This window comes from Mustela nivalis (genome assembly GCF_964662115.1).
Source record: "Mustela nivalis genome assembly, chromosome: 13".
NCBI lineage: Eukaryota > Metazoa > Chordata > Mammalia > Carnivora > Mustelidae > Mustela > Mustela nivalis.
The window spans coordinates 18,946,894-19,091,072 of NC_139032.1; positions in this window are offsets into that span (position 1 = coordinate 18,946,894).

The following is a 144,179-nucleotide window of genomic DNA, read 5'->3' on the forward strand; positions in this document are numbered from 1 at the left end:
AGCCTCTTTGATGGTCATGGAGACTACTTAAGATTCTCTCTCGCTCTCCCTCTGGCCCCCTCCCCCATCCCTCTTTCTTTCCCTCCTTAAAAAAACAACAAACAAACAAAACTCTTGGTAAACAACAGTTGTGTGGATCAATGGAACAGTATAGGGAATACAAAAATAGACCCACATTTGTATGATCAATGGATTTTTGACAAAGGTACCAAAACAATTCAATGACAACAGATAAACCTTTTCAACAAAGATGCTGGAACATACACACATATGTAAAAAAAAAAAAAAATTAATGAACCTTAGCCTTTAAGTTACACTGAATCTCAAAGCTAGCCAAAAAAAAAAAAAAAAAAAAAAGTAGAACAATATATTTTAAAATCTGAAAAAAAAGGTCAATTATCTCTAGTAAAAATACCCTTTCGGGACATCTGGATGGCTAAGTCGGTTAAGCTTTAGATGACATTCTCAGATACAGCCATCTACTTTTTGATGACCAAAGAATTATATCCTATTTCTGTATGGCTTCTAAAATAGTACAACCACTGAAGAAAACTGAAGTTTCGTAAGTTAAGCATAACTTACTATATGGCCCCAAAATTCTACTCCTATGTATTTTCCCAAGAGAAATAAAAACATTGCCACACAAAGATTTGTACATAAATGTTCATATAAGATTTATTCATAATAGGTAAAAACTGGTAATAATCCCAATGTCAATGAACGGATGAATGAATAAACAAATTGTGGCAGAAGTGATATCACCAAAATGGCCACAGAAGTTGTCCCTCACTTCAGCACCCCTTACAAGACCAATTAGCCACTATCCATAGACAAGAGACCAATTTATCCTAGAACACAAGGGTGAGGATGAAGCTTCCCCTGGACCACAGGTTGTTTACTGAAACTGACATTCAATCTCATCTCCCATCTCCAAACACCCACAGATTTAGACTCTGCACCCACAGATTAGTGCTCTCTATGTGTTTCTTCTGGAGATTTTTCTTGCATATTTTTATGTGCTTGCATGTAGATGGGTGAATTCAAGATATTTATTGTGGATGCCTGGGTGGCTCAGTGGGTTAAGCCTCTGCCTTCAGCTCAGGTCATGATCTCAGGGTCCTGGAATCAATCCCCACATCGGGCTCTCTGCTCAGCAGGGAGCCTGCTTCCCCCGCTTTCTCTGCCTGCCTCTTTGCCTAATTGTGTCCTCTTTCCCTGTCAAATAAATAAATAAAATCATTTTTAAAAAAAGATATTTGTTGTATTTTATCAATAAACTTAAAGCTTTTCCATAGCTGTCAAGTTTTGGGTTATTCCAGTCATCATATTGGAAGCAGAAGTTATCTTTTTGCTTGGGTATTTTACCACCTATTTGTATTGCCCAATGTTCCCTTCCTCTTCTGTGGTTCCTGAATTTAGGTGTTGACTCTAAATGGGAGCAGGCAAGTAAGCATCTGTGGTGATTCTGTCCAGAGAATGTGCTCACTTTGGACTCTCTTGGTTTAGGATATATCCCAGTTATATTCCCTGAAGAGAAATATCCCAGTTACTCCACCCTTGTAGTATTTCCTTATTTGTCCATTTTTAGTCTCTAATCCTGTAAATGATGACCCAGTGATGATAAAGTCAAATAAATAAGCATGGGAAGGAGGCAGGATGCCTCATTTTCTTTCTGGTCTCAGGAGACTCCATAGCTGACCCCCTTCTTAGACCCAAAGTAGGGTTCCTATCCTCTTCTCTCTCTCTCTGTTACTACTTACGGGAGAAATTGTGAGAAGTTTTAACAGTACAGTCTCTGGAGTCATATTGGCTTGACTATTAACATCTTCAAGTCCTAGTTTCTTTCTTACCCCTAGCTTTATTGAGGTATGATTGACAGACAAAATTGTATGTATTTAAAATGTACAATCTGATGATTTAATATACATTGCAAAATATTTTTCATATTCAAATTTGCACATCATTACTTCACATTTACTTTTCTTTTGTGAGAACACTTAAGATCCAGTCTGTCAGCAACTTTCAAGTATACAGTACAGTATTATTAATGATTGCCACCATGCTATATATTAGATCTTTGGAACTTACTCCTGTTCTAGCTGAAAGTTTGTACTCTTTGACCAACACGTTCCCATTTCCTCCACCCCTCAGCTCTGGCAACCATCATTCTCCTCTCTGTTTCTGTGAGTTTAGAAGTCCTAGTTTCTTTATCAGCAATAGCTGGAGACATTTTTGAGGCCTGAGGTGTGATGTAATGGTTACAAAGGACTAAGTAGATAGCTCAGCCTAATAATACCTCTAGATCAATGTTAGCTATTATAATTCATTATTGATATCACAAGTAAATAGTATGTAACAGAACATTAAATAATATGTTAGGTCACACAATAACCCAAACATTCCTTCTATGACCTAGAAGACCTTCTGCACTCGGAACCCCATTGTGCCCCCACTGTGGTCAGCCAGCTTATTATCACGAGTCAGACTTTTATGTGTTAAGCCATTCGGTTGATTCTCACTTGGATATTATTAATGCTGCATCTGGAGTGTGGGTAGTGTATCTTTAAAAGATTGCAGGCTACTATTTATGCACAAGTCACTATGAAAAAAATTGCATTGTGTTGTAATAAAAGAACCCTCTCAACCAGAACTGAAGTGTTGTTTTCACAACATTGAAAGAGAGACTAAACGAAGCAAACTGGAAAAGCTGCTTGGTGTTGTGTGAGCGGTTCACATTGTTTTCCTTTTTTTATTGTACTGTTTTACCACTGGCAATCAGTGTGGGGCCTTCACTTATGAAAATATAGCTGTTGGCAGTTTAGGCTCAATTTCATTCTCAAGCTGTCATAAATGATCACATGGGAAGATAATACTTGATGGGAATTTTGTTTTCTTTCCTTTTTTTTCCCCCTTATATTTTTCTTGGAGGCAACTTGTTAGAGAAGTGAGCAGATAAGATTGAGATCTATGGTATAGTACAATGCTTGGAAAACACACATACATTCTCAGAAATTCTGTTCACACAGCAAAAAGATAAAGGCAGGGCCCTAATTGAATTAAAGCATTTGCCATCATTCCCTCTTGCTCCCTACTATTATCTTCATAGATTCTTGAAGAAGAGCAGAAATAACGAAATTTTGTTCAATATATTACCTTGCTGGCGGCAGATCTGCGGTTTTCTCAGCCCATTTTCTAATAAAGACTGAATTCATGCATTGTTGCCACGGATGTGTAACCTGAATTGAATGAAGACTTCAGACCTAAATTCTGGTTTTATAGGACACATGGTTTAAAAGAGGAAGCAATCAGATCTATATAGAAAGTGGGACATTTGGCCCGATCTCTTCAGTAAGTCATTGCCGTGAGAAAAATGAGGGGAAGAATAAAAAACAAATAAAAAAAATATGGTACTTCTTTGGACTCTGGCTTGATCAAACCACTCTTTTCAAGAAACTATGGAAATTCAGTACAAATTAGGTATCATTTTTATGAAGGAATTCTTTTGAATGTAGGTAGGTATCATAATGATATTGTGATTAGGGAAGAGAAATAGCCTTACTGTTTTCTCTAAGGACTGCATACTGAAGAACATAAGAAATGTCATCATGTCTATTACTTTATAAAATAAACAATAAGCATCCAAATAATAAATAGCAAAATAATACGTGAAACATATACTGCAAAATGTTAAAAATGGTTAAATTTGGGTATTGAGCTTATAGGATTCATTATACTTAATGCTTTATTTTTCTGTAAGTTTGGAAATTTTCTAAATATGAAAAAGTTTTCATGGTACTTTTCCTTTTAATAACACAGAGTGCTTTTTATCATTTTTTCTGAGAAGGAAATTCATAATACATAAAATAAAGACTTATTGACATAGATTAAACAAATGTTGATGTAAGGATGGAAGTGTCCTCAAAGCAGAAATTCATGATATGCCAATACATACTTAGAAATAGTTGTCTTTTATTTTTAAGAGGACATTCAGCTTACGATGGGGATGCCTTTAATAGGTATAGCGACTAGGAAGATCAATTTAATATGGTTCTTGTAATAAAAGGAACTCTAGAGAATATCAGACCACAAACCTGGTAGAGGCATTCAGCCCAGTGCAGTGGGAAGAACACAGGACTTGCCTCCACATGGCGCTGAATTTGACTACTGGCTATTATTTCTTAGTAGTGTGAACTTAAGCAAGTTTCTTAGGTGAGTCTCAGATGTCTCCTCTGTATACTGGGGAAAAGAAAACTTTCTTTCCAGGGAATGTTAGTATTTAGTGAAATAATACACATGAAGAGTTTAGCACAGAGATGTGTGAAATAAAACTCCTCTGTGTTACTATGATTAGAGGTTCATCAGCGGCGAGTAGAAGAAAAGTGATCAGGAACTCAGCAGAGGTGAGATTTTAACCGAGCATTGACAAAGAGAGAGGACGGTAAGACCTGAAAATGGCAGCAGAGGGAGCGTTCCAGGTGCATCAAAGGGATAGAGCTGGTACCACCAAGTGGCTCAGTCGAAATTCAGTGTAAGCTTCTGGGAATGGAGTAATGGAAAAATGGCTTGGGACCTGATTGTTAGAGCTTTTACTTGTTGGTCCACGAAACTTGAACTTTATTTTGGATGCTATGTGAAAAAGCATTGAACAGTTTCAACAAGCGTGGACATAGTCAGAGGTGTGCTTTGGAAGGATGGATCTGGCAACTGGGTTCATGTTGCCCCTGGCAAGTCTGAAGGCTAGGATCCTGTTGCAGAATCTTCTGATCTGCTGCTTAATAGTCATTCCCCTTCTTTGTTACAGGACTCTGAGTTTGTTGGGGTTGGTGATGCAACTTCATGAAAAGGAAGAAACAATTAAAAAAAAACCACACATTTGCCACATTTTACTTTGAAATAAAGGGTGGCATTGTTTAGTTTTGGCCAGTGAAATAGAAGTTGAAGTCATAGGGTGAATCTTCCAAGAATGTGCTTCAAGAGTAGAATGTAGCCTTAGGCAGTAAAGCTGCCAAAGGCCCTAAGAATGTAAGTATAGAAAGCCAGCAGTGTCTTGGGCTCCTTATGATACTGTGAAGCTATCAGACTCTCCCACACTGCCTACTGTTGGCCCTGTTGTTAAATGAGAGAAAGTTGGGCTGCCTGGGTGGCTCAATCAGTTGAGCATCTGGCTCTTGATCTCAGGCTCACGTCTTGATCTCAGGGTCGTGAATTAAGGCCCTGTGTTGTGCGCATGCTGGACTCCACACTGGGTTTCATGCTGGGCATGGAGCCTACCTTAAAAAAAAAAAAAATCCTTGTCTTCCCCTGCCACACCACCCCCTACTGCCCTGCCATCATGCTGATTATATGACCAAAGTTTTGTGTTACATATAGCTGAATTCAATCTGCAACTGATAGAAGCATAATTAGGAAGTTTTACAAGGTGAGGAGCAAATGTCCAGCCATAGAGACCTGGACTGTGATCATGGCAGCATTCGTAGAAACGGAGAAGAATGGTAACCAGGAGACACACTGGGGATAGACATCCTAAAACAATTACAATTACAGACTCAATGTGTGGCTGGAGGGAAAGAGAGGAATTCAGTATGACTCAATTAAACTCAAGTTAAAGCTTGGGCGATGAAGAAAATGGTGACATTGTCGACAACCCAGAGGTAGCTGTAGGAAGACAGAGCTTGAGTGGCAAATAAATGAAAATATAGTAAATTTTAAATGATCAAATTTGACTCCTGAAGGAAAAGTCTAGGTAGTCCAAGAGCTGAATCAATAATATGGACTCTCAAGCCCTTAGATTTGTAGGAAGGGGAGATTGGGGTCAGGTAGGGGGTCTTCTATTCCACTGTAGGGTTTCTTTTTACACTTCTCAGTATGAAGAGAGACCATAAGCATGGGTCAGGATTTTTAACCATGGGTTTAAACTGCGAAATCTATCATCATCTTCTCTGGGGCACAACATCTAGAAGAATGCCTTGCTTAACTAAGGCATAGATCTGCTTTGAGAATAGAACGTGGGCTAGGTGACCTCTGGATGCGCTTTATGGTTCGGTGATTCTATAATTATCTCGGGCTTCAAATCACTTTCTAGGGAACAGCAAATAATTCTTACTAATAAAACACAATTTGAAACTGGAACTGAAATTACACGTTTTCAATAAAGCGTTGTAATAAAGTTAGCGACTGGAGACTCCCCCTAGGAATAAAGAGTGAAATGTATTGGTTGGCCACCCGTGCAAGGCAAAGCTAAAGTCTACATTGCTTCATCATGTGCAAGATGTGGATGCTCTATATAAGTTTTAAACATAAACCTGACGGTAAATGAAAGAGCCAAAAGGACATTGTTATTTCACCATGGAATCTGCAGCAATATCAATGGGTGTTCTAAAGTGTAAATTCCACATCAACCCCACTGAGAAACTGCTGCCTGCTTCTAGTTCCCGTGTTTCCTTCCTATCTGAAACCTCTTTATTGGTACAGTGGATGGAAATTCATCTCTGGGTTCTTTATAATCTTACCAACAATAAGAGACCAGTGTTTTATTAGAAAAAGGTAGTAAGATACGGAGAGCTTTATACCAATAAAAGTTTCCCTTAAATTCCCCCAGATTCCGAGGAGCCATTATTTGGGCAATTTGGTTTTTCAGAGACCTCAGCCTATGACAGAGAGCAATTATTAACATAAATTATTTATGGCACACTTATTGTTTCCTTAAGAATTCTACTTCCCACAGAAGCACAGTGCTTGTGATCTCAAGTGTAGGCTCATACAAATATTAAAGTGCAGTGATTTCCCAAAGTGTCTTCAGGTAGTAGGCATTCTTCCAAAAATTATGCCATGGTCACATTAGTTTGGGCTGTTCTTTGAAACCTAACCTTTAAGTTTCTTTTTTGCAGTTCTTTTCAGTACACTTATAGAGCCCTACGATCCCTACCCCTCCCTCAAGGAAGGAATAGAAGTAGTGTTTCCAATGGTATTACATCTTGGAATTATTTTAATAAGAATATTAGGGATAGAGTACAGTCGATGTTTTCTTTCTCGGTGAGACCAAGTTCTTCCCCCCATTTTGGAAACTCTCTTCCATAACCTTGCTCCCATTTAAGCTACAGGTGATAATGTTTTCAGTCCACGTTGCTTCTTTAAGCAACGGAAGCCTGTCTGGACACAGAAAAGAACAGCACAGACACAGAAGTTGGAGTGTGCAAGCTGGTGCACTAGAGTAGGGAGGTGTGTTTCCGAATCATACTAATAAGCTTTTAATGGTTTAGGAATCTTCGTTCAATACATATGTGTGTTTGAACAAAGTATATTTAAATGGTATTATACAATTCATAACACTATGCAGTAGTGTTTTTACATTTGACATTATGCTTGCATATGTATGTGTAATTTATCTTATTTTACTTTTATTAAGCAAGATTTAGCCTTATTTTGTAAACATTATCCTTTACTTGAGACACATTTTGCCATGTTGTTGCATGGCTGTATTTATGCCTGGATAAGCTCCCACTGAGTTGACATATGAGAGTTTGCTTTACTCTTCTCATGTGATTTAGGTAATTACCATATATTTTTGGCCATTATAAATGAGTAAGAAAAGAAGTAAGTAAATGATACAATTTAGGGTATTTGTATCTGAAATGAAGAGAAAGCCTCATGAACCATGGTTTATAAGCCATAAGGATTATTTGCTATTTACATAAACCAATGCCTGTTTGGCTATGCAGCAATGCTTGGGATCAGAGTCGGCTTCTTTGTGATTCTTGTGGGCTTTTCCTCATGCTGACAAGGTGACTGCAGCTGCGTCAAACATCACGTCAACATGGGGCAGCCTTCAAGACAGATGAAATAGGGTGGGGTTTATGGCTCTCTTTTTCAAAGATCACCTCTCCCTAGAAGCAGGGTGGACTCCACTTTAGATTTTAGTAGGCAGAATCAGGTGACATGTCCAAACAAGACTCAGCTCTGCAAAGAACAAGATTATCATGATCGATTATTATTCTATTCTAGGACTGGTCACATCATTCCCCAAACCACAGTAGATTTCACCTGGCAAAGAGCAAGTGGAAATGGTGGTGTATTAGTCATGGTTCTTCAGAAAAACAGAACCAATGGGAGGTATGGATCTATGTATTATCTATCTATATTATTTATTATAATGAATTGGCTTACTTGGTTATGCGTGTCATCAAGTCCCAAGGCCTACAGGGTGAATTAGCAAGCCAGAGACTTAGGAGAGCTGATAGTTTAGGTCTGACTGCAAAGGCCTTAGAACCAAGGAGGGACAGTAGTGTCAGACCATTCTGAAGACTGACAGGCTTCAAACCAGGAAGAGCTAAATTTTCAGTTCAAGTCTAAAGGCAAGGATAAAAGCTGATGTTAGTGCAAAGGCCAGCAGGCAGAAGTCACTCTTCTAGGGACAAAGGTCAGCCTTTCAAGTTTTTTTTTTTTTTCTTTAGGCCTTTAATTGGTTAAACTAAATGAGGCCCAACCACAGTATGGAGGGTAATCTGCTTACTCGATCTACCAATTTAAATGTTAATCTCATTCCAAGACACCCTTACAGAAACCACCAGAATAATGTTTGACTAAAGATCTGGGCACCCCATGGCCCAGTCAAGCTTATACATAAAATTGACCATCACAAGTTGTTAGGTAGGCAGCCAACAAGGTCTGCTTTAGTGGTAAGGAATATCATTATATAGCTTTTTTGGTGTTTTTAATAGCATTATGGGCTAATGTGTCCAGTTGGTGGGAAATATTTTTTAACCTTTTTCGACATGTATTTTCCAACTGCTTTCTTAAAATACTTATGTAATTTGTGTAGTCTCTGGCAGTGCTTTAGAATATGCTTCTTACATTAGCCTCAGGGTTAGCTTTTTTTTTTTTTTTTTTTAATGTGTTGGTCATTAGGTGTAAATCATTACTCATTGTTTTAATTTTCACTTATTTGGATAAATAGGATAAATTTTTGTATTTCCTGTATTATGCATTTCTTTAATGAAATCTCAGCAGTACTCAAACATTTTATAGGCATCTTATGTATATTATATATAAGTATATAACATATAAAAATATATATTTATCTCTATTATCTCTTTTCCTTTATGTGTCTCTTCCATAAGTTCTTGTTTTCTTTTTTTTTTTTTTAAAGATTTTATTTATTTGAGAGAGGTGTTGGGGGCTGTGGGGGAGGAACAGAGGGAAAGGGAGAAGCAGACTCCCGGCTGAATAGGGAGCCCTACTTGGGACTTGATCCCTGGTATCTGGGATCATGACCTGAGCCAAAGGCAGATGCTTAACAGACTGAACCCTCCTGCCCCTCAGGAACCCCCCCCCTTTTTTCCTTTTATTTAAATGTTGTTACTCTTTTTTTGGTACACAGGTGTTTTAATTTTCTTAATCTTACCCATTTTGATCTTTTCTTTCATAATTTATCCTTTTATTTTAATCCTCTTGTTATGATAAATACTTTAGCTTTCTTGTGATTTAATTTTAATCTGCTTAGAATTCCTTTGGAGCACAGCGTAATTTTCTGAATGTCATTTATTAAAGGAAGACTCCCATTGCATTTATATGGTTATTTTATGTTTTATAGATGTTTTGGATTGAATTATGCATCCCCGCCCCTCCAAATTCACCCCTAGAAGCCCTAATCCCAGCGTAACTATTCATGGAGATGAGGCCTTTTGGACGGTAATTAAAGTTAAATAAGATCAGGGTGGGGCCCTCATCTGATAGGACTGGTGTCCTTTTAAGAAGAGTGAGAAACAAAGATCTGTTTTTTCATACAGAGAAGCAGCCAGATGAGAGCACAGAGAAGGTGGTCAGCTGTTCAGTTAGGAAGACAGGTGTAAATAGAAATCAACCCTGACTGTATCCTGATCTTGGCTTTCTAGTCCCCAGAACTGTGAGAAAATAAACTTCTGGTATATAAGCCACCCAGTCTGTAGTATTTTTTAATAAGGCAGCCTAATAGAGTAACATTCTTGGGTTTATTGGGATCTTTTCTTGAGAGCTACCGTTGCTTCTGTTAATATATTCTAGTAATAGAAATCTCAATTTATATAAATATATATGTAAATATAGAGTACCATCACAAGAAATTTTGATTTAAAAAAAAATTTTTTTTTAATGATTTTATTTATTTGACAGAGAGATCACAAGTAGGCAGAGAGGCAGGCATCCTCTAAGCCATCCAGGCGCCCCGAGAAATTTTGATTATTATTTTTATATTTTGTAGTCTGCCCTTTATATAATATTGACTATAAATATATGCTGGATATAGAGTTATACTTTAAAATATGGTCTGTTTGTTCTTCTCAGTTTCTCTGTTGGTATCTAGCACAAAGCCTCATTGAGTAGAGTTAGAAATCAGAGTTTCTTGGTTCATCCAGTGTTAGGGGCCCGTATGGCTCCAGCCTGTCTGTCTTGGAGCAGGAGATAAAAAATGTGAACAAGGTTGGGTGAGGAGAGGAGGTAGAATTCTGTAGGGTCTCTCTGGGGACAAATCTGACTAAGCTAAGAGTTGGCATTTGCAATTATCATTCTAAATAAAGCTGAGAACAAAATGCAACTAATCAGCATTTTGATTCTACAATACACCTAAATATTTTCTTACCATAAGTTCTACCCATAAATAACGGTATATGGGTAAACATTTTAAACACCATTTAAAAAATATGCCAGTGACTTTTAATAGTTTGTTTAGCAATTACCTGAGTTCTTATTAAATGCAAGATTCTCTGGGAGATAAAATATGAATTTGATGTTGCCTTAAAAATTGTGTCTCTGCTCTTCATAGGATCAAATCTTTTGTCTGAATTGACTGAACAATTAAGCTCAACTGCAGACTCTTTTCTTCAATAGCTTTGATTGAATAATCCATTGATCTGTTAGCATTGCGTAGATACAGCCCCAAATAAATTTCCCGCTCTGAAGGAATTGAGCTTAGGCTGTTCATTACCAATTAGAACGAGTTTCCAAAAGCGAATAGAAAGAGCCAGCATTTATGAATTTTATTTTACTTTAAATCAGCAACTATGATAACCAAAACAAAGACACTTAGGAGCATTTGGGAGGTACGCCTCCATTCTTGAATACCTCTTAGTGCCCCCTCAGAAGTGTGAATGGTTCAGAAGGCCTGGTTGCCACTTGTGAGTGTTGCACGTGCATGATGCATTTTATGCTGAGGACGTTCTGGAAAGAAGTCATTGTTTCCCCATTAGTATCAACTCTTTGGTTTTCTACTTTCACCACACGAAGGACTTCTGGATGCTGTTTTTGTCCAAACAAGGTTCAGCAGATCCCTTTCTCCGTTCTGGTGTCTGGGTCATCTAGATACTTCCATGTCAATAGAGCTCCCTTCGCTAGGGCTGAGTAAGCATGGCTTAATATTTTTGGGACTCTAGGGTAGATTATGACTTGAGAGACAGTAAGTCCAAATATAGGAAATTAATAGGACAGAATGGAATTTTTTGTTGTTGATCAGAGCTTAACTAAATTTAGTAGTGATCCCTTGAGGAAGAAAGAAAGAAAAAAAAAAAAACCCTAATTCAACACCCAATTATTTTTAAAAAAGGATCTAAAGACATAGCAGGAAATTAGACCAGCCAGTTTGACATCAGTTAAGTCTCGGAAGCATTTTAAAAAAGATCAAATGCTGGAACATTTAAAAAGCACAGCTTGATAACAGTCAATTAAGGTAGCCTCAGGATGTGGCCAGGAGATTTTAGTAATTTGTGTGTGTACAGCATGGGTGGAAAATCTGAAAGGCATTGCTATAAGAATCAAGAAAAACAGAGTAAAAATCATAAAGCAGGATATGGCTATTTGACAAAGCCCTCCCCCCCCTTTTTCCTTTTTACTTAATAACTGAAGCATGGAATCCTGGGGACCAAAAGAGCCTGGCAGATTGAATTAATAGTTTAGTAAACGTGGGTATATATGAATTTCAATTTTAAATCTTTGGCAACTTAGTTTTGTGTTCCAACCACTGTTATTCAGGGATGCTAAGATTTTGGGGGTAATTGGATCTGGTTATGGTAGTATCATTCATTGCAGTGCTTTTCAAAGTGTAGCCCATGGGCTGATGCCGTTTTATGACTATTTTCTTCAACAAGGTAAGACAGAAATTGAGAGTAGTTAGAAACTTTTATTAGCAGTGTGACTGACTACTTTCCTAAAAAACACAGGCTTAAATTTTATATGTTTTTGCTTTTTTAAAGAAAGTCAGTCATAGCAATTAATTTTATTATGTTTTATAAAATTATGTGTCTATTCCTTGTTGAAATAAAAAAACCCCCTCCCCCACAAGTAGTTTGAGAAACACTGATGAAGACCTTTTTAAAAGAAATGGCATTTAAAGTATGATGTGTACCGTGTTATTAGAAAATACCAACTTGTTTTTCTTGTAGTGAAAAACATCCAAGCACAATTACCTCAAATACATTTGTAAATGGCTTTCAAAAATAGATATTTGAGGGGCGCCTGGGTGGCTCGGTTGGTGAGCGTCCAGTTCTTGATTTTGGCCCAGGTCATGATCTCAGCGTCGTAAGACTGAGCCTCACATTGGGCTCCCCACTGGGTGTGTAGTTTGCTTAAGATTCTCTCTCTCTCTGCCCTTCCCTGGCTTCTCTCTTTCCCTCTCAAATAAAAAAAAGAACACAAAGTTGATGAAACTCATTGGGTTAAAATATTATGGGATCTGGGAGAAGTCTTCCATTGTGAGCGGTAGCCGCAGCTGAAACTACAGTGAGTAGAAGGGTAGATTGGCTGCCTATTGTGATTCCTAAGGCCTTCCCTGTGTTAGAAATACACGTGTCCTTTGCCTTGTGATTTTGCGTTTCCTGCCAGTATTCGTCCAGTCTCTTACTCCGCCCCATTGATACTGGGTTTCACTGGGTGATCTGGCCTGTAGAATATGAGTGGGCACGCCAGTGGCCCCAGGTTCGGAGACCGGGCCTTCACAGGCATTGTATACTTCCTCTGGCTCTGGTTGGTTTCTGTGACCGTCTTGGTTAAGGGCATGGTGCCAGCTCTCTGTGGCTCCTTTGGCGTGGCTCCTGGAATGAGACAGGTCAGAGCTAAACCTGACCCAGGGCTTAGAGCCAAGCTTGCCACACTGCAGCCTGAGACAGAGTCATCCCTGCCAACTTACAGAACCGTCAGCTAGAAAAACAGCTGCTTCTTGTTGTCAGCCACCTAATTCTGGTTTTCTACACAGCATCATTGAGGAAATCACTGGTCAGCACAGTGGGTCACGACATGTCCCATAGTCAATGAATGGCATTCATTTTACCTTTCCTGCCTTGGAAACCTACCTCTTCTGCATGTCCTTTTCGCAAATTCAACTACCTAGTTGACGTTTGAACTTTCCATCACTAATGGACAGCTCAAGTGTAACACATTCAAACCTGAACTCTTGATTCTCCCCGTCCCAATCACAACGTACTCCACTTCCTGGGAGATGGCAGCTCTGTTCTATCCGCTACTTAGACCAGGGCCTTTGGCATCATCTTTGAGCTCTTACTTGTCTAGTGGGATATGAAATACATTGAAATACATCCTTAATCTGACCATTTCTCATCTCTTCCCCTGCAAGTTCCCCAAGAAGCACTCCTTAGCTGGTCTTCCTCCCCCAGCCTTCTTATTTCTGAGATCTCTTCTGTCCACGTACCAGGCAGGCTAGCCTTTATAATAAAAATCACGTCATCTGACTCTTCTTCCTTGAGCCCTCTCTTGCCTTCTCAGTTCACTCAGAGATCCTTGCCAAGTCACTGTCATGGCCGAGCTGGCCCTCCCTGACCTAGTCCCAACTGTTGTTCCCATTCACTCCCTGTCACTTGCTCCCCTGTTACTACACATTAGCTGCCTGGCCTCCTTGCTTTCCATAAGTACACCAAGTACGTTTCGATGGAAGACTGTCTTCTTGGAATGCTCTCTTCCCAAGGATCTGCAAGTTTTGCTTCCTTAATCCCTCTGGAAATAATGCTTACATAATGCTTGCCCTGGCCTCATCTGGAATAATAACTACTACTCCACTGCTTGTGGTCTTGTTCTTTCAACTTATTCTTGATCTTAGTGCCCACCGTCTGGCACATTATTACTTAATGCATTTATCTTCTGTCTCCGCTCACCAGAATGGAAATACGCTGAAAAGCAGGCACTGTTCTTCCCGTGGTTGGATTTCTAGCTTCAGGTACAGCACCTGGCACATGGAAAGTGCGTAGAAAGATATTACGAATTATCTGTTGGTAAAAGCATGAATTCGATGTTTTTGGAAAGAACGTGGCCTTGCTAGGCCCTGAGTGTATGAAGTGTGAACAGGTATTCAGATGCTGACTGACGAGAGCAGAGAGTATGAAAGGCTCAGCTTCCTGTTCTAATAAGAAGCTGATGTTGGCCACATAAGAAGATCTTTTGATCACGGATTATTAAAGAATGAAAGCACTTTGTTAAAATTAGTCCGGTAGAGGAGGGCATTTTAATTTTACCATTGAACATAGGGAAGTCAGTTACATTCGGGATTTTTAATTTGTATGGATTATTCTGTAAGGATTTGCAGTCCATTTTTGAGCAAGGTTAGTTATAGAGCTTGCTCAGTTATCGAAGGTGAGAAAGAATCAGGGCTCATTAGAATCGTTTTTATTCGAGGGGGGAAAAAATACCTTCTCCCTCCATGGAAACTTTGTGGAACTATGGGAAGGCGAGGTTGGCCTTCCCATAGTTAGGAGGTGGTGACTGTCACTCGCTGATTTTGCCCACGCTAGCAGTTTTCTGGCATTTCAGCAGCACACCGTTTTGGTGAGGACTCTATATGTTATTTCAGCAGCAGAATCTCTGCCAAGATCACGAAGCGAGTGCAAACTCCAGGAAATCTTGTAAAAGAAGCAAAAATGTTGTCATATGCTTGGATGTCAGATCAGCTGAGGCAAAACTGCAGCCTACCTAGACCAAAGTCTTACCAAGTATGGTAATTCTGGGGCTTCCATCAGAAGTTGCTGCTCAGAGGTGACAGAATTTTTAACATCATTTCAGAATCTACTCTGTATTAGACATGTGTGCACTTATCAATACTTTTGTAACACTGAGTGTTACATAGGACTCTGTTCACAAATATATATTACAAAAGGGCAAAAATAAGGGGAAGAATGATACCATGTCTTTAGAAAAATAAAAAAAAATCTTCATTTTATTCTAGTTTGTTTTGTCTTCAGTGAACAGAAAAAAGTGTTGAATTTTATCTGAGGAAGAAAAGGGATGTAAATAACACTTGTTAAATAACTCTGATGTGCTAGGCACAATGCTAGGAAATTCACATACGCTTTCTAGCTCTAATATAAATTTGTATCTTGTGTGTAACCGGTTTTAAAGATTAGAGGATTTGGAGTCCAATATTCTCAATGTTTCTTAGGGTGAAGAGGAGACAAAAGCAGGTTTCCTCAGACAGGCTAGGTGAGACACAGAATTTTAAGTATTTTGCTTAAAACAACACAGCAAGGCCAGAGTAGGGCAAGGAAATTATTTTACTCTCATTCGGGATAGAAGCTTTCATTGAAGTATCAGCTGTTTCTGTAAGTTTCATGGACAATTTATATCTGACTTTTAAGCAATATTACAATGTAGATTGTTCTGCGTGCTGAATATTCAGTAAAGCAGTTCTTAACTCCCTCAGAGAAGGAACTGTAAATGATTCAGGAGCGTCACCTTGATTTTTTTTCCCCTTTTGGCTTTTTCTCCTAGTATTGAGAAGGGCCCTTCGAAGCAAAGCTTAGTGACCGTATCTTTTTCTCCAATGAAATGCCACTTCTTGAATTTTTTTTCCTTCCGTCTGCTTCAGCTATATATGATCTTCCTGCAGTCTTTTCTTAAGTACTATGCAGTATTTGAAAATGAATTGAATCCTGAAAGTTTTCTTCTTTTTTTTTCCCCCCTGGTAACTGCACAAATCCATTAAGCGTTCTGTTATTCCCTGGGGGTTGAGTGATTTATTATCCTGACCCTGCTGGTCAGATAAGCAAAAACCGAACTCAGAATGAACAACTGTCTCTGTTTCTTTGAGTGATGGGCACAGAATTTTAAATAATGGTTGGTGAATGGGGAAAAAAACAAGAAAGAAAAATGCATGATTTTTACTTGGTATTAGCTATGGGGTACTGTAGGCAGAGAATTTTTTCTTCTCCTGTCTGAAAATACTGTATTTTTTTTATTGGAAATTAAGCCATTTTCACTAAGGAAATACATTAAGTTAGTAAATAATATAACCCTCTGAAATGTTTTTACCCAGAGTTTTTATTCTCTTTTGTTTGTATTTAATTTGTTCGGTCTCAATTTTTCCTAAGTTAGGGTGAAGGGGACCAGTAAGTAGTTTCTGGTTTCATTTGTGGGATCATTCATCAGGGATTCCAGTTATTTACCTTATGCCAGGTTCAGTGTCAGTGCTTGAGAAAACAGTAGGGAGAATAAGCACTGCCCGTAAGGCCCGTGACCAAACAAGAGACAGGACCACATAAGGCCACACAGACTCGGTCTTGCCGTGGTTTGGGGCAGCCACAGAGACCCAGACAGTGCAGAGTGGGGTCAGAGAAGAGAGCTTCATAGCACTGCTGGAGTCTCAAGACAGGCCTTGCAGAAGATATGATAGTGGAGCTAAATCTTGAAAAATGTTTGCAGTGTGTAAAGATAGAAGATTGTTGCTAGCTAAGAGGTAACAACCGTACACAGTTCAGGAGAACAGCTCAGGGTTAGAGAGAGATGCAGGCATCACCAGTGTGTCGATAGTGCAGCGACCCAGGAGGATGTGTGGTACAAAGTGAGGACATGAGAGCTCAGGAGGCACCTCTTGGGGGGTGGGGAGGGGAGGGGCGGTGGGGGGGCTTTCTGGGATAGGGGTGGGAAGTCACAAGTGGGCATGGAGAGGAGCTCACAGAGAAAACTCAAGCAGTCTGCACAGAGAAGTAGAGCCCCCTAAATGATATCAGAGCTTAGTAATCAAGCTTTTCATTTAAAAAAATCTAGACTAAGCCACATCCTGTGGTTTTATCTTTTAGGTTACTAGTTTCCTGAACAGAGTAGGTTACTAATATGAAAATACCTAAGGGACACGAATTACTAAACGCTATTTTACTTAAATTAGTATCAATGGCACACACATAGGGACACCTTTTGGAAACATTTAAATTTAATGTAAGATATAAAGGCATTTGAAAACAATAAGACCCAATTATCTATCAGACTGGCAAAGATTATAGAGATTGATGGTACCCACATGTTTAGAAGGACGTCTGGCAAAGGCCATGAAAATTTAAATGTGCCTACCTCTGACCTTGAAATTCTACTTTCAGGAATTGATTTTAAAGAAATACTGTATATTTATTCTTTGTCCAATAAGAGAAAATTATTCAAATAAATTAGGTTTTGTTGTGCAATAGAATATTCCACTGAAAAAGATGAGCCAGAAATACATTTATTGACATGTAAGGATGTCCTCATTGCTAATAGATAGAAGCAGATTGTAAATGACCTCTGTAAGTCACCCTGTTTTTAATATACATATAGAAAGAGGCTGGAAAGATCTACATCAAGATGTTAGCTGTATTCATCCCTGGTGAATCATTGCTAGATGATTTTTGCTTTTCACTTAGTAATTTGATACCATTTTGTACTGTGTGTTTTTGTTATTTTTACAATGAGTATGTATTATTTTCAAACCCTGATAAAAACACTTCCAGTTAAACTATCACGTCACTGACTTGGAAGTCACATTGGCATTGCTAGAAGAAAGAGACTAGTGCTTTGCCACCTTTGATGTGCATAGGATTCAGCAGATCTAAGGTGGGACCTGGCACTCTGCATTTCTCACAAGCCTCTAGGCATGGCCAGTGTTGCTATTTGTGGACCACAGTTTGAATAGAAAATTCTCAACAAACTATAAAAAGCCTGTGGTGGAAGATTTCATTGTTTTTGTTGTGCCTATTTTATTCCAGGTGGAAATATGCATGGAATAATAAGGGACTTCTGGAAAACAAAACAGGAATAGCTTTTAACGTTCAGTGGCTCTCTTAACTATTAAAGTCAGTGGAACCATCTTCATCTTGTCCAGAGATTCAAGATACCCTCCAGAATTCATGGCTGTCCTGGGCCTCCTCGTCTCAGGGGAGGGCCTTCCTCTCAAAAACAGCTTGAGTAACCATCCCCATGTGAAGCTTACCACTCATAAATTGCTTTTCCTTAAAATACTACATGAGTGATTTTCTCTGATAAAATAATCAATGCTTACATATAAATACTTTTTTTGACTTTTTGGCCTTTTCTGAATTGCTTAAACTTTTTAGCATGTCTACCAGTTATTAATTCTTTAAAAAAAAAAAAAAAAGAAGAAACCAGCAAATTCAGTCCAGACAAGGTCAAGAGAGGGCATTTTTCAAAATGTGTCTTACTCTACTACTCAGGCTTTAGTCTTAGCTTACTGGGCCAACACAAGTTTTAGCAAGTCAGTTAAAGGGCTAATGCGACTTAAAAAAGAGAAGAAAAATTACCAAACTAATCCTGTCAGCCTGTTTGACTAATCAACCAAAATTTCTTTTATATTGTTCTTGTTAATGAGCAGACTAGTAGAGCAGTTGGTAGGAACAGTATTTTGGAATGTCTAATTTTGGTATTAGCAAAGGGCACGACTGTGGCAATATGCCATGTATTTCTTTATTGTTAGTTCATTTATTTGATGTGGCCTGTTCTGCTAGAACTTGGGTTTCTTTAATGCAGATTATGTCAGGAGATGCAGATTTACCCTAAAGCTAAAAAAGCGTTGTATTCACCTGATGGGTGTGTCTTTGCAAAATTTACTAGAATAAGGTAATTTAGCCTACATAAATTAAGTTTTCTCTCTCTCCCTTTCTCTCTTCCGCCCCCCTCCCTCCTGTAAGATTTCTTGCAGAAGTATTCAATAGCTGAGGTCCCTGAGTTGGAGCAACCCGTGAGATTGGGGGGCTGGGGGATGATATCTAGAAGATACCATTAACAGCAAATCATTGAAAGCTAGAGATACATTTTAAAAGAATAATGACTAGGCTCTTGGGAGTACCATGGACGCATTGGAGAATTATTTATATTTCCTGCTGATTGGACACAAAAAATTATCAGTGACAAAGATTATGGAAAAAACTCATACCGCAAGAGTGGACAGCTAATTTATTAATGGCTACTGAAAAGTCCAAGAGTTTTTAAGATCAGCCACTGCATGGGGAATCTTGAAGAGCCTTGCATTCCTGCAAATCATATAGGAAAGGCTCTTGATAGTTTTTCCCAAACTGGTAACAATTCTAAGCACAATATAGGATTATTACAATAATAAATGGTGGAGCTGAAAAAATCCTTCATAAAATGTCACCAAAAAAACAAATTTTGGTCACCTTTGCTGGAGAAGGGACTGAATTTTATTTTCTCCACAGAAAATATTCTAATTTTATTGCCATACAAAGAGATAAAGCAGATACAAGCAAAAACAGCAAAGTGTTTAGAGGCAGGCCTGTTACTTAATAAAAATATACAATTTTTCTGGATCTTCTGAAGTTCTTGACAGTTATCAGTGTTTCAAGGTTTGTCCATTGTAATTTATCTGTCTGCCATTCCAAATGAATAGTCACTTTTCAACCAAAGTTTACATTTGTATTTTGCATTCTTTTTCTTAAAGAAGAACTTCAAAACGTAGAAGGTTCACGTCCTGCTGAAGGTGGATATGTCCCACGTAATTGGAATGACTTGAAAGCCTCGGTGCTACACATGGGATGTTTCCCAGTGTGTTAATATTTTGACATTTTCACCATAAAGGGAAGGCTTTAAGAATGTGTGAAGAAATTCAGAAAAAACTAAAAAATAGACACACCTTCTTGTAGTGTGAAAGTGATTGGTTTTGTGTCATCTAGAACCCACTACATTTTCTCAAGTGAAGCTACTGGGGAGGCTGTAAGTGCAGATGAAAAAAGCTGAAAAAAAGGGCTCCTGGGTGGTTCAGTTGGTTAAGCATCTGCCATTGGCTCAGTTCATGATCCCAGGGTCCTGGGATGGAGTCCTGCATTGGGCTCTTTGCTCAGTTGGGAGCCTGCTTTTTCTTCTCCCCCTGCCACTTTCCCTGCTTGTGCTCTCTCTCTCTCTCTGTTTCTCTCTAAAAAATAAATAAAATCTTGGGGGGGTGGGGAAATAAGAAAAAGCTGAAAACAGTCCCAGCTGTGTAACCAGCCTCCCACTGCCCCAACCCCCTCCAAAAAAAAAAAAATACAAATTTAAAAAATGCTTGATGAAGGTGGTTATCCTTGAATCCTATTTTGGTGAAATTGGTCTCAGAATACAGTGTTACTTAGGGCTGGCATCTCGAAGGAGAGAACAGAAGGCCAGGATACAAAGGAAGAATGAGTTTCTAAGTGCATCCCCAGGGTTCCTGAGGACCCTTAACTGGGCTGGAATTGTGTTAATATCACTATTGTTTGGGATAGGGCACTTGTTATCAGGGGTCATCGCTTTTGAGGCACCTGCCCTACTCCCATTTTCCCCATAAACCTTATTATCTCCAGTGCATGAGATGCTGAATGTGAGCTTTCTCCAGGACCCATTTGCGACAATACAGCAGAAACACCTGTATTTATACCTTGCCTTATTTGTGGAAGATTTGGAGTAGCTGCTAAGATAAACATGATGTAGAGCAACAACAGGGCTTCAGAGAGGAGCAGTCATCCGACACGAGCAGAGCATAGAAGTTGTTATAAACAATAAGTACAGGAAAGTGACAAAAAATTGTCCCCAAAGGAAGAAGTACCGATAAATAAAACTAGGCACTGCTCTGGCTCTTTCTGGCACCCATGACTGAAAGGAAAAAAAAAAAAATGCATCTTAATGGTGTTTTCTTTTCGGGATGAAATGGGTCACGGAAATTCAAAAGTTGAGACCCTTTAAAGAAAACATTTCAGCACCACTTGGGGCTCAGAGTAAATGCCCACAAGATGTGGGTGGAAGAGATACAGGCTTGGCCGTCAGATGACCTGGTTTTCATCCACGGTGGTAACGAGCTCGTCTACTTGTTAATGTTCTGACCTTGAACATGCTATTTACCTCCTTAAACTTTTCTTAATTGGTGACAGGGGGATAATAATAGCAACTATCTCAGAAGCGCAGATTAATGGTGTTCTATTTTAATATTATTATTTTACAAAAGCAGTGGAAATGTAGCTGAGATGCATAGATTATTATATACCACTTTAGGAAAATAAGGGACATAACATGGGATTATTATCTGAGGAAACATTTCAGTAGACACTTTGTTTTCTGACTAAAGGTCCAGCACTTGACAATTACCAATGGAAAAAATACCTCTCCTTGGGTGATGCTAGGAGAGATCTCTTGTCTGAATGCTTTGAAATCTGGTCCACGCACCGCATTTCATGACTGATAAAAATACTTGCCTGCTAGCTTCTGGCCCCGAGGTTGATCGCTCGCAGTCTGTGGTTGAAATGTGGCTGGATTGCCAGGGCCTGTGATGGGAGGCTGCCAGGTCAGTTAGCAGAGGTCCCTGCAGGAGCTCACTGTGCCGGCTCGCCAGAGGGGTCCCTGACTCGCCCACCTTTCCCTCCCCCAGTGACTGAGGCCACTGCACTGGTGGGCGCAGTGCACCCTCTTCAGGCTTGCGCAACGTGGCGAATCTGCCCACTGCTCCACTGAGATGAGAATCAGCCTTCCGAAGTTTTGAGTTACTGTGCAGCGAGGGATGGCAGGTGCCAGACTGGAGAGAGATGCCCTGTGAGACATTGGACCCCCAACGCTTTGAGCTTTGGGTTTCACCTGCACATCACGGCGACGGTGGGGTGAGCAGCTTGTCTGCTCCCATGTGCCGCGTGGAGCCAGGGAGGCGAGAGCGTGTCGCCAGTATCACAGAACCATTTAAGAGCTGTGACTGTTGTTGCTATCTCTGTAAAAGTGGACTGGCTATTGCCTTTTAGACTGAAGGAGGGAAGTGGAACCCACCAGATTTTATGTCTGTTTTATATCAGCTTTCAACCTTAAACAACTATATTAAGTGCTCTTTGGGTTAGACTGAAATGCTTGAAGAACCTCATTACAGAGTTTAATTATCATGGCATTTCGTAAAAGGCGAAAGAGGAGTCTGGCTGGGAGAATCCTGCCCTCTGAGTGCTGATGGGGCTGGTTTGGATTTCAGTAACCACTAGAAGGTGCATTTTGCATTTCTTGCAGATGTACTTTGCAAGGGAGGAAATGGGGAAGGGGCAGGGAGGAAAAAAAAACCCATGCCACTGATCTGTTTTCTTTTTTGAAATTGTAAATTACATAAAAAAAAAGAAATTGAAACATGAATAGACAAAGACTTTGTTTATTTATTGCCAGGAGAGACCCATTAGCATGCCGCACTGTGTTTCCATGGCATTGTGGAGACATAAACAGAAAACACGGACTAATGCATTCAGTTAGGCACAGATTTTAAAGTCTAATGTGCAATCTAAATATATATCACATGTATTCGTGCTATTTATTTATCTATTGTATATCCAGCAGTGAAGGGGGAGACTGCCTAACTAATAGGAGGCTGTGATCCGTTTGTAAATGTGCCTACGCGTTCAAGCCTCTGTCTGTGATGTGTGTCTGTGGCTTCTCCGTGCTCTTTGTTACCTTTGCCTCTTCTTGACTCTTTGCAGCAAACGCAAATGCCTTAATTCACCTTCCAGTCAGGTAACCTACCAGAGGGAAGTGACTTGGGATAAGTGTGTATGAATCACTGTGAGTGATGAGGACGCGGCAAATTGGAGAGCCCATGCTCTCTTGACAAGCAACAATTCTCGACAAGCATAAATGTAGGTTTATTTCATAAGATCTGACAAATTTTCAAGATAATCCATAAATCTGCATTTTTACTGATGGGCACATTTTCGATGAGAATCTGTAAATCTGCATTGTTACCTGAAATCTCCTGATTAAAGAAATTAGCATATTTGTTGGCCAAATGCAACAGAGCAGAAAGAGTGCAAGGGCTGCGAGTTTATGACACCTGACTTGTGATAATAACTTCACTGTTTTTGTGGTTGCTGCTTTTTTTTTTTAAAGGTGGAGAGCCTTCGCCACTTCCGTGATGCAAATTGCATATTGCAATAATGCTATTGAGTCAATGTCAGAGCGTAGTCCAGAATCCAGGGCTTTGATGCCTGGTATAGAGCTCTTTCCTCATCATCTTGGGTGATTCTGGCCAGTTGATTCTTAGGAAATTTCAGCTGGCTCTTCTCGGAGAGCAGCCTCAAACAGAAGGAAAAAACGCAAACCCAAGGTAGAGAATAGCGTGACCTTGTTCCAAAGAGCTCCTCCTCAGTGAGAGAACAACTGATCAGAACAGAACAAGAGGGGCTCCTGGGTGGCTCAGTGGGTTAAGCCTCTGCCTTCAGCTCAGGTCATGATCTCAGGGTCCTGAGATTGAGTCCCACAAAAAGAGAACAGAAAAGAGCGAATAATTTCATTCTTTTGGAGATCATGTTTACAAATAGGATAAATGCCACTCCACGAAGAATTCATTATCAAGCCAGTTAATCACAGAGTCAAAAAGTAGGCTCAGGGAATGCTACTTATAATTGTTATTGGTCTGCATGAAATCAACTGATACCATTAAATTCCCCCCTTTAATTTCAGGAATTCTCCACCACTTCTGTATGGGGTGCTTGTCTTTACATGTTAAAGAGTAAGGAGAGGGGGAGACCTATATTCTGTGCTGTATTAGAAGCAGAGATATGGTATATCTTTACCTTTTCCCCTAAACTCAAGTATGCAGTAGATTTACTTTTTAGGACAGTGTGGTTTGACTCAGCCTAGCCGTGAAATATAGTGTAAGTCTTCAAAGACTGAAGTATGAAGCCATATTGTCTGGAAACAAACAAGAAATCAAAAAATATTATTCTGGAGTTAATAGATTTAGTCTGTCTCTAAAAATAACAAATTGTTTGAAAAATATCTAATTGAAGGAAATAATTAGCTTGAAGAATATCAAGAGCCTTCTGTTGGATTGATAATACAACTGATATGTAATGAATGAATTGTATTTTCATTCTCTTACTGGTTTGCCTGCAGTTTGGTAACCGTGATGGGAATCACGGTTTCAGGTCACTCTCTTTTGCTTCATTGCCTTTTGCTTTCATGGGCTCCTGCTTACACTCTGGTTGAGAACCGCCTTTCCTTCTTGGGTATTTTCTTGTTCTTTTTATTCTCGAAGGTCCATTAAGCAGGAAACACCCTACTAGAGCTGCAAAGCGAGGGTGCTTTTTACTCACCCCCTGGCCTGTCAGGAAGAGGGTCTGGTTTTCTGCGAAGACACTCCCCTTGCTCCCCGTATCACAGTGTGCTCGGATTACCTGCCCGGTGCTTGCTGTAGAAATTACAGCTGCCTGGTGGGAGCTTTAATTCACATGCTTGATGTTTAAAAAAAAAAAAAAATTTTTTTTCGAGGTTGAACTCCATAAATCCAAGTGTTTTGGCTGGGTTATGTCTGCTCTCATTTTTTCTTTTCTTCTTCTTATGTTTAGAATTAAATCTCCTTTTGTGGGAAAGGAAGAAGATATGAACTCCATGAGAAAGAATATTGTGTCTGGTGAATCTCAATTAGTAAACTCCGAGTTAGCATAGATTGGAAGATACTATATTTTAGGCTGTACTTACTTAAATATTCAGATGAGCCAGCCCTTCTAAAGCTCTTAAACCATGAGGGCAGCTTTGGCCCTCAAGACTGTCTTTTTGTGTTACACTTTCAAGTGTACATGTGCACTGGCATGTGTGAGCTGTTGACGTACCACAGTTTAGTCATAGCCCACCTCAGGACGTGTCATCATTGAGAAACCAAAAATGTGATTGGTGTTTGCTTGGGGTCTGGTTTTCAGTTTGGCAGAACCTTAATTCCTTCACCAAATTTTCTTGCCTCGTCTTTTCTCATAGCACCTAAGCACAGACAGAACTTCCAGATGAATTAACTGACATCCTGGGCATTGATAGAGGGGAAGTTGATCAACAGGACTGACAGTTGAAGACTGACCCAGACAGCATGAAAATGCCCTAACAGGCCTTGAGCCATGCTTGCAGTTGGGTTGGGGAGAAAATTTTGCTAGAAAGTAGTTTTGAGGAAAGGCAAAAGAGGTGAAGAATCACTGCGAGATTGCAAGATTAGTGAAGTGAGATTAGAACTAGATACTTTGATGATCATGGTTGTGATGCCACTACATGCACTTTTAAAAATTTCTTTGGAGAGAGTCTCTTATAGCTGAAGACCCTTTCTTCGCTGCTGGATGAGATATATAAATTAGAGGTCAGAAGGTTAAGCGGATGAGAACTTGCCCTGTGCCACAGAGGGAGGAAGCAGCTGAGGTGTCTAAGAGAATGGAAGGGTTGGGGAATACCAGAGGGGTCTGGGGAATGGGAAGAGAATTGGTGAGGCTTGGCCAGGCTCGGTGAAAGGTCAAGGAAGAGATAGCTGAATGGCCAGGAAAATCCTGACTGATTTCTGATGCGTCCGAGAGGAGTTATCTAGACTTCATTCTCAGCAGTGGGATGTAAAGCCTTTCATTTGCCATGTCTTGGGTAATTCTCCATTGTTCCTGAATGCTTTGGGCACGTGTGTATTACTTCTGCAACCTGTGAGGGGTTGCTGAGACTGGCATTAAGGTCAAAGGCAAGAGTTGAGTCTCTAAGTAGGACTAAGCCAACCCGGTTTGAGGGGATAGTAGTAGTACTTGTCACAAGTCCAACAACGATGACTATGATGGAGATAGTTGTAGGAGTTATTTACTGAAGGCGTAGTACATTCCAGGTACCTCACATACATTATCCTGTTAATTTAATTTTCACCGCAGTCCTGCAACTGTGAGCTTCCTGTTTTATCCCTGTCTTCACCCAGCCCTCTGCATTGTTCTGACTTTCACAGAGCCCCAGGAGAAAGTGAATCCTGTTTCCTGAGCTCTGGGTTGCTTATTGTTGGCATTTCCTTCTAAGCAATGGGAGTGGCTTGACCCTAGAACATAAATTTATTACCCAGTGCTGACTAAACACTGTTAGTCAAAGTAGTTACAGGTAAAGGACAGATAAATCTCTCTCTTAGATGCATAGACTCAGGTTAACTTCTTTATAGATACCTCATTTTCTTCCCTTTTATAAAATTCACAGACTTCTTTCTAGGTTCTTTCCCAGGTGGAGTTAAGTAGACTCTGGTGCCACCCCTAATTATGGCTTATTTTACTTCATGTGGTGCCTCATTATAATGCAATTATCAGACATCAGAGGCATCTTGCCAGGGCACCTGGGTATTGGAGTATGCTTAGTACAGATTAAACCCAGAACATGAACTTGACTGGGTCTCATCTGTCTTTGCTCTTGGTTACTCTCCCTCTCGATATAAAAAAATGCACACTATCCCTATGCTTTCCTGGTTTCTGTCCTTATTTTGTCTTCTTCCCTGCCCCTCCCCTTTACCTTCCCTACTCCCAAGGACACGCTGCCTTGCGAAGTTTCTCATGAATAATCTCCTTTCCTCCCAAACCATAGATTCTGCTCTGATCAATACTTTACTGTGATTCAATGATAGGAAGAGGTAATATCATTCCCTGTTTTACAGATGAGATTTAGGGAGGTAAAGTAAGCCATTCAAGGTCACACAGCTAGGTAGAGATAGAGCTAGAATTCCAACCTGGGTCTATCTGGCTCCTAAGAACAGCATCTTTCTTTCCCTTTCTGGCTTTCTTTACTGGCAATCCTCTCCCTCCACCAGGGGCATAGACTGGACAATTTGGTGGCATGAACTGAGCAAGCATTCAGTATTATGAAGGTTTGCAATATCTTTTTATGTTTTTTTTTCTCAGAACTGCCTTTTTTTTTTTTTTTGGATTAAAAATAAAAATCACCATGTGGGTTTAAGTTAGTTCTCGTGTAAGTTGTGGTGATAATAAATTTTTGAAAAAAGGCTTACATTATTAATTAAGTGAGAATTAAGGGACAACTCACTTTCCATGTATCTCTCCAAGGTTTAAGTGCAGACTTTCCCCACCAAACTCATTGCAGAAGTCTTAAAAAAGTCTTGCTTAACAAGAGAAGCATGTAAAATACCTCCAGCACAAGAAACACCTTTTATTTTACTCGAAGAGTAACTTCAAAACATCAAGCTTTTAAAAAAAAACAGTGACAATAAATCTTTACAAATGCCTTTCTTCCCACACTGACAATTGTTGAGAATATACTTTGCTCCATTACACTGTGTTATCATAGACAGTGTAAACGATGTTAAAGTATACCCATGTGCCCCCATCCCAGGAACCACAGGAGACTGCCTTTGCCACGTAGTATCTGCTTGTTTTCCTACCTAGCAAGTTGCACTGGGAGTTTTTTTCTTCTTTATGATCCACAGGATGAAAAAAATCTCATTTTTAAAAAAAAATTTGTTCTGAAAATGCTCAAGCATACACAAGCTTAGAGAGAATTTTATAATTAACCCTCATGTATCCACTTCACCGCAACAATTATTTTAACTCATGGCTCGTCCTGTTCCTTCTATCACTGTTGCTCCCTACCACTTTTTCTTTGGCGGGGAGACAGGTGTTAAAGGGGAATCTAAAGCCAATTCAAACATATTATTCTATGTAAGTCTGAGTCTCATTTTAAGTATCTCTAAATCTAAATTCCAATTTTTCTGAATTGTTTTTATATGTAGTAGACATGGAAATTATTTTTTTTGCCCCAGTTAAGAAGTGATGGAGAGACCTGCAGATGCATGCTGTTGGCTCTTTTGTGTGGTTTCTCTTCCCCGCCCCCAGACATCACTAGAAGTCCCATTTGCAAAGGAGGTAGACCATAAGTGGTAGAGACTGATGGCCTGGCCATGTGCTGGCTATTCTTCTTAACACTGGCCTCTTCTCTGCCATCTTCCTCAGTGCCCAGTAGGAATCTCTTTCCCAGACAAAGGAGTATGTGATGATAATGGGTTGAAGTTGTTTCTACGAAACTCATGAATTTTTCATGTAATTTAAATACAGATTGGGCTGCCAGGGACATGGTTCACTGAGAAACGCTTTCATGCTGAGTCTAGGCATTGTGTCCTCAAAGGCTTGTCTCTCATGGAGATGTGAGGAAGGAAAATAGGAAAAGAAAAATCCAACTTTCTCCTGCAGACCTGGCTTCTGTGACTCCACTTGCCCTCAAAGCACTGGAGTCAAGGCAGAGAGAAAGACATTTTACACTTAGGGTTTCATCAGCCTTGACTGTTGGCCACATCAGCTGGCTCTGCACCCATAAGAGTTGCTGGGTGGAGCTGAGGCCTCATTTAGCTAGATTTGTTTATGTGTTTACTCCTGTCAGTGTCTTGTTATTCAGAGAAGACATTTAGGAGATGAGGGCCTGGACAGATATTAAAACCAACAGCAGAACACACAATAACAAGAACACACTTCTTGACAACTCGTTCATTCCTTTATTCAGTTTTGCGTTTCTAAGTCTCGTTCAGCATCTTGGAGATGCTGTAATAAAAAAGTCTCAGTCCACCTGGAGTTTATGCCATAATGGAGGAGCTAGACGATGAGTATGCAAACAAATAAATGGCCATAGTTGCGTTAAGTCAGATGGAGAAAGTGAAAGTGGTGCTGAGGCACCACCTGAGTGGAAAACAGAGACAGCTACATCCCTCAGTCAGGAGTGGCAGGGTCAGTGCTACTCACAGTGTGGTCTGGGAGCCATCAACACAATCTAGAAACTTCTTATAAATCCAGATTTCCAAAGGTCTGCTAGAAATTTGATCTAAAGATGCACTATCTACTGAATGATTATCTCTGGGGAAGGTGTTCCAGCTGATTTCTGTGCATGTAAATTTTGAGAAACATTGGCCTAGGGAATGCAGACCCAAAACCCAAACCTAAAAGCAGATTCCTGTTGCATGCCCAGTATGGGTCAGCAGGGGGCTCTGCTGCTTCTAGTCTTTCTTGGGCCCAGCCTGCAGCGCTTGGGGGCTCTCAGACATCTCTGGTTGTCAGGAGGAGCTTGAGAAAACTCTCTGGTGTGCACACACACCCTTGCAATTAGATGCTCCAATCAGAGACAGCATGTACCACTTTTTGTACACAACCACATGGCAAGCACTGGGCCAATGGCTGCATCCAGTCCCAAGGGGCCCAGGAAGGATAGGCCTACCTTGTACCCAGAGGAGCAGCACCGCAGGGGAGCAGGAAAGAAGGAAGTGGAGGTAAAAAGGGGTTGATGCTCGGAGCTCAAGGAAGCAGTGCATTCTTTATATAATATTACTAATGACTACAGAGGCTAATACCCAGAATAACATTTCATATCTTTGAGTCACCCATATTCCAGATCCAACCCCATTTGGTTTCCTCTGAGACCAGTGTGATATAGGAAAGTGGTACCGCACCGCAGAAAACACGTGGCCCTTGGTTCCAGTCCTTGCTGTGCCACTTGGGCAATTGGTTTAAGCTCTTTGACACTCAGTTGCTTTTTCAGCTATATATAAATTGGGGGTTAGAATACCTTCCTTGCAGGCTTATTACACAGATATAATGAGATAAGGAATCGAAGGGGCTTTTCTGTGACAAATTGTGGCATTTGTGTCTAATAGTAGACACAAAAGATGCTACTCTTTGTATCTAACAGTAGCCACAAAAGATATTAAATAATGTTACTGATTTAGAGTGGAATAGAATGATTGAATCTTGGGAATTGAAAGGGCTCTTTGAAGTCTCTTAATCCATTATCCCATCTACTGCAGAAATCCCCAGAAACTTCCTGGCAGTTGGTCTTATAATCATGCTAGAAATTCTGGTGACAAAAATGCCTTTTTTTTTTTTTTTTTTTTGAGAAAGTACTTTGCAATCCAGAATTGTGTTTTCAGAGGGCCAGTTCATGGATATGGGTAATTCATACTCGAGGAAAAGTGTGTTCTGTGGTCAAAGAAGTTTGCAAAGTTCTGGGTTCCACAATGAATACACATTTCTTTATTATAAACAACATTTTGTATTTTAATGAATAATTGTGATTTTTCTAAAAATTGCTACATTATGCAGTATTTTCCAAGTAAGGCTTAGGAGACTAGGGTTTTGAGAAACATAAATGTTGATCTAAATATTAAACATCTTTTCTTTACACTGAAGAAAATTCTAGTAACTTGAAACTCTTCCTCTTATCTCTGTTCTTGGGAACAGCAGAAATAAGTTTTCACTGCTTTCCAAGAACAGATTCCACAGAATCAATGTATGCCTCAGACACGTGGTCTGACAGAAAGTGAAATACACCTGAATGGTTGTTGCGGCGTACAAAACCTTTCAATACTAGAGTCTTCATCCCCTGTAGTGTGCATATAAATTGATTATCCCCAACCAGAATATGGGACTAATATTTCTAATCCAAACACTGAAGAATGTATTTATCTAAAGGATGAAAGGGAGATTGTGTGTCATCCTTTCTGAGCACTTTTGATGCCTCTTTTCACTCCACCACTGTTAATGCAGCCAACATAACTTTGGAGTTCAAGATGCACAAGGCAGGAAAATGAAGGGATTGACCAAGGCCACCGAGGGATTATGTGTCACCTCCCAGAATAGAAGGCGAAGGTGTCTGGCTCCTGTGGTCTCTGCCTGTGAGCACACCACATCTCCTAAGAGGTCATTTGATGCTGGGCGAGGAACATGAACTGGCGACAGAAGGAAAAGGTTTCAGTGATACCCTTTCCCTCATATGACATCTGTGTGATGAGATCTTCCGATGTCTCCAAATCCACATTAGTTATATAATGCAAGGAGAAATGGCTTCTGTCATCAAAAGGATAGGGTGATTATAGATCTCCTCTGAGCATTTTGAGTAGTGAGTAATCCTTTTGCAAAACACACTTACTCTTCTAACTTACCTTTGCAGAAGAGGAGGCCTTAGGGATATAATGCAAAGAGCTGTGGAATAGGAATCAGGCTGTCTGAACTCCAGCCGTGGCTGTGCCACTAAGAACCTGTGTGTGCATGGGTAAACATGCACCTTACCTTACCTTCTCCTCAGTCAGAATCTGTATTCTTAAAGCAAGTGGGTTAAAACAAATCATCTCTCAGTTTTAATCCTACCTCTATGGCACTATAACTATGTTAAAAACTTTTATTTTCAGTGAAAAGAATTCCTTTTCATTCCCCAAATCAGAAAAATAAGCAAGAACTTTATTTAAATCAACTAAAATGTGGCTCTGAGCTCTCATTTGGCCAACATAAAGTTCAGTCTCAGACATCTCTGCATTAACACTTCTCCACAGAGATTTAGTTAGTATTTTAACGTCTTCCTTAGTGCTGGAACATCAGCCAACTCTTAGGTCATCAGTTACAGGACCACACTGGCCCACATTGAGATGCCACTGTGCCCACGGCCTGATGGCATGATGTCCTTTGATTTCAGGGCACACCGCTCCCCTGTCATGCTGAAGACATAGATCTTTCAGCGAAGAGCTTATGTCCAAAATCCTTCTTCCCTAGTGGATAATGAAGCCATTTCCTTGGCCACTTCCCAGAAGCTACTATCATAGAGCAACTCTGCTGTCATGGGACCTCTAGATTTTTGTCTTTTTTGACAAACTGAGAGAATAAAACTCATTTTTCTAGTATTCCCCAACGATGTTGTGTCCCCAGAGGTTTATCCAGAAGATAAACAATCTTGAATCTAATTTTATGTTTTGCAAAAGATAGGATGGACTTTTGTCTTCAAGTAACTTCTCCTTTGTATTGAAAAAAATCCCCACATCAAGGAAATACTAAGTGCCTGGCTATCTGCTTAAAACAGAAGAAAGGAAAACATGGGGGAAACAAACATAAATTAACATTTTGATAAATTATACTGACTAGGTGGTAACACACACACAATTTTATAATTTATGAAGGAGAAAGAAAATGTTCGAAACACTTTTTTATTCCACACTTTTAGTACAGAATGCTTAAAATCAAGATAGGCAAAAATGAAATTACATGTTTAAAACATTTATGATCTAACCTCTTAGAGAATTCTATTTTTAATATTTTGGTGTATATACTTTTGTACTTTCTATATGCATGTGTACTATTGCTATTATTAAATGTAACTAACATTTATTGTTTGTTTGCTAAGACACAAGAGGCATGAGGAAAATCTAATTCATGATTAATACAGAGCACCCAGACTTTGAATAAGGAAATATTTTAAGCAGCTATATTTATTCAGGATTTATCATATCTATATACCAACCTTTATGCAAAACCCTTTAAGCACATCTTTTTATTTAATCTTTGTATCAAACCATTAGATTAACATATCATGGTAGATACTGATGGTCATTTAGAAAGTCATTATCTCGCTTCCCCACTTCTTTTTTTTTTTTTTTTTAAAGATTTTATTTATTTATTTATACGACAGATAGAGATCACAAGTAGGCAGAGAGGCAGGCAGAGGAGGGGGGAGCAGGCTCCCTGCTGAGCAGAGAGCCCGATAAGGGGCTCAATCCCAGAACCCTGAGATCATGACCTGAGCTGAAGGCAGAGGCTTAATCCAATGAGCCACCCAGGTGCCCCTCTCTTCCCCACTCCTTAACTGAAGTTCAGTCTCTGCTGAACTTCTGGGGCTGTGTAGGCACCGCTGCCATGAAATCCAGCTGGGTCCCTGCCACATGGGTCCCACCCACCCCAGCACCCCCTCCGGTAATCTATTCTCCTTTGTAACCTATCCCACCTCTAACTTTCAGGATGGGCCTAATTAATATAGGAGTGATTCTATTTCAACAGGTAGTGATTCATTTAACCAGTCAGTTACTCAGTCCTGGACAAGGAGACATGGAGAGTTGGTTGGGTATTTATGGATGTGAATCCATGATCATAAGCAAAGAAATTCAAGAAGAGGCCATTTCTTCCTCTTTTTCCTTCTTCTTTTTTTTAAATTTTAGATATAGCTGAGTATGATGTCATGTCTCTCATTGTTTAATCTATTTTGAATTAGTGTTTCTGTGTCTCGGGCTACCAGCATCCTGACTAGTATAGTGTTATCTCATTTCTACAGATGATGAAATCGAAGTTCAGCTATTGCCCAAGTTAGTAAGACAAACTCCATCTTGGATTTATGAGTCCAGAATCTCCACTCATATGCTTGAAAATTTTTTTGTGTCTAAGTCACTGGTGTTTCTTTTTTGGTGAACCCACTGTTCGTGTCCTTCAGTAAGGCACAGTTTAAATCCAATATATATTTTGTTTTTGTATAATTTCGATAAGACATTTGTGGAAAGCCTCTGATACATTTCTGGTACTTATTTCTAAATTAACCTCAACATTGATGTTTCTTTTCTTTTTTTTTTTGTTTAATTTTTTAAAATTTTTTATTTTTTTTTATCTCCAGGGGTACAAGTCTGTGAATTGCCAGTTTTACACACTTCACAGCACTCACCAAAGCACATACCCTCCCTAATGTCCATAGCCTCACCCCCTTTCTCCCATCCCCCCTCACCCCAGCAACCCTCAGTTTGTTTTGTGAGATTAAGAGTCACTTATGGTTTGTCTCCCTCCCAATCCCATCTTGTTTCATTGATTCTTCTCCTACCCACTTAAGCCCCCATGTTGCATCACCACTTCCTCATATCAGGGAGATTATATGATAGTTGTCTTTCTCTGCTTGACTTATTTCGCTAAGCATGATATGCTCTAGTTCCATCCATGTTGTCGCAAATGGCAAGATTTCATTTCTTTTGATGGCTGCATAGTATTCCATTGTGTATATATACCACATCTTCTTGATCCATTCATCTGTTGATGGACATCTAGGTTCTTTCCATAGTTTGGCTATTGTGGACATTGCTGCTATAAACATTCGGGTGCACGTGCCCCTTTGGATCACTACGTTTGTATCTTTAGGGTAAATACCCAGTAGTGCAATTGCTGGGTCATAGGGCAGTTCTATTTTCAACATTTTGAGGAACCTCCATGCTGTTTTCTTTTTTTTTTTTTTTAAAGATTTTATTTATTATTTATTTGACAGACAAAGATCACAAGCAGGCAGAGAGGCAGGCAGGGAGAGAGAGAGAGGGAAACAAGCTCCCCGCTGAGCAGAGAGCCCGATGTGGGACTCGATCCCAGGACCCCGAGATCATGACCTGAGCCGAAGGCAGTGGCTTAACCCACTGAGCCACCCAGGCGCCCAAAGATTTATTTATTTAATTTTTTTTTTTTTCAGAGAGAGAGCGAGCGAGAGCGAGCACAGGCAGACAGAGTGGAAGGCAGAGTCAGAGGGAGAAGCAGGCTCCCCGCGGAGCAAGGAGCCCGATGCGGGACTCGATCCCAGGACGCTGGGATCATGACCTGAGCCGAAGGCAGCTGTTTAACCAACTGAGCCACCCAGGCGTCCCCATGCTGTTTTCCAGAGTGGTTGCACCAGCTTGCATTCCCACCAACAGTGTAGGAGGGTTCCCCTTTCTCTACATCCTCGCCAGCATCTGTCATTTCCTGACTTGTTGATTTTAGCCATTCTGACTGGTGTGAGGTGATTTCTCATTGTGGTTTTGATTTGTATTTCCCTGATGTTTCTTATTTTTGTTGTTCTAACTCTACAAGGTTGCATTTCAGTTTCAGTCCAACACATTCTAAAACATCATGAGGGCACCTGGGTGCTCAGTTGGTTAGCATCTGCCTTTGGCTCAGGTCATTATCCCAGAATTCCTGGGATCATGCCGTGCATTGGGCTCTTTGCTCAGTGGGGAGCCTGCTTCTCCCTTTCCCTCGATCCCTCCCCTCTGCTCTTGCTATCTCTCACACACACTCTCTCTCCTTAAAATAATTAAATTAATAAAATCTTTTTTAAAAACTCCAAAAAACATGATGAACCAATTATAACTTACTATTTAAAATACACCTTCTGGCAATGCAGTCCTTTTAGTTGGACATCTCAGAGTATCAGTCTTTCAGCACTTTGACTTGTGGTGACTTCTTTTCCTGCCACCTATCACTTTGTAAGTTTCTTTAGTGCAGAGGCTGTATATACTTATATTTTTGTTCTTTTAAGCTAGATAGCTAGAAATCTGGTCCATTTATGGGAGGTATGGACAGAATAGTTGCATTTACTGAGTGTTAAATAATGGTAAGTTAATAGGCATATTCTAGGGGTGTATAAATGATACATCACCATCAAATAAGCTATAGGTTAGATTTTATTATCTTCATTTCACAGCACAGTTGAGAAAAAGTTCAGAGGTGATAATTACCATTCATTCATTCAGTAAGCAAATATTTCTTAAGCACAGACATTCTAATAGTTTTTACAGATACAGTAGTAAACAAGTTATGGTTTCTGTCGACAATAATATAATAGTTAAAGGACAAAGACAAAAAAGTAAAGAGGCAGTTATTATAGAATGAGATGGAAAGGGAAGCCTAGGGAATTATGGGAGCAAGAAAGAGACATACCTGACTACAATGTGGTAATTAGGGAGGATTTCCTTAAAGACCTAGCATCTGATTGAATCTTAAAAGAGAAAGTAAGAGCTGGCCAGGTAAATCTAGACTTAGATTGGTCTAAGTTTAGTCTAGGGGGATTAGCTAAGACTTCAAGGGAGAAGCCTCCCACGTGCAAGTCTCTGAGGCATACTGTGGGCGTGACATTTTTTGATGTTAGAGAATGGGGTTTGATGAGGATGGTGAGATATGAGGCTGGAATGGTCTAAGTCTGATTTTTTAATTACCTTAATTGATGTGCTAAGAAAGTTGAATTTTGCCCTGTAAGAACTGGGGGGCCATTTGGGGCCCTTGAGTAGAAGAATGGTTTATTGCTCTTTTGGAAAGGGCGGAGGGGCGCCTGGATGGCTCAGTGGGTTAAGCCTCTGCCTTCGGCTCAGGTCATGATCTCAGGGTCCTGGGGTCAAGCCCCGCATGGGGCTTTCTGCTCATCAGGGAGCCTGCTTCCCCCCTCTCTCTCTGCCTGCCTTTCTGCCTACTTGTGATCTCTCTCTCTCTCTTTGTGTCAAATAAATAAATAAAATCTTAAAAAAAAAAAAAGGGCAGAGAATGGTTTAGAGGAGGGTATGAGGAAGCTTTTCTGTAAGGGACCACATAGCAAATAATTTCAGCTTTGGGATCATGGTGTCCTTCTTGTTTGTTAGCATTGCCCCAAAGCAGCAGTAGACAGTACCTTCATGTGCAAATGATTGAACATGGCTGTATTCCAATAAACTTTATTTACAATACCAGGCGGGTCGGGGGAATGGTCAGATTTGGCCAGTAGGCTATTCTTGGCTGAACACTGGTTTAGAAACAAGTGAAAATCAGGAGATAGGAAGTCGTTATAGTAATCCAACTAAAGTCTGAAAGAAATAATGTGAGTAGAAAGAAGAAGCAGATTTTCAAGATACTAGGAAATGGTTTCACTAGGACTTAGAGATTGATTTGATCTGTGCATAGAAGGAGGGGTAAGAATGATTCTTAGAGGACTGGTATAGACCATGGTGTAGATGATTATGCTTTAACTGGAAACAGCTGGCTGAAAAAGTGAAGTGGGAAGAAAAGTCCTATTTAGATAAATTGAGAATAAAGTATGTGTCAGCATTCAGGTAGAGATTTCAGTGGGCAGTTGGACATAGTTAATTTAGGTACTCAGAGGAGCCGCCTAGGCTAGCCACAAGGATTTGAATGTCATTGACGTATTTGAAATATAACCGAAGGTAGGAGAGTGGGAGAAATCTTCGAGGAAGAGAGAGAAGAAGAGCAGAAGACTGGGAATGGCACCGCTGGGAACCATGACACCTCGGGTGCAGGCAGAAGAAGTGGTTTCCCTGGAGAGAGCTAAAGAGGAGTCCCAGAGAGGTACCAGAAGTGTCATTATGGAAGACAAAGGAAGAGATCAAGGAACAGATAAAGTTAATGGTATCTAATACTGTGTCTATTCATTTTTGCCTTAACGGCTTTGTATGAAACAGAGGAGGGATGGGGAGTAAAACCTGTTTGCAGTGAACTGAAGAGTATGGTTCAAGGTATTCACATCTCTTTTGAGAAATATGATTGTGAAATGGAAAAAAGAAATAGATGGGGAAATGTGTGATGTGTTTTAATAAAGATGGGAAGGACCGGATGGTATTTACTTTTCTGATGGGAAAATACTTGAGAGAAAACATTGAAGATGCATAAAAGGAGGGCAGTTGATGGAGGAAGTTCTCAGAAGAAGTGGACAGGAGTTGGCTCCAGGGCCTAGGCTGCATGCTTACCATCGACAGGAGGAAGGGCACAGCTTCTTCCATCGGGGCAGGGAAGCAGGAAGCAGAAGTACATATTTTAGTGAGTTACTAGGTAGAGGGTTGGGCAGGAAGCTAAGAGAAGTCTATTTACACTAAGAAGTTTGAGCCAGGGTCTTTGCTAAGGGAGAAGGTGTTTTGGTTTGGTTTGGGATGTGTGTGTTGTGTGTGTGTGTGTGTGTTTGGAAGCTTCAAAGATGTAGAGAAGATTAAAAGATTCCCTTCTTTGGAAATCTCAGAAGGAAAACAAAATGTTTTTGGCAGATCTTCAGCTCATACATGACAAATCTGGTAATGGAATTCCTTTTTTTTTTTTTTAAGATTTTATTTATTTATTTGACAGAGACACAGTGAGAGAGGGAGCACAAACAGGGGGAGAGGGAAAGGGAGAAGCAGGTTTGCCACTTAGCAAGGAGCACGATGTGGGGCTCCATCCCAGGACCCTGGGATCATGACCTCAGCCAAAGGCAGACGCTTAACGACGGAGCCACCCAGGTGCCGCTGGTAGTGGAATTCTTAACTCTGTAAGTCTAGAACCACCATTTTGTCTAGTGTACAATGCTGGCTGGGAGAACTTAGGGAGTTGTATGTTTACGTGGAGCTAACTAGTTCCAAGGGACCAAAGAAATACCTATTTATAAGGATTTGGTCCTTTGTTCTAGTTTTTCTTATATAGCATTTGTGAAGCACTAATGGAGTCTTGTTTAAGGCCCTGTGTGCACAGTGACTTCCATATATCAGTTTATTTTGTGAGGACAACAAACTGCATGGGAAGCCTTTTTTTTTTTTTTTTTTTTGAGAGAGAGCAGGAGCAGAGGGATAAGGGCAAACAGATTCCCCACTGAGCAGGGAGCCCGACACCACCACCGGGGCTCAATCCCAGGACCCTGGGATCATGACCTGAGCCAAAGGCAGATGCTTAATCCACTGAGCCACCCTTGCCCCCCTGGATGGGGAAAATATTTTAACATGGACTTTCCCATCCCTCAGTAAACAAACGACTAAGGCATTGCTCCAAGTTTAAGTACAGAGAGGGGGGTGGGGGGGAACCTCACAAAAGCAAAGATAAATCATAAAGACTCAAACCAGGGATAAATGAAAAAATTTCAAGCAAAAAATCTCAGCGATTGTCAGGGACTTCCCACAATGTCGTTCTTTCTTTGCAGATTTTAGGGTCATAAAAATGACTCTTCTGTGCTCTCCAGTCCTCAGAACAGAGTGAGACAGGGGTTGAAAAATTTACTTGCTTGTTAAAAGTTTCTTGCTACTGCCCTGTTATTTATGGTCCACCTCTTTCTTCTGGCTCCGTAAAGTAGTTATTTAATAGCAAATTTGAAAAAGTCCCGTGTAAACTCACAGATCAGTGGTAAATCTACACAGTTGAGGAGAAGAGAGTCAGTCTCCCTTAGCTAGCAGACCTATGGATGAAAAACTGCAGGGAAAACTTTTTTGCTGTTTTCTGACAGGGTTTGTTAATTTGTCTAATTTCATAAGATCCTCTCTCTCATTATCCCAAAGAACAGGGCTTGTTCTTATAAACTGGTTGGGTCCTTCTAATGTACATCCACAGGAGAGAACTATCAGAGGAAGGATGAACAAGTTGAATTAGAACGGATGTTATAATTTACTTTTTTGAGGGGTCTATAAATGACAGAGCATTTCACCAAGCATTTATCACTGTGCATAAACTCAGTTATTTTGGACTACCCAATTATGTGCTACATTAATATTTTACGTGTGGCACACTACATTTCACTGTGTCACTAAAATTAAATTTGACGACTGCAAACACTGGCAGCAAACCAAGTTGTGTAAAATGTGGTTATAGTATCATTCGCTCAGATGTCTACCCCATTCTAATCATCTACAGTTCAAAGCAACAGAAGGCTCTTTCTTCCAACAATAATTTGATAACTTAGATAATCTTTCAAATATGAAGTTTCAACCAGTCCCCAAACTGGAGGTTAATGTACCCCTTCCTATAGGATTCTGCCTTCCGTGATGAAAGCCGTGATTGGCTTTAGGGAATGAGCCAGCGTCCAGCCTCCTCTCATGGATCTGCCTCGCACCCTAGAGAAGCTCTTCCAGGTCAGGCTGAGAACCACTGCTCTGGAAACTAATGAGATTGTGATATAGTTGTAAAGCATCTCCTATATTAATGAAGGCTTCTTATATATGCACATATATGAATTTATCCAAGATGGCTACAGACTTTAAAAACAGCCAGGTCATTGGGCACCTGGGTGGCTCAGTGGGTTAAGCCTCTGCCTTCGGCTCAGGTCATGATCTTATGGTCCTGGGATCGTGTCCCACATTGGGCTCTCTGCTCAACAGGGAGCCTGCTTCCTTCTCTCTCTCTCTCTCTGCCTGCCTCTCTACCTACTTGTGATCTCTGTCAAATAAATAAATAAAATCTTAAAAAAAAAAAAGCCAGGTCATTAACTATTCTTCATATTTTATTTCTGATTGCCTAGTACTTTATTTTTTTATTCATTTTTTAAAGGTTTTATTTATTTATTTGACACAGAGAGAGAGATCACAAGTAGGCAGAGAGAGAGAGGGGGGAGTAGGCTCCCTGCTGAGCAGAGAGCCCAATGTGGGGCTCTATCCCAGGACCCTGGGATCATGACCTGAGTCGAAGGCAAAGGCTTTAATTCACTGAGCCACCCAGGTTCCCTGCCTAGTACTTTATAAGAGATTTAGTCTTGTTTGCAGTTTTTAGTGTCTGTAAATAAATTTGTTTTTGGTCTCCCAAGTCTTGCATTTCGTATCTTGAAGCTAGTTGTGTGTTTGAATGTGGACACATCTGTTACAGAATTTTTTTTTTTTTTTCCAAGACTCTCATGTCTTAAGCCTTAGGCCAAAGGGACAATTTACCAAGTATGAAATTAATCTTTTTCCTGGGAATGTTTTCTTAGGTATTGTTTTCATCTATGGTACACGTTACTTTAATTGATCTTTATGTCTTTGACACAATATTCATTTACGGAATTAATGATTGGAAATTACTTTCCTCCCTTAGTTGATTTGGATATGTTAAAGATGTGGCTTTAGAGGATATTTTTACTTTAGCAAGGTGCAAGTATTTTTCTTAAAGTTCATTTAAGTTAAAAAAAATACTAAATTTTAAATTACAAATTATTTGAAACAAAAAATACAGAAAATCATGTAATGAACTTCTGTTTACTCACCACTGAGATTAAACAGGTGATGATTTTTAATACTTACTTCAGAAGGGATATCTAGGATCTGAACCATATAATTAATGAACTTGATCAGTAAAGGATGACAGCTTTGTTTCTTTTCAGTTGCTGTTCCTTTATTTCTTTTTGTTATGTCATTGAGCTGGATTCTGTCTTCCATATGATGTTGAATAGAAATCTGTTTTTTTAAAAGGGTTGATTCAGGTGTTTTATCATTAGGTTTGCTGTCAGGTTTAAGGAGATTGATTTTGCGAGAGTAAGGATGTTTCCTCCTATTTCTGCTGCTCTGACTATTCCCTTCTCCCCATCCCCTGGTCCAAGGAAAAGGTGTGGAATTTTGTCACATATTTTGTATTCTTCCAGAAATGGAGCAGTTAGTATGATGTTTTTTATTGACTTTATCTTTTTAGAGAAGTTTTACGTTTACAGCAAATTTGAGGTGAGGGTATAAAGATTTCCTACGTATTCTCTATTCCCACATAGATACAGCCTCCCCATTGTCAACCTCCTAACCAGTGTGGTATTATTTGTTACGTGATGAATTTACATTGGCATGTCATAAACACTCAAAGTACATAGTTTGATCTTGGTGTAGATTCCATGGGTTTGGAAAAATGTATGACGACATATATATCTGTCATTATAGAATCATACAGAGCATTTTCTTTGCTCTCAGAATCCTCCATGCTGCACATATTCATTGTCCCATGCTCCTCTAACTCTTGGCAACAACTGATTTTTTTTTTTTAACTGTTTCCATAGTTTTGCCTTTCCCAGCACATCATATAGTTGGAATCATACAGTATGTAGCCTTTTCAGATTATCTTGTTTCACTTAGTAATATGCAATTAAATCTCCTCTGTCTTTTTCTGACTTGATAGCTCATTTCCTTTTCAGTGTGGAATGATAGGCCATTGCCTGGATGTACCACAGTTAAGGAATCCATTCACCTACTGAAGGGCATTTTGGTTACCTCCAAGTTTGGGGAATTATGAGTAAAGCTGCTGTAAATATCTGTGTGGAGGTTTTTATGTGGACATAAGTTTTTGTCTCCTTTGGGTAAATACCAAGGGGCGTGATTGCTGGATCATATGGTAGGAGCTTGTCTTGTTTTGAAAGAAAGGCAATTGTCTTCCCACGTGGCAAAGAACCATTTGCATTCCTGCCAGCATTGAGTGAGAGCTCCTGTTGCTCCCCATCCTTGCCAATATTTGGTGTTGTCAGTGTCCTGGATTTTGGCCATTCTTATATGTGTTGGTGGTATCCAGAAGGTTTTAGGAACCTCATTGCTAGTCTCTTTAGTATTTGGACCTGAGTCACATCTCGTATTCTCTAAATAGTTTTGCTCTACTTTTAACATGTAGCCTGAATGTTTTTTACTGAAATTCTTAATCTTTACAGAGATGTTAAACTGATTTATGTCATTCCTCAGTGTCAGAACATTTTTGAATTTGAATCTTTACATATTTAATCAGTTGAAACTCAGAACATTCTTATCACTTTTAAATCAGCTTTAGCCCCAGGAAAGTAACTTAGCAAAGTAAAATAAAATGAAATAAATAAGTAAAATGTGTGAATACATGAGATTCGTGGGCGGTGCAAAGAGCTGTATTTGTACTCAAAGTAGTAGTGCCTTTCAAAATTGATTTAGCAGCAAACTGTATCTTCAAACAAAATATAAGTAGAATGCCAATGCCAAAAATAGATAAAACAGCATCTTGTGTTGATGGCTTCATGGTGGGCAGAATGAGACAGGGACCTGGGTTCTTTTTTAATAGATAACCCCCACATTTTTACCCTGCTTGGTGCTGAGAGGTCCCTCAGATGTCACAAAGTATTGTCTTGAGGCACTTTTCTAAGATAATTACATATAGTTGTTGACAAATATTACAGATTATGTACATTGAAGTCGGCATTGCTCTTAAAATTTGAGAATTTACACATTTCTTATAGTACATTTTTATAGCTCACAACAATGTAAATAAGCAAGATGTAAAAATAACTTGGAAATTCTATTTCCACTGCCTAATGATATTACCTAGACTTTTGTACCTACTTAAGGAAATCACCATAAGAAACTATATTTTTATTCCAATCATGGTAATATTGCTCAAAATAGATTTGGATTACTCATTGAGTCCATTTGTGAACCATTATAGAAAACAAGTGTCAATAGATTAAAGTCATAACTTGTTTTGAAAGCAAATGGAATTACCATCACTGGATAGATCTTTTGAGTATTTCTAAAAAATCAAAGCAAACATCAAAAGGATGAAGTTTTGCCACTATTACAGCTTTTCAAAGCAAAGGGAATTGCAAATGCCAACTGTAGTTCCAAAAGAGAAGTTTCTAATATGATATGACTAGGGACAATTGTAGCATCATTAGAATAAATGTATAACCTCCTTTATGGTGATTTCCTTGAAGAGTTCTGTGTTCCTGTGGCTGTCTGAGTTGTGATATGATTGTTCAAGAAGAGTCATGCCTGGTAGATTCAGAACAGACTGCAGGATAGGGAAGATAGCAAGAAGGAAGGATCCCCTAGTGGGGGCAGGCTGGTGAACCTACAAGGAAGGTCAAGAGTGGCCACTGTGACTTAGTGGCCGAGACTGAAAGATGAAATCAGTCTGTGGGCTTAAATAGAAAAAGGACTTTGCCAGTAATTATATTAAAAACTCCCAATTTAAAGGTAAATTCATAATTTTAATAATTTTACAGTCAAATAAATATTTGAGTCTCAATTATATGTAAAGCACTCTTCCTATTTCATTCAGAAAATAAAAAATAATTTTAACTTTTTCAGACATAAAATAATGTTTTTCCAAGTTTCTTTTGGAAATGTTCTACATCTATTTTATTTTCTTAAAATATAAATTGTAAAGTTTCTATAACATTATAGAAAATTTATGAATATGGCAAAAGTAGCTAATTTTCCAAAACCAAATGAAAGAATAATTTGTTTATTTTACCTACTAGCATTTTCATGTGCTCTTCTATATAATAATGCATGAGTTGTATATTTTGCTTTATGTTTTTAGCTAACAATAAATCACAAATGTTTGCATATTTTTACATGTTCTTTATACTGTTATGTGTCATTGCTGCAGAAAGTCCAATGAAAAGAGCTAGCACAGTTTATCTAACCACTTCCCTATTCCAAATTTAGCTTACTTTCAACTTTTACAAGGGACAGGTGCAAAAGAGCAAATTCATTTCACAAAACATTTTTAAATCATTAAAAAGAAATTTGATGAAGGGCTAGGAGTGTGGTTGACATAAGAAAGTAGCTTTGGTACAGTACAAAACATTCCAGATTTGAATTAGCAGCCAGGGATTTAAGTTCCTTCCTCCATAATGTATCAACAGTATGACCTGGGAAAGTTACATGACCCCGTCTGTGTTCATATACTATTTTTCACATATCTCTATCACCAGGCTTATTATAGTGTATCTTTATGAGCCATTCATGCATCCGTGACCTTTAGACTGGATATTCAAGACAGTTTTCTTGACTTACTCATCTTTGCCATTCCGAGTTCCGAGAAGAGACTGACAGAAAACAGATGATCAATTATGGTTTGTTGGCTAAAATGCAGAGTTGTTGTAAAAGTTAAGATGACAAAGGAAAGTTCTGAGGACTATACCACTGCAGACTATTAAAAATAAAAATCAGAGAACTGAGTTTTAATGGAAGAAATGAAAAATTTGATACAAGATATTACTCAACTTTGTGTTTCATCCTCTTGAGTTCATAAGAGTTGCATATTGAAGTGTTCTCTGTTGTGTGAGTATAGGTAGAAGTTGGCGTGAATTCCAAGTAATCACAGTTGCTGCAGAGGGATTCTATTATTTAAGGATTATTTTCACGGTTCATGAATATCACAAGTACGCATTGCCCCTTTCCTGGTGGTAGACTTTTGGCGTGAAAGTACTAGAATTCATCTCTGATCCTTCCTCTGTGACTTCCATGGGCTGCTCTTCTTCATATGTTTGTGCTCTGATGGAGAGAGGATTGGTGTTTTCCCCTGGCTTGAAGTTAATTTGAGTCATGCTCAGCACCTAAGTGAGTATCCCTTCTCATGCTTTGTGTGGCACAGCTTCCCATCTCAAGGCTTGTGCTCCATGTTTTATCAGGCAGCCCAGAGTATGGTTATCTCAACCCAGGCAGAAACAAGGTCACCTCTCTGTCTGACCTGGCCTGGAGACTTGTAGGTGATGCCAGCGTCTCTGGGAGATCTAGGCAATGCTTCATGGTGTTGGGAGTCCTAAGAATAATGGTTTTAACCTCTGATAGGTCGCCTAGACCTAGATTTTGAACTTCTACTTCTACTGGCAGGATTCTTGGTGCAGATCAGATGAATGGAAAACAAAACATTTAGCAACTGTTTGACAACCCTCAAAAACTCTTGAATCTAATTGTCAGCCAGCTTTCCAATGAGGATGCTGAGCTATAGTTCACTGTCTTATCAGGTTATGCTGTCCCATTTCATAAGCTCCTCCCCATTCATTATTCTCCCATTCCAGCCTTGAGAAGCAATTGTTCCCAAGGATGACTTCAGTTGATTATCCAGAGGTGTCAGTCATGATTAATACCTACCTTATATCATGCATCATCTTTTTTTTTTTCCCTTTGGGGCCCCAAGAGCAATGTCCTTTCCTGCTCCTGGCTGCCACAACAAATAAGTTCCCCTGTATTGTATTTACGGAAAGACATATTTCCTGATGTCTGTGCCCTGCACAGGTTAGCAGATTGGATGGCAGTAGTTAGGATCGTCATAAATCCGACGCTGGCATGATGTGTCTGGGGTGCTGCCAGCGGTCAGACTCATGGAGCTGCCATAAAGGGCTGTCTGAGAAATGACAACCAGAAATAGTACAGAGGTTCTTCTCGCCCCTCCCACCTCAATCACAGTGGGTAACAAAGGGAATCCAGGAAGTCAGAGCCTCACTGTGGGAGCTGAGAGCAGTCCTTGTTTCCTGCGTGTGCTGAGTCTGAAGCCTGGAGGTGTAACCGAAGAGCGTGGGTGTGGGGTGAGCCCCAGCAGCTCTGGGTTCAAGGACCTCCCCTCTCTCTTTTAGGTTTACAGAGTCAGGTGAGGAAACGCTTTGAGCTTTAGGTTCTTCATTTGTAAATAAGGTTAGTGGTCTGTAACTTGCCATTTGTGGAGATTAACCCCCATATTATGTATGAAAATGCTTTGTAACCTATCAAGTACTGTAGGAATATGAGGATTTAGTGTCTTCTGTCTGGAAACTTAGGTGCTGCCTCTTCTTGGGTCTCAAAGTCAAAGTACGTCGGTTCCCATGGCTGCGTCTGCCACCCTGTTTGCTTGTCTACCCTTGTCTGCTGCATTTCCCTGACCTTTGGGTTTGCCGTGACCCTTGGCTGTGGCAGGACAACTCCCTATTGCTGTGTTTGGCTTCTGTGTGTATCCTTAGGCTTGACTCTCTGCCTACTTTGCTTTCCAGTATGTTCTTGGTCGCCATTCTGTGTTCTCATCCCAGCTCACTGCCCTGGAGCTTCCCTTTTCCTCAGTTAGCCATAGTTCCACCTGACAAAATGTTTCAAGAACTTTTTCAGGTAGTTAGAGATGCAGTTCGTGATATGCTTTGTCTTTAATTTAAGTGGGATTTGATTTTGCATGTGGTCAGGGTTAGGAAACTAGATTTTTGTCTTCCAGATGGGATCCTATAAGTTTTCAGTAAGGATTCTTAGATTGGAAGGGAGAGACATACAGTAATTAAAAGTAGCCTGAAATTAAACTAGCGTAGACCCTGAATTGGGAAATGGGCCAGGGAGGGAAGAGAATAAAAAAAGCAGAAGGCTTTTAAAGGCTTTGTGTCATTGTGTGTGCTTATGGTTAATTTTTAATTTTCATATAATAGAGCCACATCAATTTTATTATGATTTGTATGACTAGGAAAATACCATTAGGAAAATTGAAGGGAATATTAGAATTTCAGAATAAACCAGAGGGAGTGTAGTAGGGATAAATAGACATTTGAGCAGGCCAGGAAAAGAAAGGGAAAAAGAGAACTGGAAACTAAATCAACAGTAAAAACAAAATAAGGTAGGAGGTAGGCTTTTGGGAAGTAACTGAAGTCTGGTTTACACATATGATTTCAACTGAGGAAAACAGGAGTGAAATAAAGTCTGACTTCTGTGGGTATGCTCATGGAAACTGGGCACAGCTCAGCTCATTCTTGGTGTAGCATTACAACAGGTCCACCCCGAACCTTCGAAGAACCTCCGGCGAGAGTCCAAATGGAGACCCACATACCATAGGTCTACATAATTATTCCAAAAGCCTTACGTCCAACTCACACATTGATAAATAAGGTATTTGTCTAACCTTCTATCTTTTTTGTTTTACTTTGGCACAAATGTTTTCTTTTCTTTCTTTTAGAAATTGGAAGAGGGGGATGGTGGAGAGGGCAGAGGCCGGAGGAGAGAGCGAATTTTAAGCAGGCTCTTTCTCATGGGCTGGCACAGAGCTCAACGCGGGCTCCATCTCACAACCTGAGATCATGACCTGAGCCAAAATCAAGTCAGATACTTAACCTACTGAGTCACCCAGGTGCCCCGGCACAAATATTCTTGTAATGCCTTTGGAAGACCAGCTTCAAATTTGGGATGGTTGGACCTATGTGCCAGAAAATAGCAATGCGGGGAGAAGCAGCCTCGTGCATACCAGCTTTTTTTCTTAGCCATACTGCCTTGTGCTGCAATGCAAGGGGCTATACACACACACACACACACACAGGCACTCCAGCCTACATGTCCAAGCTCTGTCCACATCCCCAGCAAACAGCTGCTCCTTTTCCATAGCTGGGGCCTAAGGATGTGCCTGTTGGTTTCCTCTGCTCATGGAGAGAGAGACAAGGGAGGATCTAGAGGAGACGGAGCTTGTTTGGGCAGGAGATACTGGGTTCATGGTCTTGAAGGGGTCAGGGCAGAGACTCTAGATGGGCATGTGCTTTTGGCCTTGTGGACTTGTCTCTGTGGTAAGCCCCCAGCCATGGGAATCTTGCGAATGTGTGCGTCCTGGGCAGGGGCCGTGGCCATGCTCTTAAGTGCAATATTTCAAGTGAAAGGGCTTTAAAGCCCTCCCCCCCCCCCAACACACACACATGCTTTAGTAGAACTCACAAAAGATTGAGAGACTATTTGGTCTCCCTCCCCGTCCTCCAGGCCAGGAGGGCCAACGTCTCAATGGGGCCATATGAGAAGAAATTCCAGTATTGGCTCAGATCACACATCAGCTGGCTTTTCTATCTGTGTTTTCCTCATTGGTGAAATGCGAGTCGTTTCCTCTCCCAGGGACATTTAAAAAAGATAAATGTTGAGTTTCAGGAATCTGAAGAAATACACCCTGAATTGATGGATGCGAGGGAGTAACCCTGACGTCTTTCCTCCGCGCTCGCAGCAAGTGGAGCCCCAGGACTCCCTTCCTTTGGGTCCGCAGGTCTCCCAGAGGCAACCAGGTTCCCTTTAGAGCCGGGAGGCTGGCTGGCTCTGTCATGTTCTTCCTCCCTCGGCTCGGAGACCGAGGGCTTTATTCCCCCCGCAGTGTGCTTTCAGCCTCTATTTTTCTGCCCAGATGCCCCAGCCGGCCAGTGGCTTTGCCCTGGGGCTGTCCGGCTTCTCCTAAGTGCAAAGGCAGGGCCTCTGGGGCCCCTGAAACAGGCCAGGAGCCTGTGACTCGGGCCCTTGCAATCATCTCTCCCTAATGGCAGAGAAAAGCTGCCTCCTGGTGAGGGAGGAGGAAAATCACAGAGGAGGAAGGGATGAGGAGAGCCAGGACTGGGTTCCTTTGAGAGACCGAGTCCAGTGTTCCTCCCTCCCTTCCTGGGTCCTCTGGAGCTTATCCCGTCCCTGCAAATCAGCACCTTGAGGCAATTAAAAATGCTGCGCTCTGCGGTGCTATCACACCAATTCCGTCTTTATAGGAGGAAATTAGTTCTGAGACAACAGTCAACAGCCTGTCCTTCGAGGTGGCTCTGGGAATACAAACCTCACAAACATTTAGAGCCTTTCTGCTGACTGCTTGCCTTTGAAGGAGAGGCTTTGCCCATTGCCTTTGTTTCTTGAAAGTGCCCAAATTCATGGGAACCAGGACAGGATCCGCTGGGCAGTGAAAGGCACCGCTCCCCCTTTAGGGAGGAAACGCACTCAGATGCCCTTAAAGTGGCAACATTTTCTCATTCTGCAGGTTATATTTAAGGAGCATCTTTCAAATATCCGTGTATTTCCCTCAAATCACTAAAACAAAGGCAAACCAAAAGACACCGACAGCTACCAAGCGGGGACAATTTTCCCCTCAGCTGAGGCACTATTTGCCGAATTGCAGTCCAGGGGAGATCTTTACAGCCGAGTTATAGAGGGCTGGAAATCAGGAGGTTTTGATGGAAATGCGGACCGACTTTTAAGTATTGATGCTAGTGAGTGTGGCGATGGTCAAAATGTCCTTCTTCCTCCACCGGACGCCCTCCCCAGGCTCTTTAATTCTTATAAATAATGTGCTAGCCTCTCTCACTGAAGCCGGTCTGTGAAGCAGCCTGGGAGATATTAAGGAATAAAATTAAGGAATAAAATTCCCATTCTGGGTCAGGGAACACAAACCATGGGTTTGATTTCTGACTACTCAGCTGGGACAAAACAACAACAACAACAACACAACCCCAATAACAACAATCCCTTTTCATGTCCCAGTTATCCCTGATCAGCAGTGAAATGGTTAATGCCTGCTCTTGCTCCCTGCCTCCAATTTGGGATGACAGAGAGCCATTCTAGGCTCCCCCTGACCTCCAATCCTGGAGCTCCTCTTGGAAAATGTCTGGATGGGGAAAACAGCAGCGCCCTTCAGAGCTCTCTGAGTGATTTTGTTGTTGTTGTTGTTGTTGTTGTTTTATAGTTTCAGTGATGAGAGATGCTCAGTGTTGATAAATGTTCCGGCACCAGGTTGTCCAGCCTCGGAAATTTTCTCTTAGTCAACTACTTGATTGCTACAAATTAAGCAGAGATACTCAGTCTTACCTCTGAGGGAAATAACTGCAACTCTTTCTCATGTGAAACCAAGGTCTCTTCCTTTGGCGAGCTCATAAAATCTGACTGCTTCCAGTCACACAGCGCTCTCAAATCTTAGCCCCACACATTTGTCACTCCTCCACCCTCCTCCCCTTAAATAAAGCATATGTTCCAATCTATTAAGTTCTTTGCACATCAGAGCCATCAAAGAGAGGTCAAATAATACATTTTGGCACCTTTTTTTACTTTGTCACTTACCATCGAGGTTTTGAGGGTAGAAAAGAGTTGACAACTGCCCTTGAAAACATGAGAATATGGAGATTTTCTGCCTTGACAGGTTTCTTTTTTTCCCTCTTTAGTCTCACAAATCAGGCAGTCTCTGTATTCTATGAAATGTAAAGTTTAGTTGGATGACTTTTCATAAACTTCATTTTTAACACATTTTTTTCTCCTCTTGTATTTCTATAATATATGCAAAATGCCAGGCTCCTCAAAAGAACTTTACAGGTCATTTTCCTGCCATAATAGTCGAATCAGCAGCAAAATGCACTTCATGGTTTAAATGCAGTGACAGAAGTAGTCTGACAGCAGAAATATGTACTGGATAGTAACTTCCACAAAAGCCTTGAGATTTTCACATGAGTAGAGCTTATGGTTTTGGAAGTCGCTTTTTTCTTTCTTTCTTTCTTTCTTTCTTTCTTTCTTTCTTTCTTTCTTTCTTTTTAAAGATCAGCTCTGTGTAAATACGGACAAAGAGCATTTATTGGCTCTGTACTATCAGTGCCCTTGACCTAGTGACACTATTGACTTGTCACCATTGTCTTTAAATGTATTGGTCCAAAAGGACACAATCGTAATAGCTGTCTCCCTCAACAATTAATTTTGATCTGCTCTATGTGATGAGCCTTACGGAAGCCCTTGAAAGAACGACTTCCGAGTCAGGACATGCATGTGGGCATGCACACACACACCACGTTTTCTTGAACCCCAAATTAGGTCACCTGGACCAATGAAGGATTTTTCTCCTTGTTTGTGTATCTCTCTTGGATGTAGAAAGAGTGGCACAAGTAAAGCAATAAAACTAATTTTAGGTAGTAACACAATGAGGTGTCTTTATTGAAAAGAATCAGCATAAGTGAAATTGCAGTGGTGTTACAGGTGCAAAAAATTGAAATGTTTGTTCTCATTGGTAGCAAAATGATCCAGTAAAACTCTCTTTTAATATGAAAACTTCCATATTGTGTTTTCTAAATTAATGAATTTCATAGATACTATGATACTATAAAAGTTTATTATCTATATATCTATCTATCTCTCATCTACCTACTAATTAAAGATCAGTACATAAGGATGTTATTGGATGAGTGTCCTAGCCAGTTTGGGCTGCGTAACAGAATACTATGAACGGGGTGGCTTTAATAACAGAATTTCTCACAGTTGTGGAAACTGGAAAGTCCAAGATCAGGCTGCCAGCCTAATTGGGAATTGTGATGAGAAAACTACGTTCTACTTGGCAGGTGGCAGCCTTCTTACTGTATCATCTTACGGCAGAGAGATGGAGGGCTCTGGCCTCTTCTCCTCTTTTTTTTTTTTTTTTTTTAATATTTTATTTATTTATTAGAGAGCGCATGAGAGGGAGAAGGTCAGAGGGAGAAGCAGACTTCCTATGGAGCTGGGAGAATGATGTGGGATTTGATCCTAAGACTCCAGGATTATGGCCTGAGCCAAGGGCATTTGCCCAACCAACTGAGCCACCCAGACACCCTGGCCTCTTCCTCTCTTATAAGAGAACTAATCCCATTCATGGGAGCTCCACCCTCATGACCTCATTGTCTCTCAAAGGACCACCTCCATAGACCATCACATTAGGGATGAAGACTTAAACATACTAATAGGTAGGACCTGGGTGTGGTTTGGGTAGTACACCTTCAGTCCAGACAGTGAGTCGGAAGATGCCCATTATTGATCTCTTTGCATGCACCTAGAAAATTTGAGCAAAGAAAACTCAATTGACTAAGCCCCTATTCATTAATCTTGGCATTGTTATTTGTTGTTTTTAACTGCCGTTGTCTCATATGCAGAATAAAAATACTAATTGTCTATGTCATGCCCATTTCATCCCAGGGAATAAATGAACACTATGTATTCTAAGTATTCTGTGTCCTTGGATCAAAGCAACATATCAACAAATGTGCATTTTCCAGTGTGCAATTTCTTCATTGTAATTAATGTGCTTTGGTTTTGTTACATTTAACACTAGTGTTTGAATCAAAATAAAAACCCACCTTCCAAGTACAAAGAGTTTAATAAGTACCTGTGGAATTTTGTTTTTTATGATGGTCAAAATAAGAAACAAATCACCATTTTAGGTTTTGAACCTTCTATAATAATGGACCTACTTTTTCTTTCTGTTCCACTTTTCCTTGCTCCCTTCCTTTCTATATCACCTCAGTAATTATAAAATACAGAAAAAGTCTAGAGAACAATATAAATGCATTCTGTGCAATACTCCAGCTCAAAATTTAGCAGCTTAAAATCATTATTAATCATTATTTCTCAGGTGTGAGGGGTTCCATAGGAAGATCTACTGATGTGGGCTGGGTTTACTTTTGCATGGATGGTGTTAAAAGATAAACTATGGCATGTTAAAGATTTAAGAGTTTGAACAAAAATTGATTTGAATCAGGCAGCATCCAATCTTGTAGATAAAAAGGACCTATGAGGAGCTGTACAAAATGAAAGATTTTTATAGGCAGAAGGAGGCAAGAACAAAAAAGTTATAATAGACCAAAAGCAGGTTGGCAACTTGACCGTTACTTTCCATTTGGGGATAGTGGGAGCTTATCAAGTGGATTACCTAACTAGTGCCAATCCCGCTATTTCCGACAGAGTGGTTTAAGATTCCATTTCTGGGAGAGCTGAAACTGTAATTAAGTTTTGGTTTGGTGACATGGGCTTAGCATAAGCAACTCTATTTTGGATCTGCTGTGTTGGTTTTAATAATTTCCCCCTTTTCATTAGACTTTCAGCCTAGCTGAGAGACTTCATCAAAAATTAAAGGTATTGCGGGCACCTGGGTGGCTCAGTCACTTAGGTTCCTTTGGCTCAGGTCATGATCTCTGGGTCCTGGGATGGAGCCCCACTTTGGGCTTCTTGTTGAGTGGGAAGTCTGCTTCTCTCTCTCTCTCTTCTCTCTCACCTTCCCATCACTTGTTCTCTCTCTCTCTCTCTCTCAAATAAATAGAATCTTAAAAAAAAAATTGAAGATATTATTGATACTCTCATCTACTATTCTAGAGTTTTTGTGTTGTTTTTGTTGAATCTTTGTCTTATTTACAGGTTCCACCTTTGTTCTTTAAGTTACTTATTTTCTTTGTTCCTTTTTCAACATTGTCTTCTTAGGGAGATCATTGGCTTAGTGGTGAATAACTGCAAACATACATTTAAAGCTTTTGAGAGAATCCAGAGTGCCAGGGAGACTACTGTGTTTATTATAGGCAGAAAAATTCCCAATGTCTGGAGTGTACTTTGGAGCCATGTCCCCTAAGACCCAAAACAATCAGAATCAAATAAGAATAAATCAAGAATTAAAGACTGGTTGAAGGAGTTACTTTCTTAAGCCAACTGGCTTGTTGGCTTGAGTCTCAGCTTCCCCAGAAGTGTCCATCTGGGGAGCTGAGGGCAGCAAGTAGTATTGGCCATAGCACAAACATTGCCTTGGGCACCTGAAAGATGATCAACGGCTATGTTGTAGTCAAGAATAACTTTGACTAGAGAGTCTAGGGATTGTTATTGGGCAGCTATTCCTTTAGCAGTGCATTCTGCAGTATCACAAAAGAAATGTTCTTGATCCTCTGTCTTGGGAGGAAACAGTCTACCTTAATGTTGGCTTCTCTTCCTAGTCAATTTGATTTTTAGGTCTTGGGGGTTTACAAAAAACCAGATGTCAGGTGGCGCCTTCTTCACTTGTGAAATAGGCACCCAACTTTTGACACCTTGTAATTTGTCAGTGGTGTCAGTGGTCAAGAGTACTTGGGAGGTTCCTTTCCAGGAATCTTTTGGTTTCCTTTCCAGGAAAACTTTTGCAAAAGTTTTAGAGCAAAACAATAACTGTCTGTAAATGACAAATTAATTAAAAATGCCCATGGTTAAATATCTGATGAGAGTTCATTATAATGGAATTGATAAGGAAATTTGGTTATTTCTGTGACACACAACATTTTAAGATAATAACTGGGATTATGACTGATAACATTTATATCAGGACATCTCAGATTTTTAGGAATTTCATACAATTTCTGTGACACTTATATTAATAACATGCACCTATACAAGTATAACCTAAGAAGGTTTATCACTTATTTGATAAAGCTTCCCATGTAATTCAACATACCAAATAAACCTAATTATTTTAATATTTTTCTTTTACAAGGTGAACGATGAATTCTTTAAGATTTTCTAGGGAGTCTCTGGAAAATTGTAAGGTTACTTTGAGGTCAAAAAGCTTCCACTTAGACTTGGATTTGAAGAAGTTGTCAAAACATCAAGAGGTTTGAACATTTGACTAAACGGGATCACAGATCATTATGAAATAATATTTAATTATCTATTTAGCCGAAGTGTGATAATGTAAGATTTTGAAGGCAAATACAGAGGGTTCCAAAGTTGTAAACAAAACTTAACTCTTTTAATATTGACAAGATTGTGTTATCTTAAAGACCTGATATAGAAAATGTGAAACCCAATAAGGTTTTTTGGGGTAAGACACACACACATAAATCTTTGTTTTCTAGGTAGGTTACCCCAAAAGTAAAGAAAACCAAATAAATAAGGCAAACAAACAAACAAACAAAAAAGCCTTTTACGGTCTCTTATTAAGAGTAGACTAGTAGTCTAGGAAAACTTTGTCCTTTAACAGAGAAAAAAACAAATTCTGATTTTGTACTAGGTACTTTGGATATTAAAACTCATAAAAAAACCTTAAATAAATCTTTCAGTCTTAGCCAGCTTGACCATGCATAAATTGCCTTTCCCAAGATTGCTCTTCCACAGACCTTCAACAGCTTTTTTTATATGTGTTCAGATTTTGCCCTTTTTTATGTCTCATTTTGGAACAATCAGTCATTTTACTTTCCTTATCTACTTTTCATGCGGTTGTTTTCTTTCACTCTTAATATTTCTAAGTCATTTTTATTAACTACATTGATTATAATTATTAATCCTTAGAATCCTTTATTCCTAGGGGAGAACTAAAAAGTAAGCAATTGTGTAATTGTTACACTAAGCACTCTGTGGCTTGGCAAGTTTATGAATATATCTCATATTTCTATAAGTACATTCTTTATAAAAATTTTTCCAGTGTGGCAGGAAACATGCTTATTAACAGACCCAAATATCTTTAATTCCTCTGTCAAGGGAAGCCTAAAGTAGATAAACCTATGTTCGGTAATTAATATTTCAGTATTTTATCTTTTTTGGAAATAAGCTAAGCATTCAATGAATATCCATTATTTAATTTATCTCGGTATAACTTTAAGGTTTCAAGTTACTGAAAAGATTTTTGGAAACTATTTTTAAGTAGGCATACCATACAATAGTAATAATTGTTGAAAAGTTTATTTATTAACTTTTATCTTCTATCTGTTTAACTTATCCTTAATTCTATTTAGATTATGGTGAAAATTTCATGAGACATTAAACAGCTAGCCATCTTATCTTTCTCAGAAGTTTGTGGTTCCCTCTGTTCCCTTTTTTGATACTGCAGCTATTAAAAGATAAACTGAGGCATATTAAAACATTTGAGAGTTTATTTGAACAAAAGTCAATTCAAATTAGACAGCATTCAGTCTAGCAGATAGAAAGGTGATCTGAGGAGCTGTACAAAATGAAAGACTTTTATAGGCAGAAGGGAGCAGGAACAAGGAAGTTATAATAGAAAAATCCCCGGGTTGGTTATTGCAAGGTCACTTTGCTTTAGGGTATGGGATCTGTCAGGCAGATGACCTAATTAGTGCTGATCAGGTGATTCCAGATTGACTGGTTTAAGATTCCTTTCTAGATGTTAAAAGATAAACAAACAAACAAAAAAACCCCAGACTCCTACATATGGAGAACAAACTGGTGGTTGCCAGAGAGGAGGTGGTTCAAGGGATGGGTAAAATAAACCAAGGGGATTAAGAGTATACTTTTCTTGTTGAGCTGAGTACTTGCACAGAATTAGTGAATCATTATATTGTACATTTCAAACTAATATAACGTTGTAGTTAATTATACGTCAGTAGAAAAAAGAATCCATTACCACTCCCCTCCATTCCTGTGCCAAAGGATTCCATTTCTGGGAGAGCTGAAACTGTAATTAAATTTCGTGATGTGGTACTTAGCATAAGCAACACATTTGGGGCCTGTTGTCTTGCTATTCACAGTGGTCAGCTGGTAGACCAGCTTGGTAGGGGTAGGGGCTGCTGGTCTGTGATGACTATAGCCAGGTTGACTCATACTGGACCATGCTCATGGTCCAGTATGCTAGTTCAGGGCCTTTCGCATAGTGAAGGCAGGGATCTGAAAGAGAGAAAGCAGAAGTGTGCAAGATCTCTTGAAACCTAGTTTCAGTGTTAGACCCACTGCTTTCTATTGGCCAAAGCAAGTTACAAGGCCATCCAGCTCTAGGAGTGGAAAAACAGATTCTTCCTCTTGATGGAAGGAGCTGTGAAGTGTTATTTTAGAAGGTATGGTGATACGGGGCCATCAATGCAATGAACCCACCATATATGCTATTTCAGACCTATTGGGTTTGATACTTATTAATGCTTTGTCCTATTAAAATTCTCAGTTCTCAATTAAAATATTAATAAAGTTTAAAATAAATGTGAAAAAATTGGGGTCATCTTTGTAGATCCCATTCGCCTCCCCAACTGGGGCAATCATTATCCTGAATTTGGTATGTGAAAAGTCCGTTTTTAAAAATAGTTTTGTGTATGTGTGCATGTACACACATATAGACCCCAAACTGTGTTGTGGTTTTAAAATGTATGCACAGTTTTTGACATTTGTTCCGTAAATTTGTAGTGTTTAATATCCCTTACACTCGAATATAGGCTGACTTTGGTACCTTACTGCTAACAATTAGAATAGAGTGGGAGGGACACTGCACGATTTGTATGTCAAAATCATCAAAGAAGATATAGTTCTACCTCACCTTCTCCCTCCTGGGGTACATACCTTGGGAGCTCTGGACTGATGTGTAAGAAGTTGAAGGATTTGAAGAACAGTGGCTCCCCAAATATGTCCGTGTCATAATCTGCAGAACCTGGGGATGTTTCTATCCATGGCAAAAGAGATTTTGCAGATGCAGTTAAGGATCATGAGGTTAGGAGAGATTATGTTGGATTTTCTGGGTGCAACCAGTGTAATCACAAGGGTCCTCCTCCAGCAGGAGTCAAAGTATCATTCCAAAGGCGAGGCTGGAATGATAGGAGGAAGAGGTTGTGAGCCAAGGAGTATCGGTGACTTTCAGAACCTAGAAAGGCAAGGAAATCGATTGTCCCATGGAGTTTCCAGAAGGAATCATCCTGCCTTCATCCAAAGTAAATCCCAGTGTGCCCTCTTAAGACTGATGAACCATCAAACGATAAGGTAATAAGTTTGTGTTGTTTAAGTTAAGAAAAGCTAAGAAAGAAAAAGTAGTTTAGCTAAAGCCACCAGACTGGGCTGGAAAGCCCACATGAAGAGATCATAGAAAGATAGAGAGATATCCCAGGAGCCCTAGTTTTCCGCCCCCAGGTGGCAGACAGATCATGGATTGAGCCTTGCGATGATTGAGCCTCCAGTGTCTGAGTTACCCCGGTTGATGCTGGGTGGAGTAGAAATGAGATGTCCCCACCAAGCTGTGCCCAACTGTTATTTTGTGGCACCTGAGTGATATAGCTCGGGCTGCCATAAGAAAATGCCATAGACCACATGGCTTAAACAATAGAAAATTATTTCTCATGGTTCTAGAGGCTGGACATCCAAGATCAGGGTACCAGCATGGCTGGGTTCTGGTGAGAGCTCTCTTTCAGGCTTGTAGACAGCCGCCTTCTTGGTGTGTGCTCACATGCCAGAGAGAGCTTCGGAGCTCTGGAATCCTAATCAGATGAAGCTCCTCCCCTATGGTCTTTAACCATAATTACTTCCTTATTTTAAATACAGTCCCACTGAGGCTTAGAGCCTCCAACATGTGATTTTTAGGGGGACACATTTTAGTCCATTGCATGAGCAAAATAAATGGTACTGTTTTAAGTCATCTAAGCTTTGTGATAGATTCTGCAGGAATTACTTATTTAATGGGAGCAGTTATATAATAAAGATAATATATTCTTTTTGTGTTTTAAATATTTACACAAGTGCTATTGTACTTAATATTCTGTAATTTCTTTTTTGACTCCACATACTTTTGAGATATATCCATGTTTCTCTTTGTAGATAAATTATTCATTGTGATTGGTGCATATTAGCCTAGCATATAACAGTACTGTATTTTATGTATAAATTTCCTTAAGCGTGAATTTTTGGGGTTGTTTATAGTTTTGTTGCAATTATAAATAATGTCATAATAAACATGTATTTATATTTTTCTTATGGGCAAGCTCAGACTTTTTCTAAACTATATTCATTGGGTCATAGGATATGCATACTCCTTTTTTCATGATATGCATACTTTTGATTTTACTGATGTGGCCAAATTGTCAAGTTCCCTTCCTCCTCTTTTTACTACCACAAGGGTGGTGCAGAGACCCCTGCATCTCTTTATTCTCCTTGACAACTTAGTTATTTTAATTGTTGCCAAAATGATATCATTAGTATAGGTTACTTGAATTCCTACTTCTTTTATATTTTGCAAGGTCGAGTCTCTTTTGGAAACATTTTCTTGGCTATTTTGGCATTCTTTTCTCTGTATTGATTGTTTTGCCTACTATATTTTTTAAGTTTGGTCTTATTTATTTTTAGGAACTCTATATGTATTAATATTAGCATTAATATGAGCATTAATATTTTCCTGTTATATGTTGTGAAATCATGTCCAGGTATTTGCCTTTTCTTTTTCCTTGGTTTAGATGTCATTAGAAGAATTTTCGAAAAATTTTTTGATCATATATGTATCTCACACATGCATGCACGTGCACAGACGTGTAACTTTTCTTTTACAAACTGCAGGTTTTGTGTCCTCCTTAAGAAATTCTTCCCAGGGGCGCCTGGGTGGCTCAGTGGGTTAAGCCGCTGCCTTCAGCTCAGGTCATGATCTCAGGGTTCTGGGATCGAGTCCCGCATCGGGCTCTCTGCTCAGCAGGGAGCCTGCTTCCTCCTCTCTCTCTGCCTGCCTCTCTGCCTACTTGTGATCTCTCTGTGTCAAATAAATAAATAAAATCTTTAAAAAAAAAAAAAAAAGAAATTCTTCCCATACAATACACAAAGTCTTCACCTGAAATGGAAGAATGATATATAGAATTCTTGATATTTTTAGAGCTGCATTTTCAATGAATTGATAATTTCTGCTTATTGAAACAGATCAGATTGTCAGTTTCTTATATTTTCTTGAGACTGATTGTTAGGAGCAGTGTACAGATTTATGAAATGCTAGATAAATCACTGGAAAAGGGAACTGAAACTTTCAAAATTCTCAACTGTATTTCCAGGGAATAGTGTCCCTTGGGCAGATTGGTTCAACCAGTGAAAGAGTTTTCTTTTCATGGTGATCCTTGAGGTGTCCTGATGTTACAAGTTGTCTTGTTCTGAAATGTCCTTTGAGTCTGTGTGTTCTATAGGACTTACCAGACAATTGGTATTAAGTTTACCCCCCTTACTGATTATATAGTTTATTAGTTTGTAGCTGCAAGAAACTCAAAGGAAGTGTGTGAAAAATTTAAGAGGAAATAATGTTGGTTTTTTTTGTTTTTTTTTGTGTTTTTTTTTAATGGAGATGAGGGGAAAGAATGGGAGCCTTGAGAAGAGAGGATATGATAAATCCCTGTATCTTGGCCCAGGGCATTTATTTATTCACCTTCCATCTCGCATCTTGGTGGTATCTATGTTTCCAACAGCTCTCTTCTTGGTTAATGCAAATAGACATGCTGTGGAAAGCATGTGCATGGACTGTCCTTACGTAATTTGGTCACACGAATGCACTGTCTTTTCCCTCCATCTGCATAGAAACTAATAATAGCCAGGGAGAGGAATGATAGCAAAAAAGTCCTTTTGCCCCACTGTAATCTTTTCATCTGCTGTTGTGGCCGTGCCTTATGTCAGAGCACATTGCTTAAGGCCATGGCTGCGATAACCCTGGGGCAGGATGGGCAAGAAGGAGATAATGTCTTCAGCCTCTGGCTTCATCTTGTCTTAGGAGAGTCTGTTGCAATTGATGGCAGGCAAGCTGTTCTCCTGTCAGTGCTTTCCAGCATTTATGGATGCCTCAGGGCCCCGAGCTCTGTGCATGCTTGTCTATCACAAAACATGAAGCTTCTTCCGGGGTTGTCTTTGCAGTGTTGTGGGAGGCACAGTGGCATGCAAATGTGAAGCCCCAGTCTTTATTCCTACTTTATCTTTAACTGGGTCTCTAGCTTTTATACAGTGATCTCACTTTGCAGATACCTCTGCCTCAAGGAAATGTGCCTGAGTCGCATGACAATTACCATATTACTCACTGTTTCCGTCTTTAGAGTATGATTTTCTCAAAGAGACTACCTTTTTGTCCCCCTGCACAGGACAGGCACTTCAAGAAACATCTGTTGAGGAAAGTGACCTATCTTTTTTGGGTGTTTGTGCTTTCTAGAATTGGGGGGAGGGGGATTGGAATCCATTAGCTCTAAGTCCTTCTATGATTCTATGACACATGCGTAATTGTTAGTAGGTTTTAAGTGGGTGCCACACTTCTGTGCACTTTCATGTTGCCAAGGGGATGTCCATCTCATGTGATCAGAGAAGATAGGGCAAAAACATGGTATCTGCACAATGAGGGAAACTTGGACAGGTGCTGATGGAGTCCATTTAGAAGGTGCCTCCTTTCTGACTGCAGTACCTATATAGGCCGGGCAGTGGGAAAAGCTTCCGGGGATAATGAGACAAATGCAGCAAGTATTTTGGTATTTTGTAAAGTATAGTACTGAAGAAAAGGCAGTCAATTTATATATTATGTACAACCGTGCATTAACAAATTAGAAACATTAACGACTTAAGCACAGTACCAAAGTAGGTAGAGTCCACACTTAAATCTTGACTTTTGATAGCTGTAGACAAGTACTGGGAATTTCTCTGGGAATTTCTCTGGCATGAATGTAATCCCTAATATAAAGAAGGCATTCTAGTATAGAGTACTAGGCACAGAAGGGAATCAGTAGATGATACTGAACCCAGAAGATGTTTCTTTTTTTTTTTTTTTTTAAGATTATTTATTTATTTACTTGACAGACAGATCACAAGTAGGCAGAGAGGCAGGCAGAGAGAGAGGAGGAAGCAGGCTCCTCACTGAGCAGAGAGCCCGATGCGGGGCTCAATCCCAGGACCCTGAGATCATGACCTGAGCTGAAGGCAGAGGCTTTAACCCACTGAGCCACCCAGGTGCCCCCCAAAAGATGTTTCTAGAAGATGACCTAGACCTCGTTAAGACCACATAAGGAGGTTTCCTAATTTCTTGGTGAGAAAGGAGTGGGAGCCATGTTTACTTATTTATATGGTACACACATGGATAAGCACAAACTTCAGTAAGTATCTGAACTTAAGCTATCTTAGCCAACTGCATTCTGTTCCTTCTCTAGCATGAACTTACTTCAGGTCATCTCACCTGAAAATTGAAGTCAAGATTCTGATGTTCTAGAACATTCCTGTCTGGATATGCCACGTTTCACTTGGTTTACTCCATTTTCTTTAGAGGAACTATGTGTGAGGGATGGGTTTAGATATCCCAATGAGTGTCTTCAATGTTGTTTCAGATATTCCAATAAACTCAATAAAGCATGGGTTTTAATAGGATGCTGAAATGGAAAACACTCAGCAATGGGGGAAAAATGAGATTACCATTGAAGAAAAGTGCAACATATGACCAATAACCAGTGCCATATATGACTATAAAGCTTGTGCAGAGATACAACCCAACTTGAAAATCAGGTGCAAAGAAAATGGATATATTTCACGAATCACAGGTGGAAAATGGAAGTTTACAATAGTTCTAGTGAGGATTTTCTTAAAGCCAGTTTCAAGTCTCAAAATTGCTATTTTATGGTGAGCATAACTGAAATGCTGATTTTCAGGAAGAGTGACATCATTGTTGAACAATTTTTTTTGTTAGTTCTGAGGAATGGAATATATTTTGAAATGTCTATTTTTCCTTTTATTCAAATGGTGAGAAATTGAAATAGTTACATTACACTTCAATTTTTAGAGAAATGTACTAGGTTTTACCCTAACTTTTTTAACCTAGGCATCAGTTCAAAGTCTGCCTTCATGAAAAACTCACCACTGCCTTTCAGCCTAGAGCAAGGCAGTCATCCAGAGATTTTTGTTGTAATCCAGCAGTTGTAATTTCTAGAATCTACCAGTAGGTGTCTCCAGTCAGTAGTTTTGGCTATCGAAGGGGCTGCAGTAGTTTCTTACTAATTTAGTAATGGACATCATGAGAAATTTACCCATTGTATAATGCAGACAATTAAATCCCATTTGCTGTATTTCTCAAGTGGATTGGATGATTTTAATTTGAATCCCATCTTTTCAGGTAGGTATTTTCTAATAGTGATTGTTTTGTGCCTGTGTGTAATAAATAATCAGAATATTACTTCAGTAGTCGAGCTGATTTCTTTTGAAGTCTAATGAAATTATGATTAAAAACAAAAATTTCCCAAATCACAAGTTGACAGTCCAGCCATGCAAATGAACATTTCCTTCACAAGACTCGCAATTGTGAGAAATTTCCTAGAGATCCAATCTTGAGGTTTCATTATGCATGAGGTTAATGTTTAATGTCTGAAGTCTGCAGAGTCTTCCGAATGGGAAAAATATAAAAGTTACTTCAGCATGGAAGATTTTTAAAAAGAGACTTCTTTTCAGAAAATAAAAGAGAGATGCTGAGTGAGAAGTTATCCCAGAAATGTTCAGTTTGTGCCCAGAGCACTTATGAGAAGTGACAGTTTATCACTGCAGACTTTCCAGGACCGTCCTCTTGTTATTCCAACCACCTTTTGAATACAGTCACCTTTACTGACTGAGCATTCATCTGGTGCTGGGGATACATCGCCCTCTGAATACCTTCTCTCCCCAGCCAGCTGGTGCTCTGAGGGCACACTATGTCTTACACTCCCTCACCTCTCATGTAGTATCCAACCTGGAGTCGGTCTCATCCTAAGTTAACACAGAATGTGTCCACATTGGTTCAATATGGCGTTGAGTCTTCTGGAGAGAGTGCTCTGGCTTGTGACAGATTTTTAGTACTTCCATAGTTTCTGACAAATGTAGTTCCTTGCACATAGTAGGTATCATATTGTCATTGAGTCAGTAAGTGAAATGGAAGGCAGATGGAACAAGAAATACATATCCTTGGGGGCACCTGGCTGGCTTAGTCACTAGAGCATGTGACTCTTGATCTTAAGGTTGTGAGTTCAAGCGCCATGTTGGGTATAGAGATTACTGATAGATACATAGATTGATAGAACTACATATTCTAATTGTGTGTATGTGAGAAAAGAGACTATTTTTGAGTGCCTTGTACAAATGAGGCAGTGCATTTCATAATAGACTTAGTTAAGAGCCACCCATAAGTTCAGCTGACCACAGCTGACCATGGAAGAATCAGAGTTTAATTCTGAACTCTGCAGAGCTAGCACTGTCTAGATCTAGCAATCTAGAGATTGCTGTGAAGAGGGGCATGGAATGGGATTCTTGATCAATGAACTATAGAGCAAAAGAGGAAAGAATTTTGAAAACTCTGCTTTGGAATATTCTAAGTGAAAATTTATACCACCAGGAATATGTTAATTGTTCAGTTACCTTGTTTAGGTTGGGTTCTATAGGAAAGACTCTAAGATCTGTTTTTCTGCCAAGGTTTACTGGGGACACCTTCAGGATTATAGTTGTGGGTGAGTGAAAAAAAATAAGATAGGACAGAGGGAGGAGTTGAACTGAGATGCTGTCTCAAGAAAGACTTCAGCCAGTCTCCCAAGGAGCTCTGGAGCTGGGATGATTCTTCATATTTTTGGCACCCTAAGGCAGGAGACTAGTCTTATTCACCTATAAATGTAGGTTGCCCCAGGGAGGGCATTGGCTTTGAATGTGGGGATTCTCTTCAGGTGAGGACAGTTCTCAGAAGGTGGCTCAGTTGGGGGCCATTAGGACTGGCATTCCCAGGTGTTGTGGGAGTGGTGCCTGCTCATGAATTATCTAGAAGGGATACTTCAGGGGTGTCCCCCAAAGTGTCCACTACATACCCTTCCTTTGTTTTCTCCAACCAAAGAAATAAAAATCCTTAGTCTCATCCATGGAGAAGTGAAATAAAATATAATCAGATTAGTTCTTATATCAAGGCTAAAAAAGGGGACAGTTTTCCAAACTTGAACATTCTGATTCAATCCAACCTGAGGCCTCAGTTTCCCAGAGTAGGGAAGGAAGAAAATCAAAGGACATGTGTTTAACAGTGCAGGTTTAGAAAAACTGACAAAATTGTAGGATTTAGGCTTTAGGGTTGAAAGAATTTGAGGGCCTAGAAAACCCAGACTTGATTTAGAATCCAAAAGATGGTTTCAAAGGCAATGGTGATGGGAATGGTGTAAATGGGACAGTTTGGCTGGGGGGGGGGGCATGTCTGCAGATGTTTTAGATAGTGACAGTACAATAAGAGAGTCTTAAGGAAATTTATGGTTCCAGTGTGTCCAGCAAATTCACTGTAACCACACAGCTGGGCACAGGGTACAAAGGTCAGGCTTTGGGACAACCTACTAGGAGTTAGGTTTCAAGAGTTTCAAGCCAATACCTGAAACAAGAGTAGCATTTTGTGTCAACTATACTAGAACAAATTTTCAAGAAGATATCTTAGCTCAGTCTGCCATAACAAAATACCATAGGCAGAGTGGCTAAATAACAGAAACTTATTTTCTTGCAGTTCTGGAGGCAGGAAAGTTCAAGGTCAAGGTTATGGCTAGTTCATTTCATGCTGAGAGCTCTCTTTTTGGCTTGCAGATGGCTTCTTTGTCCCAGTATCCTCACATGACGGAGAAGAGAATAGAAAGTGAGTGATCTTGTGTTTCTTCTTATAAGGACTCTAATCCTGTCAGATTAGGGCCCCACACATATGACCTCATTTAACCTCAGGTACCTCAGTTCAGGCCCCATCTCCAAATAAAACCCACTACAGTGAGGAGGGGGGCTAGGGCTTCAACATACAGATTTGGTGGGGCAGGAAGTGGGACACAAATCTTCAGTCTGTAATGGGAGAATATTTCTGTGGAGATCTGTTAGACACCATAACAAAAACAGCAGTCGTCCTAACTGGACAACTGGACGGACAGAATAAGTTGGAGCTCTGTGGTCATCCAAGGGTTCCAGGTTACCTTAGCTCTCAGGCAAAGGACATTAATTGCTTAAAATAGCAAGACTGATTTCACAGCCTAGCAACTGTATACCTCAAATCTCTTTAGAGATTGCCTGAGAAGAATGGATCAGACTGAAGGTCCAAAGGGACAACGCTCTTAGATAATGTTGAACAAACAGCCCCTCTTACCTAGTTTGGGCCTGCTTCATGTCAAAAGATTTGGAAGTAGAGGGGTGCCTGGGTGGCTCAGTGGGTTAAAGCCTCTGCCTTCGGCTCAGGTCATGTTCCCAGGGTCCTGGGATCGAGCCCCGCATCAGGCTCTCTGCTCAGCCAGGAGCCTGCTTCCGCCTCTCTCTCTCTGCCTGCCTCTCAGCCTACTTGTGATCTCTGTCTGTCAAATAAATAAATAAAATCTTAAAAAAAAAAAAGGTTTGGAAGTAGAAATAGTACTATTCTTGAAAACTAGTTTCCTATAAAGATTTGGGTTTTCTCTCAGTGACTACTTGCTTTGGAGATTCAGGCCTGCTGTTTTATGTGAGTAATGCCCTCACAAAATTTCAGTGCTCATGTTTGGAACAAGTTTATAGCTGAGCATTTACTTCTTAGAGAGTTATGTATGTATCTCTCTTTCTCTTTCTCAATATTTTTGTCATTGGTGCTGTGCTTAAGAAGCCTTCCTCCAGTTCAAATATCTGACATGCGGGTTTCAAAACAGAAGCTGGTTATCTTCTATTATATTTGTAGCTCTTTGGTTGTTACCTCATTGATATAATTTATAAGGGGGTATGCAAACATTTCAGCCAAGGGTTTTCAGGCGGCCATCTTGAAATGGAAGTCACTGCAGGGTTTTAACAGAACATTTTAAATGGTTAGATCTTTCTTTTTTAGATAAAAAGAGTTAATTATATTTAATTAGATATGATTAGGAAGTGGCATTTAGGTTACCTTCATGCTGCTGTGGATTATCCCCTGCTCACATCAGAGCTGGTTGGTCTCTGCAGGCAAGAGCAAGGCTCAGTGAGAAGGCAGAAGGGGGGAGGCAGGTAACAGCCAGATGGATACATGGGTACACTGGCCAGGGAGCCATCCCAGCTGAGGCAACAATAGCTCTTCCTCTTTTATTCATTCTTCAGTGTTCAGCTTAAGTTTTATATCCCAACTTTTCCATTCTAGGCTGATTGCTTGATCCTCTAAGTGGCTAAGAATGTTAGTATTTTCATTACAATCCATCCAATTTATTTCTTTTCATATAGGCTCCAATATACAATTTTTACCATCTAGTTTTTGTACTATTTAATGTGGAACTTTAATATGTACTTAACTTTCCTTACAAGATTTTAAATTTCCTAATGTAACTTTGTCATAATGCAGACCATATCAGTCTTTTTCTAAAGACTTGCCAATTTATGGTTGAATATGGAGACTTACATGGTATGAAATACTTCCTGTAATGACTACAAACATGTACCTAATAAAATATAGTTGTACCTCAAAGGGACTGCATGGTTTAAAAAATACATATCAAATCCTTCATATGTCTTTAACCAAAAGTATATATATTTCGTATTTGTCAGGATACATAATTTTTGCCATGACACTTGAAGTCATAAAGATCCTAGGAATGTGTCAGAGGAACTCACTTTGAATCTTGACTCTGTCATTTAACCAGCCATGTGAGCGTGAGCCTCAGTTTCTGCATCTAGAGAATGGGGATAATATATTAGCTTCCTCATAAAGTTGAACGAAGGCATGATCCAGTTCAATCTGAGTTTCCTCAAAGCGTATCAGAAGAAAGTGACCATTGTTTAGATGGAAATTCCAGATTTAGTTTGAATTCCCTCAACTTACCCCAGAGTTGGTGGGCTTTCAAGAAACCAAAACCCAGATCATAACCATCTACCAAGAAGCCCCCAGTTCAGTCATTGCTGAAGCTGTTTTGTTTCAGGAATTGCTTCACAGTTGAGTTGTTGGTTTTTATCGTAACTCAGTCTGTACACGTTATTAAATCTGGAGTGAGTGAGTTTGTGGCACATCTGGCAGGAGGAAGGAGGCCGAATTCCAATTCTTTATGCCTAAACTCCCTGTGAAGTTTTCTGGCGGGTACAGCAATGTTGTTTTTGACTCTGAATGTTGAGCGGTGCGTGCCACGCTTGTGGGTGGCTGTTAAGCACCTGTCATTTCCAGTCCCCAAGGTAGGCAGGGACATTGTTATTTGGTGTCTTGGAGGCAAAATTCCCCCTCTTCTGGGCGCCATGGCCAGTTTTGACTCCATTATTCCATTCTCCTGACTTGTGGGGGTGATTTTTCATTGACATCTGGAGGCCTTACGCCAGAAAAGCAGAATATTAGCGATGAGTTTCTCCACGTGGATCTGAAAGAAGGCCTTTTGCTTATAATTCGTGAAGTTTTTGTGAAGCTCTTTGGGATCCTTCTGGATAAAGAACCTTCTATAAACCTCACTTATTATGATGATGACTGCTGGCAGAATCGAAGTTACATGTGTGCGTTGGGAGGACAATAGATTCTCTTTGTGCCCACATAAACTTCCATTTATCTATACAAATATCTTTGAAAAGCGCAAGGCCGAAATGTCGTCTCTCCAGCTGGGGTGCTGTTCTGTTGTCGCAGCGCAGTAAATTGGGTCACCGTCCAGCTTTGCATCCGGCACCTGCTCAGCCGCATAATGGGGAAATGAGAGCTTCTATAGTGACAGTCGCAGTGCGCCGCGCGCCTGGGCCGGGGAGCGCTGTGGACAGCTTATAAGGAATCGAGGAGAGCCGATCATTCAGATTGCCGCCTTTGTTGCTCTTGTCTGGGAGGAAAAGACATTACTAAAAGGAAAATTGTTCTTTTAACTCCTACGTTTGAACCCTTTCTGTGCTCTCTGAGGAGAGCGGTTTTAAAAGGTTAGATGTTGCTAGTATGTGCCAATTTGGAGAAGAAAATGTCTCTAATGCATGGGAATACTGGGAAGCGGAGTTTTTTTTTTTTTTTTTTTTTTTTTTCTGGAGCGTAAATGTGGTGGTCCCAGATTGATTAAAAAGGGTTGGGGGTTGAATAAATGGAGTTGTGGGTGTAGGGAATGAGAGCTAGGCGCGGAGTCAGAGTTCAGCTCTCAGATTCACCGTCGGCCTGCTGTATGTATAATGTTGCCTCGGGTTCCTCGTCTGCGCCGGAGAGGGTTAGTGCGAAGACAAAGTGAGTGGAGCACCTGACAAATGACAGGCAGTCCTTCAATATTCATTAAATGCATAAAGTAGCGTGAGGGAGGGCTTGGCCCAGTCCAGGATAGGGGAGGTTTCTCGGAGGTCACGTACGAACTGTCATAGAGCACAGGTTTATACCTCTGTCTGTCTTCATGTCCTCTGAGGTCAGCTGTCCTGCTGCCGCGGGCTCACTCTGCATGGTGCTGAGTCTGGGTCCCATTGAAGAGCCGCGATCTCGTCATCCCCGCAGTGGAAAGAAGCCCTGCGGAAGGATTTGTAGCTGCAATTAAGTGACGCAGCCTGGACATAATGCCCGTCCTTTCTGCTTAGAACTCATTGGCCTGGGGCGCCTGGGTGGCTCAGTGGGTTGAGGCTTCTGCCTTCGGCTCAGGTCATGATCTCAGGGTCCTGGGATCAAGCCCCATTTCCGGCTTTCTGCTCAGCAGGGAGCCTGCTTCCTCCCCTCTCTCTCTCTGCCTGCCTCTGCCTACTTGTGATCTCTGTCTGTCAAATAAATAAATAAAATCTTACAAAAAAAAAAAAAACAAAACAAAACTCATTGGCCAAAAGTAGTCATGTGGTTCCTTCCACTTGCTGAGTAGCCACTGCCTAAAATCTCCTTTGGCTCCAAAGGGGGAAATCCAAAATAATTGGCAAGTAACACCGTTGACTTCTGCAGGGTCCACTGAGCAGGTTCTGTTAGTTCATGTCTCTTCTGCATGTCAGAGTGCTGCTGCACATTTTCTCTCCTCTTCATTATGATATCTGATCATTGCCTTTTTTTGAAATTTTGGTCTTGTTGCCTTGTTTTCTCTTTATTTATTTATTTTTTCCCAAATGGAGCACAAGAAAACTTTGTATTTTCATGGACCAGAAATAGGGCTTTATTTTACTTGACATGGCAGTGCTGCCTAGTTTCAACTTTTTTTCTGGTCCTAAGAAGTTGGGGTGGGGGAATGGAACCTGAAAACATGGGGGGAGCCACCATCTGAGGGTTTCATGGAAGAATTTTTTTTTTCTGTCTAGGTAAGATCCAGTTGGATGTAATTATCCTGTGGAATTTAGGCTGGTTAATAAGCTATGCTGAAAGAGAGAAGAGCTAGATTTACCTGTTGTACACTTGAGGAAAAAACGGCAAGTTCATGAATTCTTTTCTGGATTCCACCCCCCCTCCCCTTTTGGGGATCTTTGTTGCCCTTGACTTTTGACTGTAGGCTAACATATCTGTGTGCCTTTAGGAAATTAGAGAAGGAACTGCAGGAATCTGAGTCTTTATTGTTGTAACAGGCACTGATTATTATCTCCCATTATCCATTTTCCCTTTGAACTTTTGATAGTAACATTTCCACCATCCTGTCTTGGCTTAAGAGAGACTAAAGCCTCGCCTAGCCTGATGGGTGCAGATCCTCCCTGGCAAAGTTACTTTTTGGATATAATTAACAGTTAAAGACTGTTAGTGATTGTCTGTCCTTGTTGTAGCTAGGTATGATGCCACATATTAAGCTGCAGCAGAAGTGAGCAGATGGGATGTGAGCACAGGTGCCTGGAGCACGGGTACAACTTCTAGTTACGTTACTAACGAAGCTTTCTCATGTCTGCTTCCCTTTCTGTTGTGCAAATTGGAAAAGATGACAACTTTCTGGAGCAGTCACTCTGGACCCAGGGGTAGAAATATTGAGGATGACTCTCTACCTTAGGCTGACTGCCATTCTCGGCACTGCTATATGAGAAAGAAAGAAAGAAAGAAGAAAAAAAGAAGCCTTCTCTGTTGATTAAGCTCTTGTATTTTGGGGATCTTTTTTTTCTTTCACTATCGCAATGTAGCCTGCACACGTACCTAGCGACTTTCCTCTTTCCAGACCTAATTTTATTTCCAACATCACGTTTTAATTGATTTCTTCTCTTTGTTACCGTTTCTTCTCTGACATTGGAAGGCACGAGGGAGGCTGGTCCTTTGCTGAGTGTGAGATGCAGATTTGTACTTATTCACACCTTTTTGCCTTTCTCTCTCAAGTTCATCAGGCAACAGTGAACACAAAGGTCTTGGAATTCCAGGCTGTCCCTTCCTCCAAATGAATATTCTCCCTTAGATCATTGGGTCTATTTTATCCATCCCGGCAAGTTATTTTACCTTACACAAAACCAAACTCTGTGTGATCCACATTCTAAAGTGCAGTAAAAGACTCCCAGGGCTTAATGGCCATGTGTGTTACAAGAAGAATTCTGGAGGCATATTTAGGTATGAAAATAAGCCCAGTTGGCCTTGGCAGACAGAGCCCTATTTTCTTCATTTGGTTCCTTCATAGTTGAACATAAGCCTGGAGCAAAGGTCCGCATTTTTAGAAACTGTGGCTCTGGCCTGTTCTCAAGGCAGATGGACCTTTCCTAGGGAGCTGGTGCCCTGCGGGGTGGGTAGAGATAAAAATCGCCAAGGTGGGACAAGGTGGATAAACAGCAGGTGTTCTCTGGGTGTGGCGGGGGCTTTTACCTTTGGGTATTTTGGTCATTTGGTGGTCTATTTAGTGTCTTGAAATGGAGGAAAAATTAGTGGGTTGTTTTTCTACCTTCCCTTGCCAGACTCACTTCCTAGTGGTAAAACAGACTGAATCTCCCCGCTGGCATCCACTTCCTTGGTAAAATGATGAGGAATGCAGCCGGTCACCTTGCTCTTTGCACAGAAGGTCAGGCTGGGCTCTGCTGACAGCCGTTTTAGATGAAACCAACTGAATCAGAGAACTGAATACCTTAATTGTGTTGGCATCTTCAAGACTGAAAGCATATAATCGGTAGCACATTCTGTTCAGCATTTTGGGGAGCTCCAACCAGAATTAGTGATAGTAATAAGTGGTCCATTTAAATGGTTTAGTGAAAATCTGAAAGATGGGTTTTTCAGTGTCTGTTGAGCAAAAAAGAAGGCTGTTTAGAGGCTAACAGCCTTAAAATACTCTCTTTCTTTTTTTTTTTTTAATTTCACATAGTCCTTTTTATTTATTTATTTTTAATTTTTTAAATTTATTTTCAGCGTAACAGTATTCATTTTTTTTGCACCACACCCAGTGCTCCATGCAATCCATCCCCTATCCAATACCCACCACCTGGTTCCCCCAACCACCCACCCCCTGCCCCTTCAAAACCCTCAGATAGAAAGTAAAATACTTTCTTGTACAATATTGTCCTACTCTTTTATATTCTCTTTATTTTTAAACCTCAAGAAGTTATAGTACATTATACCTCAATATATAGCACCACGTAGTATATCATGTAGTTATAAAAGGAGTCCATTCCACAGGCTATAATTCCTGTCAGAGAATTCCCATCCAAGACATTGTTATGTTAAGTGACTTAAATATAATTTTTAGAGGCAGGGCTAGAACGTAGTGATTCTAAGAATATACATTATTAATTGGGTTATGAATCTGACTAATGATCATAGACTAAAATACCACATTTTACTTTAGCTCTGTAGTGCTATTATAAAGACACAACTCCCTTTGTTCAGATTTTGTAGTCACTTAAATAATTTACCATGCAAATAAACCTTAGTCATGACATGTTACCTTCATGACAGATTTGCTTGGGTTTTTTTTCACTTGTGCAAAATCTGTTTCAAACACTGGAATAGTGATAGAAGTAACTCACCTTAATTACTAGGATCATGCAAAGGAAGAATGTGTTCACTCTGGCAGCTCTGGGCAACTCTTAAAATCATCACACATCACCTTAACTTACTGAATTGGAAAACTAGAGTAATGGCCTAGGAGCTCCACAAGAATGAGTTGTACTGAAGCAATCATTATTGAGAATAAATCTTGCCAGATTCGTGTCACTTCTTGCCATGATCTGGTAGAACCACCCTGTGACTTAAGCAGGAGAAATGGCAGTGAGGTTGATGTCATTTCATCTGACTTTAACTCCTATAATTTGATCCTCAGTAAACCTTGGCTAGCTTCTGCATCAATAGAGGATGAAGAGTTTCTTGAAACATCAAACTTTAATTTTATCCGTGCTCCACCAGACCATCAAGATTGGGAGTTTTATGCTCAAATCCCTGCTGGGTCCAAGTAGATAATCAAATAACTGAAACAGAAGGCATGAGACTTAATATAGGCAATGGTGGTGACTGTGGGGAACAGGGGCGATTCGTGTGACCGTTCCACTCTAGCCTCGGTTGCCATATGGGAACCTGGGTTGGGTGGGAAGAGATTTTCCAGTTTTCAAGAGAAATTGGAAATCTGGGTTTTTATGTAAGATGGGCTGATTTTTAAATGATGGCAAGAGTTTTGAAACACCGTAGGCTAGCTCGCCTAGACTGATTTCATCTCAGGAGCCATAAATTTGAAATCTCTGAACTAGATATTTATAGTGAAAATTCATTTAATGATGCTGTTTTCTTTTCACTTACCTTTCGGTGGCGACTTCTTCATGATTGTCTCAGTGCATGCCTACTTTGGGGGTATATACGTGAGATTCAGTGTCTTGTCATCTGTGAATTTGATCTAGTTATTTGTAGTTCTCATAGGTCTTATATTTGGGAATATCAGGATGCCATGTAAATTCTTTGATAACCCGGACTTAGGTGGGGGGTAGTAAGCAACTCAAAATTTGCCATAATAAATGTGAAAAGATGGCTGAAATGAACAACTTAAAATTCCAGTAATAGAAGGAGAATTGCTCACTTAGGAATTGAAAAAGAAACACATACCCACAATGTAAACATAAGATAACTGATGCATGTAAAAACAATGGCCAGAAATAGCCTTGATGTCCTAATGACTTAGAAGTTAAATGTCATCTTTTATAAGTTGTATGACCCGTGGAAGGTTTGGGTATAGGAAGAGGTTGGGAAATGTCTTTATCTTCATCATGTTTGCTGTAACACTTGAAAGTTTATGAAGCATTTATTCCACATAACTGATCCATTTGATAAAAGCAGCATGTTTTTCTAATAGGTTCCACTAAAGTACAATACCACTTTAAGGAGGTATAACAAATAGAAAGGATGGCTCTTTCCAAGTAATAGAGAAATTCACCAAAGAACACATTCTGGAGTCAGAATGCCTCAGCTTGGATTCTGGTTCCACCATTTACCTATTCTGTGTACTTAGGGCAAGTTACTTTACCTTCCTTATGATTAAACTGGGATGGTAGGGGAATCTCACGGGCACATACTAAGTATCGTATACTTATTTGATATTACTGTTAATATTGTTACTAGGTATTATGTGTGTGGCCCTCATTTTAAGCATGCTATAGATCGACATACTTATTCCTCACAGTAAGCCTGTGTGTTATACACGATGGTTCTTATTTAACAGATCCAAGACTGAGGCTTCATGAACTTCAGTATGGTAGAAATGCTTTTAAACAACTCCCACTAACATGCTTTCTGGATTAATCTGTATACTTCATTTTATCTGTAGAGTACACAGAGGTTCCAAATGCTTCCAAATGTGTGTGGCAAGGAGGATATGCTAATATGTGCTCTGGTCACCATGCTCACACCAGCTGAATTGTGGGTCTTCCAAGAGTCAACTGTGTGTGTTTTCCAGATTATTTATGTATCTTCTTATAATTAGACCTGGACTTAACATTGATGGGGTCATGAACAAGATTACCAGTGGAGGCCCATATCCCTTGGATCTAAATATTTAAAGATAATTTAAGCTAGCACACTTTTAAGGTGTTTTGATAATGATTTGGAAGGCCAAGTTTAAAATTCCAGGTCTTAAAATCTTTGGTGTTCCATGCAAAACATGGCCATACAAAGAGGTCCCATCTTTACCAGCTTGCCCTGCAGTCTTCCACTTTCTCTTTTAACCTCAAATTTGTCTCCTACCACAAGGGACCTCATGTTGTATCTGAATACCTTTACCAATGTTTTCATATTTTGTTTACATCTAAACTTTGTTCGTGCTGTTTGGCTGGGGAATTTCAGGGCCCTTGTATCCAGAACATTTTTGTTGATTTTGTTGTTGTTTTTAAGTAGGCTCCATGCTAGGCATGGAGCCACATGAGGGACTTGAACTCATGACCCTGAGATCATTACCTGAGTTGAAATCAGGTGTTGGACGTTTAACCAACTGAGCTATCCAGGTGCCTTGGAACATGGTTTTGAAAGGGGAAAGTGGTCTGTGAATGGGCACGTCACTTTGGTTCCACTGAGGGGAACATGGGAAGAATAGGACCAACACGTGGACTTCTAAAGTTTGGCCCAGAACAGGGGTCCCCATTCATGTGTCTAGAGGAGGTATTGATAGTGATTATCATTCAATTAAATAATATTCAGAAGGATGAACTGTTAGCATGCAAAGATATGGTTAATATTTCTTTAGAAACTTTGGAGAGTCTGCATATGAGCAGCTAAAACATTATTATATTAGATGTGGGGAAAATATATTAAACTATAAAAATATATTAAAATATAGAAATTTCCTGCATTCAGTTTGATTATCAAATGTTAAGTTCTTTACCAAATTCAGAAGTTGAAAATTATAGACTATGCATTGCAGATATGATTTATGCAAGAAAATCAGTGACTAATTCCAGTCTGTGGATTCTTATTCCAAGAAATGGCTATGCTCTACAATAAAGACAAACTGAATTTTCATTTATTTCTTTGAGATAAAATAGAAGAAAACATTTAAGATATAATTTCAAAATACGTTTCCTGTTTGAATCCAAGTTTTCTTTTATTTAACTGGTCAACGCCCAGTCCTCATTTTGTTGGCAAACCAGCTTCTGCTGTAATTGGCTCAGAGTTAGGGAGGTAGTAAGTGGGAAGGGTAGGAGTGCGAGAGGAGGTCTGTCTTGTTGTAAATATTGTAACAGCTATGCTTTATTATTAAGAACAAAGTAAGTATGAAGCTATCCATGTGTGTCACACTCAGTAAAACTTTTAATGTTGACTATATTAGGATTACATCTTAACTCTGGATTAGTTTTCAAGAGGGGTTATGGAAATCCTGAATAAGTGTGGTTATCTAATACATTTTCTGGCTTGTCGGCTTCAAGACAAACTTTTATACTGTAGTGTTCTGTGGCTCAATAGACTGACCCTAATACCAGCCTTCAAGAGGTCACTCATCTTCTTTTCCTTAGTTTTGACTATATGAAAGCCTTGTGACTTTCTTGAATCATAGTTTTGTTCTTTGTTTTTGTTTTGTTTGTTTGTGGGGTTTTTTTTTTTTTTTTTGGCATAATATCTTTAGGAGGTTTTGCTTAAAAGACTAGAATAGCTGAGTGAGAAACCTAGAAGTGCACTAACTCAAAGTGACTTTAAGAAAGATAGTCAAGGGGTGCCTGGCTGGCTCAGTGGGTTAAAGCCTCTGCCTTCGGCTCAGGTCATGATCCCAGGATCCTGGGATGGAGCCCAGGAGCTCTCTGCTCAGTGGGGAGCCTGCTTCTCCCCTCTCTCTGCCTCCTCTCTGCCTACTTGTGATCTCTGTCTGTCAAATAAATAAATAAAATCTTTAAAAAAAGAAGAAAGATAGTCAAATTAAACAAAATGAAAGATCCAGAAGAAATATAAAATTAAGAGAAACTTAAGCAATTGTGCCTATGGCTCTTTTAAGAGAGAGAAAGAGTGGGCAGTATGTTCATAGATTTTCCTTTTGGTTAAGTGACAAGAATCTCAGAAACTCTTCACAATCTCAAGAGTAGCTGCTGGTTGGAGTGCACGGCCTGGCCCTTCCTCACTAGGATAGAGGCGGGCTTTAGAGAATTCACATGTTCCATACTTGCAGTGATGTAAGGGAGAAAATTGAGGGCTTGTCTTCCTCTTTTAAGTTATTATCGCCACTGATTTAAAAAATAACTTTGTGAAATACAAGTTTTGGTATCCTTCAAAGAGATTATATAAAGAATACAATACTCCCTTTCTTTCCCTTTCTTTCTTCTGTGGCAAACTTCCTGAAATTTTGGTAATAACACTTGTGAAAACAGTCTGCTCTTTCTGTGCTGCCCGCAACATTTGGAAAACCTGAATATTTCTAAATCAAGGGCTCAGATCTTACAAAACAGGACCGTTGTTGCTTATCAAAAACTCTGGCTTGCTCCATCCCTCATTAGGGACCTAAAATCCTATTCCCTCCACCTTTGCTTCTCAAACTCTGCACATATGTATCACCTAGAGATCTTGTTTAAATGTGTCTTCGGGGGGTGCCTGGGTGGCTCAGTGGGTTGAACCTCTGCCTTCAGCTCAGGTCATGATCTCAGGGTCCTGGGATCGAGCCCCACATTGGGCTCTCTTCTCAGCAGGGAGCCTGCTTCCTCTTCTCTGTCTCTGCCTGCCTCTCTGCATACTTGTGATCTCTATCTGTCAAATAAATAAAATCTTAAAAAAAAATAAATGTGTCTTCTGAGTTAATAGAGGTAAGATGGGGCCTTAGAGTGGGCATTTCTAACAGATTCCCAGTCCCTGCCAGGGATGCAAATTTGAGAGCTACATTTTGAGTAGCAAGGACCTAGGTAGACAGTAGCCCTCACCTGCAAATGAAATGTTTATACTGACAATCTGAAATTCAGGAGAAGGAATAGGGAAACGGGGTCTTGGCAACACAGTCCTTGTTTATGAATAAGTAAAGAGAATTGGTGACGGAAAGAAGGACACCGATGGTTATCAAAGTCCTACTGACTTCTAGCTTGGTCACAGTAACCAATGCCAGGAGACCAGTTGGTCACTGGGTGGGGAGTGTTATCCACAGATGCCTGAACTGGTGTTAGAGAGGGAGAATGTCATGAAGCACAGCAAACACTTTGCACCCATACCAGTGACAAGTAAATCCTAGGCCAAACTTCTAGCAGCCGCTAAGTGGATTCCACTCGTTCCCCCGATCCATCCTTCCAAAGCTGATAATGAAATTGCAGCATTTCTCACAAGCCAGAATGAAGCACCATAAAATTAATAGACTATCTCACCCATGAAGGATAAGGACAAATTTATTCTGTGCCTTGGAGAAAAGTACTTTGAGGCCTGTTTGTATGCTAATCCAAGAAGGGAAAACTCTGTAGCCAGGGGAGGGACTGGCTGACCTTTCTTTGCTGGAACATGGCGACTTGAGTCAAGGCGTCCTAATAGGTGAGGGGGTATAGCCACAAACCAGGATGCGCATGTGGGGTTTTTTTTCGACCCTCCTCTTTCTCCTCAGGCAAGTCATTTCAGTGCGTTACTGGGCCAGCGCTTCGTCAGCAATTATGAAAACTCACACAACTGAGGTCTGGATCATGGCATCAAGTGAGCAATTGTAGGAGGAGAAAGGTCAGTTGGGAAAGATGGTGGGGAAGCTAAGACAAGCAAGAATCCTGTTTCTCATCAAAGAAGATTTTTGGAGAAAGGAAGTATAGAGCGAAAGCCAGAGGACAATTTTGCAACTGGAGAAAGTGAAATCAGGAGAATCAGAATTAGATACATTGGCATGCACTTTGGTAGGGTGAGTATTAAAATACACTCTGTTCCATATTCTGCTGGCATTTAATAAAGACAACTAGATTTCCTGGCCCTTGCCAGAATAAACAAGTCCTAGGAAAACCCCATAAGCCACACATGCTTATGTTCTCCATACTTTGGGGTTTTTCTGTAGCCTGGTGGTTAGAAGCACTGACTTGAGAGCCAGGCCCTCAGGTTCACATCCTGTTCCTGCCACTCAGCAGCTGGGAAACCAGGGACACGTTTCCTAGCTTCTTGTGCTCCAATCTCTTCCTTTGCAAATGGGAAGAATGCCTCTTTTTACAAGATTGTTATGAAGGTCCGAGGAGCTGGGATTGCACAAAGTGCTTAGAAAAATGCCAGGCACTGAGTAGGTGAGATTTGGGTCACTCTTACTTTTTTTTTTTTTTTTAATTGTTTTCATCATCTTAATTATAAAGCATGCAGAGTATCATCCTGCCATAAACAATCTGACAGGCAAAGCCAGGTAGAACAAAGAGCAACTTGAAGATGATTTTTGATAGGACTGTTAATTATAATACACAGGAAACTGTTCTCCAGAGAAGCAGTTGCTATTTTGATTGGTTCTTAATATACTGCTTGAGTTTTCAGTTCAACAATTGAATAACTATGGTGAGCCAGAGTAAGTTATACAGCAGTGTCTAAAATATGATTTTTTATACATTTCGTATAAACTATGTAAAACTTTTATTTGAGAGGGGACCTAGGGTTGTCATTATTCTCTCCAAAGAGCTCTCTAGCATTTGTGGTGCTGTGGCTTCACAATTGTATCTCATTTTGCTGACTTCTGTTAGCTAGACTTTTCTATTGGTTTGCTTAAAAGCTTCCTTTAATGGGCAGTTGTAGGAGAAGAAGGGTCAGTTGGGAAAGGCCCTGCATGAAATTGCCATTAGTGAATGTTGGGGGTTGTGTGGGGATGGTCAGACTGCAGAAGATCCAAACACATTTTAGAGAGGGAAAAAGTCTCTTTTTGTCCTGGGCCTGTTGCCTTCTGATGGCCACCAAGTACATGCCCAGAGCCTGAGAAATGCTGTCCTTGTATGCTGGGCCAGATAGAAAAATCAGCAGTGAGAGATAGCACTGCTCTGGTGTTTATTTATTGGGAGCTATATACTTTTAATTCTGGCTTTAAATTCCACGGCGTAGAAGTGCAGTTTGTGGGTAAGGGACAGGTGAATTTCCAAAAGTGATCTCAGAAGGTTGACTTCTAGAATCCCCGAAGATGGGGATAAAAGGGGGACCTTTTAAATAAACCAAGTGCCCACAATGGCTTTATTACCACACTGCTACTCCACACTGTAGATTACACGAAGGCCTGGAGACTAATTTCAGCAACAGGCACAATTTACTAGCTCTAGTGGGCCTCAGATGAATAGTTTCTTGTAAAATCAGTGGCAGCTTTATCCTAGCAGAGCACAAATAAATCAGCTCTTATTATTCCACATTCATTTAATCCTGGGACATTAGTCAGCGAGACCTTTCTGCAGCCTAATAAACAGCAGCGGCCGCAGTTTTTCTTTATGAGAGTAGTTGTTCATCCTAAATTAGAGCCAGCATTAGGCCGAGGCAGAAACTTTTGCAGGATGATTTAAAGATATATAATATGAGACCATAATAGTGTATGAAAACTGTACCCATGTGTATAAATAGAGCAGGGCCGTAATTCTGCCTTCCGCGGATGACTTTAGAGCACGTGGCTCATTTTCACTGTTTCTCGAGAGTATCCTTTGTGGCAGGTGTCACGGTTATCCTGTCTCTCTGAATGTGACTTGAATGTCCTTTGATGTCCCTGGGGAACTCGATAGCGTCGAAGTGGCAACCTTCCCTTTCTGTTTACCCAGAAGAAGCTCCACCAATTTCTAACCCCACAGGGGAGGGACAGGAGTGCCATGCGTCTGAACTGTTTACCTGGCCGTCTCTTTCTGTGGGGTCATAGCTCAAATCCAAATTGTAACCCAAGCCCACATAAAATTTTTTATTCTAGGTAGGCTCAGGTCTCAAGGTTCCTGTTGTAACATCACTATGTACGTGAAAAACGCGGTTTGACTCATACTGTAACTGCTGTTGTGGCTTGTTGAAGTACTTTAAAAAAAAAAAGCCTTCCGCAGATGCAGATTGACCTTATTTCACAGGTGCACAGGGTTTCTAATTGGGGGAGACTTCTTTGGTTTTGGTCATCCACAGCATCTATAGGACCTCAGTAAACCGTGGGCCATGTCCACATAAGCCATTCTTCATGCCTCTGTCAGGAAGCCATCAGCTTGACAAACACATGTGTGGAATCACTCGTTCATCACAAGCAAATGGAGAATCAAAAATGAATTGGTTCTCTCCAATGTGTAGGGGATAAGTCACATTTACTGTATGGATTGAGTTTGTTCTGCAGGCTTAACTGAATAGCTACTATGTGCACTCCACCGTGGAATTTTATGTGCACCTGTATTCTTATGGTGGAGAGAAGAGGATAAATAGTCCAGTCCGATGGATTCCAGGAATATAGCAGTGGAACTAATATAAAATTGAGATTCATTTTCCATTATATAGATATGAAACACAGTAATCATAACCAGATGTCACTGTTTGACCAGTGAATTCTAGCCCATTCTCTTAATGAAAATGAAAATATCGACACACTTACATTATTTGGAGACAATGAAGACAGAAGCCACAAACTAGAAACTAGAAAACAAACTAGAAAACAACACATGCTAACACTAAGGAATTATGTAGGTAGGCAGTGCTCCAACTGACTTATTTTTCTGTAGCAAAAACTGATACCCTGTAGATAAAATGGTCTTTTAATACAATGTGTGTATCATCAGAACAGGTTGTGGTATCCCACAAGAATATATCAATACACATGATCCTTCCTCTTGGGAAGAATTACATGAGTTCGAGGGGAGACTTTCATGCATCCTGATTTCTCTATAGCCTGTTTCCCCTGTAGGGGTGGACGGTTCCTGTGCTATTTGAACCTGAAGCCACAGGGTTTGGCCAGTTCCACCTCATCTTTGTACAGTGCATCCTTCCGATTCCTAGGGTGGACCAGATGATCCACAGAGAATGTCTAAAGGCAAAGCCATTGTAGCAACTGGAGAAAGGACACCAGGTGGTCAGGGCCTTATCCTTATGTGACAAGACCAGCATATTATTGGGCAATGATTTCAGACATAGATGAACAGCTCTTTGAGCACAACAAATGTCTGCTCCTTCTCTTGTAGCATCTTCAAAGCCCACGTAACTTTCGACAATGGTAGGTGTACACTGTACTGTCAATTGATTCATTGACATACATGGATGAAAATTATTAAGAAGTCACCAATCCTTAAAGAAAAAGCTTGTCTCAGACTAGTTTCTCTACTTTTCATACTATTTTTATATACCAAGTTATTTATAATATTTATAATAAAAATTCCCTAGAACTAAAAAATGAAATAGCAAAATCTCTGCTTTCCTAAATACAGTGAGGGGCATCCGGCTGCCAGTTGCCGAGGTATGTTATCACCATTTTATTGCTCCAACTCTCTTCTCTCTGGCTGCCTGCTCCTTCCATAGCTCTTAGAAATTCTTTGGCTTCTGTCTTCTGAGATTCTACTTAAGCAGCCTTCTTTGTACTGTCTCTAAAACAACCCAGCCCAACTTTATTCCATGCATGGACCCACATCTGGGCCATGAGAAAGTCTCATGTTTTGTTTGTTTACTTTTTTTTTTTTTTCTATCGCCAACAACCTATGAAAATCAAGCTGTTCCCTAATTCAGTATTGGCTTATGGAGTTCACTTGTCACAGAGCCACTCAAGCTCTCTACGTATCTTGACAATTTGTACACCCTCGTTATGGGTGAGAGGTTGAAGAATCATCCAGTAGGTCCTCAGTCTGTCTTCCATGCAAGGTCCTCCCTCCTCCGGCCTCCCAGCTCCTTGTTGCCGTCTGTGATTATTTTCACACATTGGATGAAACAGAGACCAGAAGACCCTTCAGTGTTTTGTTACGTTGATTTGCACATTTTCAAAGAATGCCATTTATTCAGATGCTTGTACTCTTTCTTCAGTATTCATAGTGCCCACCTGAACTTAGTGTATGCTGGATACTTTATAGCTTTGGATCTGCATGTCTTCTGTGCTTTGGGTGAAACAAATGAGATGTAGGAGTGCTCTTTCCTGCTTGCATCCAATTTCTTTCAAGCAGATACTGTGCAGCATTGCCACACTTTCATTTTGCTGACATGTAACTAGGAACTAGAAACAAATACTGCATGAGCTCTATTTTGTGGGTTAATTGTCTATTTGCACTTTAATTTTGGAATCTGTTTAACTTTGGCTATGAATCTTGAATCGTGAGTCTTTTAATGAAAATTATAGCTTTCATACATATCTGTAGTTGTGGGGTAGAGGAGAGAAATGTAGAAGAGTAAGAGAGAAATTGGTAGAAGGGGAAAAAAGGTCTTTTTGTTTAAGTACTTAACTATTCTCAGGCCTTTATGTCTATGGACTAGAACCTATATTCGTTGCAAAGGCAAATATTTTCCTACTGAATTTTAAAATCTGGAGAGGTTTAGAGATGATCTTGTGCAACCCCTTTATTTTATGGTTTACATTATATAATGGGCTGGAAAAGTTCATCTCTTTTAGTTTTAAAATTTTCCGTTCTAGAAAGCTGAATCTTACTTTGTGTGTGTGTGTGTGTGTGTGTGTGTGTGTGTGTGTGTGTGTGTGTGTGTTTTCCCAAATCACATAGCTATACAGTGGCAGAGATGACAGTAGAACTCAGTGTCAACATGTGTAGCTTTCTCATTTGTTGGAACTAAACTGGGAAGAGATTTTCCAGTATTTATTTCAGGACCTTATGTTTCCATTGGATCTAAGCAAAAATTCATTGGCCGCCAGGAATTTCCACCTCCTTCTATCACCCATACCTGTTACAGTTTTTAGGGTGAAAGAGTGTGTTTGGTGGGTGATTGTGACAGATGTAGTGCAGGTAAAGATACTGCCGGTTTCTCTAAAATATTTCACTGATTTCTCCCAAGAAGCTTCAAAACCGAAACTTAATTAGCAGCCACAAGTAATGAAGAGCGAATGAGCCATATTTGCCTATGTGACTTAATTATACATATTTTCCCCATATTTTTAAAGATCACCTAAAGACTACATGATGGTTCCTTAATTTATCAGACTCTAATGTAAGTCTGATATTCCTATTTCTCTTACCATTTCTCAGACAGTTGTAGGACATTACGTGACTTGATCTCTCCGTGCTTGTTCTCTTCGCAGAGTAAGAAAGTACCCTAAAGTTTAGTAGCATTCAACAAGAGCCAATAACCAATTATGTTCCTGGATTCTCTGTGTTAGGAATTTGGAAAACGCACAGTGGGGATAGCTTGTCTCTGCTCCGTGATGTCTGGAACCTCACCTGGGATGACTTGAACAGCTGGGGTGACCGGAACAGATGGCTTCTTCACTCACATGTTTGCTGTCTGGGTGAGGTGGCTGAAGGATGGACTTGCTGTGATCATTCCTCAGAGGCCCTCTCTGTGGTCTCTTCAGCAAGGGAGCAAAGAGTTAATTTTTTGTATGGTGACTCAGGGCTCAAAGAACAGGAGAGCAAGGTAGAAGTTGCATGGCCTTTTATGACCTAGCCTTGAAACTCACATATTGTCACTTCGGCCACATTCTGGTGGTTTACGAAATCTCAAGTCCATTCAGACTCAAGAGGAGGGAATATAGTCAGTAGCTCTTGATGGAGGAACATCAAAAGATCTGTGGCCTTGTTTTAAAAACAATACCCCAGTTAGCCCCCTTCCTGACTGTTACTGTTGTTGTCATACTTTCAAATTTAACTTACGTTTTAAATCTTCAAGAGGTTATTGAATAAAAAATATTTAGATTCATCCACATATCTTATTTCTTATTGTATCTCTTTGTCTAATTTGCCTTCTACTACACTCGTTCCCTTTACATTTCATTTAGTGTGAATCTCTTGGTTTCTTTTGGTCTGGAAATGTCTTTGTCTTTCATCTTTGAAGACTTTTTACTGAGTTTAAAATTCTGGGGTGGCATTTTAAATATATTCTGTTGTTTTTATTAGAATTCTTTTATAAAAGAATTCTTATATTTTTTAATAAGAATGTCTTTTTTTCTGCTTGCTTTTGTTTTTGTGTTTAATTTTTAACTGTTTGATTATGATGAGCCTAGATAAGGTGTTCTTTGTCTTTATCCTGCTAGCATTTCTTAAACATATGGCTTGATGTCCTTCATCAGTTTGGAAGTTACTTGATTTTTAAAAATTTTATTTATTTATTTGACAGACAGAGATCACAAGTAGGCAGAGAGACAGGAGGGCGGCGGGCGGTGGCGGGGGGGGGGAAGCAGGCACCCCGCTGAGCAGAGAGCCCCACGCAGGGCTCCATCCCAGGACCCTGAGATCATGATCTGAGCTGAAGGCAGAGGCTTAACCCACTGAGCCACCCAGGCACCCCTAATCTCTTTAAATTTTATTCCCGGGGTACCTGGGTGGCTCAGTGGGTTAAGCCTCTGCCTTCAGCTCAGGTTATGATCCCAGGGTCCTGGGATTAAACCCCACATCGGGCTTTCTGCTAGCCTAGGTGGAGTGCCCACTTCTCCTTCTCCCTGTACCCTGCTCCTTGCATATGTGCTCTCTCACTCCTTCTCTCTCTCAAATAAATAAAATCTTTCAAAAGATTTTATTCTGTCCTATTCTCTTTTTCCTCTGCTTTGGGGACTCCTAATTATATATACATGAGATTTTTAACACAGTGTTACACATAAACTCCTTTTTAAAAATTTATTTATTCATTTGAGAGAGAGAGAGCACAAGCAGGAGGAGCAACAGGCAGAGAGATAGGGAGAAGCAGGTTCCCTGCTAAGCTGGGAGCCTGACATGGGGCTCGTTCCCAGGACCTGGAGATGATGACCTGAGCCAAAGGCAGATGCCTAACCATCTAAGCCACCCAGGCAACCCTACTTTTCTGTGCTTTCCATTCTTGTGACTCTTAATGCTTTGGTCCAAATTTTTTATTCAGATATTCCTGTTAACTATTTTCTCTTCTGCTGGGTCCAGTCCTATTTTTCAAGCTATCTTTTGTGATCTTGTTAACTTCAATTATTGTATTTTTAAACTGGGGCACTCCATTTAACTTTTTCTTATGGATTCTGGTTTTGATTTTCCATTTTGCCATTGTTTTCTTTGACAATAATTATTTTAACATCTTGATCTGACAACTCCAATGTACAAGTTACTTGAAAGCCCATTTCTGTTTTCCCCTCTGTTTATTCTCTTTCTTGCTATGCTAGTAAGTGTTATTAATTGAATATGTGGCATCACTTACTGAAAATATGTAAGGTCTAGGTAATGTTCTTTCCATTGAGTAGGATCTGTTCAGTCTTCTTGTAGGCAGTAGAAGGGCAGATCATCTCGGTCTAAGTAGAGACTGAGCTGACCTGAGGATGATTCTCAGTCTTTGTACAGCTTAATCTATTTCTAGTTTGTCATCACTTCTGTCTCACCTCTACCATAGCTTAGCTTTCCTGGCTTCCCAACATCTTCGTCTCTTTACTAGATCTTGGACTTCTTATTTTGTATCCTAAATACTATAAATTTGAGTCATAAAACTCAAATTCTGCAGTGTTTTTGACTAATTTCTACTTGGGCTTGTAGCCTCTTGCTTTATGTGGCTTATTAGGCAGGCACATACCTCAAGGGGAAACTTGAAGTTTCAGCTTACATTTCTCCATCCACCTTCTTTTCAAGATTTTGGCTGCTGAAGTCCTTCCTACATTAGTAGTTCTGAACTTCATTTTTTTTGTCTCTTTGTTGTATGAGATGGCATAAGGCTCAGCTGGCTTCTCAACACCTTGACTGACCCAAGAATGAACAGATACTCCAAGAAGAAAAAGGGTGTGCAGAAAGTTTGATTTTTCTCTACTAGTTTTCTCTTTCCCTAGGATCCAATTCCACAAATTCTGGTTTTTTCAGCAGATCTATAATGATTTCAACTAAGTTTTTTTTTTTTTTTAATCTAAATTGTCTATATTTCAGCAGGATTGTTAGTTTGCTACAAGCTATTGTGTTGTGGCTAGGATTAAAGGTCTAGCTCATTCAATTTAAGAGAAGTTACAAAGAAGCTTTAAAGCAAACTTAATGTTGTAACCTTTTCTTCTAATTGATTCAAGGCTTTAAAAAAATCTGATTATAGCTTAAATGATACTTTTTCTGTTCATTTTTCTGGCTGACAGTTTTAAAGTTTTTTTTTATTATTATTTTGAAATAATTATAGATTTACATGCAGTTGAAAGAATTTTTTTTACCAGTTTTTACTTAGTTTTCCCATGTAATTTTTACCCAGTTTCCCCCAATAGTAACATCTCACAACCTACAGTACAATATCACAACGAAAATATTGGCATTGATATCTATTTATCAAATTTTCCTTTTATATTTTTGGTGTAAAATCCAAGAACTCTTTGCCTGTGCTTATATCCTGAAAATTTTCTCCTATTCTTAAAAAAAGTTTCACAGTTTATATTTAAATTGATGACTTATTTTGACTTAATTTTTTAATAAGGTGTGAGATTTAGGTTGAGGTTCATTTCTTTTGCCTGTGGATGTTCAACTGAGCCAGCACCATTTGTTGAAAAGGCTTTTTTCCCCTCTATTGTATGGTTTTGCACCTTTGTCAAAATCAGTTGAGAATTATTTGTGTGAGTGTACTTCTGGGTTCTCTGTTCTTTTTAGTTGACGTTTGTGTCTGTCCCTCTGGTGGTACCACATAGTCTTGCTATATCATAATTCTTGAATTCAGGTAGACTGATTTCCCGCACATCCCCATCTTATTCTTCTTTTTCAAAATTGTTTTTGCTATTTAAATTGCTTTGCCTTTCCACATAAATTTTAGGATAATTATGTGTTTATTATGTGTATTATATATATATATATATATATATATACACATATATATGTACAGATATCATATATGTATATGCATGTATGTATGCACATACAAATAACAGTCCTACTGGGGTTTTAATAGGCATTGCTTCAGTGTCATTTTGAAGCAAACTGACATGTTTACTCTGTGGATTCTTCCAATCTATGAACATGCTGCCTCTTTGTTTCTTTCTTTTTTTTTTGTTTTTTTTTAAAGATTTTTATTTATTTATTTATTTGACAGGCAGAGATCACAAGTAGGCAGAGAAGCAGGCAGAGAAAGAGGAGGAAACAGGTTTCCCGCCAAGCGGGACTCAATCCTAGGACCCCGGGATCATGACCTGAGCCGAAGGCAGAGGCTTTAACCTATTGAGCCACCCAGGCGCCCTTTCTCTTCATATCATTAGTCTGATTTCTTTCATCTGCATTATATAGTTTTTTTTTTTTTAAAGATTTTATTTATTTATTTGACAGAGAGAGATCACAAGCAGGCAGAGAGGCAGGAAGAGAGAGAGGAGGAAGCCGGCTCCCCGCTGAGCAAAGAGCCCGATGTGGAGCTCGATCCCAGGACCCTGAGATCATGACCTGAGCCAAAGGCAGAGGCTTTAACCCACTGAGCCACCCAGGCGCCCCTGCATTATATAGTCTTTATTATATGTTTCTGTACATGTTGTATTAGATTTACCCCTAAATAGTTTATTCTTGTGAGTAGTGATTATAAATGGTATTGAATTTTTAATTTCACTGTCTATATGCTCATTTTTAGTATATAGAAATGCATTTGACTTTTGTACGTCTATCTTGTATTCTGTGACCCTGCTGAACTGACTTGCTAGTTTTAGGATTTATCGTTTGTTGTTTTATTTGTATTATTTATTGTATTCCTTTGGATTTCCTACCTAGACAATCATGTCGTCTGGAAATTAGGACAGTTTTACTTCTTCCTTTATGATCTTTTTGTCATTTATTTCCTCTTTTGCCTTATTTCATTGGCTAAAACTTTCAGCATATGTTAAATAAACTTTGTTCTTGGCCTTAGGGAGAAATGATTCAGTCTTTACTGACGATTTCACAAGAAGTCAAATTTTAGTTGTAGGTTTTTGTAGATGCTCTTCTGTCAAATTGAGGAAATTCTCTTCTATACCTATTTTTCTGAGTTTTTATCATGACTGAAATTTTGTCAAGTGCTTTATCTGCATTGATTATGATCATGTGATTTTTTTTTTCTTTAGCCTCTAAGTGTGATACATTATATTGATTGATTTTTGAATATTGAATCAACTTCACATTGCTGGAATGAATGCAACTTGGTCATGATATATAATTATTTTTATGTATTGTAGAATTCTATTTACTAGTACTTTGTTACCAAGTCTTATGTTTTTATTGATGAGGGATATTGGCCTAGAGCTTTCTTTTTTGTACTTTCTGTGTAGTTTTGATATCAGGATATTTTTACCTTCATAAGATTAATTGGAATGTGTTCCCTCCTCATACATTGAATGACTGGTGTTAATTCTTCTCTAAATATTTGGTAGAAATCTCTAATGAAACCATGTAGGCTTAGGGATTTCAGTTTTGGGAATTTTAAAATTCTTTTATTAAAATTTTAATAGTTGTAGTGCTATTCAAATTATTTCATTTTGGGTGAGTTGTAATAGATTGTATTTTGTAAATGGTTGGTCCATTTCATCTTAATTATCAAGTTTATGTATATAGAGTCATTCATACCATTCTCTTATCTTTTTGATGCCTGCAGGGTCTGAAGTGATATCCCTGCTTCATTCCTGATACTGTAATTTGTGCCTTCTCTTTTTTTGGGTCAGTCTTGCTAGAGGTTGGTCAATTTTATTGATATTTTTGCTAGGTATGAGGTTGATAGTTTTTGTTCTTTTAGTATTTGGAAAATATCATGGGTTTGTAGTTTTGCTTCTTCTAGTACTTGGAAAATATCAAGCCACTTCTTTATGACCTCTATGGTCAGATATTATTCTAAAATTGCTTCTCTAGGGTGCCTGGGTGGCTCGGTTGTTTGAGCATCTGGCTGTTGATTTCAGCTCAGGTCATGATCTCAGGTCATGATATCAAGCCCTCTGTTGGGCTCCATGTTCAGCAGGAAGTCTGCTTGATAGTCTTCCCTCTCCCCAACTATCTGCCCCTCCCCCACTCACATGCTCTTTCTCCAAAATAAATAAATAAATCTTGAAAAAAATTGTTTCCCCTCTATGTAAGATGTCAGTTTTCTCTGGCTACTTTCACAACTTTTTCCGTCTTTAGTTTTTGGAAGTTTAATTATGATGTCTTGGCATGGATTTCTTTGGATTTACCATGTTTAGGTTCAGCCACCTTGTTGAATCTAGGTGTATGTCTCTTGCCAGATTTGGGAAGTTTTTAGCTATTATTTATTGGAGTAATTTTTCAGCCCTGCCCCTTTTTTATTCTCCTGAGACTTGGTGACATGAATGTTAGATCTTGTGCTAAAGTCCCATAGGTACATTCACTTTTTACCAGTGCATTGTCTGTTGTTTAGATTGGGCAGTTTCTTGTTTTTTTGTCTTCCACGTCAGTAGTTCTTTCTTCTCTTCCCCTCGATCCTGTCCTTGTGCCCATCCACTGAGATTTTTATTATGGTTATTGTATTTTTTAGTTCTAAAATTTCCATCTGGTAAAAAAAAGTAAATAAAAAACTAAAATTTCCATGGTTCTTTATATCTTTTATTTCTTTGCTGATAGTTTCTATTTCTTTGTTAAGACCTTTGTATTTTTTTCCTTTGTAATTTCTTGTTAAAGCATTTTTTTTTTAAAGATTTTGTTTATTTATTTGACAGACAGAGATCACAAGCAGGCAGAGAGGCAGGCAGAGAGCAAGGGGGAAGCAGGCTCCCTGCTCAGCAGAGAGCTCCCTGCTCAGCAGATGGCGCTCCATCCCAGGATCCTGGGATTACTACCTGAGCTGAAGGCAGAGACTTAACCAACTGAGCCACCCAGATGCCCCTCTTGTTAAAACATTTTATCATGGTTACTACAGAATTTTTGTTCAATAATTGCACCATCTCTGTCTTCTCAGTGTTGGGATCCATTGATTGTTTTTTTGTTCAGTTTGAGATCTTTTTGGTATGATCAGTAGTTTTTTACTAAAATACAGACAGTTTCACATTATGTTATGAGAATTGGGGATTTATTTTAAGCCTTTTGTTTGAGTTAGTTTTCTCTGACATTGCTCTGGCAGGGGAAACAGAGGCACCACTTTGTTACTCTAGCTGGAGATAGAAATCTAAATTCCCTACTCATGGTCCATTAATTCAGAAAAGGGGTGTCCTTGTTTCTGCTAGGCAAGAATGGGATTCAGTCTCCTGTGTGGTCTCTATTAATACTATGGTGGGAGCTAGCCTCCTTACTGTCTTGAGATGGGAGAAGTTGTAGTTCTCCAGTAGGTCTCTTCTGATACCCTCAATGGAGAAGTGGTCAAGAGTCTTGTTTCTGAAAGATGGAGGTGGAATTCTGGGGCCTCTATGTGGTCCGCACTGGTGGCACTATAGTGCAGAGGGAGGAGCTTGTTACCAGTTGACAGGGATGAATGGCCCAGCTCCCTACTTATCTGCTCTGAAACTATCCTGGTGGGAGTGTTGGGATACCCAGCCTCTTGAGGGTGGAAATCTAGCTTCTCATTTGTAATGTGGGTGAGAATGGCAGTACAGTTTTTTCTTTGTTGTTTGACTGACATAGAATGATTCTCTTCTAAAAATATGTCTGTCTCACTAGGATGTGGTTTTTTTCCCCCCTGGTCTTTGAGTAAGAGATAGCTGGTTCTCATTGGGACTTTTGGTCTGATCTCTTTGGTGTTTCTAGATGTTGGCTTCTGCCCCAAGTCTGAGATTTGTGAGGCAAAAGAAAACCCAGGGAACTCACCATTGTGTTGTTACTTGGATACTGAGATTCCTGGCCAGTTTATTTTCTTCTCTCCAAGTTTTAGCGTCTTCTTACGTTTGTTTTATATATGCTGTCCAATGTTTTTAGTTGTACTTGTTGGGATCACAGGGAAAAGTGTACATATTGCATCTTTCTGGATGTGGACATTCCTAAAACTTTTGAATGCATTTTCTTTTCATCTACTTATAATTAATATATCATGGCTAATATCATTTAATATATCATTAAAGAATCATGGCTTTAATTTTGGGTACTTTTTTTTTTTCAATGACTTTTCCTCTTTTATTTTGAAAGCTCAGTGTTTAAGATTGTAGAATAAGGACTGCTTGGGATGGTGTCAGGAATCCCTTCAACTTACAGATTCCATAAGAAAATATGTCTTAATAAAAACCACTGTTGAGTTTAAGCATTGACATAGTTAACCCAATGTCAAGGCTAGTCTACAGTCTGGAATTGGATGTTGGAACATATTCTAAGGTATTTTTATAGCCATATTTGTTGTATTGAATTCAAAATTATGGAATCTTTAAATTTCAAGGAACCTTAGCAGCCATCTAGATGGGTTTTCCATTTCTTTACATCCTTGGCAGGTGACGACTCATGTATTGCATAAGCACTTCTCGTGATTCCTTAGGCACAGCTATAGAGTATCCAAAGGCATACAGGAACACATCTAGGCCAGAAATGGTGAGCTGGGAATGGAGCTATGCAGCAAACTGGGTAGGGATAGAGAATATGCAGTGAAAATCTTACTATTTTACTATTAAATTATTTGTATATTACAAAAAAGATTTGTTGGCTGGTGGGCTGAGTATATCGTAACTCTATTCCCCAATATTGCCTGCTTTTTCTTTCACATTTTTAATACCCATAGTTGAGAGTAATGGAACATCGAATTTATCACATTAAAAATAGCTTCATCCTATATGATTAATTATATGGCTTACTGGGGGGCTATTTCTTGCTAATAGTGAGCTGGTAGAAGAAGGATTTTAATGTACTAGTGTGTAGTCTTAAAGAGTCTTATTTGTTTATATACATATGGTGATCAAAAATGGCATACCAGAATTATTTTATGTAAGCCTTTATTAAGAGTCATTGTTGCGAGGTATTAAAAAATATCCTGGGGAACCTGGGTGGCTCAGTCATTAATCGTCTATCTTTGGCTCAGGTCATGATCCCAGGGTCCTGGGATCAAGCCCTGCATGGGGCTCCCTGCTCAGCAGGAGGCCTGCTTCTTTCTCTCCCACTCCCCCTGCTTGTGTTCCCTCTCTCACTGTGTGACTCTTCTCAAATAAATAAATAAAATCTTAAAAAAAAAATCTTTGGTACCTTCCTCTGAATTGAGGGATTGGATTTGTTCAGCTGGTCTAGATTAAAATTTAGCCACTAGAGCCCAAGACATAGATACTGCACTCTGTCTTCTTGACTCCATATAACTCAGATCTGGAATTCTGCAACAAGACTTACTCACATGGGCTAATCAGTAGACTCTTTTCACTTCTTCTCATAATATATTTTAGGATGGGTGTGGACTTGTATGAATGGCTTAAAGTGGCAAAATGTTATTAATATAACAATAGGCAAAATGTTATTAATAATACATGAAATTAAATTAATGTTAATGTGGCCATACTGCATGGCTCATTGGGGGACAGTTCCAGTTTACAACTGTTGTCTTGTCATAGTTATTAATAGTGTCTCTATCACTCTCAAAGTGTCTGGGCTTAGACAATAAATTATGTGGCCACCTAGTTATTATGCTTTTTGTGTGTGTTTGTTTTTTGTTTTTGTTTTTGCCAGCCATACGATAGAGCTCATGAAAAACATTCAATATTTGGATAATGAGACTTATAATGAGCTTCTGATCATTCTCGCACTGATGTGCACCATGAGATGCAAAAAGAAATAAACACACACTCACATTCTGCCAGTACTAGTGTGCTCTGTGGTCTGGATTCATAATTGAATGAAACGCTCACTTAGAGCTGGAGGGTACTGAAAATGAAGTAATACTTTTTCACCCAAATTCTCAGACCCTCTGAATTATATCAAAAAACCTCTTGGCTGCGGAGATGGCATCTGTGGACCTTAGGTTAAGTATTCCTGCTCTAAATAATATTAAACAAATGTGGGGAAGGTAGATTATTTTTCATATCTTTAAAATGCTGAGGCAGTAAGACAGTCCAAAAATGTAGAAACATGCTTCTTGGTAGAGTAAATAGAATCAGATACTGTTATCAAAAAATTCTCTTTATGTGCATTCAGATTTATAAATTTGTGCTTTCTTCTGGCAAAAACCGCAGATAATGTAAAATATTCTCCATTTTTATATAGGACTATGATGCTAACATCTTTCCGTTTTACCCCATGATGCCTTTCTCTCCATTCAGATCTCACTGGAGAGACTCTGTACTTTCATATAGTAACAGATTACATCATTCAGCCAGTCATTCTGGTCAGTTATTGATGGGTGGGGCATAGGTGTTCATAACTTTATTTGTACGTTTCCCTTTCTCAGTGTTAAGGTTGTGTTCAGAGCAAGTGTTTTCCACATTATCCAGCCCTGGGGTATGTCCTCAAGGTCTGGGAGAAACACAAGTGGCAAGGATAGATACCTCATATTACCAAAGACAGCCCATGGGTCCATGTGATGCAGGATTAAAAATGTAAGGTAGAGTGGACAGATGCAGTTTTAGTTTGGCAAGTGAAGTCTAATGCAGGTCAGGCTCCAGGCTTGCTAACGTATGCGGTTGGAGGTACGTGGGGCTCATCGTGATTGGGTTCAGGAAACTGGTGCCAGGATACACTATCGATAAATGTGCCCTTTCAAGGTAACATGTGCAGTCCTGTCTTACCACTTTTAGTATTCTAAGCCATCGTTACCAGGTCTCTGTTCTTGACCTTATATCTGGAGTGCATTCCATAATGGGACAGCTGATATAGGGGGTGGGAAGTTAGCAAAATAAGTGAAACAACATCTTGCTTCCTTCCTGTTTGTCTCCCTCTTTCCCAGTCTGGCCTGTTCCTGGGTTTGACCATAAGCCTGATCCTCCTCTAGAGGAGAATGGCAGTGGGAGAAATCTGGCTGGGGCCTGAGCTCGGCAATTAGGTATCATTTCAGATGAATCATCTTCTAATGAGGAGACATTCCCTTGCTTCACTGGGCTTAATGCTGAGGTCAGGATACACCTCTGAATATTCTCTATGTGGCTGCCCCCTCTGGGTTCTAGACCTAGGCTGAATTCCCAGAGAAGTAAGAAAGAATGTCATTTTGGGCTTCGGAACATGGAAGGATGGGCATGGGAGAGAGGTAAGACATGAAGGTGGGTACGAAAGGCTTACCCTCAGATCCTCAGTCTGATCCATTTCTATCATGCTATGCGGGGCCTTTGTCAGTTTCTCATCTAAAGCCTTTTTATTTGACCATTTCTCCCTCCGCCACATGCATCAAAGAATGACCAGAATGAGGATCCAAAGGAGTGTTAACATAAGGCATTTCTGGCATGAATAAAAAGACAGAAAAATCACCTTGCATGGTCTATGTGCAGGAGACGTTGCTTTCAGCAGCAGGGGCTGGGACAAGCCCAGACAGGGGCTGTGGGTATTAAAGATCAGAATGATCAGGGGAGCCGGGACGCCCGGCGAAGATGTGTTCTGCTGCTGTGGCAGCCAGAGGGACATGGCCCAGGGTCTGCCCTGCCCTTCCTTCAGTTCGGGAACCACATGAGAAGGAGAAAGGAGAAGCCACAGGATGAAGTGCGTAGCTCTGAAACAAAATGGAGGGAGGGTGAAAAGCACTTCCCAGTTGCTGATAGATTTCAGTTCATCACTGTTGATTTTGGACTAAAACCTTCTTTCCAGCCAAGCAGGCAGGCAGAGGTGAATTTATCAGATGTGATTTTTATCAGAACCCACCATATGAGGCGGCCAGCAGTCACCGCGGGACCCCAGTGCCTGTGATTGGCTCTGACACATCCGGCCAAAAGGGCTCTTATTCCAAGAATGATCTTCTTTTTTAGATGGTATTGAGTTGGGACTGATTTTGATAGCCAGTCTCAGTCAAGAATCATAAAGTTATTGCACATTTAAAACCGTCGGTATGAGAATCATTCTCTTCCCCTTTTCTCTCGCTCATCATTTCCCAGGGCTGCAAGGTTACAGAAAGGTCTAATCAATTGTCAAACTCTCTTTTATCACCAAGAAGGTGGTAAGAAAAAAAAAAAAAAATCTAACTGCCCTACTGTAGGGGGTTCTTTGACTACACAGCACCCTCTTCCACATACAATGCCGGCGTGATTAATGTCCTCCTACCTCAGACCTTGTTAAAACCTGTTCTCTCACACAGCCTGCTGGAGCACAGTGAGAGCAGGGCCCGGGTTGCATAAATCAACGTGTTCTCACAGCCCCCAGGATATCCATTATAGATGCCAGCTGGGTGGCTGGAAGATAGAGAAAAATGAATATTGTATCCTGTGGCCTTTTGCCTCTAATGACCACTTTTCAACATTTTTGAAGGCATGATTAAATTTTGATAACTGGGGAAGTCACTCTGAGCAGGCTGAAATAGAGATAAATTGACGGAGGGTCTGACATCTCAGTGGAGAGCCGGCAACTAATTAGTGTGTGAAGCGCACTCTGAAAGAGATGTAAAAGGAGGCAGGTTTAATCAGAGGCGCTGCTGAGGTACAGGAATAGTCAGGGATAATTGCGGCCGAGGTGGAAATCACAGGCTCAATGAGCGGCTTTTTCTGTCCGCTTGATTGGCAGCCGCTGACCTAGTGGCCGGCACCCTTGAACCCTTACAACAGTAACAGCCTTGTCAAAGCAATTTGCCGCCAGCTCTCCGTGACCAGTTATTTCAGCTGCCTGAGCTGGGACACCCAATTTGAAAGGGCAGTCCGCTCCCCTGGCTGGCTGGGAGCTGGGCGGAACCGTCTCATTATTTCCCATGACTTGACTTTTGAACCCGGTCGCCCTTTCTCACCCCCAACCCTCTGTAGCCCACTCATACTTAGGCATGCTCCCTGATGGCTTCTGCTAAGAGACGGTGTCAGGGCAATTTGGCTGTTCATTTGGGGAGCCGGGAGGGGGGGGTGGCTCAGGGCCATGAGGCCATGTTTGGGAATTAGGGGAAAGGGAGTGCCAGTGGGGGCAGAGGCAAACCCAGAAGAGGATCTTCTACTGTGAGGCATGGCTTTCTCTATCTAGTTGCCAGGTTTTTTATATCACAGGGTGAAGCTGGGGTGGGTATCTGGTGTCCGCACCGTCTTCCTTTTGGTTATATGAGGGCGATCTCAGAGGCAGCCCCATTGAGCCCCTCCACCTGCCTTTCATGACTGGTGCAAGATGCCCCTGGAGCGCACATGCATGGGTTGCATTTTGTCAAAGTAGGATTTTTAATTGTTCTGCGGGGACTTAAACTGCATTTAGAAGGGTACCCCCCCCCCCCACTAAGGCTGAATTAGCCACCAAGACATTGTTTTTTCACCTTTATTATGTTGTTTTTTGTGGGAAGAGGAGGCTAGATGGGAAGATCCGAGATGGCAGAGAGGTGGGTGAGAAGCAGCTAGCGGACTGCTGTACAGGCTCTGATCTTTCCAGGTTGATGGGTTAGTGTTGATTCTGCCCCCTCCTCTGTCTCTTCCTCCTTCTTAGCTGAGAGCTTACTAGTTTCTCTTTTTTAAATAGTCACCTGGACCCGGAAAGAGGTCTAGAATCAGGATGGCTGATGTTTGTAGTGGCATCTTGTGGTTTCAGAAAAGCCTATAGTTCGAGTTGTCTTTTTCTTTGCTTTGCTCTGCTTTCTTTCTGTGGCAGCTTCCCCCCCCCCCCCATAAAAATGAGGCCTGATTGTTAGAGGACCTCACTGCATTCTTTGAAGGTACTGATCCTTGTATATTTGCTATGTGCCTTGGCCAACGGGAATCTCCATGGTTTGTAGCACATGTGGTTGCCTGGTTGGCGAAAATGGACATGGCTTCAAATTGTTGCTCATTTCCCCGAATGTACCTGTTTATACCACAGAATATTAAGTGGAGCGGCTACCCCTTTTGGACTTCTTGGATGCTTCCCCCACCCCATTCCCATTAGAGGCTGTTCGCTCTAAGTGAAGACTAGGGAATAGTCTCTCATTACCAGATTAAGGGCTCCTCGGGAAGCTGGAAGGGGAGGGGCCACATGTTCCCGTATCTCCAGAAGTCCCAATCCGTAGGAGATGGGTACCCGCCATTTTGAACATAGTACTCCTGTTGCTTATGGTAACAACGTGGTAATTTGCTTTCTTTTTTCCATATGTGAGTTGAGAAGTGCAATGCAGAATGACTGGGGCAAAAAATGAAAGATGGCAGTATTTGGACTATAGGCTCTCCCAACTCCCAGACAAATAATTAAACCACTTCATGGAATATAAGTAGTAAGAACACGCAGGGATGCTGTGGGGAAAGAAGAAGAGGATCTGAATTCTGCCTCATAGCTGAGGAGCGCTTCACAGAAAATTGTGTCCGGGAAGAATGAGGAGGAGTTCACCAGGTAAAGAGGAAATGGAAGTGAATTCTCAGCAGGGGAAAGAGGATGCGTAGTGTATCCATTGAGGACTTGGCTGTGGCCTGGGCATCCTCAGGAACATCTCTAGTGAGGCACCCAGCAGCCAGATGATGAGAGGCCTTGGATGAACTCAAAGCCATGTCCACATTTGTTTTACTGCCAAGGCTTGTGTAGCATCTGGCACCAGTAGGTGCTCAATAAAAGTTTACTTAATGAAGGAATGGAAGAACAAGTGAATGAGGAACCCTGGACATTAGTAGGAAGTCTTTGATAAGATTTTTGAAACAAGGAATTAAGTGGTGGATAATGGGGAGGATGGTCCACATCAGAGGGGTATAAATAGTGAGGAGATGAGGTAAAATAGACAAGGAAAGGAGAGATAGGAAGGACGAAAGCCGAAACATACCTTCAGGAATGCAGGGGAGGGCTCAGATTCAGGAGACATTTCTCTGATGAACCCATGGTGCTTGGTTGGAGGTGACGGATATGTTGAGAAAGACTGAGAAACCTCTCGGGTGTGTGTCTTGGGTAAAGTAGAAATAGTATGGCACTGATATATGGCAGTTGTAAGGAAGAGCTACAATTCAATAGGCCTGAGCAGTTACACAGTGCAGCCGGAGCGCCGGACATGGGGAGGCGAGGTGGGGAGAGTGCCAGTGAGACTTACCAGCATCTCCCCTCCATGTTCCAGTGTGGGCTTGTGGACCTGTGGGCCTGAGAATCATCCTCTCAGCTGGGCATCACAACCTTCACTGCTATGCTCTGAAATTTTGATAAGTATGTAAAATTATTTTTTCCTAAGTTTTAATATTATGACTATGATATCTATTCTGTCATGCGAAAATGTTGAGTTGCGTAGATTGTCATTGGATTATGTAGATTGTGTGGAATGGCATAATTTATTAAAAGTAACAGAAAGATGAATCGAATCATATCAAAGCTGATACCAATGAAAATGGTACATATATTATAACATTTATTGAAAAAACATATTGCTTAGCATGTGTCAGACATTTGGAAATGTTTTAAAAATATCAATTACTGAAAAAAAAAATCAGTTACTTAATTCTTATATCTGCATGGAGACATTGTCAAATTACGTGTGTTGTGAAGATATGGAAATTGAGGAACGGAGAGGTTATGTTTTTGTGAGGTCGTATGGCTTATAAGTAGAAGAGGCCAGATTTGAAGCCAACATTTTCTCAGAGTCTCTACACCTACCCACCCCAGTGGGCTGGCTTCTCTTGTTGTGTGGATGATGACGAATTTAGGAAGTGACAAGTGGCCAGGCCTGTCGAGTAACCACATACAAATGATGTCACGGTTGTAAATAGTTTTTGTAAACATGGAGACAGTGTTAAACAATTCATTTGTTGTAACTATGGAGGCCCGGTTTGGTGTTCTCCAGTCTTCCAGTTCATTCATTTCTGCTGACAGAAAATGTTTCGCACTTTTGCCAATGCAAAGTATTGAGGACCTGTAGTCAAAACTTTTCATTGGTTTTTGGACCAGATTTGAACCCCTTCTCATTCCCCCAGAATACAGGACTTCTTTGCAGGAACAAGGAGTCTGAGTGGACCGGATCCGTGAAGTTAGGTACAACTCCAAAAGCAGTTCATGAACTCTTCAGGTTTGTGCAAAGGCGTGTTGCATCTTCCTGAAGACTTGGGAGCGACCTAGTGAAGCAGAAGAGATTCTGGAGCCAGACTCCCCGCGTGGGAGCCCTGACTTCCCCACTCACTGGTCATAAGACTTTAGGGAAGCTACTCATTACCTCTTAGGATTTCCTCAGCTATAAATGGGGCTAAGAATGGCCCCTGGCGTAGAGGGTTGTTTCAAGGTTTGAGTTAACCCTTGCTCATAGTTAGCCCTCAGTACCTGTCTGCTTTTGTTAGTCTGCCAGTAGCACCCCAGGAACCAAACTGTCTACCTCCTCTTCCCCAAATCTCTGTCATTTTTGTGTCCCTAGAGCATCTGTTTGAGGGTTTGTGTGGTGAAGGTGAGGTATTTAGGGGTTGGAGCCCATGGCCTGTCCCTTAAGTGATGCTGCATGTGGAGGTGAAGTAGGGCGTTTGGGTGGAGACTTTCACTGGACACACACCTTCCTGACTGTGCCATTGTGTCCAGAATTTTAAAAAAAGCAACAGCAACAACAGGAAGTGACTGCTGTGTGAGGCATTTATAAAATGCCAGTACAACTTTAATTCCCTGGTTTTTCAACCATCTATAAACATTTCATTTTTTTTAAAAGATTTTATTTATTTGAAGGAGAGAGAGAACACATAAGTAGGGAGAGCAGCAGAGGGAGAGGGAGAAGCAGACTCCCCTCTGAGCAGGGAGCCCCATAGGAGACTCGATCCTGGGACCCCAGGATTATAACCCAAGCTGAAGGCAGACAGACAACCTACTGAGCCACCCAGGTGCCCAGTCAGTGTTACTTATTCTTTTTCTTGCAAAGTTAGCATGGCTGATGACACACTCATCGTTAGGCCATACATGGTTGGCTCCCCAAACCCCACATCCCCGCCCCCACACTTGTTAAAGTTGCCTGCCTGTGGTAAAGAGCCCAGCGATATGTCAAAATGGAGCAGTGGGAGCTGTCTGCCCCCAAAAGGAAGAAGTATTTTATCCTTGGCAATGTGTAGAATTTCAAGGACATGGTGATTAATAAAAAGAAGACCTGCCCTTCGGTCAGTGTCACTATTGTAAATTCTCTATAGAAAGTGTTGCGTGAGCCTAGGCCCTCCCTTGGTGAACCACTAGCGTGTACAAATCACGAACATCCACGCAGTCGACTTGACACAGGTGTGCACCCTGACAACCTTCTCCAGCCATACTCACCCCCATTTCCAATTCAGGTGCCTTCGATCAAGGATTAGCCTTGTGTGTTCTTCAGCTTTGTATAAATGGAGCCCCAGAGTATGTACTCTTCCGAGCCAGGCTTCTTTTGCTTATTTATGCATGGAACTCCTCTATGTTGCTGCACGTGGTGGCAGTGAGCTGTTTCCCTGCTGTGGAGCAGTTAAGTGACCGTGTGACAACTCATCCGCACGTTCAGATCCTGGTGGGCTTTCGGATGTTTCTGTCATGTTGGCTGCTGCGGGTGAAGCATCTGTGCCGGTTCTTGTAGGTGTTATGTTCTCATTTTCTTTGAGAACAGACATGGGGTGAGGCTCTTGGGGTGCCCCTCAGGCACGGGTCATAGGTTTAGCTTTAGGAGATCCTTCAAATTCTTTCCCGAAGTGGTTGTGCTGACACGGTCCACTGCTAGTTATGTTGTAACGATTCCAAAAGTATCCTTAACCCCACCACTGAGTGAAATGAGGGTTTTGTTCCCTACTTTATAAATGAAGACACTGATTCAAGAGGGGTTTAGTGCTCGTACGTATCACTAACTAGAAAATGCCATAAATGGGATTGATACCCAGGTCTTTTGAATTCAAGGGCAGCTCTCTATCTGTTCTAGCATCTTTATATAAGAACTCCTTTAAAGACATTGAGTTATCTGTAAGCAGAAAAGGCACTTGTAAGCCATTCACTGGGACAAAATAGGGAGAAAAAAAAAAATCTCAAATTCCGGCCAGAAAAAAAATGTGCATTTCACACTTCTGCCAAAGAACTTGCTGGCAGAGAGCAAATTGCCTGTCGGACATGGCTGCTGGCATGACTCCTGGCACAGCCTGCCTATACCTTGTTTGGCATCATAGATTCAAGATTTTATGTGTCCACAGAGCTGATGCATGGCATCCCTGCATGGGTCTTCTTATTTTCATCTCTGAAGGCTTCCCTTCATTAAAAAAAATAAAATCTATACTTCTACACTTGCTAAGCACATTGTGGCCTGGGGACCAGCAGCAAAGCAGCAGTGGGAGCTCGGTAGAGGTGCTCAGTCTTAGGCTCCACGTGAATCCTTCAAATGCTGCCGTTCAACAAGATTCCCCTGAGGTTGTGGTCATCAAACTTTGGGAAGCACTGATGTGTTTAGATGTCGATTAAAAATCACTTCTTCCTGCTTGGAGATCTTTGGGAATGGGAGTGTCAGCGTCCTGATCTGAAATAGGGGGCTAGCAGATAGGTACTTTGCAGGGTTTTAATGAGGACCAAAAGATAAAATAGAGGTTAAGAAGCAACAACAATTCTGGATATCTCTTGGTACTTAAGTAAGTGAAAGGTGCTCTTCTTGAGGTCTCCTCAAGCAAGGTGGGCCTGTCTGACTTTCTCAGGCAAATTGCAAGCCTTTAACTACCATAAACACTCCCGTCCCTAGTGCCTCGTCTTCCCCCTACCTGCGTAGGCCCTGCAAGAGAATTAAGTGTCTGTAAATGTCAGGCCAGACTTGGAGCTGTCCTGGAAGTCACCCAAGCATGAGGGCCAGCTGAGGCCTGCCTCAGCTGATGTTCTTTGCTGACTACTCTCTGAAAACCCTAGGACTTAAAAAAAAATGGAGAGCAGCAGCCGTGAAATAAAAAGAGCAAAACACCTGCCAGGATAATAAGCAGGTTTTGCAGGGGAAGTTTGTTATATAATGGGACAGAGACATTCATGGGAGAGGAAGAAAGAGAAGTGTTGGGAGATGGGAGATATGACATGTCAGAAAGGCTGGTGGCTATAAATATTGCTCGTAAGCAAATTAAGGGTTTTTAAAAATAGGCAAGGAAAGGTCTTGCTGAAAAATAAGATGTCCCTGAGGTACAGATTAGTATATCTTTCCCACTTGAAGGGGAAAAAGATGGTTTGATTGGACAAATATCTTTAGCAATGATAATTACATGGGCACCTGAAACATTTCTTGCCTGGTCATTTTCTACAGGGTTAATATCAGTGGAACATATTTAAAAAATACGACTTATTTAATGACCCCTTTTCTCTTTTCTTGGTACTAGTTTTCACTGTGTGATTTCTGACTTTGGTGTCAGATTGTACAGGAAAGCAGCTTAGAAGGTTTGGGTGATAAAAACAGGCCCAATCAATTTTTATGGGGCCAGCAGCAGTGATGACTTAATTGCTACTTTGGTGAAAAGGCTGTGATCCTTATGCTAAATTATTTAAAAAATAGCTTTCAGTGTGAGTTTTCAGAATTCTGCCCAGTCTCTTGGAGTTTGAAATAGTACTAACAGTTTGAGGGCAGAAAGGCTGAAGAATGGAAAGCTCATGACTAATTTGAAATACAGGATTTCAGCAGCTCAGTGGAGCTGGGGCACTGGCGAGGGTAGAGTAAGCAAGGGGAAGTGTGGACTGTGTCCATAATGAGGACCAGCAATCCAGCTTGGTGGCCGGCAAGCACCGTTGTACTCTGAATGGAGTATTGTAGCTCCTGTCACAATGACGTATTCAATTAGCGATAGACTATTATTATTTCTCGCCCTATGTGATTTAACAAAAACATTATTGAAACTAGGGGAAATTATTCTAAACCCAAGCAAAGGGAAATTCTTTGATTGGAATCATAATGATGTCTTTCACAATTTCTGACAGATAAATTATGAGCATTTGTAGCAAAACTTCAGAGCACAATGTTAATTTGAAGTAAGCTCGGACTATCTATAGAGCTTTTATTTTTATAAATGAGTGTGGAGCCATTGGGAGGGAGGGAAGCTGGTGCTTCTTCCCTTTGAAAGGTGATGACTTTAGCATTTATCTTACAGATGGTGATAATAAGTACGAAGTAGTGAGCATCAGATTGAGACTTGGAACTTCCTGGGAGGAGCCCCTATGGACAGCCATTTCTCAGAACTCTGTCTCCCATAAAGCTTTCAGGGTTGGGTAGATGGGTTTCACTTACTGTGTATCACTTTCCAAGTATGATGTTTCCAACTGATAATATTTGCTAAGCTATTAACTTTCTAATGCTTCGGTGTCACCATAGAGAAGTTATATCAAATTATTGTTGTCCCAAACTTGGGAGGCTCTGAGTTTCATTTCCCGGAGGGGGGAAAAATGTAAACAACAGTATCAAAACTTGGAAGACAGACAATGACATTGTTTTTAAAGAAAGAGGTGGACTTAAATCATTGTCTTAATAGACACCATACCTTGTGCTCATTTTACAAAGTCAAGAAGTTCAGACTCTTCCCAAGGGTTTCTTATTGACCAACAATGCAAGGATAGTGTAACTTCACTGTTGCAATAGCTACTGCTCATTGAAATGAGTCACTGAAAACACTTGAAAAGAGTCTTGTTGGAACCCGAGCAATGTTTTTAAAAAATTGAATATTGAACAGTACAGGGGATGAATGAATGCTAAATCCTACAGAACAGTGGACTACGGGTACTATTATAAAACATGGGCTGCCTGGGAACTTTTAAGTAGAGTCACAGAATCATAAAGACAGGGGCCTTTGGTGTCACATAATCCAGTCCTAAAACTTTATACCACTCCAGTGGTATAGTTCAGTCTCTGCTTCAACATATAAAATAAAGGGAAGGTTAGGAAAACCATTTGATTTTAAATACATTCTGTTTTTTAGAAAATTGTAACATTGAACTCCCCTCTTCCTCTCCATTGATTTCCTTTATGGTTATGGATCTCCCTCTGTGGCAACATTGAAACGTTCAGATTCTTTTGCTACAAGACATAATTTCAAGTAAATATGAAAACTTCTCTATGTGGTTGCCAGAGGTGGGAGGGTGTTGATGGAGGGAGGTAAAATGGATGAAAAGGTACAAACTTCTAGTTATAAATGTGTTCGTGGGGTACCTGGGTGGCTCAGTCAGGTAAGTGTCTGTCTTCAGCTTAGGTCATGATCTGGGGTCCTGGAATCAAGCCCTGCATCGGGCTCCCTGGTCAGTGGGGAGTCTGCCTCCCCCTCTCCATCTCCCTCTGCTCCTCTTCTCCCACCCTCAGGAGAGCTCATGCTCTCTCATTCACTGTCTCTCAAATAAATAAAATCTGAAAAAAAATTTATAAACGAGTATTAACAATGCAGTGCACAACAGGGTGACAACAGTTACTAATACAGCATTGCATATTTGAAAGTTGCTAACATAATCACTCTTAAAATTTCTTACCACAAGACAAAAAATTTTGTTGACTATGTAAGGCGATGGATGTTAACTACAGATAGTGTCCAACTTAACGATGGTTCAACTTAAAATTTTTCTACTTTACAATAGTATGAAAGCAATACATTCTTCAGTAGAAACTGCATTTCATATTTTGAATTTTGGCCTTTTTCTAGGCTAGCGATATGCCAAACAATCCCCCTCCTTTTTTTTTTTTTTAATTACATGAGCAGTATTTACTATAGAAATATAAGTAACCAAAAGATTGAAATGAAATGGTCAATCTCAGTACCCAAACCACCCAGAGGTATTCACTGTTATTATTTTAGGGTATAGCTTTCTAGATACTTTTTCTATGCACATATTATATACATCTTTAATAAAAACACTATTTTTTAACTTGATTTTCTAGTTAACGTATTTTGAGCTTTGTCCCACATCAACAAATCTGTTTACAATATTTTAATGACACAATATCCTGTTTTCTATTATTTGTCATGATTTATTTTTGCCAGTCAATATCGTTTTTTTTTTTTCTGCTAACATAATCACTATAATGGATACCTATGTGCACATCTTACTGATATGACTGAAACTTTTGTTCATTTGTTTTTAGTAGATTCAGGTGTACAATGTAGTGATTCAACAATTTCCTACATTTCCCAGTGCTCATCACATGTGTACTCCTTAACCCCCATCACCTATTCCCCCCATCCTCCAGCCCCATACCCTGTTTGTTCCCTAGAGTTAAGAGTCTGTTTCTTGATTTGTCTTTCTTTTTTTCCCCCTTTGCTCATTTGTTTTGTTTCTTAAACTTCACATATGAATGAAATCATATGGTATTGGTCTTTCTCCGTCCGACTGACCTATTTTGTTTCGCATAATACTCTCTAGGTCCATTCATGTTGATGCAAATGGCAAGATTTCATTCTTTTTAAAAAATGTCTGAATAATATTTCGTATCACTTCTTTGGCCATTCATCTATCGATGGACGTTTAGGCTACTTCCCTATCTTAGCTGTTGTAAATACTATTGCTATAAACACTGTGGTGCATGTATCTCTTTGAATTAGTGTTTTTGTATTTTGGGGGTAAGTACCCAGTAGTACAATTACTGCATCACAAGGTAGTTCTATTTTTAACATTTTGAGGAACCTCCATAATGCTTTCCACAATGGTTGTACCAATTTACATTCCCACCAACAGTGTATGAGTGTTCTTTCTCCTCATATCATCACCAATGCTTAGTTTCTTGTGTTGTTGATTTTAGTCATTCTGACAGGTATGAGGTGATACCTCATCCTGCTTTTGGTTTGCATTTCCCTCATAAAAAGCGACATTAAGCATCTTTTCATGTATCTGTTGGCTGTATGGACGTCTTTATTGAAGAAATGTCTGTTCATGTCTTTCCCATTTTTCAATTGGATTATTTGTTTTTTTGGGTGTTGAGTTGTAGAAGTTCCTTATATATTTTGAATACTAATGGTTTATCAGATATGTCATTTACGGATATCTTAACCCATTTAATAGGTTGCCTTTTAGTTTTGTTGATAGTTTCCTTCATTGTGTAGAAGCTTTTTTATTTTGATATAGTCTCAGTAGTTTATTTCTGTTTTTATTTCCCTTACCTCAGGAGACGTATCTAGAAAAATGTTGCTATGGCCAATGTCAGATATATCACTGTCTATGCTCTGTTCTAGGATTTTTATGGTTTCAAGTCTTGCATTAAAGGTCTTTAATCCATTTTGAGCTTATTTTTGTGTGTGATGTAAGAAAGTGGTCCAGTTTTTTTCTCTTTCCTGTTGCTGTCCAGTTTTCCCAACACAATGTATTGAGGAGACTGTCTTTTACCCCTTGGATATTCTTTCCTGCTTTGTTGATGATTAATTGGCCATATAGTTATAAGTTTATTTTTGGGTTTTCTGTTCTGTTCTGTTGATCAATATGTCTGTTTTTGTGCCAGTGCCATACTGTTTTGATTACTATAGCTTTATAATACAACTTGAAGCCTGGAATTGTGATACCTCGAGCTTTACTTTTTTCAAAATTTCTTTTTATATTTGGGTCTTCTGTAGTTCCATATAAATTTTAGATTTTTTTGTTCTAGCTCTGTGAAAAATGTTGATATTTTGATAGGGATTGCATTATATTTGTAGATTTCACTAGGTAGTATACTAATTTTAGCAATATTTGTTTTTTCATCAGTGTTTTACAGTTTTCAGGGTATAGGTCTTTCACCTCTTTGATTAGGTTTATTCCTAGATACCTTTTTGGTGCAGTTGTAAATGGGATTGTTTCCTTAATTTCTGTTTCTGCTGCTTCATTATAGTATTTAGAAATGCACAGTCTTTTCTGCACATTAATTTTGTATCTTGTGACTTTACTGAATTCATTTATCAGTTCTAGTAGTTTTTTTGGTGGAGTCTGTCTGGTTTTTACGTGTAGTATCATGTCATCTGCAAATAGTGAAAGTTGTACTTCTTCCTTACCAATTTGGATGCCTTTTATTTCTTTTTGTTGTCTGATTGCTGTGGCTAGAACTACTGGTACTATGTTGAATAAAAGTAGTGAGAGCAGACATCCCTATCTTGTTACTGACCTTAGGGGGAAGACATTCAGCTTTTCCCCATTGAGTGTGATGCTCTCTGGGTTTTTAATATATGGCCTTTAACATACCTATTTTGAGGTATGTTCCCTCCAAGCCTACTTTTTGAGGGCTTTTATCATGAATGGATGTTGTACTATGTCAAATGCTTTTTTGGAGAAAAATGAAATAATCATATGGTTTTTATATTTTTTCTTGTTGGTGTGATGTTATCATCAGAGATCTAGTGAGAGAAGAAGATGAGTGGTCCAGGAAAGGGAGAAGCTGAGCAGGGAGCCTGACTTGGAACTTGATCCAAGGACCCTGGGATCAGGACCTGAGCCAACGACAGATACTTAACCAACTGAGCCACCCAGATGCCCCATACATTCATAGTAATTACTGATACATAAGTATTAATTCCCATTTTATTACTTGTTTTGTGGCTATTTTTGTAGGGTTTTTTTTTCCTTCATTTTGTTTTTGTTTTTGTTTTTTCCTGAATCTTTTCTTTCTCTCTCTCATGGTTTGTTGGTTTTCTATAGTGATATACTTGGACTCCTTTCTCAATAATTTTGCATATTTATTTTTTTAAGATTTTATTTATTTATCTGACAGGGAGAGAGACACAACAAGAGAGGGAACACAAGCAGGTGGAACAGGGAGAGGGAGGAAAAGCCTTCCCACTGAGCAGGGAGCCTGATGTGGGGCTTGATCCTGGAACCCTCCTGGGATCATGACTGAGCTGAAGGCAAATGCTTAATGACTGAACCGCCCAAGGACCCTAATCTTTTTACATCTATTAGTGGTTTTGATTTGTGGTACTATTCAGTTTGTATATAACATCATCTGTATCAATCAGTCTATATTGTGTTGATGGTTACTTAAATTCAAACCCATTCCTTACTTCTTCCCACCATGTTGTAGGTATAAAGTATTATATTTTACATCCTTTTATCTCATGAATGGCTTGTGCTTTTGTGTTTTTCACTATTTATACTTATTATTTATATTTTCACATATGGTCTTTTCTTTTCATTCAGAGAGTTCCCTTTAATATTCCTAGATTAGTAATCATGAACTTCTTTGTCTTGAGACACGATTTCTCCTTCTATCCTGAATGATAGCCCTACTGGATAGAATATTCTTGGCTTCAGATTTTTCGCATTCAACACTTTAAAGATATCATGCCACTACTATCTGGCTTGCAAAGTTTCTGCTCAAAAATCCACTGATAGCCCTATGGAGTTTCCTTTACATGTAACTGTCTTCTTTTCTCTTGTTTTTATTTTTTAATTTTATTTTATTTAAGATTTAAGAGAAAGCAAGTGTGAGAGGACACCAAAGCAGGGGGAGTGGAAGAGGGAGAAGCAGGCATCCTGCTGAATGGGGAGCTTGATTCGGGGCTTGATCCCAGGACCCCAGGATCATGACCTGAGCCAAAAGCAGACACTCAACCAACTGAGCCACCCAGGGACCCCCTCTTGTTGCTTTTAAAGTTTGTTCCTTATGACTGCTTTTTGCCATTTTTAATACTGTGTGTCTTGGTGTGGATCACCTTTGGTTGATTTTGTTGGGGGATCTTCGTGCCTCGTGAATCTGGATTTCTGCTTCCTTCCTTAGATTAGGGAAGTTTTTAGCTGTTACTTTTTTTTTTTTTTAAGATTTTATTTATTTATTTGACAGAGAGAGATCACAAGTAGGCAGAGAGAGAGAGAAGGAAGCAGGCTCCCTGCTGAGTAGAGAGCCTGAAGCAGGACTCAATCCCAGGACCCTGGGATCACAACCTGAACCCAAGGCAGAGGCTTTAACCCACTGAGCCATCCAGGTACCCCAAGCTGTTATTGTTTAAAATAAGTTTTCTGCCTTCTTTTCTCTCTCTTCTGGGATCTCTATAGTGCAAATGTTATTGTGTTTGATGGAGTCATTGAGTTACCTAACTTTTTACTCATTTTGCATAATTCTTTTTTTTTCTTCTAGTTATTCAGTTTGGTTACTTTCCATTACCGTGTCTTCTAGTTCATTAATTCCTTCCATTGTTTCTTCCATCCTCCTATTTATTCCATCAAATGGATTTTTAATTTCATTTATTGGGTTTTTCATTTCTGATTGGTTAATTTTATCTCTCTGTTAAAGGTCTCACTGATGATCTCTATTCTTTTTTCAAGTCCAGTGAGTATCTTTGTGATCATTTCTTTGAATTCTCTATCAGGAATGTTACTTGTATCTGTATCCTTTAGATCTCTTGCTGTGGTTTTCCCTGTTCATTCATTTGTGACAAATTCCTCTGTCTTCTCATTTTGCCTAATTGTCTGTGTTTGTTTCTCTGTGTTGGGGAAGTCAATTATATCTCTTTTTCTTTCTTTGTTTTTTTTTTTTTTCAAGATTTTCTTTATTTCACAAAGAGAAACACAGCAAGCAAGAGGGAACACAAGCAGGCGGAGTGGGAGAGGGAGAAGCAGGCATCCCACTGAGCAGGGAGTCTGATGTGGGGCTCATGGATCATGAGGACCGTGGGATCATGACCTGAACTGAAGGCAGATGCTTAACCTACTGAGCCACCCAGGTGCCCCTTTATCTCTTGCTCTTGAAATTACTGGGAGGTTGTGCACTTTTGACTAGGTGTGCTGGTCCTCCTCCAAAGGGGACCTGCAGCCATTGTGGAGATCAGGGGTGGCAGGGGCCTCTCCACAAAGTCTGTGTAGGCATATAGGCAGGTCCCACGTCCTCTGCAGGATGATGTTGGAAGATACCATTTTGGGAAGGTTTGAGTGGGTGTTTTGGGGGAGGGGTTCCGTGACGTGGCACTGAGGGCACTGAGGCAAGGCTGGCTGGGGTCGGGGGGGACATGGTATAAGTAAGTTAGGTAGTAACTGCCAGGACTGCACTGGTTCCAGCAGGTAGCTGTGTGTTTATGTGGGGTAGTGGAGAGAAATGGTGTCTGTCTTCACCTTTGTTCCTGGAGAAGTCCCTCAGGGAGCTCTGAGATGAGTAACTAACTCTCCCCTTTGTAAACCCTAGATTCCTTTCAAACTGCTGCTTCCAAGCTGTAGCTCTACGGTCTGGTTGCTGTGCTGTCTCTTTAAGGGCAGGGGCTCAGTTACCCTTCAGGCTCACTCAGAGCCTAGCCAGCTGATTTTTAATATTCCAGGCTTTAAATCCCACACTCACAAAATTCAGCCCTTCTGATTTTCAAAGCAAGCAGTATGGAGATTTCTTTTCCTATCCTAAGCTCCTTGGTGTGCTCCTGTGTTTCTCTCATGTCGCTCTCCTTGCCAATGGCTCCCCCCATCCAGTTGCCAGACCTTTGGGGTTTAGGTTCCACCTAGTCCTCACCCTTCCTACCCATATCGATGTGGCCTCTTCTCTACATTTAGTTGTGGAATTTGTTTAGTCAGGCTTTGAGTCCTTTTCTTGGTTGTTTACTCTGATGTGAGTGTTATCTAGTTGCATCCATAGGAGGAGCTCAGTTAAGGGTCCTCCTACTCTGCCATCTTCCCCGGAAGTCCTCCTCTGATCCTCTCTCGACCCTAGGCAGGGACAGCTGCAGCTCCCAGTCAACCAGATGATCATGAGGGTAAACAACTGATACACTTACAGTCATGCTGTATCCATACAACCATTCTGTTCTTCACTTTCTATTGTATTCAGTATATTGTATGAGATAGTCCACATTTTATTATGAGCTAGGCTGTGTGCTAGGTGACTTACCCAACTGTAGGCTAATATAAGCTGTCTGAGCATGTTTAAAGTAGAGTAGGCTTAGCGCTGATATTTGGTAAGTTAGGTGAATTAAATGCATTTTCAACTTAATGATATTTTCAATTGACAGTGGATTTGTGAGGATGTAACCCCCATCGGAAGTCAAGGGGGATCTGTAGACTTATTGTGGTGATGGTTTTGCAGTACATACAAATATCAAATCCTTATGTTGCACATCTGAAACTAATATAATGTTGCATATCAGCTATACCTTAATAGAAAAAATAAAATCAACTTGTCAATCCCTGTTGAGATTGTAATTGGAAGAGCATTGAACTTATAGATGCATTTGAGGAAAATTAGCATTAGTAGAAACATGTTCTTACCAGACAGTCTGGCAATTGGTTTGAAAATTTAACAGAAATGAATTTATGCCAGACTAATAATGTTTTCTAATTTGTTCCCTTTATTCTGGGGAAAACATCTCATTCACAGCAACAATAAAAACTATAGGTTGCATTATCAATTAAAGGCCCTGAAGAAAGAGGAATTTAGGTCATCACATAAAACAAACAAACAAAAATGGTGAACTTCTATATTACCCCAAAATATTTCTGTCTTTGTTTTAATCATTCATATAATTATTTATTAATGCAATCAGTTGTACATCTAGTCTTTTAACAATACATACAATGAACACTGAATGCATACACATAGAATATGCCACAAGCTCTGTTAGGCATAAGAAATACAATATTAAATTTATATAACATTAAAATGGACTCACAGTGATTTATCATTTATCATTATTATTGACACTTTTATGTATTATGCCATATAATTCTCCAATAACCTTAATGAAAGAAGAACAGTTTTTCTTTCTGTATTATAGATGTGAAAACTGAGGATAGGAGGAATTAAGTATTGCCTCTAAATTTATACAACAATGAAAGAGAAATTTGAACCTATATTTCCTAGACCCTATAGTCTGTGCATTTAATTATTTAATTCTTACTCCATAGCCTAAGTTAGGAGATACACATACAAACAATCACAGTATTATTTAGTATCAACTAAATAATTGATACTAATTGGAGATAATTTAGGAAATATGCAGAGATGATTTTAATTCTGACTCTAGGTTTCAAGAGTAGGTAATTCTTTGAAAGATGCACTCTTGAATGATGACTAGGGCAGCTGGGGAGATGAGCAGAGAATGTACAGAGTAGATGAGCATGAAAACTTCAGGTAATGGCACATAGTAAATATCAATGGAGCAGAAGGTACAGGGAGGGGTAGCTGGAGATATCAGGAAACCAACAGGAAACCAGGGGTTAGAATGTAGAGAGCTACAAACACCAAGGAGGGTTGAAAGTGATCCTTAGGAAATGAGGGGAATGTGAGAACTCATTAATGGGAATTCAAAATTAGATCTGCATTTTAGAAAGTTCTTTCCAGCAGCATTTTCCTCCTTCCTTCCTTCCTTGGGGGGAGGGGCAGAGGAAGAGGGAGGGAGAATCTTAAGCAGGCTCCATGCCCAGGATAGAGCTTGACATGGGCCTCGATCCCACGACCCTGAGATCATGACCTGAGCTGACACCGAGAGTCAGACACTTAGCCGGCTGAGCCACCCAGGCGCCCCACAGCAGCATTTTCACAGTTAAATCAGAGAGGGCTAGACTGGAGACTTGGAAGAGACTGTGAGAGGGTATGACACAAAAAGAATACTTTTGAGTGTGTACACAAACACTGTCCCTAGAGAAGAGGACACTGCCGGCTAGGGGAGTCCAAAGCAGTACAGAGTGGAGTAGAGGGGCACAGGATACAGGGGTATCTGCTTTGCATCAGGAATTGTTAAAATTTGGTCCTGTATGTGCTTATCATCCACACTGTGCTGCTTAATTTCATGGGCAAGGGCGTTTGTAATCTGAATGCACGGCCTGCCTTTGTCGCTGGTTGGTGTGGCTGGCCAACTCTGGCGGCTGCTCAGCAGCTATAATGGCTATTTTCTGTTTCATCAGAGCCTTGCTGTGCTGGCTACCCCTTGTGTATTATCAACTGCCCTTTTTCTACCAATTAAGCCCCAAAGATAACAGGAGCAAACTAACATGTGATTCACTAGAATCTTTGCAATATTTAAAGGTTCTGATATTAAGGACTATATTGGGTTATTGAGCATTCAATTAAAGAGCCTCCAGTGTTTAATTTAGGATTTTCCATACAACAGGTATTGTTTGTTAATTAGTTAATTAAGTAACAAATGATTATTGAAAACATGCATTAGGATTAAGCAAGCTGCAAGAGAGATAAAGATATCTCTAAGGCAATTAGCTCATTGTAATTTTAATGATAAATGTGTAATTAGACTCTTATTCTAAAGAGATTGTTTGGAATGGTTTTCACAAGCATTAAACGGGCATGTAACAAGATATTTACTTATATAACAAGCCAAATATAATTCTAATTCTTATTAGGCACCAGCCAGTGTGTTCAAATGATACCTAATTTGCTAAAAGCGAAAATTTTATAAGTATTAGTACTTAAAAATATCCATTAAAAGCTTATGTAACTCACATAATTACATCTAGATTTATCCCCATGCCTGTTTATTTCACTTCTTACACAATTATCTGAGACTTTCAAATGTATTACGACTTAATAGCCGACATTTATACATTCACGTATCCAACACTGAGGGGATTACAGTTGCATCACCAAATAAAAACCTTCTCCCCTTTGTGCTCTAAAACTGTAGTAGGTGACTGATGTCAGCGTTCTGTGATCCTCTCAAGTGACCTTGAGGATATATCAAAAACAGGACAAACCAGAAAACCAGTTAAGCAGAGGCCTACGGGTGATACTTTTGAACAATCAGATATGATAGAAACATACTGTAGTAAGATGACCTTTCTCGTGTCTATGTGGAAATCGGTAAACCCTAACTTTTCCAACGGTAACAAATTAGACCTGTGACTGCAAGTATTTGGAGAACTACTTGTAAGCACGTATCCCCCTTTCCCCATTTTTGTCGAGGTAATCTCCTACAGCTAAAAAGCTTTAGAGCAGTTCTTTGAGAGCAAGCTGAAATACTGTCTCCCGGGCTATAGTCCTCAGTCAGACAACAAATACAGCATTTACTACCTACTTTGAGGTTGGCTCTCTTTCAGTTGACACGTTTTCTTAGTGTCAGCTTGTCAAGAGAGAAGTAGATTCCCTTCTTGGATGTCTAGAACCTACCACAGTTCCTGGCACATTGTACTCCATAGAAATCTGTTAAATGGGTCTGAATGAGTGGAATTAGGAAGTCTAGATGTTTCTTAAAATGTATAATTCTTTTTAATCCCTGTTTTATTGCAGTCCACTGGCTGCCATCATTTTCTCTGCTGCTCTTCGGTGTATGTTTTTTTTCTTGTGGCCTGGTTGAGTGGGGCTGGGGAGCTATTATTTCTGAAGGGCTAACATGGATTGGGGATTCTGTAGGAATTACAACAGTGACAATAAACATAGTAAACAGCAGCAAACACTTACGCAGTTCTTATTACCTACCAGGCATGGAGAGATGCTCTTTTCATTGGTTTACTGCAGTAAACCAATTATTATTGACAGTCAATAATCCTATGACTCAATAATCCTATGAGGTAGATCCACCATTATCTTTATGTTTCAAATGGGAAACTGAGGCTTAGAGTAGTTACATAATTTTTCTAAGATCACAGTTACTAAGTAGTGGAGTCAGGATATAATACCAAATATTGTAAAGATGGAGACCTTTATTTATTTATTTATTTATTTGTTTATTTATTTTTAGAGAGAGAAAGAGGGGCGAGGAAGGGGTGCAGGGAGAGGGAGAGAATACAAAGCAGGCTCCATGCCCAGCGCAGGGCTCCATCACACAATCCTGAGATCATGATCTGAGCCAAAATCAAGAGTTGGAGGCCCAAGACCGAGATCATTCTTGCCTGACATTGGATTCCTTCAAACAGATCCGAAGATGGAGTTATACAGTTTGGTTGATGAAGGTGTGTTCTCAGGAGAAGCCTATAAAGGAGTGAGCCAAGCAGGATCGAGTAGGGGAAGAAACTAGGCAATGATGTGAGTTCACTTGAAGGCTGGCCTCAGTCTAATGGCACAGGAAATACTGGAGTATAAGTAACACCACAGAATAGTCTCATCTTCAGGCATGGGGACAGGAATTTGAACCCCAGACTCTGTCTTCCATGGACTACTGGCTAGCCCCAGGAAGACCTACTCTCACAGGTATGTTGTGGTGGGAGGTACCTGGCTTTGGCAGAGGCCAGTTCCCAGGATAAGCTTCCTTATGAGCTGTTTCAGCCAGCTCTCACAAGAGCAGCCAGCTGCAGAGAGCAAATCCGGGCCGGCACCAGTAGCATCCACTGCAAAACCTTCCTCTGATAATGATTCTTTTAACTTCAAGGCTCCCGTGAAGCACACAGGAGTTTTGTCAAGCAGACTAGGTTTTTATCAGATTGGCCTTTTCCTGGCTTAGTGGCTTTGGGGAAATTGCTTACATATACTGAGTCTCATTTTCATCATCTGCTAAATGGGAGTGTTAACACTTAGTCTCAAGGGATTGTTATGACGACAAAATGAGAATGTATATGTATACATTTTGTACACTAAAGCAGAACAGGACTATTGTTTGTGGCACTGTTATTTCCATATCTGACTTCCCAAGGCTCAGGGACAGCCATTGGGTAGTGGCCCATAAAGCTCTGGAAGTCCTGGTCCAGATGACAAGTTTGATTTAAGAGAACATAATCTCAAGGCCAATGATGTAAGGACAACAAAAGAAAATGATAAGATGAAACTGAACTTGACCAAGACTCTTTTAAGAATTCTGCTGAGTATTGATAAGCCTAATTAACATGAGCAGAATCGAGGGTCAGAAAAATTAATGTACCCAAGTTCTATAGCCGGCAAATGGCAGGCGTGGGACTCTGATTCAGGTAATTTGAAGTCTAATTTTGCATTCTCCCTTTCTGCCTTCAATATTGGTGAAGCCAAGTGGTTTTTCCAAAGGAATCTCCTGTTCCCTTGACCCTGTGAAGTACTTCCTTTCCTGTATCAATCAGGAAGTTCCCATTCTGAGCCTCTTGTGCCTTATAGCTCTGTATCTTGGATTCTTATTCTTGATCTCTGTTTAATGCATCAGTCACCCATTCGGAATGGAACAGGGAGAAACAATCTCTGATTTCTTATGGCTAACAACTAAGGCATTTGGGGCCTTAGCTGAAGCTTAAAGGACCTTAGTTCACCTTAATACCAGATTTGGCAGAGGTTAGTTTGGAAGATTGACTTCTGCAAAGTACTGAAGCCTCAGTGAAAGGGACCATAAAGGCAGGTGATGTGCAGACTGTGGAGTTTAGTACAATGCCTATCAGGGGTGGAAAGAAAGAGATTTCTTTTTCAGGAGCATCTAATTTTCCTCAAGAGGACTTTATGTAAACAATGCTCAAATAGCCATTAATTTAAAAGAAATATCTTTGGAAGAAAAGCACTTAGAGAGTGATTGATTCTGACTGGTAAATAATCCAAGCTTGTGTGTACATGTGCTCTCTTTCCTTCTCTTTCTCTCTCTCTTCTTGTAATTATAGTTAAAAATATTACGTACATCCAATGTTTTCTCTCAGTGTTCTGGTGAAGTATGCAGCAGGGGGACCGTTTGTGTTTTCCCGCCTTTGTTCTTACAGTAGAAAATATTTCTCTTACAAGAGAGGTCTCAGTGACCATAACTGTACTTCCTGAACATTCCTTAATGAGTCATTAGCCAAGTGTAGTATTACTCTTTGATTTACAACCACTCCTTGAGTGAGTTGAGGCTACTTTCTCTTGTGAGGCAGTGCAGAGGAGGCACGAACAAAACGGGGGGTTCCTGTTAGGAAGAAGGAGAGAAGAATAGAGGAGGGAGAGACAACCTTGAGAGTATCCAACAGAATAACCAAGAAGATTAGAATATTTAGAAAGGGAAGAGTAAGAGTTCTGTGATTAACATATCCCAGCCCCTAACACCACCCTACAGAGATTGAGAACAAATGTATCCTAAAGCTTGAGGCCATGAAAGCAAATGTGAAAACACCTTCCCAGGAAATTTCCATATGGCATCATGTTATCTATCATGAGTAATTCTCAAAGTGTTACAAACACTTCTTTGGAAAAGGAAAAATACTAAATCTCTTTCTGTAGCCTAGTGAAAGAGTGCAGGTTTTGAATTTAGGCAAATAAATAGTTGAGTTCTTGCCTATTAATTTATTATGATGATTATTAATTATTATTTTTGGTGGTCTGGAAAGCAAAGTTTATTGAGAGAGAGTACAGTTAGTAGTACAAAGCTCCCAAAGAGGGAGGGACCTGAGAGGGTTTTCCTTACCTAGTAATTTTTATCACATTAAATCATACTATACTTTAGCCTCAGTTATTTTACTTATAAATGCGGATCCTAGTTTCTACGGCATTGGGTTGTTTTGACGTTTCAGTGGGATAAAAATGGGAAAAAAGGGCACCTGGGTGGCTCAGTGGGTTAAAGCCTCTGCGTTCAGCTCAGGTCATGATCCCAGGATCCTGGATCGAGTCCTGCATCAGGCTCTCTGCTCAGCAGGGAGCCTACTTCCTCCTCTCTCTGCCTGTCTCTCTGCCTACTTGTGATCTGTCAAATAAATAAATAAATAAATAAATAAATAAATAAAAATCTTATGGAAAAAAAAAAATACTTGGTGCACAATTGGCAGATAATATTGTCCATTCTCTTTTACTGAAGGCAAGAGAATGGGCTATGAGGCTGGGAGTCACTGACCAGTACAATACAATACCACTACTTAATCTAAACTTTTATGGTAGGCCTTTGGTAGCATAAGGTAGCATAAGGATAGGCAGATTCAAGGCAAACCCAGTTCTGTCGTGGTTTTGCTATGATATCTGAAAATAATCAGTTGACCTCAAGATGTCATCATGTCAGTTCTGATATTTATTTCCTGGCTTTTAAAAAGAATATATGAAGAAATTATCTAGATACTTTGAGCCTTCACATAGTCTGTACATTGAAGAGGGCATGATGTAAGAAAATGTATGTCAATAATGAGTAGATATTTGTAAACACATATTTGTGCTTTGAAAAGAAGTACTCTGAGTCATAGTGTATTGTGAAGTTTGTTATGCAGTGTGTTTGAGTATTGTAGTGGGTATTTAGAAGGGAGGGGGAGACTCTTACATTAGGGGTTAATGGCCAATGGCCTCCCTGCAAGAGACGTCATGATCTTTCCTTCTGCATAATACTGTGAAAGTCACATGGCAGCCGTCAAGATGAGGCCTCGGTTTTAACAAAGCAGTGGATCCCCTGTGTCCCAGAACTTGGCATCTTTTTATGGAGGAAGCACCCTGAGAAAAAGGAATATATCAAAATTAAGGTTTGGGCTTAGAGTTATTTAACTCATGACTGTAGCATTTTGAAAAACTCCTATTTGACCCCGAGCAAATTTCCTTCATTTCCACTACACAAGTAAACTTACTGATTTTACAATTCCTCTTCTGAAGGGATTTCCATCCAGAAACTGCTGCCGTGCTTGTGCGATGGCGCTACTTATTTTAAGTTCTTTAAGGCATGTTTGACTGAGTCTCTGAGCCAGACTTTCGGTTTGGCAGCGACAAAGAAGCTCTCTTCACAAAGCATTTTATATAGCATTTGTGAAAATATCTTCTCTCTGAAAGTCAAAATGTTCTGCATAAACAATAAAACAAAATGGAGGCATGGTCTATTGAACAAACAGCAGTGATAGGCGCCAATATTTCATAATATCAGTACTTGCTTAATAGGGTGCAGGCAATTAAAAAAAATCTAAAGTCATTTTTTAATTATTTCCATTAACTGTTCAAATCTCTGCTTTTCCATGATATTGTTTATGAATGGTAAAAGTAAATCAAGTGATACTAATAATAATTTTCAGTTAAAAAACAGAAGTTAGAAAATAAGCAGCTAGCTCAGTCCAGTTGTTTGAGGATACATACTCCCTTTTCATTAACACACGACCTAGTTAGATAAATGAGTATAATTTTATTCTTCAACATCCAGAAAGGGTTCTCCAGGGCTTAGAAGATTTTAGGCCGGAATCTGTCAATATTGATCATTTCCTCTTACCTTCTTGGTTTTTTATCCCTTTCCTTTTCTGCCCTCACCATCTTTTATTATTATTATTTTTGGGGGGGGGGAGATTTGGGGTTTTTTGGGAAAAGAAAAGGTAGGTTAGGAAGATCAAGGACATCTGGATGAGAACAGTAATGTGCTCAAAATTCAGGAATGAGTACATTTCCTATGAACGAAAATTGAATATTCATGGTTCAGTTTATCCTTTTGTGTGGAAGGTTGTGAGGAAAGTTGCAGGGCAGACGGAGGGAGAGGCTGTCTCGTACCACTTGACCTTGCCTTTTAGAGCTCCTTTGTTCTAGTGTCTACCTGTTTCCTGAATTTCAGTTGATAGGAAAGTTTCATGGAGGTGGTTTATACTAAGACATGATAGCCAATGACTCTAGTCTCATTAAAGAATAAGGGTTTGGGTATATTGTAATAGCAAACCAAAAAATTTAGAGATCATTGTTGAGATTTCAGTAGTCAGCTTCCAGATTGTTGCATAGTCTAGAAATGTTGTCAAATATACTTGATTGTTGGGTAAATTTTTATATAATTTATATAATTACTTTGAGATTATATATGTCTGTGAAAGAGGAATGGAAAGGCAGGTACCAAAATAATAATCAGTGTTTTGTTTGTTGAAAATAGGGAAAAATCTCTCTCCTTCCACCAGTTATTCAACTTGTAACAATTCCATTTAGTACCTTTTATAATAAAAAGAACTAGAACAACAAGCAGATATGGATGCCTGAAGAATCATCCGAAGTTGAGATGAGCCACAACTTTAGCTGTGTGTGGATTAGCTCACAGGAGGGGAGAGTGGTAAATTGGCAGACTATCCAGAGAGCATAAAAACTGTAGCAGGAATCCAGTGGAGGTTATAGTTAGGTCATGTGATGGCCTCCTCCTTTCTTGTCTCTTTCTCTAGAGAAATGACTGTAGAAGCAACACTGTTAGATATCTGGATTATTGTTTTGAATTCTAGTAGGAATTCTCAGCCTGGCTTGGTGTTGGATTACCTGAGTGGTAATGACACAAAGACACTAAATCTAATATCTTGATACTTGGGTCAGAATGACTCCCACTTCTCAGAGGTTCTTTAAAATGCCTCACTCCAGAAAAATGACTTAATCCCAATTTTATATCATTTTTGTTTTTGTCTAGTGTATTCAGAGTCTTGAATTTTTTTTTTTTTTTGATAAGTGACAACTGGTTCTTGATTGAGTGTGGGTTTTTTTTTTTTTTTTGTACTCAGAAAAAGCAGATATATGTCATCATGCCCCACCCTCCACTACCTCAACCAAGGCATTGTGGCTTATATATTTCGGCATATGTTCCTGTTAAGCCAGGAATATACCCATCATTTTTTTAACTGCCAAAAGGTTGAAAAAGGCAAGCAATTCCATCCTAGTCCCCCACATTCTTTTCTGGGACTCCTTTCTCACACAAGTAGTTCCATTCTAGAAAAAGGGGATATATGGTAACTAAGCATGGGCACATATTTTTTGACAGGAATCCGGGGATATTGTTGTTTTCCACCAAGACACACGCTTTGATTCTCATGGTTTAATATGTAATTTATCTCACATATTTAGAGATCCTCTATATTGATGATTAAATGCCAAGTGAGTTATTGTACTTATTTGGATGAAGACAAGGAATTTGCATTCCGTATTCTAAAAACACGCCAACTATTTGATCTGTAAGGCAACGTAGACCATTGAGTACGTGTGCAGTTTTAAAAAATTCCATCCTTTGAAATCTTAGTGGAAAATGTCGAAGTCGAGCTGCATTGAGCCTCGTCTGAACAAGAGAAAGCCCCCAGCCTCACTAATAAAACTTTCAGATTCTTTGATTGAATGCCATTTGAAATTACCCTCATCACGTTAACGTGCAATAGGTAGCATGCAGTAGGGTTGCTTCTCGACATGACCCTATTAGAGATTGCCACTTGTAAGGAAATCAATTCAAAAGCGGAGGCTGTATTAAGCTGGATACCAGGTCAAATGACACTATTTGGGGGAAAAATGGAGAGGTACTTCAGCCTAATGATTTGTGAAAAGTTAAGTAACAACAAATTCCATGAATATGAAATGGTGGAAAGAATGCTCTCATCACTGCTTTTATCTCTCAGCCCTCGGTGCCGACGATAGCCATGAAGAATTAGAAATGGCACCTGCCTGTACGCCTGTCTCTCTCTGAGATGATGCTTTTTAAGATTGTGATTTTGGAGCGGGTAAGATGGAAAGGGGTAAGTTTCAGCTTGGGGTTCTCAAAAATTTTTCTTTTCTTTCTTTCTTTCTTTTTTTTTTTTTTAGTCAGTCAAAGGGATGGTAGGAAGTGTGCTGTGAGTATTCTGACAACGCCTGCCTATTTTTGCTTCTGAGAACCTTTGTGTATTCATGCAGCTGGCTGTAGAGAGCTTTGATGGTTTTAGTTGGATGCTATGGAAGTCTCGGGAAAAAGCAAACTTGGTTTCTGCATTAATAAATGATGCAAATAGACTTGGGATCCTTCACTGATTTGTACTTAGTTTGGGGAATTTTAATTTTTATAAACTTTTTGCTGGAGCATAAGTGTTAATATAACATACAACACAACGAAATATGCAACGCCATGTAAAGTAGTATATAGTCTCATACGAAGAGAAAAGTATGTATATCATCAGCCTTCAACCCACGGATCTTTTGCAGACTGAGCACATCCGAATGTAAAGCTATGAAACCAAGAAATAACTCTGCCCAGAAGCCTCTCTCAAGACCTCTTCCCATGTCTGCTCCCCACCAAGGGTAATCATTATTTTGTCTTCTACATTCATTTTTGCCTCTTGTGCCCTTCCTAAGAAAGAACTCACACTATGTGCCCTTTTTAGAGTCTGGCCTCTTACACTCAACATTGGAAGACCTAGGCATAATCACCATATTTCATTTTAACTTGTTTATCCTCGTTGTATATTTTTCTACTATGTGATTATGCAATTTGCCCATTCTCAATGGATCATTAGGTTATTTTGGCTCCTACAAGCAGTGCTGCTTTGAACATTCTTGTATGGATCTTTTGAAGAAATATATATACATTTTTCTGTTGGGTATACACTTGGGAATGGAACTGGTGCATTGTCAGGTTTCAGTAAGCTTCTCTTGTGTAAATACTGCCAAACAGATGTCCAGAGTGGTTGCTGTATACACTCCTCCAGTGGTGAATGGGAGGTTTCAGTGGCTCCACATTGTCAACACTTGGTGTGGGTGTTTGGCTGCTAGGGGTTGTTGAGGTGCCTGAGTGCATTGTTGTTTTCTTGTTCATCTCAGTGTTCAGAGCACTGGCCCCAGTGATGGCACTTGGTTGGGTTCCCAGATTACTTTCAGCCCCAATAAGAGATGGATTTATGGACAGGAGGAGGAGTAGAAGCAAAACTGGGGTCTGCTTTTGGAAAAAGATCCCAAGAGAACATGATGGCACTCTGTTAGGCTTCCTTGCAGTGGCTTTTGTAGAGGATATTTCAATACTAGGGCTCCATCCATTAGGACATTTCTGGTGAAAATTGATTCAGATCTGCCCATATGTTACACATTTTTTTTTTTAACAGTCCCAGCCCATATGTGCAAACAGGCCATTTTCTTTACTATTCTAAATTTGCTTTCAACTGTTAAACATGTATATACTTACTAGAAAACCACCCGTTCTTTTCAAGGAAACTCATATAGTTTTGTTCTAAAGCCCTGTATCTTTTATACAAATATTTAGTTAAATTGAAAATTTGCCCTTCTACTCAGTTTCCTATCTCATAAGACATGATCAGTTTTCCCAGATGACACCGAAGAACTAGAGTCTTGTGGCTTCTCTTGACCCCATTAGCTTCCAGGATAGGTGACTTGATTTCCCAGGACTCTGACTGAGGTTCCAGTCATGAGGCCCACAAGCTCTGCATCTTGAGTTCAAACCCAGGATGATCTTCAGAGTTCCCTTATGAGTCCTTTGGAAGTCTGGGGGATAGTCAGCTGCTATTCTGTGCATCTGTGGGAGTGTGAGGGACTCTGTGGAGCTTCTTTTCAAGCTTATCTGCTGGAGCACTTCCCTTGGTCATGACCCATCTCTTCCTGTGCTCTAGGTTGTCCCCGGCCCCATGCACATTTCAGGGATATTCTCAGAGGTACAGCAGTAACTCTGCTGCTCTGATTCCCCAACCCCACACTGGATATCCCTCTGTTTCTGCCATCTTTGTTTATGTGTCTAAGAAGAGTTGAAGTAGAGTTGGTGGGGAACTCAAGACAAGCACCAGCCTCTTTGGTCCATTCTCTCCATCTATTTTTGTTTTTTGTTTTTTCTCCTTTCCTGCTGGTTACACGTTATTTCCTTTTAAGATGGGAGGAGATAAATTGCTTCATTCATGGTGCATTCTTCTTGGCATTCTAGTTTTTAACATGAACTCTGTTTAGCCTTCTGAACTTTTGCTGGTATTTAAAACATTTGGGGGCACCTGGGAAGCTCAGTAGGTTCAGCATCTGACCCTTGATTTCAGCTCAAGTCACGATCTCCAGGTCCTGAGATTGAGCCTCGCATCATGGTCTGCACTGGGTATGGAGCCTGCTTAGGATTCTCTCTCTCCCTTTCCCTCTGCCCCTCCCCCGCCTTATAAAAGAAACTTTTGGAAACTAAGAAGCCATGCCTCCACTTTTCTCTTAATAAAGACAGGCTCTTGGCCATCTAAAGCACAAACCCTTCAGATGTGCTATGATTTTGAGATCTCCGTTCATTTCCTTAACTGACTTGGTCCTGGGTGGTATGTGTTCTCCTTTAGAGCGGAGTCCCTCTGTAAAGCTACTATTGCAGCTTAAATGGTGGAGAGAAAGAATGGGGTGAGGGCCCTGGGAGCACATAGTTTTATGTCAAGTCATTACCCCACCACCTGGTGGAGCTGCCTTCAGCATGTACACAGAAAGTAAGATACGAAGAAGCCAGGGGATTTGTTTGCCCAGGAGGCCTTTTAAGTTCTCCATGTAACAAAGCGCTTTTCATTTTTCTTAAGACTATGAAGATAATAAGCTGAGTATTAAGTTCACTAAGTTGGGTGGGCCTGCTTCCAAGAAGGTAAATTATAAATGGTGAAAGGAGAAAGGAACATGCCATGTTTAAGAAAGTCCCATGAAAATTCCCATTTTACAAAGGTGTTTTTTGTTTTGTTTTGTTTTGTTTGTTTGTTTTCTTGGTCAGGGCACCAAAAGAGGTAGTAATGTTATGGCAGGATGTTACAGTTCATGCCCAAGGAAGGGAATAAGAACGTTGAGAATATCCTCTCCACTTTGAAGCAGAATCTCTGTTATGCCTGGCAAGCTCTTAAAAATAGCCCCTTCCTCTGTCCACACCCAGAGTCAAGTAAGTTAAGTCAGCCTGGGTTTCCAGGTTTGCTTGGATGTTAGAAGAAATTCTCCTTCGACAGAGAGCTGTAATGAAAGTCTAATAAAAACTCTTCAGTTGGTCACTTTTCTGGATGTCTTGAAATTTCCATTTTGCTATGATCAAAGAATGAAAGTATGTCTGAATAAATCAGGCCCCCAGGATGACATTCCTAATTTTGGTATTTCCTTTATCCTAGGGATGGATTAAACCCACTTATTAACATAGGCTTTCTTGTAGCCTCTTGTACTTTACAAGTGTGAAGACCCTTCTGATGCAGTGTCACAATAATTTTTTTGTAGATATTTAGCAGAAATACTTTTATCCCTCACTTAGCCCAAGGCTCTGTGTTCATTTACTCATGCATTCTTTCATTCATTCTGTGTGCTTTAAACAGTTTAAGTGAGCACAAGAGAATGTAGAGATGAATAAAACATGACCCCTGATGTTAAGGAGCTCACTAAACAGTGGCATAGACAGTCACACAAAAACAGAGTACAGTGAGGTGTCATTGGTGCTGGGATGAATGTTGTACAATGATGCAAACATGTGAGAGTGGAAGTGGTTTTCCATATTGCGGAATGTTCAAAATTTTTCATCAAAAAAAATATGGCAGGAGTTGGACATGGAAATAGAAGTAAATGTTCAAAAGATGAACAAGGTGGAGAGGGAATTCCTAGCAGGAAGTGAAACAGAACCCAAACTCTGGAGTCTGGAAGTACATGAAGTCTCTGGAGACCCATGAGTATGGTTGGAGCCTGCTTTTCAAGAGCAGATACGTTGAAAAAAGTGGCAGATGTTCACATGGCCCAGATGATGGCGTTGTTGGTGTGCCTCTAAGTTGTCCATGGTTGTGGCTGGAGGATGTGATTGCGTATGTGTCTCAGTTGTAATCTCCAAATGTGGCTTAAACCACAGAAAATTAGGGACGCCTGGGTGGCTCAGTTGGTTAAGCAGCTGCCTTCAGCTCAGGTCATGATCCCAGCGTCCTGGGATCGGGTCCCACATCAGGCTCCTTGCTCAGCAGGGAGCCTGCTTCTCCCTCTGCCTCTGCCTGCCATTCTGTCTGCCTGTGCTTGCTCTCTCCCCCCCTCTCTCTCTGATAAAAAAAAAAAAAAAAAAAAAAAAAAAATATTTTTCACCATTCTGGAGGATAGATGTCCAAGACATCTATTGGCAAGTTTTGTTTCTTCTGAGACCTCTCTCTTTGGCTTGTAGAAGGCTGCCTTCTCTCTGTGGCCTTACATGGCCTATCCTCTGTGTGTCCTCACCCCTTCTTGTAAGGACACCAGTCATATTGAGTTAGAGCCATTAGTGACAGCTTCATTTCAACTTAGTCACCTCTTAGTCACCTCTTTTTAAGCCCTTGTCTCCAAATAAAGTCACATTCTGAGGCACCTGGTGTTAAATGCCTCCCAGATATGAATTTGTCAGAGAGAAAACTCAGCTTACAAGAAGACACCATTAATTCTTTGCAATGTTACAGAAACTGAATATGAGGGCTGGACTAAGGTCGTGGCAGTGGGATGGAAAGATAAAGATGCATCTGAGAAATACTTGGGGTCTCTATAGTTCTAAGGTTACCTTAGGTGGAAAGAAATAAGGAGTACCATCAGTGAGAGAAATAATTCAGAAACAAGGCAAGGGTTTTTGGGGGGGCGGGGGACAAATGATCACTTCATTTTGGCTAAATTGAGTTTAAGACACAAGATATTTAAGAGGGGTTGTTTAGTATATGGTTGGCTAGGTAAAGATGAAGCTGTGTGATACTTTAAAGGTCACCAATCTTTATTAAGTTCATTGAGCTCCTTCTGGTAAATGGACATCAACCAATAATGCATTGGAAAGAGAGAGTGTATTGGAGGAGAAACCACAAATCTGTATGTTGTTTCAGGAAATGTTTGCTTCCACTAGATCTCACTGCTTTGGAGAAGATCTTGAAACAATCTTGCCTCAGTTTCTTGGGATATATTTTATTAAACACACTGAAAACTAAAACATGTGCTTTTCTTTTATTGCAAGGAATGTGTATAACTTTATTGGTAGACGCTTCATTGGAATGAATGAACTAACACAGAATGATGGAGAGTTTCTGTATCAGAGAATTTTTTAAGATTTGACAAGTTGAACCTTTTGAAATAGCAAACATTACCAAAAGGCCTGACTGCTTGTTACAGATGGATGCCTTTTCAAATGTGACTTTGGTAAACAAAGCTGGATTTGAACTACACGAGAGACCAAGGGTCAAAGAAACAACATTATTTCCAAGGAATACGAGTAGGGTAGGCAGAAAGTCTCAATTTTGTTTAAGGGCAAAAATGACATATTTTAAGATGAGTAATAATTGTAGGTAAGTTTGTAAACTGTTACAGAGTGGTCACAATGTAAATTCTCAGATAAGTATCTCCCTGTCTTATCTGTTATATTTCTCTAAGGTGGTTCACAGACCCTTGGATTAGATCAACTTGGGTTCTCCACTGAGGTGATTTTGCCACCCTCCTCTCCCAACAAGAAATATCTGGCAATAGCTGGAGAGGTGTTTTATGTTCATAACAATGTGGTAGGAGGTTTGGGAGTGGCTATTACTGACATTTAGTGGATAGAAATCATGGGTGCTGTTAAATATCTTACAATGCACAGGCAGCCCCCCTCAACAAAGAATTACCCAGCTGAAATATCAGTAGTGCAGAGGTTGAGAAACTCTGGGTTTATGACAAAATAGGTGACATTTGTCTTAAAAAGTAGAGAACTAATCTCTTGAATTGATTTTCAGGTTTGGATCTGATTCCTTCCTGAGCAATTACTTGGTAAATTGGTGGTAAAGGGTGGTGGTGGTGGGTGGTGTGTGTCCCTTTATGTATATTTGTTTGCTTCTTGTTTTTACTGGGAGTTATTATTGTTTTGAATTAATTGCATTTTATGTATTAAGCTTGCCAGTTTAGATGGAATTAAGCTATATAATAATTTTATTTCTTCAGTCTTATTTTTGCATACATATACACTCAAATATCAGATTTTTATAAACTCTAAAGACTACTATTGTTCTCAGAATGGAAATTCTGAGCCCCACTGAACATCTATATAAATCACTGAGTCTTGTCCAATGTCCATATTCCAATGTCTGCCAACTCAGTGTCTTTCTCTTTTTTTAGTAGGATGTATTAATGGGGTACATTTGCATATTTCATTACTATTTACAAAACTTTTATATATACATTTGCTCATTTAATGCTTCTAAATTCAGTTGTCAGTTAGTTCCTATTATCCTAACCTTTGTAAAAATGAAAAGATGAGAAAACAAATAAGAAAAACTTCCCCAGCTATTCAGGGCATATTAACTTTTATTTTATAATAATCATAAATTAAAGATAACTTAATATATATAAATTAAATATTAAAAATAAATTAACATTTATTTTAATAAAACCAAAGATTTGTCCATTTGAATTCAACAAATACTTTTTAGACTCTCACACGAGTCCAGGTACTATGCTGAGTTCTGGAGTTAAGGCCAGAGTTCGTTTTGAATCCTATGATGAAAGTTTTAGTCTCTTAGGATTAAAAAGGACTTGGATTTTTTTTAGAAATTCCAGAACCAGAGAAAAGTTTGTATTTCATATCTTAATAGCATAATGTTCTCCACTCTTATAGAGTTATAAGAGGTAGAATTAACCATAGGGCACCACAGATAATTTATTAATTAACATCCTTCATGTACCACTAGTGGCAAAATCTGATTTTGAATAACCTATTCCTATACCTACTTAATGTTTTTCCTGACTCTGCTTTTCCTGACTCTGTGGATTACAGATCAGCAAAGAAAAACAGTTATAATCATACACATCTAAAGAATTTTAAAAATATCAGAGCTAGAAAACATCTTTGAGATCTCCCATTTCATACCCTGTAGGGCCGGAGGGGCCAAGCTACTCCTTAAGTCAGAGACAATTACTAGGAGAGAAGAAAAACAAAAACTAAACTTGAGGCATCCTGACACCCAGCTAGATAGACTTTTCAATCAAATTTCTTATCTGCCTTCCTCACAGAGTTCCATGTTTAATGACAAGTAGGGTGACCAGCCATCCCCGCGCGTCTGGGATTCTGGTTTAGCACTGTATGTCTTGCATTGTGGGAAACCCGATAGCCCGAGGCAAACTGGGACAGTTGGTAGCTCTCAATTGACAAGACGCATAGAAGTATTTGTTATGTGGATGAGTATTGCAGATCATAAGACCGTTATGTCATTCACTAGTTTTCTTGCTGCATGTTCACCAAATATGAGCTTTTTTATCCATTCTACCAGTGTGAGGTCAGCTGATTAAATTTGTGCCTCTGTCCAGGAGTCTGCTCAAAATCAATCCTTCCTATCTCCATTATTGCCAGTCAGCTTTATCTGTCTTTCTCAGTCATTTTCCTAATTAATGGTTTCCTATTATAAGAATGCTGTCTTTATTCATTAGGATCCTATCTTTGGGTATCAATTTAAAACATTTCTATAGCCTGCTGAAATATTTTCTGAATGAACATTGGTTATCCAGCATGGCAATCTGCCCACTGTCAGAGTTGTGTAAGATGTGAGAAAATAGGATCAAAGGGTCATGGGCATGTTGCGTAGGAAGTAGTAGGAGATATTGCAACATCTCCCATATATATGAGACATCTTTTCAACAATGGGCAGAGGCTATTTGTTTAACATGTTCCATTAACACCAGAAATAAAATGCCAGTCTACTTGTAAACATAAGTCTTTGAGATGATTGGACCTATTTGCCAAGAAACTGGAATTAACCCCAAGACAAAGTTAGTAAAATCTACTTTGAGTCTCTGATGTCTAGAGAGGAGATCAGATCTTCTTCCTTAATTTTTCTATTTAAATTCAATATAATTAATATATACTGTATTATTAGTTTCAGAGGTAGAATTTAGTGATTCATCAGTTACATATAACACCCCACACTCATTCATTCAAGTGCCCTTCTTAATGCCCATCACCTACTTACCCCATCAGAACCTTTGGGATGCAGCCAAAGCGGTCCTAAGAGGGAGGTATATAGCAGTATAGGCCTTTCTCGAGAAACAAGAAAATTTCAAATACACAGCCTAAGCTTACACCTAAAGGCGTTGAAAAAAGCAAATAAATAGCAAATACAGCAAATACACCTAAAGGAACTGGAAAGAGAATAACAAATAAAGCCTAAAAAAGAGAAATAATAAAGATCAGAGCAGAAATCAGTGATATAGAAGTTTAAAAAAAAAAAGGTAGGACAGACAAATGAAACTAGGCTCTGGTCTTTCAAAGAAAGAATTAATAAGATTGATAAACCCATAGCCAGACTTATCAAAAAAGAAGAGGAAAAAGACCCAAATAAATAAAATCATGAATGAAAGAAGAGTGATCACAACCAACACCGAAGAAATAAAAACAATTAAAAGGGAATATTATGGGCAATTCTACGCCAACAAATTAGGCAGTCTGGAGACAGATGTTTTTTTCACTGAAGTGTGAAAACCTCCCATCTTCATTTATGATGGTATTATTAAAAATATTTCCTTGAAAATCTTACAATCCTCATGGCTCAATGAGATACCACTTCCTGTATTAAAAAAGTGGCCACAGTAGAAAAGTCAGGTGATAATAGTTGTTGGTGGAGAGGTAGAGAAACTTGAAACCTCATCTATTGCTGTTAGGAATGTAAAATGGTACAACCATTTTGGAAAACAGTGTGGAAGTTTTTAAAAATGTTAAACAGAGATATTTTATATCACCCAGCAGTTCTGCTCCTGGGTGTCTGCTCAAGAGAAATAAAAACTCGTGTCTGCACCAACACTTGCTGATGAACGTTCATAGCAGCATTGTTCAGGTGAGCTCAAAAGTGGAAACAACCCGGATGTCCATTGGCTGGTGAATGGATAAACAAAATGTGGTCTGTCCACACAATGGAATACTGTGGGCAATAAAAAGAATAAAATACTAATACATGCTACAGCATTGTACCTGAAAAATAACTAAGTGAGAGAAGCCTGATGCAAGATGGCACATGTTGTATGACATCATTTATATGAAGTATCCAGAAAACCCAAATACAGAGAGACAAAAAAAGTACATCAGTTACTGCTTGAAGGCAGAGGCGTGAATGGGGAGTGACTGCAAGTAGACGCAAGGGCCCTTTCTGGGGTGAAAGCAATGTTCTAAAATTAGATGGTTACACAAATCTGTGCGTTTATTAAACTGTGTACTTGAACAGGTGAATTTTATGGTGTGGGACATCAGAAGTACATCGCAGTAGAGGTATTTGTAAAAAACGAAGCATGCTCCTCTCAGTTTACTTGCCTTGAAATGGCAGAGGGCCAGAAAAGGACAACAAGCTTAAAAGACCAAAATAATTTGCGGTGCCTGGATGGCTCAGTGGGTTAAAGCCTCTGCCTTCAACTCAGGCCCTGATCCTACAGTCCTGGGATTGAGCCCTGCATCAGGCTCTCTGCTCAGTGGGGAGCCTGCTTCCTCCTCTCCTTCTCTGCCTGCCTCTCTGCCTACCTGTGATCTCTGTCAAATATATAAATAAAAAATCTTAAAAAAGAAAAAAAGACCAAAATAATTTAAGATTGTGCATGGATGGATTTCATGAAGTCCTTGTTTCCTTTTCCATGGATATTTTACAGGAAGAATTGGACCTGTGCTGCCTGGGAGACCTTCCTGTCAATGAGTTTTGGAGAGCCTACACTGCTTTTTCTAGTCTAGCTTTTTTGTTCTCTCACCCTTTGTCTCATCTTCAGTACCCATTTGGTAGCATTTAGAGCAAGAGCACAATGTATGTTCTTTATATAAGTTTGAACAGAGTTTGGGGCCTCTGTACAAGGAGAGAACCAAAGTTGAGGAGACTCCTTGTCATACAAGAATGGAGTCTTATTCACAAAAAATGGCATCTTCCTCCATTCTTCCCTCCACTGAAATCACCTGCAGTGAGGGAGAGCAGAAGCACCATTCCACAGTCAGACTCCAGCAGAGCCGAAGTGAGCCCACCTGCCACAGGCAGAACATGGGGAGAGGAGGGAAGAGATTTGCAGCGGACAGTTGAAAAGGGCAAGAGAGAGGCCGACTGCTTCACATTTTTTCTTGAGGTTTCTTAAAGATGCCTGTCTGCCTATCACTTTGCATTGAACTTTCCAGACCAGTTTGGCTCCCACATAGACTTTCCCTCTCCTCCCCCTGCCACCGTGGCTCCCTGCCCACACTCCAGCTCATTTTCCATCGCAATACCTGGAAGTCAGCCCTTTGTACAAGTTAGGGACCAAATCAAAGCCGGCAAATGGAATGTGTAGGTTATTTACGGATTGTTGCCGAGCAAATTTAATCACGGGCCTGCTGTAACTCCATCATCATTTCCCTTGACGAGAACATCACAGACTTAAATTTTGCAAAGGAGGGAGAAGTGGCCATAATCCAACTATAACAGTAACAGCCAATTCTGCTGTGATGGGAAGAGGTGCTGTATTAGTGCCAATACATTAACCAACTTTTCAATTGCAACGGGGAAACTGATTGCCATTACAATTCCCACAGCGCTCCTCCATGAAGGTAACAGAACTGCTTGAATGAGCATTCATTTCCAGCTCTGCTGGAGTGTGTGTGTGTGTGTGTGTGTGTGTGTAAGAGGGAGTGTGAAGGAGAGCAAGCAAATGACTGGTTAAGACTTGAGAGTAGGCACGAGGGCTGGACATCCGGATTCATTCTTTCACCTGTAGTTGTGTGGTCTTGGGCAAGTCAATCAGCTGCTGTGGAACTTGGGCTGTATTTGCAAAATAATCATGATAATAATTAATAATGCCACCTACTAGTTGATTAAAGAGGACCACAAATTCTTGAACATTCCTCCCATCGAGAGATGAAGTCTCTGTCCCCTCCCCTTGAATCTAAGTAGGCTCGGTGACTGCTTTGACTGATAAAATATGGTAGAAGTGACTGTCTGCCAATTTCTGGGCACAGGCCTTCGAGGACTGGCAGCTTCTACCTCCTGGCTTGCGGGGAGCCCTGAGCTGCCGTTTATGAAGCCTGTGCTGGAACTACCAAGCTGGAGAGGCCATCTGTCGGTGTTTCAATCAACTATCCCAGCAGAGCTCATTCTTTCAGCCCTCCTGACATACCAGACGTGTGAATGAAGCCATTGTGGATTCTCCAGATTACCCTGGTGCCACCCCAAGTGACCTCAGTTGATACCACGTGGAGCAGGAGAATTGCCCTGCTGAGCCCTGTTCAACTTTTTTTTTTTTTTAATATTTTATTTATTTATTTGACAGACAGAGATCACAATTAGGCAGAGAGGTAGGCAGAGAGAGAGAGAGGAGGAAGCAAGCTCCCCGCTGAGCAGAGAGCCCAATGCGGGGCTCGATCCCAGGACCGTGGGATCATGACCTGAGCCGAAGGCAGAGGCTTAACCCACTGAGCCACCCAGGCGTCCCCCTGTTCAACTTCTGTATCCACACATTCATAACATCTGTGAAGTTAGGTGCTGTGTTAAGCTGCTAGGTTTGGGGATAATTTCAACAGATAAGTTGAAAAGACCAAGTGTAATAATGAAAGCATTTATTAAATGGTAGTTTTTAATGCTATTTTAATAATGATGATAATACTAATAAAAAGGAACATACTCTTGCCTTGGCTAATGTAAAAAACTGACCTCTTTAAATAATGTAAAGAACTAAAATCCTTCCTGACCTGCAGGTTTCACCTTTAAAAACAGTTGATAGGAATAATTGAAGAGGGCCACACATCAAGACGAAGCAAGCATTTAGGCACCACACACACATGCTCGTATTTAATTCTCAGAGCAACGTTACAAGGTGACCCTGTGGGTCCATGTCTTACAGTGGGCTCAGAAAGGCTGAGTAACTGACAGAAAGTTTCACACCTAAGAAGTGGATGGAACCAAAAGCTGACCATGTGGCAGCCTGCCTCCATGGTGCAGAAGATGCCTGAACTGAGTTGTTTCTTGGAGCATCTGTAAGTAGAATGACAGCAGGTGGAGACCTGGAGGCTTTGTAGGGATGTCTGCCCTGGGAATGGCAAGGAGATGAGTTGCAGGCTTTTCTGAAGAGCAGAGGGAAATGAGCTTCAATCAGCAGAATCTTCCTCTCAGGGCAGAATGGGAAGTCCACCTCCCCACTGTTCACGGAAAGTTGCCCCTGAGGAAGAAAGGTGTGGCAGGGGGCCTGGAGAAACAGGCTGGGTGCTTGAAGTCAGGGTGAGAATGATCGAAAGCTCAGACGTTGCTTCAACTCACGGTTTCTGCTGAGTCTGACTTTCATCTCCTCTCTTGGCTTTCGGCAAAGCAAGTGCTGGCAGAGAACAAAGTCTGCTTCCTTTAGTGCCTGAGGGACACAGCCAATATCAAAGTTGATGAAGAAACAGATTGGACTTGTCAGGATATCTTCTGAACTCCTTGCTAAATCATTGTAGCCTGTGACCTAAAATAACTCCCACAATGAAACTTCTGGCCCATGCTTGCCTCCAGCCCTCTGTGAACAGCAAGACTCCCTGGAGCTTCTTATAAACTTGGAATTGGGCGTATGAAGTGGGAGGTTCATGGCTGGCAGGAGCAGAATTCCAGGCTCAGTAGTATGCCCCCGCTTCCCTCCTGGGGCACAGAGCCTCGTGCTGCACTTGACTCCTCCAAGTACTTCATCCTTGATGTTTTGACCTCCCATCTTCCTCAGGTACCTTGACCTTACACACAGTCGCTCATTGATCTCGCACTTTCTTCTCTACCTCGATGTTACAAGGGTGCAAAATTGTGAAGTACTGATGCGAACTCCTCCACATTCCCTGACTTTGGAACCGTCACTGGGTACAACAGCTAAAACGAAAGCCCACACCATCTGGAGCAATTGTGTTAGCAAAATAAAAAAGTAAAGAAAAGATAAAACCGGCCCAGCTGGATTCGATTGAAGACAACTTTCCTACATTTCTTTTCTCTGGAGGCTCTCCACCTAAAATATCATAAGGACAATCTTGAATATGATGGCCTCTACAGTGCCATTCATCTACCTTTGCTGGGGAAATATATCCACAACAAAAAAATATTGTTTTTAATTAAATATAATAGGTATGACAAAGTAGAAATTAGATGTAGACATAAAGACTGTTTAAGAGGATGATCATTCCATAGTTCCTAAAAGGAAGTAACTAGTTGCTTTATTTGTGGCATAGTAGAAGAGCTCATTCCAGGGGAATAAAGACTGTTAGAATATCTGGGCTCTGTTTTCTCTTCTGAAATTTTGCTGACATTTTTATTCTGGGTTTTACAATATCTGGTCAAGGGTCTATTGCCACGTAGAGGGGGAATGTTACACTTAAGATCCTTATCTTGATTTTGTGAGATGACCTAGAGTTTTCATGCTCAAAAGCAAAGTCATCCTGTTCAATTCTTCCATTTGTGTGTGTTTGTGTTTTCCCCCGGCAAATCATTACACCATCTCCAGAGTTAGGTGATAAAAAAGACCCACATATCAATACATTCACTTTTCACCCAATTTGGGTATATCAGTGAGACTTTGAGGGTCATATTTTTTTTTCCTTTCTGCCAGAATAACTTTTTGGTGTTAGACAGGAGACATGCCGTGATATTCTAGAATCTGGTGTATCTTTCTTAACATTTATGGAATGAGTGTGCCTGTCTTTGTAGTTGCTGCTAATGAGGTTTTGTTTAGGTCACAGTTTTCACAGTTAGCTTTTAAAGTAGAAACAATCTATGATCTATACTTACCCTGTTGTCCTTATACAAAAATATTTAGTCCATACAATTTTAGAAATTCCTCTATAAATAACCAGTTCTTGATTTTACAGTCTGGAATTGCTATCATATGTTACATGTTCATTTAATAATTCGTAGCCCTTCTGTGAGCTTTAGTCTTCATAGGAGCCCTGTTACAGCTTATTGTTATCATCATGCCATTTTCCAATAAGACAGTGAGGAACAATATTTCTAAACAACTTTCCTAACATCAGACAATTAGTGAAAGGTAAGACTGAGATTTGATCTGAGACGTTCTGGAATCTAAGCCTACAACCTTAGGGCACTGTGTTGTTTTCCTTCACAAACACAGGAGGAATGAGCTGTGTTCCATCAAATAATGCCATCACCAAGCACACATCTTTGTGTCAGTTCCTGGCTTTATCCAAATTTGGCCCCTGTAGTACCTATTATTCACTTTAAGTGCTTAGAAGTTGCATTAAGGCTAGATTTACACATGTGATGGAAACATCTTTCCAGAGACTCTCAATATCTTGTGTCATGGTAGAGTGAGCCATGCTTCTGGGTCTTACAGGGCTGTGTCCTTTGTTCTTTAAAAATTGTAATACACTACTGTCACCTACTCTATTAAAATAGTCATTATTTATTTGGGCTTGGAATGCTTTCCTCTCCTGTTGCTTTGGAGAATAAGCATCTCATTGTCCTGAGTTCATTGCTTTTTGCATTCCATTTTCCCAGGTGCAACACATATTCCCCATTCTGCCGAATTCCTTCCTATGGACCAAAGGTGGGTTATTCTTCAGTGAGTACATGAAAGAAGAAAGATATCACTGACAGCAGAGAGCAGAGATAACTTGTGTCTGTTTGCCCTGATAGCCTTCTTAGGACATCATTTCAGAACTTTGGCTAGGGAAGTGGAAAAAAAATAAATGAAAACATGAGTGAGGGTTTGAGTCATCTTTCTAAATAAATAATTGTTCCTATTCTTTTCCTAGCCAGTATGTCAGCATAAAGTCTCCCTTTCCCCAGGAACCAAGAATTATATTAGTGGTCGGTAAATGTATCACATTCAGAAGAAAAAAAAAAAATGACATCCTCTGCTGGAGAGAACCAAAGTCATCTGAGTATCAGGGGTGGGGGGAGCTGGTCAAGGGACTGATTTTCTATGTCTAACACCTCATTGCAGGGACTGATTCACATTCTTTCCTGGTGTCAGTGCTAGAAAGACAGGCTTTTGAGTAGGAGTATTTCGGAGCACAATACAGAGAAAAGCCAAGATACTGTTCAATAGCGTGAACCCTATAAATTCTGGAATGGATGTATATAATTATTTGGTGAGAAATGAAATTAGAGAAAAATTTGGGGTGCTTTTCCATTTTCAGCACTGGCAAAGAAAGGAAAGCTGAACCATGTGTCCTCAATGGCTGTAAACCTAGGAAGACTGTTGATTCTGAATAAAAGAAGGAGACTTGGAGGATGCTACCTTGTAAGGAGTAATGATTTATACTGCTGGTATTTGGACACTCACCTCTTGCTCCAAGGAGATATTTATAAGGATTTATAAGTGGTATTTTTTAGGTTCTGGAGTCAAGAGAGTGTGGTTTAAACCAACAGGGACTGGTGCTTAGCTGTGATTCTACCTGAGCCCCACTACTTTGGGATCCTGGATTACCTGATTTCTCAGAGTTTCTTTGTTATTAAAATGGATATATTATTATTAATATACAGGGTTTGTTGGAAGGATTAAATAAACTAATAGAGTGTCTGGACCAGTAATACGGTCTGGCATGTAATAAACACTCAAATATTGTTAGTGGCAGTAATTCTCATCATCATCTTGCCCCCTACGAGGGAGTCCCTGACTTGAGGATGTCCTTCCTACAGAACACAGGTGGTTTGGAAGTAACCACTGTTGCCCATCATGGTTTTGTGTCTCTTCCTTCTTTTCCACGTGCCCCGGTCTAGCACCATTGTAACCCCAGCTGTGTCTTTGCCGAAGGCTTAAACCTCTCAGAGCCTCCGTTAGCTCATCTGTACAATCTACCCAGCTGCCCATTCCATCTTAATAAATTTAAAACAGACTCATATCTTGTGTTTCCCTGGACTCTAGCCTAACTCTGTTTTTAAAGAAAGGAACAGATTAACAATCTGTATTTGAAAGACTACCCTCAAGAGAGTTATTACTCTGTTGCCCAAGAACCACACCTCAGCCTGAAGGAGGGAAAGGGGTGACAAGGACAGTCACATACAAAGGCATTTTCAGTGAATTTCATGGAACAAATGAGGTATGCAGTGCACACCTGCCTCTTAGGATTAATTCTCAGGTTACAGTGAAGCTTGGAAAATTGCTATTTCTTGACCTAAAAGGAGGTTAAAACACTTTCAGTGGAAATCGATTCACTTTAAGGTCTTTAGCACTGTTCATATTTTGTAAAAGTCTCCATGACAGGGCTGGTTTCAACGGACGCTTTACGTAGTGGTTGCAGGAAGCTCATCACATCCAGAGAGGGATCTGAATGAGTGTTTAACGAGATGGACTATTTCCTTTGTTTCACTCCTGAGATAAAAGGGGAACATGCCCCAGACTCCCAGACAGCGGGGGATATTGGCAGTCTTACACACGTCTGCTGCGTAAGATGTGGCAAAGCGATTGCCGGGAAAATGAAATTAATTCTTCCTGCTGTTTTTGTTTTTCCTTTGCTAGGGGAATTTATGTTACACGTGGTCAAGTAGCATTATGTACAACGAGGGAAATGAGGTGTGAGGAGATCATTCAATAAAAAGAATGATAAATCATAAAAGATCATTTGAAGAAAAATGTTAGCAAGAGTTTGAGAAGTATGAATATCCTTTTTCATAGGTTTTTAGGGAATGCTATCCCAGGTAATTGCGACATTGATACAGTCGTTCTTCTCTTCCTTGAAAAGAGAGTGATGTATTTTGAATGGAATTACATAAGGAATAATGCAGGCTGTCAGTCACGGGCTGAGATTGGTGGGGGAAAGTTGCTTCGTGAGTCAACACGAAGTCTAATCATGGCCATGACCAACAAATTAGAAAACAAAACTCAAATTATGAGAATGAGCTCACTGACTAAGATGTCTGTGACCAACGAGGAATAAAGGGCAGCTCGGTGATCTAAACCAAGGGCAAGGGAGGATGTAGAGAATGGGAAGCTTCATGAACCTCTGTGGAAGAAGGATTTGAAGAAGAATCTGGCAGGCGAATTTGAATGTGCGCGTATCGGAAAGCCTAGTATGGCACAGTCGTGTGTGTACTTGGAAATGTGTTGCCCAGGTACACAAAGTAACACGTTTGAGAATGTTAATGATATTTGGAGTAGCAAAGAGATGAAAAGGAACTAGAAATAAACAAACAGAAAAACAAATGGAGTATAAAATAGTCTTACGAGGGCCCACTACACAGGATTCCCCCCAGATAAACTACTTGTACATATATTAATGTGAAGAAATCAAAATATTAACAATAAACTGAATGACTGTATAGTTCATTGGTGTTTATGCAAATAAATAAAACATGTGCATACATAATACATATACATAATAAATAAAATTTGTAGGAGGTGGATCCAAAACACCAGCATATAAAAAGGATGACTTCGAGGGAGGAAAATATGAAATAAAATAGGGCAGACAAATTCAAACCAAATGAAGAAGTAAGATAAATGTAGTTCTGTATGTCAGAAGTCAAAAGTTCTGTCTGTATCTATATATAAAGGATATCTATTTATATGTGTATAGATATATAAAGGGATACCTATGTATAGTATATAAAATATCTTCTGTATATATAGAGAGAAACCTATCTCTATCTCTATATAAAATCTGAATGGTACTAAGTTATAGTGTGGTAGTTTTGAATCCCCAGGGAAAAATCAGAAAAATTGGGATGGTTATTCCCCAGATGAATGGAAAAGGTTGCAAGGAATGCCAGAAAAACAGATGTCTACTTCTCAAACCCTGGAGCCTTGAAGAAATAAAGTGATGAGATACTGGGGAGTGATTTTGGGAAAAGTATATTTTTGAAAACAAAATTTTTCCAAGAAAATTATAAAAAGTGAAGACATTTATTGATTTTTAAAAGCAATCAGGCTGGGGCGCCTGGGTGGCTCAGTGGGTTGGGCCGCTGCCTTCGGCTCAGGTCATGATCTCAGGGTCCTGGGATCGAGCCCCGCGTCGGGCTCTCTGCTCGGCAGGGAGCCTGCTTCCTCCTCTCTCTCTCTCTCTGCCTACTTGTGATCTCTGTCTGTCAAATAAATAAATAAATCTTAAAAAAAAATAAAATAAAAAATAAAAGCAATCAGGCTGATGATGTCTCTACCATTTGAGTCTCCAAAACATTTAAGGAAACAGAGTATTTGGTTGGCAAAGACAGGATGCAAATTATGTTATGAAAGAGTTGATTTTGGCTATTCTGACTGGTGTGAGGTGGTATCTCAGTGGCTAAAAATTAAAAAGACAGGAAACAACAAATATTGGTGAGGATGCAGAGAAAGGGGAACCCTCTTACACTGTTGGTGGGAATGCAAGCTGGTGCAGCCACTATGGAAACTAGTGTGGAAGTTCCTCAAGAAGTTAAAATTAGAGCTACCTTATGACCCAGCAATTGCACTACTAGATATTTACCCTGAAGATACAAATATAGTGGTCTGAAGAGGGACCTGCACCCCAATGTTTATGGCAGAAATGTCTCCAAACTATGGGACGAGCCCAGATGTCCATCGACAGATGAATGGATAAAGAAGACTTGGTGTGTGTGTGTGTGTATACATGCATACACACACATAATGGAATGTTACTCAGCCATCAGAAAGGATGAATACTTGTTATTTACATCAACACAGGTGGAATTGACGGGTATTATGCTAAGCCAAATAAGCCAATAAGAGAAAGACATTACCCTGTGATTTCATTCATATGCGGAATATAAGAAATGACACAGAGGATCATAGGGTCAGGGAGGGAAAACTGAAAGGAAAAATCATCAGAAAGGGAGAAAAACCATGAGAGACTCTTAACTATAGCAAACAAACTGAGGGTTGCTGGAGGTGGGTAGCGGGGTGGAGGGAGTAATTCGGTGATGGGCACTAAGGAGGGCAGGTGATTTGATGAGCATGGGGATTATTTGCAACTGATGGATTGTTGAACACGACATCTGAAACTAAAGATGTACTATGTGTTGACTAATTGAATTTAAATTTTAAAAGTTACTTTTGTTTCAGAAGACGCAATTTGGACAGTTAATAATAGAAGGGATTAAATAACAGTAGGATTATATTTTCTCTATACCTTTTCTAAAGCCATGGATTGGGGGTGGTGGACTGTTACCTCTCTATTGCTCAGCACCTGCCAGGATGGTCTTGAGACAGGGTGGATGGAATGGTCCCCCAAATCTTCTATCCTTAGTAGTCTATGACTCTATGCAAATTAAGCTGTACCCAATTTGGAAATTGCTGAACATGATGTGGCTTTCTCAACAGCACTGAAGTTTTTATATTGAGAGATAATTTTTTTAATTGATAAATTTGTAAGTTTGAACAGTATTTTTTTTAAAGATTTTATTTATTTATTTGACAGAGAGAGAAAGAAAGAGCATAGGCAAGGGGAGCAGCAGGCAGAGGGAGAGGGAGAAGCAGGCTCCCCACTAGGCAGGGAGCCCGCCATGGAACTTGATCCCAGGGCCCTGAGATCATGACCTAAGCTGAAGGCAGATGCTTAACTGACAGAGCCACCCAGGTGCCCTAGTCCCAACAGTCTTACTCATTGGGAGAAGTTGGTATGATTTTCCTCCCCTGTGATTCTTGGTGCACCATCTTTACAGTAGCTCCCCAAATAACTCATAATTGGAAAAAAGCTATATGAACAGAAAACCTGTCTCCTCTGATCACCCACACACTAGAAATACAGATGACAGCCTCTTCTAATTCTGAATGTTTAATTAAAAAAAATATTTTTCTATTACCAATTCAGAGTTGTAATTTTGCTAACTGCTTCAGGAAAACACCAAAACTACAATGCAAGTGTCATTTTTAAAAGGAGTTGTAGAGCTGTTTTACTGCTCTCCAAGGAATAGGGATGTGGGTAAGAACTCTTTCTGTTTCAGGAAAATGAGACATATGATCTGACATCCTGGGGAAGCACCTAAAAGCTTGTAGGTATTCTGAGAGACAATTCCCAAGTGATGAGGGAACAGGAGTTGAAGTTATAAGAGAGAGAACAGATTTGAGAGTATTAATTTTAGAGGAACGGTAGTTCTGAAAGAACTGTGGGTTGAAAAATCTGGCATTATAATTGCTAACTCACATGTGAGTCACCTGTTTCTAAATGCCTGTACATTATATATCTTTAAATGTATGTCTTTAAAAAGTGCACATCCTTGCTATATGGCAGTTCCCCTCCTTTAGCTGGGACAAAGGTGATAGCATTATCTAGACATTTCTTAATCGCTTGAGCTCTAGCCCTGTAACCTCCAAACCAATATCCTTCTTCTGGCACTCTGAGGACAACACAGTATAACTACTTCCTATTTTGATCAGGTCTTTAAAAGGAGGTAGACTCAGACACCAAGATCATGGTGGTCAGGAGCCAAGATGCTATCCTTGAAGCCACAAATTCCTGAGTGGGACTTCCTGTGGAAGGATGAACAGAGTATGCATGTAGATGTGCCATGGTCTGAGTGAACTACTTATTAAGAAATGTATTATCTGTGCAAAACACAAAGCTGGCTCATGTAAACATTAAACAGATATGATTTATACATAGGAAGTTTATCAATATATTAATATAACTAATATTAATAATTTATATAATTATATAATGATTTCTAATTAATCAATATTAATATAATAAACATAAATCATATAATATTTTATACACATTTCAATCATATATGATTTATGTGTATGAAATTGGTCTAGCAAATGAGCTTCTGTGGTGTAGGATAATTTAGTAAAGATTAACACTGAGGTGCATTCTCTTGGTATGAGATTCTTTTTTTTTTTTTTTTTAAAGGTTTTATTTATTTATTTGTCAGAGAGAGGGAGAGCACAAGCAGGATGGCAGCAGGCAGAGGGAGAAACAGGTTCCCCACTGAGCAGGGAGCAGGATGTGGGGCTCAGTTCGAGGACCCTGGGATCATGACCTGAGCTGAAGGCAGATGGTTAACCAGCTGAGCCACCCAGGCGTCCCATTGGTATGGGATTCTTGTTTTTCATTCCTGATGCTGCCTTCCATGGGAAGCGAGCTCATTCTGTGTTAACACTCTTGCCTTTCCTCTACCGTTTATTTACTCTGCCCTAGAGGAGGTATAATAATTCCCCAGCTGGCAAAAGTGGGGAGAAAGAGCCAAACATGCTTGGTGCAGTTTCCCTTTTTTTTCTCTGGTGATCCTTTCTGGTCATAGGGGTCATAAATCCTTCCTATCTTCTTTCACAGATGGTCTCCCTAGGTCCAAAATTGCTGCCAAGAGAGTCTATTTAATTCTGAAGTTCAATATTTGGAAACTTATTCGGCCTCATCCTAAGCTGTACCTTCCTAACCCTGTTAGCAGAGATGACAGCCATAGTTGCACCTTCCATTAGCCTTAATGGTTTGTCTTCTCACTTTTTTCAGAACCTAGCATGAGGGTAAGAGGTACCACCATGGAGGGCTTAAAAGGCCTCATGTTTCAACATACAAGATTATAGTGGCTCTGAGAGCTCACATTAGGTTGCATGTTAGAAACGGCTGTTCCTCTTCTCAGGAGGAGGAGCTTGCACCTGAGTTCACTGACTCATAGGACAGAAAGCTTTTTATTCCAAGCAAGATGGCTACAATTCTCTTTGGACCCTAGGTCCTATGTGCTGGATTTACCAGCAATTCCCCTAAACAGTTAACATACAGATCAAGACTGTCTCAAACCTAAATACTCTGCTACCTTCCCACTAACCTGTGTGTATTTTTGTGTCTTGTGGCCCTCTTATAAGGAGAACAAGGGGACAGAGCCCTGCCCTCAATTAGGACACAGATGCACCTCACATGATAGTGTATTAACTTTATTACATTTTCAAACTGATTTTTATAATGGGTGCATCGTGTTCAGTTCTTACCAGCCGTGCACGAGATTTCCAGTTGTACATTTTCACAAGCACTTTGTAGTAATGTCAGTCTTTAAAAGTTTAGCTGTCCTAGTAGTTATAGGTTGCTATGGTGATCTTAGTGTAGTTGTATAGTATTACCTTATGGTGGTTTTAATTTGCATTTACCTAGTGATGAAAGAACTTTCACAGCTTTTTACATATGTGTATGGATCTTCCTTGATGAAGTAAGTTTAAACCTCTGCTTTTTAAAAATTCTTATTTTTTCCCTGCTTTTAAAAAAATTGTGTAGCTTGTCTTAGTATTAATTTTGAGGTTTTATGCATTCTGGATACAAGTCCTTTTTGTAGTATATGTATTTTATAAATATTAACTCCCAGTCGGTAGTTGACTTTTGTTTCCTATCTGAATCATTCAAAGGAAATAATGTTATTTTTGATGAAAATTTGATGAAGTCCAGTTTATCAATTTTTTCATGGTTTGTGCTTTTTATATCTTATCTGAGAAATTGTTGTGTTATCCAAATCTTCAAAGACTTTTGCCTATCTTCTAAACATTTTGTAATTTTGGCTTTTATATTTAGGTGTGTGATGCATTTTAAGTTATTTTTAATTTTTTATTTTTTATAAACATATATTTTTATCCCCAGGGGTACAGGTCTGTGAATCACCAGGTTTACACACTTCACAGCACTCACCAAAGCACATACCTTCCCCAATGTCCATAATCCCACCCCCTTCTCCCAAACCCCCTCCCCCCAGCAACCCTCAGTTTGTTTTGTGAGATTAAGAGTCACTTGTGGTTTGTCTCCCTCCCAATCCCATCTTGTTTCATTGATTCTTCTCGTACCCACTTAAGCCCCCATGTTGCATCACCACTTCCTCATATCAGGGAGATCATATGATAGTTGTCTTTCTCTGCTTGACTTATTTCGCTAAGCATGATACGCTCTAGTTCCATCCATGTTGTCGCAAATGGCAAGATTTCATTTCTTTTGATGGCTGCATAGTATTCCATTGTGTATATATACCACATCTTCTTGATCCATTCATCTGTTGATGGACATCTAGGTTCTTTCCATAGTTTGGCTATTGTGGACATTGCTGCTATAAACATTCGGGTGCACGTGCCCCTTTGGATCACTACATTTGTATCTTTAGGGTAAATACCCAATAGTGCAATTGCTGGGTCATAGGGCAGTTCTATTTTCAACATTTTGAGGGACCTCCATGTTGTTTCCCAGAGTGGCTGCACCAGCTTGCATTCCCACCAACAGTGTAGGAGGGTTCCCCTTTCTCCGCATCCTCGCCAGCATCTGTCATTTCCTGACTTGTGATTTTAGCCATTCTGACTGGTGTGAGGTGATATCGCATTGTGGTTTTGATTTGTATTTCCCTGATGCCG